The sequence below is a fragment of the Oryctolagus cuniculus genome, chromosome X (genome assembly GCF_964237555.1).
Source record: "Oryctolagus cuniculus chromosome X, mOryCun1.1, whole genome shotgun sequence".
Classification (NCBI taxonomy): domain Eukaryota; kingdom Metazoa; phylum Chordata; class Mammalia; order Lagomorpha; family Leporidae; genus Oryctolagus; species Oryctolagus cuniculus.
The window spans coordinates 37329163-37471394 of record NC_091453.1 but is presented as its reverse complement, the minus strand read 5'-3'; the positions used below and the strand labels follow the sequence as shown (position 1 = coordinate 37471394).

Here is a 142232-nt window from a genome sequence, read left to right as displayed (position 1 = left end):
ACGAAGTCTCAGGACTGACCAAAGACAAATGCACTGCACCTTCTTGAATGGAAATTCGGAGCTGAATTTTCAACAGCCTCAGCTTATCTGGATACGACAGCTCTGTAGACCAACACTTGTGAATGATGTATGTCATTGCATCCGACAGGACTTTGGCAGACAAGTAGGTGTCAAAAAATAGGAGTGATCACTTTTTAATGGGAGCCAGTGGGAAATGTGATTGGAAAGACTGCAATCAGATTTTCAGAAGGACTGACTCTTGTGACCTTGGCAAGCTTGTAAGCAGGGGAGGAATGACTGCATCCCAAAGAATTTCCCGGATTGTTCCTTCAACCTGGTCTGAGGAAGGAGCAGGAAGCCCTTGGCCCAGCAGCTCTTGGGTTAAAATCCTTGTCTGCCTCTGAGTTATTTGTAACCCGTTGCCATGGCAACAAGTTTGGCAAGCGAGCCAGTGCTGCAAGCTCCTGACAGTGGGGAGGGGAGGGCAGTGGGAGAAGACGGGAGATCTGGAAGGGGGTTCGTCTGTGACCAGCGCCTCACTTCCCTGATTTGCCTGAAGCTTTCAGCTGGAGATGAGGGTGAGCATCCTCGGGGGAGAATCATTGGACGTTGGAGACTCTCCTCCCCAGTCTCCTGATATCTCGGATGGAAAAACAGGCCGAGAGAGGTCCAGCCGCTGGCTCAAGGCCACACAGCAAGTCAGGGACAGCGACAGGACTACCCAAAGGCCTCGGGGGCATAGAAATGAGGCACAACAAGGTGGAGGGGGCTTGGGCAGCATTTCAGCCGCCTCCCCACCAACACATGCACACCTTTCTGTTGTTCAGAGGGGACGGCTGGGCCCAGAGTGGTTTAGAACTGACTCAGTGTCACCCAGCAATTCCAGTGCGGACTCGCCATCAGAACCCCTCAGCCTCAGGCCTCGCATGTCTGGGCACTTCCCGGGGAAGTTGCAATGTGGGATTCCCAGTCCAGACTTGCCCCTCAGGGAAGGGTTGATGTGACTGCCTTGGCCTTTGGCTCCTCGGGCCTGTTCCCCTCCCCCACAGTGCGCCATCCCCACGCACCTGCGCACGCCTGGGTGTCCTCCTGCCTGTGGCAATACTGTTGCACCCATGGGAGCCCAGTCCCACCCCACCCTGCCGCACACCTTCCCGGCCACCTCACCCACAGGGCTAGCCACTTCCCACACAGTCTCTTACGTAACTGATCCTCACCATTACCACTCTGTCTCCCAGTTTGGCAGGTGGAAACCGCGAGGACCAGCGAAAGAGTGAATGACCCAAAGTCCCACCGCGCGTGCTGGCCTGAACCCCTTCTCCTCCGGAAAGGGGTTCTGCCCTTTCTACCCCACACTGAGTTCTCAGCCCTCGGCACCCCACCAGCACTTCTCTTTGTCTTAATCACCCCCTTCAGCTTGTGCAAGGCACCTCCTCTGTCTTCTCTGGCGTCTGTGCAGCCTAAACTCCTCCTTCGCCTCATAGCCAATCCTCGCCAGGTGCACTTGAGTCTCTCCTGTCTCTCAAGGCTCCCTTCTTTCCTCAGTCTCTGCCACTGGCCTCAATATGCCCCATGTGAATGACCCCCAAATCCACTCCCTGGCTTCCAGGCTGTCCATTGTCAGCCCAATATCCCGCACACAGCTGTGTGAGGGCACTGCCACAAAAGCACCGCATCTTGGCCTTCTATGACACCCCATGCCCCGCTGGAAGTAAAGTTCTAGTCCTAATTCAGGAGTTAAGCTGACCCACAGTTCTTGCTCCTGCCGAATCTCTCAAGCCTCCTCTCTTGCCGTTCTTGGCCTCACACCCTGTACTCTGACCACTGAGCTAACAACAAGTGCTTCCTAGGATGTATCAAGTTTTTTCTTTTTTTAAATTTTTTTATTCGAGAGGTAGAGTCATAGACAGAGACAGAGAGAGAGGTCTTCCATCTGTTGGCTCACTCCCCAGATGCTGCAATAGCTGGAGCTTGGCTGAGCCAAAGCCAGGAGCCAGGAGCTTGGGCCCCTGAACCCATGTGGAAGACCTGGAGGAAGCTCCTGGCTCTTGGCTTCAGGCTGGCCTAGTCCTGGCCATTACAGCAATTTGGGGAGTGAACCAGCAGACAGAAAAACCCCCACTCTCTCTAACACTGACTTTTTTTTTTAGATTTATTTATTTATTTGAAAGTCAGAGTTACACAGAGAGAAGGAGAGGCAGAGAGAGAGAGAGAGAGAGAGAGAGAGAGAGGTCTTCCATCCGTTGGTTCACAACCCAGATGGCCGCAACGATCAGAGCTGAGCCGATCTGAAGCCAGGAGCCATGAGCAGCTTCTGGGTCTGCCACGCAGGTGCAGGGGCCCAAAGACATGGGCCATCTTCTGCTTTCCCAGGAGCTGGGTTGGAAGTGGAGCAGCCGGGACTCAAACCAGCATCCTTATGCAATGCCAGCACTGCAGGAGGCGGCTTTACCTCCTATGCCACAGCACCAGCCCCACTGACTTTCAAATAAATCTTTTTTTAAAATGGCGTAGTACACATCTTCCCATAGACTTTATTAAATCATCTGTAGATGACTTACAATACCTACCACAATGGAAATGCTATGTAAATAGTTGCTATAGTATATTACTTAGGGAATAATGACGAGAAAGAAAAACTGTATATGTTCAGCATAGAATCAAGTTTTTTGAATATTTTTAATCCACAGTTGGTTGAATCTACTGATGCAGAAACTGTGGCTATGAGGGCCAACTGTATTTACAGATTCTAGAGATGTGTGTGTGTGTGTGTGCGTGTGTGTGTTTATAGCTACAATTTTTGTTCTTATTTTTGTTTTTGTTTCAAGAGGCAGAGAGACAAAGAGTGCTCCCATCTGCCGGCTCAGTCCCCATATGCCAACAATGACCCTGGGCCAAGCCAACTGGGGACAACAACCAGGAGCTCAATCCAGGTCTCCCACATGTGTGGTCAGAACCCAATGACGGGCCATCCCTGCTGCCTCCTAGGGTCTGTACTGGCAGGAAGGTGGAGTGAGAAATCCAACCCAGGTATTCCAGTGCTCAAACTCGATTTTTATTTCTTAAAAAAGCTTTCGTGAGGTTTAATTCACATATCATACAATTCACCCATTTAGAACACAGGAATCAATTGGCTTGTAGTGTAGCTGTAGACTTGTGCAATCATTACCAGAATTTTAGGCTGCTATCATTACTCCAAAAAGAAACCCTCTACCCTTTAGCCATCAGCTCCACTGCCCCAGTCCCCACCCCCCTCCCTAGGCAACCACTGATCTACTTTCTGTCTCTATAGCTTTGTCTATTTTTAACATTTTATGTATGATGGGGCCTTATGTGACTGACACCTTCTCTTTAGCATAATGGTTTTTTAAAAAGATTTATTTATTTATTTGACAGTCAGAGTTACATAGAGAAGGAGAGAGGGAGAAAGAGAGAGAGAGACAGAGACAGAGAGAGAGAGCTCTTCCATCCACTGGTTCACTCCCCAATTAGCCACAACAACTGGAGCTGTGCTGATCCAAAATCAGGAGCCAGGAGTTTCTTCTGGGTCTCCCACGCAGGCGCAGGGGCCCAAGGACTTGGGCCATCTTCCACTGCTTTGCCAGGCCATAGTAGAGAGCTGGATCAGAAATGGAGCAGCCAGGACTCGAACTGGCGCCCATATGGGATGCCGGCACTGCAGGCAGAGGCTTTATCCGCTTCACCATAGCACCGGCCCCAGCATAATGTTTTCAACGTCATCACTGTACTTCATTCTTTTTCTTTTTCTTTTTTTTTAATTTATCATTCAAGCTATTTTTAAAGATTTATTTATTTTATTTGAAAGTCAGAGTTACACAGAGATAGAAGGAGAGGCAGAGAGAGAGAGAGAAAGAGAGGTCTTCTATCCACTGGGGTTCTCTCCCCAATTGGCTGCAATGGCCGCAGCTGTGCTGATCCAAAGCTAGGAGCCAGGAGCTTCTTCAGGGTCTCCCACGCGGGTGCAGGGATCGAGGACTTTAGCCATCTTCCACTGCTTTCCCACACACATCAGCAGGGAGCAGGATCGGGAAGTGTAGCAGCCAGGACTCAAACCAGTGTCCATATGAGTGGCCAGCACCAGAGAGCGGTTTAACCCACTACGCCACAATGGTAGCCCCTGTACTTTATTCTTTAAAAAAAAATACACATAGACTATTTTTTGAGCAATTTTAGATCCACACAAAAATTGGACAGAATGCCCTGACGGGTCCCACATTCTCCCTCACCCAACCCCAGTTTTCCTAATTCTTAGCATTTTACATCAGTATGGCACATTCATTATAATTGATTAGCCAATACTGATACATTATTATTAACTAAAACTCGTAGTTTGTAATAGAGTTCACTCTTGGTGGTGCATAGTCTATGTCTTTGGACAAATGCATAATGACTGCTATCCACCATTACAGTATCATACAGAGCAGTCCCAATGCCCTGAGACTCCTCTACAATCCATCTACTCACCCTTTTCTCCCTCACCCAATCCCCCCTTTTTACCCATAGTATCATCTTTTCCCAGAATGTCATCTATTTGGGATCATGCAGTAAGTAACCTTTTCAGATTGATTTTCTTTACTTGGTGATAGGCATTTTAGCTTTTCCCATGACTTTTCATGACTTGATAGCCCATTGTTAATGACTGAATAATATTCCATTGTATGGATGTACCACAGTGTGTTTATTCACTCACCTGTTGAAGGACATCTTGGTTGCTTCCAAGTTAGGGCAGTTATAAAAAATTGCTATAAACATGTGTGTGCCAGTTTTTATGTTATGTAATTTTCCAGCTCATTTCAGTAAATACCAAGAAGCACAACTGTCGGATCAGATGGTAAGAGTACATTTATCTTTGTGAGAAACTGTCCAGTAGTATTGGAAAATAGCTGTTCCATTTTTCACTCCCACACACACAATGATCAAGAATTCTTGTTGCTTCATATCCTCATTTGGTGCCATCAGCGATTTGGATTTTAGCCATTCTTATTTATTTATTTGAAAGTTAGAGTTACACAGAGAGAGGAGAGACAGAGAGAGAGAGGTCTTCCATCTGATGGTTCACTCCCCAGATGGCCACAATGGCCAGAGCTGTGCCGATCTGAAGCCAGGAGCCAGGAGCTTCTTCCCGGTCTCCTACATGGGTGCAGGGGCCCAAGGACCTGGGCCATCTTCTACTGCTTTCCCAGGCCATAGCAGAGAGCTGGATCAGAAGTGGAGCAGCCAGGTTTCGAACCAGCGCCCATATGGGATGCCAGCACTGCAGGCCAGGGCGTTAACCCAGTGCACCACAGGGCCAGCCCCTGGATTTTAGCCATTCTAATGGATATGTGGTGGTATCTTATTGTCTTAATTTGTTAATTCCCTAATGACACATGATACTGAATATCTTTTCACATGTTTGTGTCTTTGTATGTCTTCTTGAATGCAGTGTCTGTTCATATCTTTTGCCCATTTTAAAATTGGATTATCTGTTTTCTTACCATTGAATTTTAAGAGTTCTTTATATCTTTTGGGTACCACTCCTTTATCAGATATTTTCCTCTATTCTGTGCCTTGTCTTTTCACTTTCCTAACAATGTCTTCAGCAGAGAAATTTTTAATTTGAAGAAAACCCAACTTTCAATTTTTTCTTTCATGTGTTATGCATTTGGTATTTATCATATTTGAAAGTTATTACCACTGCCAAGGTCACCTGAATTTTCTCTTATGTTATCTTCTGGGAATTTTATGTTTTTGCATTTTACAGCTAGGCCTATAATCCATTTTCTAAAAAGATTTTAAAATATATTTTGAAAGTCAGAGTTGCAGAGAAAAGAGAGAGAGAAAGAGAGATCTTCCATCTGCTGGTTCACTCCTCAAATGGCTGCAATAGGCAGGGCTGAGCCAGGCAGAATCAAGGAGCCATGAGCTTCATCCGGATCTCCCACATAGGCAGTAGGAGCCCAAACACTTAGGCTATCTTCTGCTGCTTTTCCAAGGCCATAAACAGTAAGCTGGATCAGAAGTGAAATAGCTGGGACTCAAACCGGTGCCACCCATGATCCTTTTTAAGCTGATTTTTGTGAAAGGTATAAGATCTGTGTCTAGATGAATATTTTTGCATGTGAATATGTCCAGCAAATTTGTTGAAAAGACTGTCCTTTCTCCATAAATTGTCTTTGCTCCTTGGTCAAAGATCAGTTGATATATATTTGTGTTTATCTACTTCTGGACTCTGTTCTGTTAACATGATGCATTTGTCTATTCTTTCATCATGCCATTTTATCTTGATTACTGCAGCTTTGTAGTAAGCCTTGAAGTCAGGTCAATCTTGATCCTTCAACTTTGTTTTTTTCCTCTATTGTGTTGGTTATTTTGGGTCCTCTGCCTTTTCAGATAAACTTTAGAATTTAGAATCAGTTTGCTAATATGCAACAAGTTACTTAATGGGATTTTGTTTGGAATCACATTCAATCTAAAGATTAAGTTGGCAATAATTGACATTTTGATAACATTTAGTCTTGCTATCCAGGTATATGTAGTATCTATTACTATTTTCTTTAATTTTTTGCATTTTTATGGTTTTATAGTTTTCCTCATATAGATCTTACACATCTTTTGTTAGATTCATACCCAATTATTTTGTTTTTTTTTTATTTTATTTTATTTTTTTTATTTTTTTATTATTTTTTTTTGACAGGCAGAGTGGACAGTGAGAGAGAGAGAGACAGAGAGAAAGGTCTTCCTTTGCCGTTGGTTCACCCTCCAATGGCCGCCGCGGCCGGCGCGCTGCGGCCGGCGCACCGCGCTGATCCGATGGCAGGAGCCAGGAGCCAGGTGCTTTTCCTGGTCTCCCATGGGGTGCAGGGCCCAAGCACCTGGGCCATCCTCCACTGCACTCCCTGGCCACAGCAGAGAGCTGGCCTGGAAGAGGGGCAACCGGGACAGAATCCGGCGCCCCGACCGGGACTAGAACCCGGTGTGCTGGCGCCGCTAGGCGGAGGATTAGCCTAGTGAGCCGCGGCGCCGGCCCAGATTCATACCCAATTATTTTGTTTTTTGGGTGCTAATATAAGTGACATCGTGTTTTATATTTCAAATTCCAACTATTAATTGTTGGTTTAGAAGAGAGCAACTGGCTTTTGAATATTAACTTTGTATCCTACAACTCTGCCATTACCATTTATTAGTTAGGAGTTCTTTCCTGTTGTTGTTGATTCTTTGGGATTTTCAACATACACAATCATATCATTTGCAACCATCCCACTCCGTATAATTTTTATTTCTTTTTCATGTCTTATTACATTAGCTAGGACTTCCAGAATGATACTGAACAAGAGTGGTGACAGTAGACATTCTTGCCTTGTGCCTTACCTATTTAAATTTTTAATTTTAATTTTTAATTAGTTAACAGTCAGTGTGATTTGTAGATACAATTCTAAGAACATGATGATAATCCTTTCTTCCCCTCCTCCCTCCTCTTGTGCCTGATCTTGGTGAGAGAGCTTCTAGTTTTTTACCAGTAAGTATGGTACTAGCTATGGGCGTTTTGTATATGTTCCTTAGTTGTGTTTTTCACGTTAGAGTTTTATCTTCTAAATTTTTATTTTGACAGTTTCAGACTTACAGAACAGTTCCAAGCATAGTGCAGAGAATTGCTATATACTTTTCATCTAGATTCTTCAAATGTCAACATTTTACTACACTTGTTTATCCTACTCTGTTTCTTCCTCTGACTCATATACATAAAGGGTCTTTAAAAAGTTTATGGAAATATGTATTATGAAAAAACTGGGGTTAAGACGCTGCTTGAGACATCTGCTTCCTGTATCATAGCACCTGATTAAAGTCCTAGTTAATCCATTTCTGATCCAGCTTCCTGCTAATATGTACCCTGGGAGGAAGCAGATGATGGCTCAAGTATTTGGGTCACTGCAACTCATGCGGGAGATACAGATTGAATTCCCAGGTCTCCTGGTTTTCTTCTGGCTGTGGCCTGGCCCATCCCTGGCTGTATGGGCATTTGGGAAGTGAACCAGTAGATGAATCTCTCTCTCTCTCTCTCTCTCTCTCTGTGTGTGTGTGTGTGTCTGTCTGTCTGTCTCTCTTCCTTTCAAATTAAAAATGAAAATAAATAAAGCTTAATTTTTTAAAAAAGAAAATTTTATTTATTGGAAAGGCAGAATTACAGATAGAGAAAGAGAGAGAGAGAGAGAGAGAGAGAGAGAGAGAGAGGTTTTCCATCGCTGGTTCACTCCTCAAATGAGTGGCCGCAATGGTCGGAGTTGGGCTGATCTGAAGCCAGGAGCCAAAAGCGTCCTCCAGTTCTCCTATGCAGGTTCAGGGGCCCAAGGGGCCATCCTCTGCTGCCTTCCCAGGCCATGGCAGAGACCTGGATTGGAAGTGGAGCAGCCAAGACTTGAACTGGTGCCCGTATGGGATGCTGGCACTACAAGCAATGTCTTTACCTGCTATGCCACAACACCAACCCAAATAAAGCTTAAGAAAAAAGGAAAAGCTATGCATGGATTTTAAAAAATGCATTGTACCCAAATAATTTTTTTAATATTTATGTGTTTTTTTAAGATTTATGTGTTTACTTGAGAGGCAGAGTTTACAGAGAGAGAGAAGGAGAGACAGAGGTCTTCTCTCCACTGTTTCACTCCCCAAACAGTGACAGTGGCTGAAGCTGGGTTGACCCAAAGCCAGGATCCAGGAAATTCCTCCAAGTTGCCCACATTGATGCAGGGGCCCAAGCACTTGGGTTATCTTCCACTGCTTTCCCAGGCACATTAGCAGGAAGCTGGATTGGAAATGGAGCAGCTGGGACTTGAACCAGTGTCCATGTGGGATGCTGGTGTCTCAAGCAATGGCTTAACCTGTTGCACCATAGCACCAGCCCCACATGATGTATTTTTATGTCTAAATACTTCAATATGTGTCCTAAATCTAGGAATTATCTTACATAAAAATTAAAAATCAAAAATTAGGAAATTTGGGCCGGCACCATGGCTCACTTGGTTAATCCTCCACCTGTGGTGCCGGCATCCCATTTGGGCGCTGGGTTCTAGTCCCAGTTGCTCCTCTTTCAGTCCAGCTCTCTGCTGTGGCCCGGGAGGGCAGTGGAGGATGGCCCAAGTGCTTTGGTGCCTGCACCTGCATGGGAGACCAGGAGGAAGCACCTGGCTCCTGGCTTCGGATTGAAGCATGACGGCCATGGTGGCCATTTGGGGGGGGGGTGAACCAATGGAAGAAAGATCTTTCTCTCTTGTCTCTCTCTCTCTGTCTAACTCTATCTGTCAAATAAAAAAATTAGGAAATTTACAATGATAGAATGATATCATATACATAATTTAAACACCTCATTCATGGGGCTACTGTCTGCGATGCTGGCATCCCTTATGGGCACCATTTTGAGTCCTGGCTGCTCCACTTCCGATCCAGCTCCCTGCTAATGCGCCTGGGAAAGCAGCAGAAGATGGCTCAATTGCTTGGGCCACTGCACCCATGTAGGAGACCTGGAAGAAGCTCCTGGCTCCTGGCTTCAGCCTGACTGAGCCTTGGACATGACTGTCATTTGGGGAGTGAACCAGCAGATAGAGGATCAATTTCTCCTCTCTCTCTCTCTCTCTCTCTCTCTCTCTCTCCTTACCTCCTTCCCTCCCTCCCTCCTTACCTCTCTCCCTCCCTCCGTCTCCCTCTCTCTCTCTCTCTAACTCTGCCTTTCAAGTGCATCTTTAAAAAATAATTTATTGAAAACTCACCAGTTTCTTCAACAATGTCCTTGATGGTTAAAGAATCCTTCGAATAATGTGCACTGGTTGCTATATCGTTTTAATTTTTTTCAATATATTTAGAGTTCCTCGGTCTGTCTTTTGTGCTTCATGACACTGACAATTTTGGAGAGTGCAGGCTAATTATTTTTAGTCTGTCCCTGAATTTGGGTTTGTCTGATGTTCCCTTGTGATTAGATTCAGGTTTTGCATTGTGGTGAGAACATCATGAAAATGGTGCGGTGTCCTTCTCAGTGCATCATAGCAAGAAGCATTGAATCTATTTGCCCCTTGGGGCCACTGTTGAGCAGTGGGTTAAGCTACTGCCTGTGATGCTGACATTCCATATGAGCGCTGGTTCAAATTCCAGATGTTCTGTTTCCCATTCACCTCCCTGCTGACATGCCTAGGAGGACAATGGAAGATGGCCCATGTGCTTGGGCCTCTGCACCCATGTGGGAGACCCATATGGCTCATGGCTCTTGGCTCTTGGCTTTACCTTGGCCCAGCCCTGGCTCTTATGGCCATCTGGAGAGTGAAGTAGTGGGTGGAAGATTCTCTCTTTCTCTCTCTTTCCCTCGTCCTCTCTCTCTATAATTCTGCCTTTCAAATAAATAAATGCATCTTAAAAAAAAAAGTCTGTTTCATCACAGTGATGCTAACTTCAATCACCTGGTGAAGAGAGTGCCCACCAGGTTCCTCCACTGTAAAGTTAATGAAATTCATAAGCATTTTTGGAAAGATACACTGTACTTATGTAATATACTGTACTTATGTAATATAAATACTGTAATATACATTGTGCTTATGTAATATAATTTTATTCAAATTATGACCCACACATTTTTTACAAAAACATTTATGTATTTAGTTTAAAGGCAAAGTTTTATATATACACACACACACAAATATATATATATATATATATAGAGAGAGAGAGAGAGAGAGAGGAGAGAGAGAGAGCTCTTTCATCTGCTGGCTCACTCCCCAAATGATCAACATCATCAAAGCCAGGAGCCTGGAACTCCATCCGGGTCTCCCACATGGGTGGCAAGGCCTCAGACAGATAGGCAGATACTTGGGCCATCTTTCACTGCTTTCCCAGGCACATTAACAGGGAGCTGGATCAGAAGTGGAGCAGCTGGGACTTCAACCAACGCCCATATGGGATGCCCATGTTACAGGCAGCAACTTTACCAGCTATACCGCAGTATCAGCCCATAACTCACCAGTTTTAGCATTCACTTATTATTCTTTCCTGAAACAATGTTTTTAAGATTTATTTTATTTATTTGTAAAGCTAGAATAATGAGAGAGAGAGAGAGAGAGAGAGAGAGAGAGAGAGAGAGAGAGAAAGGGGGTCTTCCATCTGCTGGTTCACTCCCCAAATGCCTACAACAGCCGGATCTGGACCAAAGATTTATTTATTTATTTGAGAGGCACAGTTACAGACAAAGAGAGGGAGAGACAGAGAGAGAGGTCTTCCATCTACCAGTTCATCCCCAAATGGCCACAATGGTCAGAGTTGGGTGGACCCGAAGCCAGGAGCCTGGAGCTTCTTCCAGGTCTCCCACGTGGGTGCAGGGGCCAAGGGTTTGGGACACCTTCCTCTGCTTTCCCAGGCCATAAGCAGAGAGCTGGATGGGAAGGGGGCAGCCAGGACTCGAACTGGAGCCATTATGGGATGCCAATGCCACAGGTGGAGGCTTAGCCTACTATGCCACAGCGCCAGCCATAATAGTGATTTTTTGGACACGTGTTAGTTGATTTCCCAAAGCAAGAGGGAGCTTTCCTTTCTCCTACATTTATATATTTATATCCTTATGGAGTCATGATTGTGTCATTTATTCAATGCATTATAAAACATTAACACAATTCTGTATTTTGATGTTCAAATGCCTCAAGTCTGACCCATAGTAAGGCTTCCAAGCTGGCTCCTGTGTGCTTTTGGCCTTTATGTCTCCATCTTGCTTTAAGCACTTCTTTGTTTTCTGGTACTGCAAGAGGCTCCAGGCTCATCCTGGACTTTTCTTGCCTCAGATCTGGAACCTGTCCTTTTTTCTAAGGTGCCCTGGTTATTTTTTAGTAGACAATGGCCTTCAGAAACCAGGGTATTACACTAGGGTACTAGGCATTACAGCTAGATTTTAAGAGGTTGCGTGTTTATTTGGAACGAAAAAGCAGAAGCCACACTACTGACAACCAAATACTTCTTTGTTGGAGGTGTTGGGAGATAAGCAATGTCTACCTATAAAAGTTGTTGAGTGTTGGTGTCACTGGTAATCAGTTTGCACCTTGGAATGCGGTACCACAGGTATGTAGGGGCAACAAGGCTGGGCTGCAAAGTTGAAACGGATGATAGCAGCTCATGGCTTCCATTTAGTGAGAATATACCATGTGCCAGACACTGTGCTGTGAGCTCCATAAACATTTTCTCTGATTTCCACAGTGACTCTGGAAGGTGGAGTGAGGTGGGTGGACTCTGCAGTTGTAACTGAGCCAATATAAGAACCCAGACATAGAGGAAGGAAGATGATGGGAGAGGCCCCTGAAGAAGGAAAACAGCCTATTTCTGGGGTTGCAAGAAGGCAGTATGGTGTAAGGGACTAAGAATTTGAAGAGTAAGGCTCCCCTCCCAGCTCTGCCATGTACTGATTGTGAAATCTGGGGTGGTTACATAGCCTCTTTTTTGTTTGTTTTTCTTTCTTTCTTTTTTTTTTTTTTGACAGGTAGGGTTAGACAGTGAGTGAGACAGACAGACAGACAGACAGAAAGGTCTTCCTTTCCGTTGGTTCACCCCACAAATGGCCGCCACAGCCGGTGCACTGCACCGATCCGAAGGCAGGAGCCAGGTGCTTCTCCTGGTCTCCCATGGGGTGCAGGGCCCAAGCACTTGGGCCATCCTCCACTGCACTCCCTGGCCACAGCAGAGAGCTCGCCTGAAAGAGGGGCAACCGGGACAGAATCCGGTGCCCCGACCGGAACTAGAACCCAGGTGCCGGCGCCTCAGGTGGAGGATTAGCCTAGTGAGCCGTGTCGCCAGCCTACATAGCCTCTGTGAACCTTAATTTCATTATCTGTGTTTCAGGGTTGTTAGGAGAATCAAATTAAATAAGACTTCAAGACGCAGATGGAGTTCTGGGCTCCCGGCTTTGGCTTGGGCCAGCCTGGCCATTGAGGCCATCTGGGGAGTGAACCAACAGATGGAAGATCTCTCTCTCTCTCTCTCTCTCTCTGACTCTCCCTTTTGAATAAATAAACACATCTTTTAAAACATGGCTTTGGGGCTGGCTCTGTGGCGCAACGGGTTAAAGCCCTGGCCTGAAGCTCCAGCATCCCATAAGGGCACCGGTTCAAGACATGGCTGCTCCACTTCCAATCCAGCTCTCTGCTATGGCCTGGGAAAGCAGTAGAAGATGGCCCAGGTCCTTGGGCCCCTGCACTCATGTGGAAGACCCAGAAGAAGCTCCTGGCTCCTGGCTTTGGATCGGTGCAGCTCCAGCCATTGCGGCCAACTGGGAAGTGAACCAGCGGATAGACGACCTCTTTCTGTGTCTCTACCTCTCTCTGTAACTCTGTCTTTCAAATAAATAAAAGAAATCTTTCCAAAAAAAAAAAAAAAACATGGCTTCAAAAGACGATTTGTAGGGAGCAGCATTGTGGCTCAGTGGGTTAAGCTATGGCTTGAGACATCCATATCTCACTGGAGTGTTGGTTAGAGTCCCAGTTGCTCCACTTCCAGTCCAGCTTCCTGGGGAATAATATAAATAATTAAAAAATGCATCAGAGAAAGCAGCAGAAGATGGCGCAAGGACTTGGGCACCTGCCACCTATGTGGGAGACCTGAATGCATTTCTTGGCTCCTGGCTTCAGCCTGGCCCAGCCCCAGCTATGTGACAGTAGTGAACCAGCAGATCAAAGATCTCTTTCTCTCTCCATCAGTGTCTCTCTCTCTCTCCCTCTTTCACTCTGCCTTTCAAATAAAATAAATAAATAGTTTTTAAAAAAGCAGATTTGTGAGCCCTAAAGTAGAACACAAATGGTTACTATTTAGCAAGCCTTATGAGCCTGGAGTCTCCTCTTCTACCAGACACAATAATTTTCTTGGAAATCTGAAGGAACTAGGTTACAGGAGCACTCCAAGGATCACGCTCCTTCTTTCTTGTGTGCTAGGGGATTTCTAGGACATTCCTTTGGCAAATATTGAGGCAACCAATTCTACTAAACCTATGATAACTTAGATTTCATGGTAATCTTTCTTGGTAGGTAGCTTCTAGAATGATTCCCAATAATCCTAACTCTTGGAGTTTACATCCTGTGTAATTCCCTCTGCTCAAGTGTAAACTGTTCTAGGGGCAGAGAAAGTGATGAAGGTGATGGGATGTCCCGTGGTGATTAGTCTATGTAAGACTGACATTTCTACCTTGCTGGATGGTGCTACTCCCCGGGTTAGCTTTGCTGAAGCAAGTTGCCGTGCTGAGAGGTCCATGTGGCAAGGAACTTAAGACCCCAGCATACAGAGCCAGAATGAGAGGCCCTCGGTCCAGCAGTCTTTGAGGAACTGGAAACCTTCCAATAACCAGGCCCTCTGCGGAGTGAGTCCTTCCTCTGTCAAGTCTTCAGAGGAGACCCCAGCCCTGGCTGGCTCTTGATTGTTGTTTGAAGTCACTAAAGTTGTGGCCATTTGTTGCTCAGGCACAGATAGCTAATACAGTAACTATATTTTTATAAGCTCCCCAGTCATCTGCTTTCTCATACAACTCTGTATTTTCTCTCCCTTGAACTGAACTTTAACTGTATCACTTCCTCCAAAACCCATGTACTATACCCCCTGAAAACCTTATTCCTTAGTAAGAAGCTCTCCTATGGATTATAAAATATTTGACAAAACAGAGAGATATATACTTTGATCCTGGATGGACAGATTCAATATTTATAAAAATGCAAAAACTCTAAAAATTAATTTATAAATTTAATGCAACTAAATAACTTAAAATATTTTATTTGTTTTGATTTTCTTTGAAGGGAGAGAGAGAGAGAGAGAGAGGGAGTGAGAGAGAGATTTCATCTGCTGATTCACTCACCAAATGCCCACAACAGCTGGAGCTGGGTCAGGCTGAAGCCTCAAGCTGGGCACTCCATCCAGGTCATTCACGTGGGTAGTGGGGATTCAAGTACTTGAGCCATCACCTGCTACCGCCCCAGGTGTGCATTAACAGGAAGCTGGAGCAGAAGCAGATCCAGGGCTTGAACCCAGGTGCTCCGATATAGGATACAGGCATTCCAAGCAGTGCCTTAACTGCTGCACCAAACACCGACTCTGCAAATAATTTTTAATTGGCATCCATTTCTAAATTATATCCCTTTTTCATTCCTAAATTATATCCCTTTAGAAGAATAACCAGGAAATAACCATCCATAAATAACCAGGAAAATTGTGAAAAATAAATAATGAGTACCTACCAGTCTTACCATTATTGAATGACATTGTGAGGCTATAATGAATTAATACACAGTGGTACTAGTTCAAAATTGACAACTAGAATGGTGGAAGACAGAATGCTCAGAAAAATTAATTCCATGGAGAATTCAGTATATTGAAAGATGATATTTTAATTCACTGGTGAAAAGATAAAAGCAATAAAAAGTATTTGGATAATTGACTTGTGATTTGGCAAAAATAAAGCTGGAGGTCTACCTCATCCCTTATACCAAAATAAATTCTGAGTGTATCAAGAATATAAATATTCAAAAACCACCCATAATCTATTATTAATCACCCCAAATGGAAAACCCCAATGTCTATCAGCAGGTGAATGGATAAACAAATTATGGCCCAATCACGCCATGCAAGACAACGCAGCGATAAAAAAGGAACGGAGTTTTGGTACAGACAACAACTAGGAAGAACCTCAAAACCTGAGTGAAAGAAGCCAGAGAGAAAAAAGCACATACTTTATGAGTCCATTTTTTTTTTAAAAAAGATTCATTTATTTATTTGAAAGTCAGAGTTACAGAGAGAGAGAGAGAGAGAGAGAGAGAGGTTTTTCCATCCGATGGTTCACTTCCCAATTGGCTGCAACAGCCAGAACTGTGCTGATCTGAAGACAGGAGCCAGGAGCTTCTTCCAGGTCTCCCATTTGGATGCAGGGGCCCAAGGACTTGGGCCATCTTCTACTGCTTTCCCAGGCCACAGCAGAGAGCTGGATCGGAAATGGAGCAGCCGGGTCTCGAACTGGCGCCCATACGGAATGCTGGCACTGCAGGCCAGGACATTAACCTGCTGCGCCACAGCGCCGGTCCCATGAGTCCATTTTTACAGTGTGCAAGGGCACAGAGAACTCATGCACAGCTGTAGGAGTCAGAAGGTTGGTGTTGAAAGGCCACTAAGATGATGGAGATGTTTTACATCCTGATACAAGTGTGGGTAATACGGGTTCATGCTTCTGTCAAAACTGATTGAACTTTTCACTTAAGGCCTCTGCCTATCATTGTGTGTAAATTATAATTCCATAAAAAGACGAGTGACAATAACACCCAGAGAATATTAGAAGCGAACGTGAATAAGTGTTTTTAAGTCTAGATGGGCAAAGGTCTTTCTCATGTGACACCAAACCCAGAAACTAGGAAGGGAAAGAGATGTTTTCAACTCATTTTATTTTGTTTTCTTGCATTTACTAGGTAATACATTTACATGGTGTGGCAGGCTCAATAACGATAGTCCAAAGATGTGAACATCCTACTCCCCATAACATGTAAATATGTGCCTTCCATGCTATCTGTTCAGCTACTCTACCCAAATCCCTGGGAGACGAATCAACAAGAGACTCCTCTATTGCTTACAGGTCTCAAGGCCAGAAAGTCCGTGGTTAAGGTGCTGGCAGATTCAGTGTTCCTCATAGATGGGCCTTCCTGTTACATCCTCACCTGGCAGAGGGGCAAAGGGGGGGCTAACAAGCTGCCTCAGGTCCTAACTCAATATCATCATTTTGGGGGTTAGATGTCTTTTTTTTCTGTGTTTAAAAAATTTATTTATTGAGGTCGGTGCTGTGGTATAGCAAATAAAGCCGCTGCCTGCAGTGCCGGCATCCTATATGGACACCGGTTCGAGTCCTGGCTGTTCCACTTCTGATCCAGCTCTCTGCTATGGCCTGGGAAAGCAGTAGAAGATGGCCCAGGTCCTTGGGCTCCTGCACCTGTGTGGGAGACCCAGAGGAAACTCCTGGCTCCTGGCTTCCAATCGGCCTATCTTCATCCGTTTCGGCCATCTGGGGAGTGAACCAGCGGATAGCAGACCTCTCTCTCTCTCTCTCTCTCTCTGCCTCTGTCTCTCTGTAACTTTGCCATTCAAATAAATAAATAAATCTTTAAAAATTTATGTATTTATTTTTATTTGATAGGCAAAAAGAGAGAGAGGGGTTCCATTTGTTGTTTTTTTAAAGGTTTATTTTATTTATTTGAAAGGCACAGAGAGAGAGAGAGAGAGAGAGAGAGAGAACAAGTGCTTCCATCCCCTGGGTCACTTCCCCAAATGACCACATGGTCTGGCCTGGGCCAGGCTGAAGTGAGAAACCAGGAATTTCGTCCAGGTATCCCATGTCTTTTTTTTATTTTTATTTTTATTTTTATTTTGACAGGCAGAGTGGAGAGTGAGAGAGAGAGACAGAGAGAAAGGTCTTCCTTTTGCCGTTGGTTCACCCTCCAATGGCCGCCACGGCCGGCGCGCTGCGGCTGGCGCACCGCGCTGATCCGAAGGCAGGAGCCAGGTGCTTCTCCTGGTCTCCCCTGGGGTGCAGGACCCAGGCACTTGGGCCATCCTCCACTGCACTCCCGGGCCATAGCAGAGAGCTGGCCTGGAAGAGGGGCAACCGGGACAGAATCCGTCGCCCCAACCGGGACTAGAACCCGGTGTGCTGGCGCCACAGGCGGAGGATTAGCCTATTGAGCCGTGGCGCCGGCCTCCAGGTATCCCATGTAAGAGGCAGGGGCCCAAGTACATGAACCATCTTCTGCTGTCTTCCCAGGTGTATTAACAGAGATCTGGATCAGAAGTGGAACAGCCAGGAATCAAACCAGCCCTCCAAAATGGGATTCTGGTGTCACAAGGGATGGCTTAAACATTGCACCATCATGCCAGCTGATGTTTCATTGCCCAAATACCCACAACAGCCAGGGTTGGACTAGGTGGAAACCAGGAGCCCAGAACTCAGTCAAAGTCTCCCACATGGGTGGCAGGGGCACAAGTACTGAAGTCATCATCTGCAGCCACTCAGGGTGGGCATTAACAGGAAGCTGTAAATGGCAGTAGAGCTGGGACTTGAACCCAGGGATGCGAGCAATGCAAACGCTGCCTTGACCACTGTGCCAAACACCCACCCAGAGGAACAGGTTTCACACGTGCATGTTGAAGTGACACATACAGACTCAGCACATGGCAGAGGCGAGCAAGTTAAGGACCTTGAGACTGGGGAGATTATCTGGGATTATTTGAGTAAGAGCAATCTAATTATGAGGATCGTTTTAGGTGAAAGAGGGAGGGAAATGAGAGAGCAGGAGATGTGACAACAGATAGAGCAATCAGGGAGAGACAAAAAGAGGGAGAGAGAAATTTGCACATCTGCCGGCTTTGAAGATGGAAGAAAGGGCCGTGAGCCAAGGAATGCAGGCAGCTTCTAGAAGCTGGAAGAAGCCAGGAAATGGATTCTTTCTTGGGGCCTCCAGCAGGAGAGTGGCCTTTGCTTGGGCTTTTAGCCCTAGGAGATGCATTCTAGGCTTCTGATGTCCAGAGCTGTACGCCAATCAATCTGTGTTGCTTTAAGCCACGGAGCTTCTGCTGATGTGTAACAGCAGCAGTACAAAGCTAATACAAGTAGTTCAAAACTCAAAGCAATGGAAAACCTACGCTGAACAGTATCGCTTGCATCCTGTCCCCATTCAGTTGCTCCCCTTTGAGCCCTGCATAGGTAACCAAATTATTTTTGTGTTTTTTTTGTTGTTGTTGTTAAAGATTTATTTATTTGTTTGTTTGAAAGGCAGAATTGCAGAGAGGCAGAGACAGAGAGAGGGGTCTTCCATTCTCTGGTTGACTCCCCAGATGGCCACACAGCTGGAGTTGAGCTTCTTTCGGGTCTCCCACATGGCTGCAGGGGCATGAGGACTTGGGCCATCTTCTGCTTTCCCAGGCCATAGCAGAGAGCTGGACCAGAAGTGGAGCAGCCAGGAGTTGAACTGGCACACAATATGGGATGCTGGTGCTGCAAGTGGCAGCTTTACCCTCTATGCCACAGGGCCGGCCCCACCAAATTGTTTTTAATTTCATGTTCATTTATGCAGTGTTCGTGCAAATGTGAATATTAATGCCTAGTGTCTCCTTTTTTACACAAAGGTAACATACAAGGGGGCTTCAAAAAGTCCATGGAAAAGTAAAATTAAAACACAATACAGAGCTGGCACTATGGCCTAGTGGGTAAATTCTCCGCCTGCAATGCCAGCATCCCATATGGGTACTGATTCGAGTCCTGGCTGCTCCACTTCCTATCCATTTCCCTGCTAATGGGCTTGAGAGAGCAGTGGAAGATGGCCCAAGTGCTTGGGCCCCTGCACCTACTTGGGAGACCCTGAAGAAACTCCTGGCTCCTGGCTTCAGTCTGACCCAGCCCTGGCCATTGCAGCCATTTGGGGAGTGAACCAGCGGATGGAAGATCTCTCTCTCTCTCTCTCTCTCTCTGTAACTTTGCCTTTCAAATAAATAAATAAAGATCTTTATAAAGAAAATAAAATTTACATATTGAAAACTTAATTCACATTTTCATGAGCTTTATTTCTCTTAAAATATTTATATATTTATTTATTTGATAGGCAGAGAACGAGGGAGAGACAGAAAGAGAAAGATCTCCCATCCACTGGTTCACTCTCCAGAAGGCCATAACAGCCAGACCTTGGGTCAGGCTGAAGCCAGGAGCCTGCAACTCCATCCAAGTCTCCCACATGGGTGACAAGAACCCAAACACTGTGTGCGTGTGTGTGTGTGTGTGTATGTATGTATCTCCCCCCTCTGTAACTCTGCCTTTCAAACCAAATTTTAAAGAATTTGTGTGTAAGCTACAATTAAAATGATAAGCTGATTGTTCATTAAACTGTTTATTTATTTTCATTTTATTTGAAAGAGAGAGAGAGATCTTCCATCCACTGGTTCACTCCCTAAATGCCCTCAACAGCCAGTCCAAGGCCAGGCCAAAGCCAGGAGCCAGGAGCCAAGAACTCCATCCAGGTCTCCCACATGGGTGGCAGGGGACCAGGTATTTGAGCTATCATCTGCTACCGCCCAGGGTGCACAGTAGCAGGAAGCTGGACTGAAACGAAAGGAGCCAGGACTCATGGCAGGCACTCGGAAATGGGAGACAGGCCTCCCAAGGGTGACTTCACTTCTGTGCCAAACGCTGACCCCTGGTTGTCCGTTGATAGAAAATTGCTCAAGGGGCTGGTGCCATGGCGCAATAGGTTAATCCTCTGCCTGCGTCGCCGGCAAACCATATGGGCGTCAGTTCAGGTCCCAGCTGCTCCTCTTCTAATCCAGCTCTCTGCTGTGGCTTGGGAAAGCAGTAGAAGATGGCCCAAGTCCTTGGGCCCCTGCACCCATGTGGGACTGGAGGAAGCTCCTGGCTCCTGGCTTCGGATCAGCTCAGTTCTGGCCATTGCAGCCATCTGGAGAGTGAACCAACAGAAGGAAGACCTCTCTCTCTGTCTCTCCCTCTCATTGTCTGTAACTCTACCTCTCAAATAAATAAATAAAATCTTTAAGAAAAAAAAAAAGAAAATTGCTCAAGCAAATTACATTGCATTCATGAAATGATGTGAAATAGGAAGATACTTCAAGAAGTTTATAGAAAAATGGAATTAAAAGATAAGTTTAGGCCGGCGCCGCGGCTCACTAGGCTAATCCTCCGCCTTGCAGTGCCGGCACACTGGGTTCTAGTCCCAGTTGGGGCGCCGGATTCTGTCCCGGTTGCCCCTCTTCCAGACCAGCTCTCTGCTGTGGCCAGGGAGTGCAGTGGAGGATGGCCCAAGTGCTTGGGCCCTGCACCCCATGGGAGACCAGGATAAGTACCTGGCTCCTGCCATCCAATCAGCGCGGTGCGCCGGCCGCGAAGGCCATTGGAGGGTGAACCAATGGCAAAAGGAAGACCTTTCTCTCTCTCTCTCTCTCTCTCTCTCACTGTCCACTCTGCCTATCCAAAAAAAAAGATAAGTTTAAGGGCCAGCGCTATAGCTTAGCAGGTAAAGCTGCCACCTGCAATGCCAGAGATTGGCCCCTGCTACTCACATGGGAGATGTGAAGCTGGATGAAGCTCCTGGCTCCTGGTTTCGGTCTGGCCCAGCCCCGGCCATTGTGTCCACCTGGAGAGGCCTTTGCAGCCATGTGGGGAGTGAACCACCATATGGAAGACCTCTCTCTCTCTATCTCTTCTTTTCTCCCTGTAACTCTAACTTTCAAATAAGTAAATTTTAAATCTTTTTAAAAATTTTATAAAAAATCTATTTATTTGAAAGTCAGAGTTACAAAGAGAGAGGAGAGGCAGAGAGAGAGAGAGAGAGAGAGAGAGGTCTTCCATCCAATGGCTCACTCCCCAGATGGCTGCCGCAGCCGGAGCTGTGCCAATCCGAAGCCAGGAGCCAGGAGCCAGGAGCTTCTTCTGGGTATCCCACACAGGTGTAGGGGCCCAAGGACTTAGGCCACCTTCCACTGCTAGAGGGCTGGACAGGAAGTGGAGCAGCCAGGTCTCGAACCGGCACCCATATAGGATGCCGGCGCTTCAGGCCAGGGTGTTAACCCACTGTGTTACAGCACCGGACCCTTAAAAATCTTTTAAAAATGTATACTAAAAAGATAAGTTTATTTGGGGACCAAAAAAAATAAAATCCATGCATAGTTTTTTTTAAATTTTTTATTTATTTGAGAGGCAGAGTTACAGACAGAGATGGAGAGAAAGAGACAGAGAGAGAGGTCTTCACTCCGCAGATGGCCACAACAGCCGGAGCTGGGCCAATCCAAAGCCAGGATTCAGGAGCTTCTTCTGGGTCTTCCACATGGGTGCAGGGGCCCAACGGCTTGGGCCTTCTTCTACTGTTTTCCAAGGCCATAGCAGAGAGCCGGATTGTGAGAAGAGCAGCCAGGATATGAACCGGCACCCATATGGGATGCCGGCACCACAGCTGGAGGGAGACCTAACTTACTAAGCCACAGTGTCTGCTCCTTCCATGGTTTTTCATATTACACATTTTCATGAACCTTTTGAAGACCACACATATGCATGGATTTCAAACTTTTTTGTAGAAAAATAAATTTACCCTTCAATTCTGTTTTCAAGAACTTTTTGAAGTACCTCCATATTAAGGGAGGAAGACACTTGTAAAACAGCATGTACAGCAGAAGCCCACTTTTTTCATAAAACTATTACTATTAGCATAGAGAAATATAAAAATAACTATATATATATAGATATAGTAAGTTACCTTGAGGGTGTGGAATTATGAAACACTTTCCATTTTCTACATTAAATGTTTATGAAATGTTCCAATTTTTAACATATATGTATCACTTTTATTATCTGAAAAATTTAAGATATGTTACAAAATATTCTAATTCACATATCCCTTACTAGTCACTGGTTTTTTTTTTTAAGTTTTATTTTATTTATTTGAAAGAGTAACAGAGAGAGGGAGAGACAGAGAGAGAGATCTCCCTTCTGCCGGTTCGAGTCCTGGCTGCTTCATTTCCAATCCAGCTCCATACTAATGTGCCTGGGAAAGTAGCAGAGAATGTCCCAAGTGTTGGGCCCCTGCACGCACGTGGGAGAACTGGAAGAAATTCCTGGCTTCTGGATACTGGCTTTGGCCTGTCCCAGACCTGGCCGTTGTGACCATTCAGGGAGTGAATTAGTGGATGGAGGATTCTGTCTCTACTCCTCTCTCTGCAACTCCGTTTTTCAAATAAATAAATATTTTTTCTTAAGATTTATTTATTTATTTGAAAGGGAGAGTTATAGAGATGCAGAGGCAGAGGCAGAGAGAGAGAGAGAGAGAAGTCTTCATCCACTAGTTCACTCCCAAGATGGCTGCAATGGCTGGAGCTGAGCTGATCCGAAGCCAGGAGCATGGAGCTTCTTGCGGGTCCCCCACGTGGGTGCAGGAGTCCAAGTACTTGAACCATCTTCTGCTACTTTCCCAGGCGCATTAACAGGGAGCTGGATTGGAAGTGGAGCAGCTGGGACTCGAACCAGCACGCATATGGGATGCTGGAACTGCAGATGGCAGCTTTACCCACTATGCCACAGCACCACCGGCCCCCCAAAAAATAAATCTAAAAAAAAAAAAAGATGAAAGAGGGGGAGGGGAAGGGGAGGAGGAAGAAGAGGAGGTGGAGGAGGAGAAGGAGGGGCCAGTGCTGCGGCGCAGCAGGTTAAAGCACCAATCTACAGTGCCGCCATCCCATATGGGCACCGGTTCAGGGAAAGTAGTTGAAGATGGTCCAAGTCGTTGGGCCTCTGCACTGGCGTGGGAGATCCAGAGGAAGCTCCTGGCTCCTGGCTTTGGATCGGTGCAGCTCCAGCCATTGCAGCCATCTCGGAATGAACCAGCGGATGGAAGATCTTTCTCTCTCTCTGCCTCTGCATCTCTGTAACTCTGCCTTTCAAATTAATAAATAAATCTTAAAGAAGGAGAAGGAAAAGGAGAAGAGGAACTGGTGCTCAGTCCTCCCACGCTCTCTCCCTCTGTTTTGGCAGCCACAGGACCTCAGGTGCCAGATGTGACAGCCAGAAGATGGTGGAACCTTCCATCAGCCTGGAGGCTTGAGCTACCAGTTGGCAGGGAGCTGTCCTGAAAAATCGCTAGACCTGCAGTAGATTTGTGCATATGCGAGAAATAAACTTGCATGTGTCAAGTCATTGAGAATTCTTCATCTTGTAGCATGTACCGGCCTATCCTGACTAATAGAAAAAGATGCGGGGTGGCCGGTGCCGCGGCTCACTAGGCTAATCCTCCGCCTGCGGCGCCGGCACACCGGGTTCTAGTCCCTGTCGGGGTGCCAGATTCTGTCCCGGTTGCCCCTCTTCCAGGCCAGCTCTCTGCTATGGCCCGGGAGTGCAGTGGAGGATGGCCCAAGTGCTTGGGCCCTGCACCCCATGGGAGACCAGGAGAAGCACCTGGCTCCTGCCATCAGATCAGCGCGGTGCGCCGGCCGCAGCGCGCCAGCCGCGGCGGCCATTGGAGGGTGAACCAATGGCAAAGGAAGACCTTTCTCTCTGTCTCTCTCTCTCACTGTCCACTCTGCCTGTAAAAAAAAGAAAGAAAGAAAGAAAGAAAGAAAGAAAGAAAGAAAGAAAGAAAGAAAGAAAGAAAGAAAGAAAGAAAGAAAGAAAAAGAAAAAGATGTGGGGTCATTCATGAGACCCCTGAGAGACCTGAAGAACCAGGTGGGGTCAGGAACCGAGGGAGCATTACAGGACACAGCTACGGGTTTACTGCAGAAGTGCTCTGATGGGATGGTGCTGTCAACTGAAAACTTGAACTACACACGGGATTCTGCTGTCCCTTGATGCTCTAATTGTCACATTCTTGACTCTACAGTAGCTGCTTTGAAAAGTCCCTAAATGACCCTGCACACTTTTGTCTCACTCCCTCAGCATTCAAAGTTCCAGGCAAAATCTTGTGGTCAGCCACGCAGAGACCACATGGCCATGCTCGAGCTAACAGGTGATGGGGAGAACACAGGTGAGGCCCCTCCTTGGTTCTGGTAATGTGTGGAGGTGCCTGCCTCTCCAGTGACTTGAGATGCCTCCTAAGTAGGAAGTGAGTTTGAATTCTGAGCACCAGAAAATGCCAGTGTTGGGCGGAGGCTGGCATTGTGGCACAGCAGTTTAAGCTGTTTGCCTGTGACTCTGGCATCCCATATGGGCACTGGTTCAAGTCCTGGTTGCTCCATTCCCAATCCAGCTCTCTGCTATGGTCTGGGAAAGCAGCAGAAGATGGTCCAAGTTCTTGGGTCCATGAACCCATGTTGGAGACCTGGAAGAAGCTCCTGGCTCCTGGCTTTGGATCGGCTCAGCTCCAGCCATTGTGGTCATTTGGGGAGTGAACCAGTGGATGGAAGACACCTCTCTCTCTCTCTCTCTCTCTCTCTCTCTCTGCCTCTGCCTCTCTGTAACTCTGCCTTTCAAATAAAATAAATAAATCTTAAAAAAAAATACATGGGGGCTGCTGCTGTGGTATAGTGGGCTAAGCCTCCACCTGTGGTGCCAGCATCCCATATGGGTGCTGGTTTGAGTCTCAGTTGCTCCTCTTCCTATCATGCTCCCTGCTGATGGCCTGAGAAAGCAGCAGAAGATGGCCAAGTGATTGGGCCCATGCACTCACCTGGGAGATCTGGAAGAGCTCCTGGCTTTGGGTTGGCACAGCTCCATCCATTGTGGCCATTTGGGGAGTGAACCAGTAGATGGAAAATCTCTCTCTCTCTCTCTCTCTCTCTCTCTCTCTCTCCTTCCCTCCCTCCCTCCATTCCTCTCTCTCTCTCTCTCTCTCTCTGTAACGCTACCTCTCAAATAAATAAATCTAAAAATATTAAAAACAGCATGCTACTGCATAAGGAAAGACCCATAGATCATTGGAATGGAACTGAAAGTCCAGATTTCTTTTCTTTTTTAAATGTGTACTTATTTATTTGAGAGGCAGAGCTACAGATAGGAAGAGGGAGAGACAGAAAGAGAGGTCTTCCATCCACCAGCTCACTCCCTAAATGGCTACAATGGACAGGGATGGGCCAGGCAGAAACCAGGAACCAGGAGCTTCTTCCAGGTCTTCTACATGGGCAGGGGCCCAAGCACATGGGCCATTTTCTGCTGCTTTCCCAGGCACATAAACAGGGAGATGGATTGGAAGTGGAGTAGCTGGGACATGAACTGACACCCATATGAAATGCCGACACTGCAGGTAGAGACTTAACATACTATGCCACTGCAAGGGAGAAAGTCAAGCCAAAACCATAAGGAGATGCCACTTCATACTCACTAGGTTTTACTTATTTATTAGAGAGAGAGAGAGAGAGAGAGAGAGAAATAACAAGTGTTGAAAAGAATGTGGAGAGGGGCTGGTGCTGTGGCACAGTAAGTTAAAGCCCCAGCCTGCAGTGCCAGCATCCCATATGGGCGCCGGTTCTAGTCCCGGCTATTCCTCTTCCTATCCAGCTCTCTGCTGTGGCCTGGGAAAGCAGTGGAAGATGGCTCAATTGCTTGGGCCACTGCACCCACGTGGGAGACCTGGAAGAAGCTCCTAGCTCCTGGCTTCGAATCAGCTTATCTCTGGCCATTGCGATCATTTGGGGAGTGAACCAGCAGAATGGAAGACCTCTCTCTGTCTCTCTGGCTCTACCTCTCTCTGCATCTCTGTCTTTCAAATAAATAAAATAATTCTTTAAAAAAAGAATGTGTAGAAATTGAAAGATTTGTGAAGTCAAATTGGAAGATTAGTGAAGTCACTGGGTTAAGTAGTTTGGCATTTTCTCAAAAAGGGTAAACAGAGAGGCCGACACTATGGCATAGTGGGTAAAGCCATCATCTGCAGTGCCGGCATCCCATATGGGTGCCGGTTAGAGTCCCGGCTGCTCCACTTCCAATCCAGCTCTCTGCTGTGGCCTGGGAAAGCAGTAGAAGATGGCTCAAATCCTTGGGCCCCTGCACCCGCATGGGAGACTCAGAAGAAGCTTCTGGCTCCTGACTTCGGATGGGCCCTGTTCTGGCCATTGCAGCCATTTAGAGAGTGAACCAGCAGATGGAAGACCTCTCTTTCTGTCTCTCTGCCTCTGCCTTTCTGTAACTCTGCCTTTCAAATAAATAAATAAATAAAGCTTTTTAAAGAAGGGTAAACAGAATTACAATATAGACAGGCATTCAAAACAAATGCAGGTACACAACTATTTATAGCAGCACTATTTACAATTACCAAAAGCTTGAAACAGCTGGGCATTTGGCACAGACACCACTTGGGATGCCACATCTCATAACAGGGTGCCTGGGTTCAAGTTCCAGCTCCAGTTCTGATTCCAGGTTTCTGCTAAAGTTTACTCTGGGAAGGATAGCACAAGTTTTTGGGTCCCTGCTACACACGTGGGAGACCCAGATTGGATTCTGGGTTCCTAGCTTCAGACTGGCCCAGCCTTGGCTGCTGCAGGCAATTGTTAAGTGAACCAGTGGATGGAAGACCTCTTGGCATCTGATTCTCATTCTCTCTCTCTCTCTCTCTCTCTCTCTCTCCCTCCCCCCTTTCAAATAAATAAAAGTGAATACATTTAAACCAACTTTAAATAGTGTATGCAACTCAAATGTCCAACAATTGGTGAATGGATAAACAAAATGGAATCTAATCATACTTTCTAGGGAAAAAAATAGCAATGGAGTGCTAACATGTGCTGCAGATATAGATGAACCTCAAAGATATCTTGCCCAGTGAAAGAAGCCAGACACCCCAAAAACATGCATTATAATTCCATTCATGAGAATTTCCTGTAAGCCACAAATGTATAGAGACAGAAAGTAGATTAGTGGTTGCCAAGGGCTGAGAGTGGGGATAGGCAGGGACCGCTAATGGACAAGAGGGATCTTTTTGTGGAGATGGAAATGTTCTAAAGCCAAGCGTGGTGATGACTGTACAAGTCTGTAGTTCAATCATTGAACTGTACCTGGCAATGGGTGAATCTCATGCAATGTAATTGCATTGCAGTAGCGTGTTTTAATACAAAAGCATCGCCCCAGCACCTTGCTACTCTCTAGCTTCTGCCCTGGTTCTCCCCTCCCTGTCCTGGGAAAACAGCTGGAGAACGTGGCCTGCACTCCCAGCCACACTTCCTCACCTCTCAGTCACTTTCTCATCTGCTCCCCCGTCACCTCTCACCCCCTTGCGTTTTGCCTTCCATTCCCTCCTTCCTAACCGAGTGTCATTTGCCATCCACCCCACTACTCAGCGAACACTGCTCTTTGCAAGACTACCAGCAACCTTGTTGCTAAATGGGGAGGATGGTTTTCAGGCCCTGCTTCGTGTGAGGTTTGGCACTGCTGAGCACTCCCTTCATCTGGAACACGATTGGTCCTTGGTTTCTGTGACCCCACCCTCTCCCGGGGTTACTCCGCACTCCTTGGCCACCACTCGTCAGCCTTCTTGTGGGCCTCTCTTCCTCTGCCCTTTCCTGACATGCGGGTGTTCAATACGGCTATGTCTAAGCCTTTTTCTCCTTCTGGTGGAAATAAACAAAGATCAACCGAATAAGGAAAGCACAGGCTATATGTTCAGAGCTTGCTATGGCAGAGACTCAAAGGCAGGCAGGGGAGGGCAAAGCTTTGTAGTAGAGAAGAGGAAGGCTTTGGGTGTGCCTCGGTTGGAGGCCGTCGGCCTGGGAAATTGCAGGCAGCTAACTAGGTAGGAGAAGGCGCCCTGTGTCATTGGTTAAGAGTGCATATTTGTCTTTCTCTTGGTTGGGCCTAGGTGGGGACAAACACTAGGGAAGCTGTCAGTTGTTCATCAAGTCCTGGCCATCTGGGGCTGATTGTTACTGAAGTTATTATTTAGCTTCCTGGATTGTCACTAGAGGTAGCAATCTGCAACTCTGACTTATCACAGGCTGGCTTCCCTGGCTGTTTATTGGAGTGGAGGGGTGAGTTTCCTGGGCCAGTTGCTGCAGGTTGTTGGTCAGACTTCTATTTTTATATATGGTCTGGCCATTGTCCACTTTTATATTCAGTGTCTCATTCTGTACATCTTGGTGTGTGATCTCACCCATCTCTGTGGCTTTAATAACCAACTACATGCTGTTGGCTCCCAGCACTACAGCTCCAGCCTACATTTCTTTCCTGAACTCCAGATCCGTATGTCCAACTGCCTCCTGGGTATCTCCCCTTGGAAGGTCCAAAATGGAATTCAGTACTCCCCACCCCCCAAAAAAAAAGTCTGTTCCTCTTTGGGTGTTCTCTGTCTGTATAAATGGTTCCATCATCCACCCAGCCACCTCAGTCATAAACCCATGCTTCTTCTTTGACTCTCTCTGCTAACCACCCCCATACAGTCCATTCACTAATCATGTTGATTTCTTGTTTCCTAATCTGTAATTCAGAGAGTCTATGTGGGGTGCATGGACCCTGGAAGGGTCCTGTAGGCAGGATTTGTCTAATTATGTGTATGAGCATTTGTCCAGGGAGGGTGTGCAGGCCATAGCTTCCACTGCAGTATCTCCGGCCCATGGCTCCACAAAGAGGTAAGAGCCATTTCTCTAAATCTACCCATTTCTCTTCAAGCCACCTCCCACTCTGGCCAGATGTAGTCACTACAGTCTCTGGTCTCCTCAGCAGCACATCAGGAGGGTATCTTGCTGTGGCCATGGGCTGGGCTGGCAGTGCTGGGTGCACTCTGCCCAGGGGCCTCCCGTGTGCCATGGCCTGCTCTCCCAGCCCCCTCACGCCAGCAGATCACTTATTCCCTGCCCTTTTGCTCTCCTCCCCTCTTCTCTTTCATCTTCTCCTGTTCTCCTTCCGCTCCCCAGCTTCTGGCTCATGCTTCACTAGCACACTAATTACAGGGTAATCGGATCTTTGACACACAGAGCTTGAAGCCTCTTAAAACCAAGACTAGAGTCAGCATTCAGCCTGCTCACTGGTTTTTACTTGCAGAGTTCCCAACACCTCCACCACAGCAGAAGGGGGTGGGGCTGCCCTTGGAGGTGTGGGGTCAGTGAGTGGGGAAACTCGGCCCCAGCAAGAGCTGTAGCGGGTTAGGAGAGATACGTGGTGCAGGCCAAAGAATCCTGGACCTTAAAATCTCTGACTGAACCTGAATGTTTGGAAGAAATTTTAAGCTCTCTAACCTAGTCTTCCTCCCATATCTTATTGATGGTCTGGACTCCCTTCTTTTCTTCCTCCTGTATTCCATCAACAGGTTTGTTGGCTTTACTACAAAATATATCCCACTTTGTTTTATTGGTCCATGTACACATACTTTCTTTAACACCACCCTTCTTGTGTAATGTGGCCTCATATTGCTGTAGCCATCTTGAAATTGGGTAGTCTGAAGCCTCCAACTTTTTCTTCTTAAGTTTTTGTTTTGGTCTTTTGCTTTTGCATATAATGTTGAGAATCATTTTTAAAAAGATTTATTTATTTATTTGAAAGGCAAAGCTACAGAGAGGCAGAGGCAGAGAGAGAGAGAGAGGTCTTCTATCTTCTAGTTCACTCCCCAGATGGCCACAACAGGCAAGGCTACGCCGATCCGAAGCCAGGAGCCAGGAGCCAGGAGCTTTCTCCGGGCCTCCCACATGGGTGCAGGGGCCCAGGGACTTGTGCCATCCTCCACTGCTTTCCCAGGCCATAGCAGAGAGCTGGATTGGAAGTGGAGCAGCCAGGAATCTAACAGGTACCCACATGCAATGCCTATATTGAAGGTGGCGGCTTTACCCACTATGCCACAGTGCTGACCCCAAGAATCATTTTGCTTTCATGTCTACAATACAGCTTGCTGAGATTTTGGTGGAAATTTTATTGAATCTGTACATTAAGTTGGGAAGAACTGACATGAAGTGAGTCTTCTCATCTATTAACATGGGATAGCTGTCTGTTTCTTTAGATCTTCTTTGATTTCTTTCTTCAGTGTTTTGTAGTCTTCCAGATTCAAATCCTTAACATATTTTTATTATATTTAAACTTTTTTTTTGACAGGCAGAGTGGACAGTGAGAGAGAGAGACAGAGAGAAAGGTCTTCCTTTGCCATTGGTTCACCTTCCAATGGCTGCCGTGGCTGGCGCGCTGCGGCCGGCGCACCACACTGATCCGAAGGCAGGAGCCAGGTGCTTCTCCTGGTCTCCCATGGGGTGCAGGGCCCAAGCACTTGGGTCATCCTCCACTGCACTCCCAGGCCACAGCAGAGAGCTGTTCTGGAAGAGGGGCAAGCGGGACAGAATCCGGCGCCCCGACCAGGACTAGAACCTGGTGTGCCGGCGCCTCAAGGCGGAGGATTAGCCAAGTGAGCCACGGCGCCAGCCTATATTTAAACTTAAGTATTCCATTGTTTTGTTGTTACAGAAAATAGTATTGCTTTCTTTTTTTAAGATTTATTTTATTTTATTTGAAAGGCAGAGTTACAGGCAGGCAGAGGCAAAGAGAGAGAGAGAGAGAGGTCTTCCATCCTCTGGTTCACTCCCCAAATGGCTGCAACGGCTGGAGCTGCACCCTTCCAAAGCCAAGAGCTTCTGCTGGGTCTCCCACATGGGTGCAGGGGCCACTTCAGAGAGCTGGATTGAAAGTGGAGCAGCTGGGACTCGAACCAGAGCCCATATGGGATGCCGGCATTGCAGGCAGTGGCTTTACCAGCTACGCCACAGTGCCAGCCCCATATTGCTTGCTTTCTTTCTTTCTTTCTTTCTTTCTTTCTTTCTTTTGACAGGCAGAGTGGATAGTGAGAGAGAGAGAGACAGAGAGAAAGGTCTTCCTTTGCCATTGGTTCACCCTCCAATGGCCGCTGCGGCCGCCACACCGCGCTGATCCGAAGCCAGGAGCCAGGTGCTTCTCCTGGTCTCCCATGGGGTGCAGGGCCCAAGTACTTGGGCCATCCTCCACTGCACTTCCTGGCCATAGCAGAGAGCTGGCCTGGAAGAGGGGCAACCGGGACAGAATCCGGTGCCCCGACCAGGACTAGAACCCGGTGTGCCGGCAACGCAGGCGGAGGATTAGCCTAGTGAGCAGCGGCGCCAGCCCCCATATTGCTTTCTTAAAACTTTGAATTCTGATTGTTCATTGCTACTATATAAGAGCGAAATTGATTTTGTTTATTAAATTTGTATACTGTGACCTTGCTATACTCTTTTATGAGTGTCAGGATTATTTTTTAAAAATTTTTTTTGGGGAGAGGGGATTCAGACTGCCTGGGTTTTTTTCCAACCCTACAAATAATACTATTTGTATATAATTATTTAATACATTGTATTTTATTTGGATGTCATTTGAAATATTTTGAAGTTTCGTTTGAGGCTTCTTCACCAACCCATGTTCTTCAAAAATGTGTTCATTTCAAAATATTTGGGGATTTCCTAGAAACTTTTCTCTCACTGATTTATAGTTTAATTCCACTGTGGTCTGTGAATATAGTTTGTCTGATTTCTATTCTTTTTTTTTTTAATTATTTTGACAGAGTTAGACAGTGAGAGAGAGAGAGAGACAGAGAGAAAGGTCTTCCTTCCGTTGGTTCACCCCCCAAATGGCTGCTACAGCCGGAGCTATGCCGATCTGAAGCCAGGAGCCAGATGCTTCCTCCTGGTCTCCCGTGTGGGTGCAGGGGCCTAAGAACTTGGGCCATCCTCCACTGCCCTCTTGGACCACAGCAGAGAGCTGGACTGGAAGAGGAGCAACTGGGACTAGAACCGCCCATATGGGATGCTGGCACCACAGGCGGAGGATTAACCAAATGAGCCACGGCGCCGGCCCCTGATTTCTATTCTTTCCAATTCATTAACATGTGTCTCATGACTGAGAACAGTCTATCTTGGTAAGTGTTCTATGAAAGCTTCAGGAGAATGTGTATTCTACTCTTGGATGAAGTCTTTTATGAATGTCAGTTAGTTGATTGACAGTGCTATTCAGGTAAAAATACATTCCAAATCTGTCCATTTGCCTTTCTCCATCCACTAGCCTTGCCTAAGCTATCATAGTCTAGCCTGGACTGCCTGATTGGTCTTTTTTTTTAAGATTTATTTATTTATTTGAAAGTCAGAGTTACAGAGGGAAGGAGAGGGAGAGAGAGAGAGAGAGAGAGAGAGAGAGAGAGAGAGAGAAAGGGCTTCCATTCACTGGTTCACTCCCCAGTTGACCGCAATGGCCAGAGCTGTGCTGATTCAAAGTCAGGAGTCAGGAGCTTCCTCTGAGTCTCCCACGTGGGTGCAGGGGCCCAAGGACTTGGGCCATCTTCTACTGCTTTCCCAGGCCATAGTAGAGAGCTGGGTCAGAAGTGGAGCAGCTGGGTCTTGAACCGGTGCCCATATGGGATGCCGGCACTGCAGGCGGTGACTTTATCACTACGCCATCGCACTGGCCCCCTGATTGGTCTTTTAAGTAGCCTCCGAGCTGGCCTCTGGTTCCAGTTTTGCCCCCACCATAATCCATTCTTCAAACATCAGAATGATCATCTATCACATCATTTCACTCCCAGCTTAAAATCCTCCGATGGGTCGTCACTGTATCTAGAATCAAATCCGAGGGCGTCCATGGCTGACATGGCCCCAGATGGTCTTGCTCTAGAATTTCCAACCTGCTTCATCTCTTTCTAGTCTTCCCTCCTGCCCCCTCTGATAGGATTTCTTTCTGATGTCCCTGAGTACACCAAGTTCATTCCTGCCCTAGGGCGTTTGCTTGAACACTTCCGGTGACTGGCAGTTGACTGCTTTGGTCCACAAGGTGGCCAATACCTCTTTGGAGAGTTTTGAATATTAAAAATCTCCCTTTACCCTTGAGCTAAATGCTGCATTCTTGACCACATAAACAAATTACAAGGGCGGGGGGAGTACGATCATTCGAAGAGATACTAAAAAAGTATTGGATAGAGCCGGCGCCGTGGCTCAATAGGCTAATCCTCCACCTTGCGGCGCCGGCACACCGGGTTCTAGTCCCGGTTGGGGCACCGGATTCTGTCCCGGTTGCCCCTCTTCCAGGCCAGCTCTCTGCTATGGCCAGGGAGTGCAGTGGAGGATGGCCCAGGTGCTTGGGCCCTGCACCCCATGGGAGACCAGGAAAAGCACCTGGCTCCTGGCTCCTGCCAGGATCAGCGCGGTGCGCCGGCTGCAGCGGCGGCCATTGGAGGGTGAACCAGCGGCAAAGGAAGACCTTTCTCTCTCTGTCTCTCTCTCTCACTGTCCACACTCTGCCTGTCAAAAAAAAAAAAAAAAAAAAAAAAAAAAAAAAAAAAGTATTGGATAAATTTAACTCCTGTTCATGACCAAAAAATCATATATTTCTTAACATACTAAGAATAAGAGAAGACTTCCTTAACCAGATAAAGAGTATCCTCCCAAATCCTACAGCAAACCCCATGTACAATGGTCACACACTGCAACCTTTTCCTTTAAGATGAGAAACAAGACAAAGCTGCCCATTACACTCCTTTTGTTCAGCATTCAAGTGAAGTTGCTGCACAGTAAGACAAGGACACGAAATAACAAGGATTTTGGAAGAAAAAAACTGAACTGTCATTTATATCTCCTTTCTTGTAACTTTCACTCCCTGGTCCTCCTTCTGTTTCCTGGAGGCCCACGAACAAAGCTGTCTCCTCCTCTGCACATTGGCTCTAGGTCTGCTCCTTTCCCTGGGCCTTAGTCCGCTCTACTGTGAAACAAGTACTCCAGAGAGCGCCCTATGGTGCTAGCCTGCCAAGCTGCTGGGAGACCACATCCTCTTTCCTGCAGGCTAAACGTCTCCATTCCCTGAACAGCTCTGGTGAACTCCAGAGCTGTCCTTTCCCAGCAATATACTCCATTTTTTAAAAAATGGGGCCCATGGGGCCAGTGCTGTGGCATAGCAGGTAAAGCTGCTGCCTGCAGTGCCAGCATCCCATATGGGTGCCAGTTCGAGTCCTAGCTGCTCCACTTCTGATCCCGCTCCCTGCTAGTGCTCCTGGGAAAGCAGTAGAAGATGGCCCAAGTGCTTAGGCCCCTGCCCCAATGTGGGAGATTCAGAAGAAGGCCCTGGCTTCAGATTGGCCCAGCCTGGGGGAGTGAACCAGCAGATGGAAGATCTCTCTCTCTCTCTCTCTTTCTCTCTCTCTCTCTCTTCTCCCTGAATCTCTGTAACTGTCTTTCAAATAAGTAAATTAATCTTTTTTTTTTAATGGTACCCAGCAGCTAGGCAGAAGATGAGGCCAGGAGAGGGTGCAAAAAGATGGCAATACAGGAGAAACTCTGAAAACAGAACTTGGAATCAGTAGAGGGAGGCAGCCAAGGAAAGAGCTGGGGCAGGGAGGAGAGGAGACAAGAAGCAGGAGACAGCGGCAGAGGCAGAAGCGGTCTGGCAGCGATTTGCTCCTGGGTGGTGCCCATCTCCTATGATGGCAGGAGGGTCCTCTGCATGGCTCAGGGGATAGCGATGGGTCTGGAGGAAGCACTTGGTGCCGACTTTCCTGCCCCGGATGCCAGGACCCTGCCTTCGGTAGCTGGGCTGGGAGTGGTGAACAAGAGCCAGCTCAGGATGGGAAGGGGAGCGAAACAGAGCTGGGTCCCTGTCCAGGAGGCAGAAGCAGCCGCCACAGTGGGAGGGAGCAGCAAGCCAACAGCTGAGTGAGACAAGGCCTGGGTTATTTTTTTTCCAGTTTGTTGGCATGTGGGTGGATTTTTCTCCTTTTTTTTCTTCTCTCCTGCTCTCTGCCGTTTCCACAGAGATGTGGGAGTTTGCAAATTTGTCTCAGTGGAGGGGAGAGGCAAGAGCTGATTTTGGGGGGGGGGTCCTCGACAGGGACCAGGGGAGCAGAGAAGGCCACTGCAATTTTGGCAGCAAGGACACCAGGACCCATCTCCTGCCGCTCTCCCTGGGGCGAGGCAGGTGCTCCCTCTCGCTCCTTTCCCCTTGCGGCCGCAGGGGTGCCTTCTCACCTCTCTTGGCTTGCAAATCCATCCCACCTGGCAACTGCGGAAGCCTCCCTCTGCTTTTCTGCAGTGCCAGATGCCCTTTAGGCGGGGCCCTGTGTGACCTCCGGGCACCCCCGCAGCTCTCCCAGCAAAGCCGCTGTCCTTCCCCACCCAGGGTGAGGAGCATAGAGATAGGAGACAGGAGAGAGTCCCTTTTTCCTAGCTACGCATCATCGCATCAGAAGGCTCTAAAACTTGTACCTGTAGTGCATACTAGGTGCCAAATAAGTGTCTCAGCCTTGGGGGTGGGGTGGGGTGGAATGGGCTTTTTCTGGAATGATGGACAGATGGGGCGTCTAGAGGAGACTTTTTGTAGGATGTCTGGACCCAGACACACTGACACGGTAGCCCAGGGTATGTTGGGCAAGGGCAAGGCGTGCCGAGCTGCAGGTCTGGATGCCTGGGTGCCAACCCTGGTTCGGCCATTCCTCTGCCAGGCGCTGCCCAACAAGGAAGGGCCTTCCCTTCTTGTGGCCTTTGTTTCCTCATCTGGAAAATGACCCGGATTTCTAAAGCTCTGCAGAGCTTTCACTCTAAAGATCTCTGCAGACTGAATCCCGATTCCTGGTGTTGGGGACTATGAGCCATGTAATGAGATTCTGGGAAAGCAGAGTCCATGGAACACCACCGAGAGAGTAGGATGATCAAGTTGTCCCAGTTTTCCTGGGACTCAACATTTTCTTTCTTTTTTTTTAATTTTATCAAATTCTTTTTAATTTCATGGACAATATGATACATATTGTATAGAAGCACACGATAGTTTTGCGGTAGGGACTCAACATTTTCCTGGGGTGTGGGACTTTCAGTGCTAAGACAATCCTGGGTCAACCAGAACAGTTGGTCACCCTAGCAAGGAAAGCATGCACCAATTATGATCATCATCATTGGCATCATTATCATTAGCACCACTAGAGGGCAACACTCTCTTATGCCTAGCAGTAGGTCTTACCCCACCCAAAGGTGCAGAACAGCCCCCTCATTCCAAGAGGGCTTTGTCCTGGAGAGGAGAACAATCCTGAAGAACAGAGAGATCCGACAATCCCGACTCTTGGCAGCTTCTGCTCTGCCGCCCACCCCACCCCCACCCCCGCCCCGGAAGCTGATTGCCCATTGTGCCCACAGCCCAGCTAGCACTCAGGTGCCCAGTGTATCCCACTGTGGTAGAACTGCCTGCTTCTCAGGGGGCTGGTGAAAAGAGAGACGCTGATGAGTCGCTTTGGTTCGTCTGAACACAACGGGCACTTTGACAAGGCTGCACTGCTGGCCCCCTTGCTGTGGTTGTCTGGCAGGGCATGCATACCACAAGGCCAGCCAAGGCAAGCTTCCATTGACACGGGAGCTGGCGCCCTCTTCCCAGAACTGATTTCCGTATTACCTCATCCCCCCATCACATCAAATTGTCTTTATAATTTCTCTATCTATATAGCTTGTTACGCTGTTGATTCAGGCATTCAACAAACATGGGCTGCTTATTGCTGGCTTACCGTGTACCAGGCTTTTTGCCAGACTCGTGGCGTACTCACGGTGAAGAGCAAAACAGTATCTGCCCTGGTAGAGCTCACAGTTGAAGGAGAGAGGCAGACAAAGAACTGCACTAATCAATACGTAATTACAAACTTGCGAAGCCCAAGGAATGGGAAAGGCTTACTGTGAGCTTGGAGCAGAGGGAGCCGCCTCGTCTGCCAGGGTGAGAAGGTGCCGCTGATGCACTGACATTTGAACCAGGAGCTGAGGGCTAAATAGGCAGTGGGTAGGCAAAGGCGGCAGCAGAAAGAGCTTTCCATGCCAAGAGAACAGCAGGTGGGCGAGAGGGGACACGCCGCGCGCGCGCGCGCGCACACACGCACGCTTGCTTCTTGAGGGCACAGCCTGTCTCTTGTGCAGCTCTTGCTATAGCCCCAGGTCTGTGACACAAAGATGCCAATAAATGATTGTGGCATTGAATGGAATGGATTTTTGTCATGGAAAGCGTCATAGACTGGATGTCAAAAGGCTCTTTCCAGCTCTTCCGGGCAATTCAATTCTATTCATTTTCCGGACTGCTCACTGTGCGCCCACCATGTGCAAAGCCTGGGGCCAAGCCCCATTGTCTGTGCCCTAAAGCAGCCAAGTGTTTCAGGGAAGTAGCTGACAGGTACACAAGTCCCTTCCTATCGCTGAGCCTCCCTCTTGCTCGCTCGCTCTCTCTCCCTCTCTCAGGTTATAAAATGAGGGGTTTGGATGACGTGAGCTCAGAGGTCCCTTGGAGCTCCAGCAGTCTTGACCTGAACTTCCTTGAATAACAGCCAAGTGGCTAGGCAGCAGGGAGCCACAGAATGGATTTTTCAATTTCTCCTGCGCTGTAGGAGTCACGTGGAAGAAGACTGGGGGAAATGACAGCTTGGGTTCTGTTTATGGACCAATGTTGCTTTTACGAGTGTCTCAGGAGCACTCAGCGCTCTCTGCTTCTGGCTGGGATGCTGTAGCGTGCGATGAGCCTTTGTTGTTTTCTTGCCTGTCCCCCTTCCCACCTTCCCCTTCCTCTCTAGTCTTCTTTTTCTACACCTAGGACTGTGCCGCAATGGTAGAAGGAGGGGGTTGCTGGAAAAGGCTTCTAAAATCATCTCCTGCAACCCCCTCCTTCTACCATTGCGGTTCCCTACGCAACAGACCCTAGGAGCGAAGCTGCCCAGCCACTGGGACTATTTGAAGACTTCAGGGATGGTGAATTCGCCATCTTCCCTAAGCTCTGCCTGGAAGAGGTTACTTCTCTCTGAGATCAGTCTTCCTGTAATTTTCACCCATTGCTTCTGGCTGCGCCCTTTGGAGCTCAGCAGAATAATTCCACTACATCGCCCTCCTGACAGTCTCCTGGATATCTGAAGACAGTAATCATGTGCTCACAAGCCAGCTCTCCTCTAGGCCAAATATCATCTGTTCCTTCCAATGTTCTGCATTGTTTCAAATCCCCTTAGCATCTGTAAATATAGTTTAGTTTATGTAAGATTTATGTCCCGCCTATCTTAAAGAGGGTATTAGGCGACTCATCAGTTCCTGCCATGAAAGAAAGACAATTAGGGATAAAAATGTGGAAGAAAACAGAGCAGAGACCATGTACAGGAAGCACGAATAGATGTTGCCAGGTACCTAAAATGAACTGGATTATAATTGGACTCTGAATTTGGCTCCAAGTTTTATGGCAGCTAGGACAAAATTGGAAACACATCGGGTTATGTGGTTTTCTGTTCTGACAGGATCAAGCTTACGAATCATCTTCAGAGAGGAAATTTTTCCTCAAACGAAATTCCAGACCAGGATTCTCAGGATTGCTCTGGGTGCAGCTGTTCACGACTGACAGGTACTTGGGTTACAGCTTGCCCCGTTCCCCGCTAGGGAAAAGGGGGTCAGAAGGATAATTAATTAATCAGCCAAATGCAGTTTCAGTTTTAAGCACAGTTATCTTCTTAGGGATCCCCAAGAGAAGACAGTCTTCCTTTTCCCTTTCTGTTTTCTTCCACGGGGCACTTGGAAAAGTTCCCAAAACACTGTCATCCAAAGACACCACGCATAACCTTTTTCAAGGTCCCCTTGGATGTTTCTCCCAGATGGTCTCTTCTCCTACCTTCCTGCCCTCTACATTCGGTGATCATTAAGACTCTCTGGATGGGGCCGGCGCTTTGGCTCAGGGGTTTAAAACCCCAGTCTGCAGTGCTGGTATCCCCTATGGGCGCCAGTTCGAGTCCTGGCTGCCCAACTTCTGATCCTGCTCTCTGCTAGTGTGCCTGGAAGGGCAGTGGAGGATGGTCCAAGTGCTTGGGCCCCTGCACCCACATGAGAGACCCAGAGGAAGCTCTTGGCTCCTGGCTGCTGGCTTCAGCCTGGCTCAGTCTTGGCTGTTGCAGCCATTTGGAGAGTGAACCAGTGGATGGAAGATCTTTCTATCTCTGTCTCTCCTTCTCTCTATCTGTAACTGTGCCTTTCAAATAAATAAATAAATCTTAAAAAAAAAAAGACTCTCTGGAGTACCAGACCATAGGACAGAGTTCAAGACAAGACTTCAAGCCGGTGGTCACTGACCACAACAGTGAGTGTCAAATCATTTCTCTCTAGTCCTTGGTACCCTCGTCTGGAAAATGAATTCAACTCAAAGTCCCCTTCAGCCCTGATATTGATGAACTGTAAACTCTTTGAGGGAAAGAGCAATGATTTTTTTTTTTACAGGCAGAGTGGACAGTGAGAGAGAGACAGAGAGAAAGGTCTTCCTTTGCCGTTGGTTCACCCTCCAATGGTCGCCGCGGCTGGCACGCTGCGACCTGCGCACCGCGCTGATCCGAAGCCAGGAGCCAGGTGCTTCTCCTGGTCTCCCATGGGGTGCAGGGCCTAAGCACTTGGGCCATCCTCCACTGCACTCCCAGGCCATAGCAGAGAGCTGGCCTGGAAGAGGGGCAACCGGGACAGAATCCGGTGCCCCGACCAGGACTAGAACCCGGTGTGCCGGCGCCGCTAGGTGGAGGATTAGCCTATTGAGCAGTGGCACCAGCTAGAGCAATGATTTTTGAAAGTGCTGACTTTCTCATCTTGCACATGGCAGCTAGTACATATGGAGTTTGCTCGTAAATGGAACCATGAGGATCCAGTAGGAAAATCCAATGTGAACAGATGCCACCTCTGCATCAGAGGAAAATGCTCCATGGCACTCAGCATCAAGACGAGTTCTTGTTGACTGGAGACTGGCAGCGGTGAGACATGCTTTGCAGAGCCCCCTCTTCCTCTAGCTCCATATCCCCTGGCAAAGCCAGCTCCAAGGGGAAGAGGAGTTGGAGCAATCACACCAGAGACGGAGGCTTCTGGGATCCAACTCTGGGAGGCAGCAGGCAGGAATGTGGTGCCGTAAGTTAGGCCGCCACTTGGGATACCTACATCCCACAATGGAGTGCTAGCTCCAGTCCTGGCTATGCCACTTCTGATCCAGCTTCCTGCTAACGCACTTTAGAGACAGCAGATGATGACCTGAGTGCTTGGGTCTCCTACATGGGAGACTTGGATGGAGTTCCAGGCTCCTAGCTTCAGCCTGGCCCAGCCCCAGCTGCTGCGAGCGTCTGGGGAGTGACCCAGCTGATGTGAAGATCTATCTCTGTATCAGTCTTTCAAGTAAATAAACAAACCTTAAACAACAGCAAACCAATACTGAACTCACCTTTGTAATGTGGACTACGCAGTGCATACAGCAACTACCCAGGTCCCTCCCCTCCTGTTACTCCTGTACTCAAAAACCTCCCATGATTTTTCATTGCCTATAAGAGAAGGTCCAGATTGTTCAGTTTGGCAATGAAGCCTTCTCCAAGCTGAATCAAGCTATTTTTTCCCATCTTCTTTTCCTTACAACACACACACACACACACACACACACACACGGGCTCATCGCTCATGCTCTCTTCAGCTCAATCCATGTATGTTTCCCTAAACACACAGCGTTTTCTAGACTCTTCCTTTCCAGCCATGGCACACGGTCTCCTTTAGCAGGTCTTGCTCAGCTCTAGCCCTCCCGCCTGCTGAGAGCTTCCCTTCAGCTCAAACACCTTCACATCCATGGATACCTCCCAACACCCTGCCCTGTGCCTGCACGATCGCACTTCGCACATTCTTGTGCTTGTGAAGCCTGTTTATGACTTGTGGTTGGGGCTCTCTGACCAGACTGGGTGCTGTTTGTGGGCCAAGCTGTGTCTGATTCGCCAGGGCTCTGCAGCAGCCTTTGCTGCCTTGCCTTTCTGCAGAGACCCTAGTACCATCTATGCCAGTGTCCTGGGGCTGCTGTAACAGGTGCGGTGGGGGTGGGGTGGCAACCAACAAGGGAAGTTGACTCTCTAATGGAAACTGATTCTCTCATGGGCCTCTAGTGGTCCCAAATCAACACAAGTGTCCATGGGGCCAGGCTTCCTCTGAAGGCTCCCAGAAAGAATTTTACCTTGCTTCCTCCAGCTTCTGGTGCTGCTGTAGTGATCCTGGGTGTTCCTTGGCTCGTAGGTGCCCCATTCTGCTCTCTGCCCAGTCTTTACATGGTGCTCTCCTAATGCACATGTTTCTGTCCCTGTTTTCCCTCTTTTTAATGTTTATTTGATTTTCATGTACTTGAGAGGCATAGAGATGCAAAAGGGAGAGGCAATAGAGATATGAGAGAGAGAGAGAGAGAGAGAGAGGTATTTCATCTTTTCATCTGCTGCTGCACTCCCCAAATGCCCACAACAACCAGGGCTGGTCCAGGATGAAACCAGGAGCCAGGAACTCCATCCTGGTCTCCAGCATTGGTACTTGGGCTAGCATCTGCTGTTTCCCAGGTGCATTAGCAGAGAGCTGGATTGGAAGCAGAGGAGCTGGGACTTGGGACCTGTGCTCTGATGTGAGATGCAGACATCACAAATGGCAGCTTAACCCACTCAAGTTTTCCCTCTTTTCAAAATATTTTTATTTATTTATCTGAAAGGCAGCAAGACAAAGAGAGCTCCCATCTTCTGGATCACTCCCTAAATGCCCACAATGACTGGGGCTTGGCCATGCTGAAGCAGGGAGCTGGAAATTCAATGCAGGTCTCCCATGTAGGTGGCAGGAACCCAAGAATTTGAGCTACAGTGCACATTAGCAGAAACTTGGAGTTGAGAATGGAGCAAGGACTTGAATCCAGGCACTCTTATATGGAATTCAGGCTTTTTGTTTTTCGGGGAAGAGTTAGACAGTGAGAGAGAGAGAGAGACAGAGAGAAAGGTCTTCCTTCCGTTGGTTCACTCCCCAAATGGCTACGGCCAGCACTGCGCCAGGAGCCAGGTGCTTCTCCTGGTATCCCATGCGGGTGCAAGGCCCAAGCACTTGGGCCATCCTCCACTGCACTCCCAGGCCACAGCAGAGAGCTGGACTGAAAGAGGAGCAACCGGAACAAAATCTGGCGCCTCGACCGGGACTAGAACCCGGTGTGCTGGCGCTGCAGGCGGAGGATTAGCCTAGTGAGCCATGGTGCTGGCTGGAATTCAGGTATCTTAACCACTAAGCCAAATGGCTGCCCCCAGCTTTCACTCTTACCGGAACACCAGTCCCAATTAGGAGTCACACTCCTCTAGTATGAAAACATCTTAACTTGATTACATCTGCAAAGACCCTCATTTCCAAATAAGGTCATACTCACCATTCCTGGGTAGACATGGGTTTTTGGGGAATGCTATTCCACCCAGTACACCATCCAATATGCTCTACAAATTCTATTTGTTCCTCATCTCTCTCCCCCACTAGAATGTCAGCCCTACGAGGGCACAGATTGTTGTCTGGTTTGTTCATTGCTATATCTTCAGTGTCTAAAGAAGTGTTCAATACATAGCAGCCACTCACTAAATATTTTGTGGGATTGGCGTTGTGACACAGTGGGTTAAGCCACTCATTGCGATACCCAAATCCCATACCAGAGTGCCAGTTGCAGTCTCTGATGCTCTGCTTCCAATCCAGCTCCCTGCAGAGATGTTGCAGCCATTTGGGGAAGTGAATCAGCACATGGTAGATTTCTCTCTCTCTCTCTCTCTCTCTCTCTCTCTCTATCTCTATCTCCCCCCTCCAAGTAAATACATGTATCTTTAAAAAAAAACACACAGATAAATATTTTGTGAATGAATCATACCCATCTGCTCCCAACTAAGGAGGAAATTGGAAAGATAGAAGCAGGGATAAGGATGGGAATGCAGATAAAAGGGCTCTCCCCGTGAAAAATGTGCATTGTGAAAACACTATGCATGAATTTCACATTTTTTGAACCAAAATAATCTTTTAATTTCACTTTTCCACGAACTTTTGACATATCCTCGTATTGCCTAGAACATAAATAAGTGATGACTGGATGGATACAAATATCTGATGGGTGTATTACCTTAACATTTGGGAACACCAATTTTACACAAAGTACTGAAGGAAGACACAAAGAAGTGAAAAGGAAACAGCTGTATATCCTATGTCTCCACATGACCGCGGACAAGTCCCCCAATCTTTCTGTTTCACTTTTCCCACCAGGAAAATGGAGGCGATAACAGTACATACTTCATAGTATTGTCATGAGGCTTGAGTTCATAGACTTAAAAAAAAAGCACACCCAAGAGCTAGAAGCTATTGTTTTTGCAGCCGGTATAGGTTAGCTCTGACCAAGGTATCTATTTTAAACAGCTTTATTGAGATATAATTCACATGGCACAAAATTCACTATAGTAAATGATAGAACTCAGTGGTTCTTACCATAATATAACTTAAGAAAAGTTTCATCTCCCTCCCCAAAATCCCAGACCCTTAGCAGTCACTCCCCCTTGCTCACACCATACCCCAGCTCCCTGCCCGCCACCCTGCTGGCAACCACTGTTAACAATTTCTCTCTCTATGGATTCACCTGGTATGGAATTTCAGAGAAATCATGCGGGTATATGGGCTTTTGTGACTGACTTCCCTCGTTAGCATCACATTTTTCACAGTTTCTCCAGCAAATTGTTTGTTAGCAATTCGTGGCTGAATAATACTCCATCATGTGGCTATACCACATTTATCCATTCATAAGTGGATGAACACTTGGGTACTTTTTTTCACATTCTGAAGAACTGCCAAACTGTTTTCCAAAGTGACTTCACTATTTCACAGTGACCAAGGGTTCCCATTTCTCTACATGCTTGCTAAACCCTTCGATTTTAGCTATCATAGTGGACAAGAAATGGTATCGCATTGTGTGTGCATGTGTCTTTAAGAAATCGCTACTTTCCATCAACCTCATTTTCATTTTCTGTTTAAGATCCAGTGGGTGAGCAGCTTAGGACCATTCAGTGGTTGTTCCTGCCTAGCCAGTGGCCTGAGCATTGGGAACTGCAGCCCAGTCTTCAGTGATGGGCTGAGTGCTCCAGACATGAGTAGAAAACTACGGATAGACAGAGCGTGCACCTGTGTGCCTTCGGGTGAATCTGCCACCTGGGCTTAAATAGCAGGAATCTCAGGAGCTGGAGCAGTTCATCAACCTTGAAGCTCCTTCTTGGCTACAGCCTTTTCAGCATGAGCCCGCTCTTCCTTTTCAGTCTCTGCAGAATTTCTGCCCAAGTAGAAATCCAGCATGACCTCCCATGGGGGTGTTCTCGGGAGATGGTGCCACGTGTGTGCAGAACTTCCTGGGCCAGCATCTACCACGTCAGATCCACTGAGTGAATTACCTTGTTGCACAGGATGGCAATGCCCAAGTAGCACAGAAGAGAATCTGTGTTGCGTAGAGCAATGGATCAGTAGTTACCAGCAGATATGGCTTCTTTTAAAAAAATATTTGAAGAACAGAGCTAAGGGGAGGCGGGGAGAGATGTTCTATATCGTTGGTTCACTCCACAGATGGCCGCAACAGCCAAAGCTAAGAGCCTGAAATTCCATCCGGTTCCCCCACATGAGTGGCAGGCGCCCACATACTCAGGTCACCTTCTGCTGCCTTTCTCAGGCACATCAGCAGGGAGCTGCAGGGGAAACAGAGCAGCGGGAATGGAACCAACCCCCTGTATATGAGATGCCGGCATCCCAAGGCAGGTCCCTAGATACATCTTCTGAAAGGCTGCCTGAATTGCGTTAGGGAAGGTTCTAGGAGTGAAGCACTCAGTCTTAAGAGTGGCCCCAGCAGAAGGGGCAGACTTCAGCCTCACCCACTGGCCAGTATTTCTGAGGGACATCATCCTGACATTAGCCAGGCAACAGTGGCAGAAGCACTTTGGGTTTCTGATGGAGATGTCACCAGTTCTTTTACAAAGGTGCATGTTTCACTTGGAAGTCAGGGGTCCCGCCATGTAAGTGGGTTCCTGCTGCAAGGCATTTAAAGACCTCCTCTGTTTGTAGAACCGCAAGGGCTCCAGACATTGTGAAAGTTTCCCATAAGTTACCACGGGAACCTAGGACAATGCCTGATGGCTAGCAGAGAAAGCTCATGGTGGTTTTGATTTGCCTTTCTCTGGCAGTTATAATGACATTGAGCATCTTTTGCATTTATTGGCCATTTGTATATCTTCACTGGAGAAAGATCTCCTCGAATCTTTTGGCTGTTTTTGAAAAGTGGGTTATCTTTTTGTTGTTGAGCTGCAAGAGCTCATTATATATTCTAGATGCAAGTCCCTTATTGGATATTCGGTCTACAAATATCTTCTCCCATTCTGTGAGTTGTGTTTTCTGTTCAAGGTGTTTTGCATGCTTTTTTTTTTTTTTTTATAAGACCACCGCTATGACGAAGGTGCTACTGCTAGGGAAATGGATGTTCAGACAGAAGATGGAATTTAAATCCAATTTTCTCTGACTCTAAAGCTCGTGCTTTTTCCTCAGCCCAACTCATTCGTGATGATAAATTAAGACATGTTTCTGGTTTACAGAGCTCAATCTGGAAGAGGACATAAAGCAAGACCACAAATGAGTGTGCTGTGAAGCCTAGTTCAACTTCTCTGCAAATGCCACAAGAGAGGGGCACAGGAAGTGCAGTGGGCAATCCCAAAGTGGGGAGGGTGGAGGAGGGAGAGGGAGAGAGACAGAGACAGAGAGGGCACGTCTGGTTGGGAAACTCAGGGTCGGCTTCAGTGAGATGGCATTTAAGTGAAATCTCAACGGATGGTTGCAATTTCATTGGATGGAGATGATGGAATGAATGGGGAGACCATTTCCGAAGAACAGGAAATGAGGGTGGAAAGAATGTAGCTCAGATCTGAGATAGCTGTGATGGGGAGTTCTGGGGTTTGTTGGAATGAGCAATCATGAGACCAGGGATTCTGGGTTTCACTGGGGTAGTGGATTTGGGCACTTGGCGGGGGGCAGTCTGCCTGTGATATTGTATATGTGTATGTGTATGTGTGCGGGGGGAGTTCTGGGGGAGGGTTGTCTGAGGGGGAAGTTGTAGACTGGTTGGGCTGGAGAGACATGGGGCTGGCTGGGATGCAGGGTTGGAGGATGGTGATCCAGGAACTGGCTGGGATGGGAGACTCAGAGGCTGCCTCCTGATGGGGGCTGCAGGGAGATCACCTAGGCTGGGAGCTCCAGGCGTTGGCTGGGACTGGGAATATGAGACAGGCTGGGATTAGCAGCCCCAGTGGATTGGATCCATGGGTTGTCTGGACCTGGGCACGACCTGGGATGAGGGTTCCTGGGATGGCTTGGACAAGGATAGTGGGCCTGGAATGTGGCAACGGGCTGGGATAGAGGGGCTTCCTTAGGCGTCCTTTGATGAGGACCCTGGATGGGTGGAATGGGGAGCTCTCCCACAGGCTGCGATGGGGCTGGCCTCTGACGGTCGCCGGGACCTCGGGGCGGATCCAGCTGCCAGTGCCGGTGGCGGCCGCAGGTGGGACGCGCGGGGGCGGTCCAGGAGAGCTGGGTGGGGGCAGGGGCGGGGGGCGGGCCGGCGGCCGGGGCGGTCCCGCGCGGCCGCGCTGCGCAGTGACTCCGCAGCGGGCGGAGCGCCGTGGGCCGCGTCCTCCGGAGCCGTGGCGGTGGCGGTGGCGGCGGCGGCGGCGGCGGCAGCGGCAGCCTCAGCTCCTGCTCCCCGTGCCGCCGGCCCCAGCGCTGTCTCCCGGGCCCCCCCGGGCCCCCGGGCCCTCGAGCCCGGTGCGCGCCCTTGCGTCCCGCCGGCCCCCTCCCCCGGCTGGGCCCGGGGGAGGGTGGCGCCGTGAGCGAGCGGGGACCGGGCTCTCCTGCCCCTTCCCCTGCCCCTGGGCCGCCAGGATGGAGGCGGGGTCGGGGCCCCCGGGCGGCCCGGGATCTGAGAGCCCCAACCGGGCGGTGGAGTACCTGCTGGAGCTGAACAACATCATCGAGAGCCAGCAGCAGCTGCTGGAGACCCAGCGGCGGCGCATCGAAGAGCTGGAGGGCCAGCTGGACCAGCTCACCCAGGAGAACCGCGACCTGCGGGAGGAGAGCCAGCTGCACCGCGGGGAGCTGCACCGGGACCCCCACGGCGCGCGGGATAGCCCGGGCCGCGAGAGCCAGTACCAGAATCTGCGTGAGACCCAGTTTCACCACCGCGAGCTGCGGGAGAGCCAGTTCCATCAGGCGGCCCGGGACGTGGGCTACCCGAACCGGGACGGCGCCTACCAGAACCGGGAGGCTGTGTATCGGGACAAGGAGAGGGACGCCTCCTACCCGCTCCAGGACACTACCGGCTACACAGCCCGCGAGCGCGACGTGGCCCAGTGCCACCTGCACCACGAGAACCCAGCCCTGGGTCGCGAGCGTGGCGGGCGGGAGGCTGGGCCAGCGCACCCGGGCCGCGAGAAGGAAGCCGGCTACTCGGCGGCGGTGGGCGTGGGGCAGCGGCCGCCGCGGGAGCGGGGCCAGCTGAGCCGTGGCGCATCCAGGAGCTCCAGCCCCGGCGCCGGCGGAGGCCACAGCACCAGTACCAGCACCAGCCCGGCTACAACCCTCCAGAGAAAGTAAGGAATGCGTGTTTGTGCCCCGCGCCTCTTCCCCTCTAGATCCCTCTCCAACTTGTCCGGCTGCTAAAGTAAGAAGCCTGGGCCTGATTCCATGTCCGCCTCTCCTGTCCGGACCTGCCAGGGGGAGAAGCGAGGTCCCCTTCGGCCAGCCGGCACCCCTTCCCTTCCCCAGCCACTGAACACTGAGCTGGCTGGATGATGAGTGCCGGTGCCTCTCTCCCAGTTCCAAGGCCACTAAGGGACTAGAGCCATCATCACCCCCACCCCCAACACACACACACACACACACACACACACACACATCTTCAGCCGGAGCTGTATCCTCGCTGGAAGATAGGTTCTCATCTATTTATTTGTTTGTTTTGGATGTACTGGTAGGGATTTTTTTCGTTTGGGGGTGGGGGGACATGGTGTCAACTCAGAGCCCCAAGGGAGAGAGAGAGAGAGAAAGCCCCCCCTCCTTTTTCTGCCTGATCTTATCTCCTCTGGTGGCCAAAGCTCCATCCTTTCCCAGAGAGGCAGGTGAGGACCAGAATGGCTGCTGGAGGCTGAGGCATCCCTCTGAGAGGAAACTGCAGCACACCCTGGCCAGGGGGGAGCAAAGATGGGGGAGCAAAGATGGAGGCCAGGCCTTTGGCTAGTTCCTCAAAGTCCACCCCCTCTCCACCCTTCAGGAAAAAAACAACACCCATTTAAAGAGCCCTACGAGGAAGGGAGGTCTCAGGTCGCCTCTCTGTTGGATCACTTCCAATTCCCGCGCTGTGTGTCCGTCTATTTGGGACAACTTGGCCATGTCTCCTGGGTTGGTGGGACAGGAGCTGGGTCCCCTTTTCCCACGTAGATACCCTTGGGAGCTGCTTGGACTGAATGGCTCAGAAGGAGAGAGTGCACGGTGTGCAGGCGTACAGGGCTGCCTTGAAGGCTTCCTAACTGCTCTTCTGGTGAATCGGAAAGAACGCTAGACCAGGAGTTAGGAGGCCTGGGTTCCCTTTTCAGCTCTGCTGCAGATCGGCTTGGTGACCTTGACTGAGTCCCTTCCTCTCTCAGGCCATCAATTTCCCCCGAATTTTTTTTTTTTAAGGTAAGGACTGCTTCGGATGCTGCCTAAGGGCCCTCCCTGCCAGCTTCCATTCGATGGCTTTGTCACTAACCTAGCCACACTCCAGAGCAAATCCCAAGTCCTCCAGTGAGCGGGCAGGCTTTCCCTCCTGTCACTGCTCAGCTGGTCCTACCATGTGCCACAACCAGTGGAGTGTCTCTTGGCGGCTGGGCTGGGGGTGGGGAAGCCTTCTGCCTCAGGAAATCTGCTGGGAGACAGCTCTCCGCAACTCCCCCGTGGTGAGGCAGCAGGCTGGGGTGCTGGGTTGAGATGGCTGGGCCCCAGGAGCGCCAGCTGTGGCTCCAGGGCTCGCCTGGGCTCCACTGCAGTGTCCCCCAGCTGAGTCGTGTTGGGGACTGCCCCAGGGTAGTCCGGAGCGCGCTGCAGTGGGCTGGGGCCAGGGGGCTGGATGTGGTCCTGTGGTCCTGGAGCCTGGAGCCTGGAGCCTGGCTGTAGAAAGCTTCCCTAGAGGGATCAGGCCCGTGTCGGAGGGAGCAGCCTCCTTGTGTGTGGCACCAGGGAGCACAGCCCGGACCAGTGGGGAGATTTGAGAGAAATAAGGAAGAACTTTCCCACTTGGCCGTCTGGTGATGCAGTGGCCTGCCTGAAGGGAGGGGGCCCAACGGGGGTGGGTGGGGGAGGCTGGGAGAGCTGTAGAAACACAGTTCTCGAATCAGGTAGAAAGTGCACTGAAAGGGCCTGGGCTTCCCCAACTCCACAATCCCAGTGCCATCAGGTTCTCGGCCCTGCAGACAAGGCTCTGAGTCTCCAGGCCATTTCCTCTGGAGCTGTATGCCTCTGCCATCCGTGCAACTCGCTTCCCGGTCTTTCCTTCTGTTTGTGCCCCCTTCAACTTGCTTGTCGGATTTCCTGGCTTCACGTTGCCTACTGGATTCATCGAGAGGTTTAGCTAGCATGTAAGGTTTCTCTCCTAACCACACAACAGCTATTTGCACATCCATGATGATGCCATTTGGCTCCTCCCAACAAGCCCTGTGCAATGAGCATTAGTAAGTCCATTTCAGAGATGGGGAAAACTGAGGCTCCAAGAGTAAGGGACCTTGCTCAAGGTTACACTACTAGTTGCTAATGGAGCTGGAACTAGGACCCCAGTCTGTCTTTCTCCAAGGCCTGTTAGATTGTCACTAGAGAGAGTACTCCAACCCACAGGAATCTCTTGGCTTCAGGCCCCAGGCAGGTACTGAACTGGAAGAGGCCAGGAGAGCCTTAGATATCAAGAGGGTTTGAACAGGAGATGAATCTGAGATGGGGGTGGGAGTGGAAGGGGGAAAGGGCGGGGAGGGGGCAGAAGGCTGTGTCTCCCTCCTTTCCATCTCCCTCTCTGCCAGGCGTCAGGAGGGTCTGTGGGTGCAGTAGCCATTGCTGCCCCCGCTGCCGCTGCCAGCGACTCCCCTGCGAAGCCTGTTCTGGGTTTGTAAGGAGTGGGTGAGAAGACTGCCGCTGGAAGCGCGGGCAGGCGGGGTGGGAGTTTCAGCAGCAGAGGCTGCAGCATTGGGGGAGGACAGGCAGAGCCAGCAGCCAGCACAGGCTGGGCGCTCCTGGTCCCCAGGCTCCCTCTGGTGGACGAAGTGCACAGGGTAGGCCTTGGCCAGCGAGCTGCAGCTGGTTGGTGGTGGTGGTGGTAGTGGGGGCGGCCCGGGTCTGCCTAGGGACTTTATTTAGTCCTCTCAAGGATGCCGTGTGTCTGTCAGCACAGTCGACGGGGAAGAAATTGAGGGCAATGAGCAGTGAAGCCCACCGGAGACCATGCAGTTAATAAGACAGACTCCCGATCCTGTGAACTTTCCCTCCCCTGCATCGGATTCCGGCTGCCATGCTGTCCCCAGGCGTACCAACCACCCACGACTCCCACATCCTCCCCCCACTGGCCCTTTTGGACGGGTTGCAGGGAGCTGGGATCCCTTTGGCTGGGCGTGGCCTGTCTAGTGCAGCACCGAGTGAGCGAGATGGGTTCTCCTCGCTCCAAGGGGGTCTGGCTTGTATGTTTTGTAGTATTTGCGGGTCCTGACTGCTGCTCTGGTGTTCCTACAAGGAATCGTCGCCCTGCCCCCTCCTCCTGGGCCCCGCTCTTGCTGTGGATCTGGGCCTGGCTCCCTTGCGGTGCTGACACCCGGAATGATTTATAGGCGTGCTAGGGGCTACTGCTGAGTTGCTCCATGCTGAAGAGAGCTGCAGTTCCCACGCTGCTTGCCTGGGCCCAGCTCCAGCTCTGCTGCAGGCGGCAGTGCTGGGCTGAAGCTGGGAGGGCCGGAACTCTGCATCCACTGCTCCCACTCTCCCCACCCCGCAGCCTGGCTCATATTTGGGGACAGCACCTGTCCTCACTGTGGCATGGCGTGGCGTGGCATGGCGTGGCGTGGCATGTGGGCCGAGGTGCTCAGGAGCACCCTGGAGATGTCTGGCTCCTTTTGGCTCTTGGGTCCTGTTCCCCGGGGGAGGAGAGGTGGGGGTCTCTCCTTCTCCCTGAGGAAGGAAAGCCATGTCTCCCCCCGACACACACACACACACACACAGTGTTGTAAGCATTATCTTCGTGTGGCAGGAAATAATGACTTTGAGTTGAATGACAATTTGGGGGATCTTGCTTCTCTGTCTCAAGCCGGGGCAAGAATGGGGTTGTTGTCACACACAAACATTCCGTGGCCGTGGCCATGGCCGTGGCCGTGGCTGTGCACTGTGCCACCCAGCAGGAGGGACCAGCAGGCTGAGCAAACACCATGCTCGCAAGCTCAGCGGGGCCATAGGGAGCGCTCGGGGCCACAAGAGGAGCAAGAGTGGTAAGGGCTGAAGCTCCTCTGAAGTGGCCACGCCACTGCTTGCTAACCTGGGCTGGGTGTGTGTGTGTGGGGGGGTGCTTCAGATGAGAGTGGGTGGTCCTCTGGTGTCCAGTGGAGGGGGAGTGCAAAAAATGCCAGACCCAAGGCTGGCCACTTGCACCTGTTCCTCCTCTGCTCCATCCCTGCTTCCATGGCCTCAGAGTTTATTGGGAGTCTTCCATGGGTTAACTGTGTTTTTTTTTTTCTTACTGCACTTACAGTGTGCCAAGCACTGTTTGTTCTGAGCACTTTCCACAAATGCGTCCCTTCAGTCTGCATTCGAATCCTTTCACATAGATGTTGTGGTTGATCCCATTTTACCGATGAGGACACTGAGGCCCAGAAGTGTGAAGGAACCAGAAGGAGCTTGGGTGGACAGACTCCAGGGCCTGCAGCACTCTTGCCCACCACCATGCAGTACAGCTTCTTGTCCCCTGTGCACAGCCCCAGCGACATGAGTGTTCTTATGACCCTCATTTGTCACATGAGGAAACTAGGATCAGAGAGGTGTAGTGATCTACCCAAGGGTACACAGCAGAATGAGGCCAAAACTGGCTGCCTCCCAGGCCCATGGCCAACTCCTGCCTCCCACCGGTGGGCTGTAAGGTCCTTGAAGCCACTCTAGGTGTGGCTGTGGCTCCCCGCCCCCAGAGTTCCCAGGACGGCTGCCCCAGGCAGGCTCCCTGTCCCTGCCCCTTTTGTATCTTTGAGGTTCGTTACATCTCGTGTCCCCGCTACCAGACTGAACCTCTGAAGGTACTCAGATTCATTTAGATTTATTATTTGCAAAGCAGAATGACAGCGAGAGAGAGAGAGAGAAAGAGAGAGAGAGAGAGAGAGAGAGAGAGAAACAGAGGTTGCAACAGCCAAGACTAGGCCAGGCTAAAGCCAGGACCCCAGAACTCCATCTGGGTCTCCCACATGGGTGGTAGGGGCCCAAGCACTTGGTCCATCTTCCCCTGCTTTCCTAAGCACATTAGCAGGAAACCCGATTGGAAGCTGAGCAGCTGGGACTCGAACCAGCACTCTGCTAGGGGCTGCAACTCCAGCTCCCAGGTATGCAGATTGAACTGACATATATTAAGTTGTCAGGCTCTAGGCTAGCTCCCAGGGGCAAGTGTGCTAGGGCAGTAAGCTTGGAAAAACACAGAATGGTCCAAAGTAGCTGCTTAGTCAATGGCAAGTAGACAAATGTGAGTCTGGTTAAATCCTGGCGAACTAACAGCCAGAGACGATTTTGCCCCATTCTCAGACTGGTGTAGAGAGAGAGATGACAACTTTGAAATTCCCCTGGATTCATAGTCTGGCAGAGGAGCAGAGCCGGATGTGACTTCGGAGCCATTTGGACCAACGTGCTCCTTGCTGTCCCTCCCTACCGTGCCGTGGCCACGTCACGCTGTGGTCTTGACCTTCCATGCAAAGTCCTGTGTTCCAAAAGCAGCAGAGAGGCCGGCCCAGGGCGCCGGGTGCTCAGTGGGAAGCCGCGTACTGCTCCATCAATTCCTTTCTGCATTCAAACCCTGGGCCAGGCACGGTGTCTCGGGCTTGGAAGAAGACTGGGCTCTCTCTGACTCACTCCCTGCTGTATTCCGTGGCAGAATAATCAACAGTGGTCACGGGGAAGAATGAGGAATCAATGACTTACTTCCTCTTTTTTTGGAGGGGGAGCTTGTTTAGGGCAAGATGATTGGCTGGTTGCTCCGACTTCCTCATAGCATTTGAGCTGTGCAAGCACCCTTGCAGAAAGCACTTACAATCCACCAGGAAGCCCAGGACTTCAGGAAGCTCCAGACTTCAAAAAGTTCCTGGAGCAGCCCGGAGTTAGAAGATAGGTTTATTTTTGATGCAACACGCTTTTGAAATCTGGGTGTAATTTTTTTGTCCTAATATGCCTTTTTCCCATGAGCATTTGGGAGACTCTCTCGTAGCTGAAGCTTTTGGAGGTGGTGGGGGGTGCTCAGCGTTCAGCGGAAGTGTGGCTGGCACCCTGCAAGGAGGGCTTCGTGACTTTTTTTAGGCAAGTGACTTCACCTTCAGAAGCACGGGTTTTTAAGTAGTAAATGGGGTTAAAACAGTATTTTCAGATATGAAAGGTTCATGTCCACCCCACCTCCCCCCAAAAAATTATTCGAAACTTTCCTAGCTGCCCAGGATGAAGCTATCCGGGTGGAAAGCCCATGGGCAGGCCTGGAAAATAATAGGTGGGACTGCACTGCCCCCTAGAGGCTGAGCATAGCAAACAAAACAGCACAGCCAAGACCCTAGTAGCCCATTCTCAAGACCAGAGCTCCTGGGCTGGTCAAGATGATTTCTCCACGTTTTCCACGGAAGTTCCTCACGACTATCGGCTGCTAGCCACTCTTTCACTTCCACCAGCTGCCTTTCTTAGGAGCTGTGTGCCTTTGTTAAGTTGCGCACTTTGTGTTGGAATGGACACGTAGTAACTGTGCTAACCCTAGCTGGGTGATGTTTGCACCTTTGCAGAGGGGGTAATGTGATTGTACCTCCAGGACCTGTGATTTCCTTCTGGATTCCAGAATAAGGTATACTGTGCTCACCTGAATAAAACCGATATTCCCTTCTATATAACTACTTTATTTTAAAGACTTACTTGAAAGGCAGAGAGAGAGAGAGAAGAGAGAGAGAGAGGTCTTCCATTCATCCGCTGGATCACTCCCCAAATAGCCCACAGAAGCAGGACTGGGTCAGGTCACCAGGAGCCAGGAACTCCATCCGTGTCTCCCATGCAGGTGCAGGGCCCCAAGCACTCAGGCCATCCTCCACTGCTTTCCCGGGTTCATTAGCAGTGAGCTGGATGGGAAGTGGAGCAGCCAGGACTTGAAGTGGTGCCCATGTGCTATGCTGGTATCACAGGCAGTAGATTAACCCACTGTACCACAATGCCGGCCTCCTTTATAACCACTTTAGAATTATTGTCGTGATTCCTGTAATAAAGACTGGCCAATTTTGTCCTTACCCCCAAATTTCCTTAAAAAAAAAAAAAAAGCACTGGGAGACATGTCATACCAGTGTGCATCTGATATGCTGGCCAAGTCGTCAACAACCCATCTCATTGTGATTGTTATGGCATTCAATAAGATGACAGAGATGGAGCTCTTGGCACAAAGGATTATTACGAATAATTTGGTGAAGCTCTGTGCTGTGGGAAGGCAGCAGAGAGAGGCCATGTGGAATTCACCACATTTCTGAGATGGACATGAGTCTGGCAGATACTGCGTGCCTATGTGAACCGCGTCTTGTGCCATCCCAGGCAGAGAGGTCTGTATAACTGGTCTTGTACATATTCTGGCTTCAGGGTGCTCATGGTTGAGGGGAGAGGATGGCCATGGACGCAGATGATTGCAGTGTGATGCCCAGTGTGCCCTGCCTGAAGGCAGCACAGGGGGATTGCCAAAAGGAGAGACATCTACCCAGTCAGGGAAAGCTTCCTGGAGGAGGTGATACCTGAGCCGAGCCTTTGAGGATGAGTAGGAGTTAGCTAAGTGAAGAAAGACGGCATATGGGTTGGTGGGCATTGCGCCCACTCCCTGATACATGTCGGCGCTCAATAAACAGTTATTTTTCTTTTCCTTCGTAAAATCTCCCATGCACAATGACTCGAAGAAGTGTCAGGCAAAGCTTGGCTTTCCCTGAACACTGCTGTGCTTCCTCCTTCCGCACACAAGACTGTCAGAGCGTTTGTGTCTCCCTTTTGGCACCAGCCACCGGTTAATTTGAAGCACTGCACTGGCATGTTTGCTGATCTCTTTTTCTGAGGTCCTATTTGCCAGTTCAGTTTCTCTGCTGTCCTTCCCTGTGTTCCTGGAGTAAGCAACGTCAAATCCTTTTGTGACTCAGGCAGGTAAAAATAACTAATGGGTGTAAATACTTGAATGAATGGAAGACTGGAGAGGTTGGATTAGTGAGGGGCGGGGGGTGGGGTTTGAAGAGGACCAGAGACTGGTGCAGCCTGGGGCAGCTGGAAGGTGTCCGCCTGGATGGCTGTGGGGAGCCCCGGCTTAGTTGCAAGGGGGTCAGCTCTTCACCTGTCTGTCTTACTCCCACCCTGTAAAGAAGAAGACCTCACGTCATCTGCAGTCACCACCTGTCCATATTGTATGGGGGACCCCGGTACACAGAATGAGAAGGGCCTTGTTTTAGAAATTCCATTATTTCTTCATTTGTCAACTTCTAAAACATCTCTTGACTTCTTTGTATGACAAATGGAAATTTAGCTTATTTACCATACCTGACTCTTGACTCTCGACTCTCTCTCCTACGAAATTTTGATGGTTATATTACTATTTGGGTTCCTCTATCAGTTACCTTTGTATCGTTATTAAAATACTGCTTTAAGTTGTGATTTCTCATTCCATCGATTTCCCACTGTACCTCTTGACCACTTTGTAAAAATGATTTATTTATCTGAAAGGCAGAGTGACAGAGTAGAAGGAGAGGGAGAGGAGGAGAGGCAGAGAGAGGGAGAATGAGAGAGAGAGAGAGAGAGAGAGAGAGAGAGAGAGAGAGAGAGAGCGCTCTTCCATCCGCTGGTTCACTCCCCCAAATGGCTGCAACAGCCAGGGCTGGGCCAGGCAGAAGCCAGGAGCCTGGAATTCCATCTGGGTCAGGAATTCCATCCAGGAGCTCAAACTGGCACTCCGATATGGGATGCTGGTTTCACAAGCTGCGGTTTAACCCAGTGCACCATGACACTGACCCCCTGTGTTGGCCACTTTCTGAGATACTTATGCATGCCCCATCCTTCCATCCATCTTTCTTCCTGACTTTTCCACCTCCTAGTCTCCGCACTCTGAACTTCTACATCCAGCCAGCTTGACTACATTTGCATTCTGTTGTGTAAAAATAGTCAAGTCCAGGGCCGGCGCTGTGGCGTAGCAGGTAAAGCTGCCGCCTGCAGTGCCGGCATACCATATGGGCACTGGTTCAAGTCCCAGCTGCTCCACTTCTGATCCAGCTCTCTTCCATGGCCTGGGAAAGCATTAGAGGATGGCCCCAAGTCCTTGGGCCCCTGCACCCGTGTGGGAGACTCGGAGGAAGCTCCTGGCTCCTGGCTTTGGACTGGCGCAGCTCCAGCCATTGCAGCCAATTGGGGAGTGAACCAGTGGGTGGAAGACCTCTCTCTCTCTCTCTCTCTCTTTCTCTCTCTCTCTCTGCTTCTCCTTCTCTTTCTGTGTAATTCTGACTTTCAAGTAAATAAAATAAATCTTTAAGTAATAAAATAGGTCCAGTGGTTTATCTAGAGAGATTGATTATATTTGATTAGATTCTAAAAGTTGACCACTAATATGCCGTGTTTATAATTATGACTAGGTCGCTATTATGTATTGCAGGGCCAAATAGCCTAACAATTAACACTGTTGCAACCTCTGAACTCCTGGGAGAATGTTCCCAGCCTCAAGATCAAGTAAATTTTCCTTTTGAAGCCCTACTAATTGCTCAAAATCATACCACCTCTTACTTGGCTTCATATTTGGATCCAGACTTTCTTTCTGCCTTTATTTATCTGTTTTTTAAAAAGATGTTATTTATTTATTTATTTATTGGAGAGGCAGAGTTACAGACAGAGAGAGAGGCAGAGAGAGAAGGGGGGGGGGGTCTTCCATCCACTGGTTCACTCCCCAGTGGCCACAACAGCCAGAGCTGGGCCAATCCGAAGTCAGGAGCCAGGAGCATCTTCCGGGTCTCCCATGTGGGTGCAGGGGCCCAAGGACTTGGGCCATCTTCTACTGCTTCCCCAGGCCATAGCAGAGAGCTGGATTGGAAGTGGAGCAGCAAGGACTCGAACCGGCACCCATTTGGGATGCCAACACTGGAGGCAGACGCTTAGCCTACTATGCCACAGCGCCAACCCCTATCTATCTGTTTTGTCGATAACTTTCTTACTATTATGTGGAGTTCTTTGAAACCATAGGATAATCATAGCACATCTTCCAGGGATATAGAAGAGGTTTTTTTAAAAAAACAAAACAAAACAAATTTCACAATGAAATATAATATGCATACAGAAAAGAGCTGGCATTACAAATACTATGACCATCTCACATATGACATGGTTGATGTTTTTTAAATCAAACACCTATGTAGGCAGCACCCAGATCTCTTTCTCATTCGCCCTGCCTGGTAGTCAGGGAGCCCTCTCAACTTGAAGTGATGGCATCTCTTCTGAGGTTTTCTTTGATAATGACCTCCCCTTGGTTGGCTCTGTCTTCTGCTTCTGGAATGTCTGTTAGTTGCATGGTGAACTTCCTCAGTGGGGACTGCTTAGCTTTTCTCTCCTGTTTTCTCTTTTATGGTCTAGCAGTGAATGAATGGAGAACCTGACTGACATGTCTGTCCACTTGCCAGATTGGGAGCTGCTTGTTATGATGGGTGCCCCCCAAATGCCATAATGGGTGGGCCATTGCTAGGTGCCCCAAATTCACTCCAGATCATTTAATTCCTTTAACAAGGAGGCCTCTGATATATCTCCTAGGGGTGAGTGCCAGGTAGCCTGTGTCCTGCTGCCTGGATTGGGGAGGAAGGGAAGGGGGGATTGTTTTAAAAAGATTCATTCACTCACGCATTCATTTGTTCATTTATTTGACAGGCAGAGTTATGGAGAGACACAGAGACAGATCTTCCATCTGCTGGTTCACTCCCCAAATGGCTGCAATGGCCGGGACTAAGCCAGGCAGAAGCCAGGAGCCAGGAGCCTCTTCTAGGTTTCCCATGTAGGTGCAGGGGCCCAAGGACTTGGGACATCTTCCACTGCCTTCCCAGGTGCATTAGCAGGAAGCTGCATTGGAAGTGGAGCAACTGGGACTCTCAACTGGTGCCCCTATGGGCTGCCAGTGTCACAGGCAGCAGTTTAACCTGCTGCGCCACGATGCTGGCCCTGGAAGGGGGAGTTTATCCACTTCTACCTTCAGTCTGTTTCCCTGTGCTCAGTTCCCTGATGACTCCTACCCTGCCTTCTACCTGCCATCACCAAGGCTGGCATTTCTCTGGGCCTTCCCTGAGCAGCCTGGCTCCCTGCTCAGCTGCAGCCCTTGTGTGCTGTCCCTGGCTCTCCCTCAGCCATGAGCACTCTGTTGTTTGTCATTTGCTTTCAGAAGTTTGTTGAAATCGCTCGCCCACTGATCTCAGCCCCTCCCTTCTTCCCTGTTAACAGTCCACAACCATATTCAGTTTCCTCGTTTTCATTTGACTGGGTGGTCCTGGGAGAGAAGAGAAGAGATAAACCTTGATGCTCTTGAAGTACAAACTAAGGCCCACGCTACTTTTCCAAATGGTCATTTTTGCCTTCTCAACCCATATTGAAACTGGAAACTATTGGTAGCTGCCCCCTGCCGCCAGATCACTGAGTCAGGATGATCTCAGCTTGTGTTCCCTGTGGCCCCAGTCCCTGTCATGAGCATTGTTTTAGCAGCCTCTGCAGCGCCCCTATCCTCAACCTCTGTCACCTAGGCCGTTGGAGTCCAGGGAGCCCTGCACTGAGGAACCTGCTAGCTGGGCTATGCCCCCAGGCCTGCCTCTGCCTCCCTCTTGCACTTCTGGGCATGCCACTCCACCTCTCTCGAGTCACCTCTCTGTGTCACAAGAGGTTCTTGATGTACTGTGAGCTGCGCTTTGCCCGGATTGGCTGCAGGCTTGGAGAGCAGCCCAGTGTCTTTGCTCAGGCGGTGGGAGCAGGTGGGCCAGAGATGGGCCCAAGCTCACAGGAGGGGGGCTTGGAGGCTGAGCCGAGGCTTCTGCAACAGCAGGCTGCTCTAGCTGCTCCCCCTCCGCCCACTCTTTCCCATCATGGCTGAGCCTCCATCCCTCTGCCTCCAGCAGAGGGAGGAAAGGAAGGAGGGCTGGAGAGCCAGTTCCATTTTCCTTTGCGCGTGCTTGCGCTCTCTCTCTCTCTCTCTCGCTCGCTCTCTCTCTCATCGATGAGCTGATCAGTCTGCAGTCCTTGTGCCTACCCTCACCTCCCACTCTCCTCGCTCTCCCTTTCCCTCCTTGAATCATTGTCTCTGCTATGAGCACCCCCGGAGGGTTCATGGCATGGTGGTGGTGGTGGTGGTGGGGGTCTTGCACTGCATCGTGTGGCAGGGAGACAGGAGACAGGTGAGAGTGAGAGAGCGAGGCCACGTCCCCAAGCTGGTTTAGGAAATGAAGTGCGGCTTAGCTCTGGTGTGACAGAAGGAAGCAGCAGCTGGAGCAGTTGAACGCGTTGGTTTTGGAGTCAGAGAAATGCAGATTTGAAAGTCAGCTGCACTACTTATTAGCTATGTGACTCTGGGTCTGCCACATTGCACCTCTGAGCCTCCTCTCTCTTCAATAAGAATAGGAACTACCTTGCACAGCTGTTAGGAAGATAACACAAGTCCTGCACCATTGTAGGTGCATAGTCACCTTATGATTATTTGGAGTATTATAAGGACCAAATAAAGGCTGCTTGTTATATTTATTATGAGTTTAAATATATTTATATATACTATTTATTTCTGATGAAAAGGAATGTGATGTGACAGAAGGCTTTTTTTGTTTTTTAAGGAGGTAGCATAGGACTCCTTGGATTAAACCCATTTCGGGCTCCTCAGCAATGACAGGATGAAGTTCACGTTCTGTTGCCTGGTGTTCAAGGCTCTTTTGGTTGTAGTCTCTGTATTTATTTCCTCTCTTCAAAATATAAATAGGAAATGACACTTGCTTCTTTATTTCTTGCCAAAGCCATTTTACAATGGGACAGAAAAATGTTGCATTGGAAGTAGGCGACAGTCTTTGTCATCGTCATCGTCTTTATCATTCCAGAATGTGTTCACTGAGCAGTGGTAAACAAGGAGTAGAGGAAGAATAACCAACAACAAAAAAGAGAGGCAGCAACTGAAACCGCCGTGGCCTTCATTTTGTTGTTGGATGTTCTTTGGGTCCGTTGCTCAAAGTGGTTCCAGTATCCAACCAGCTTTCTGATATTGTTGGTCCCTTTTAAGAATCTTGGTAAGATCTTCCTTGCGTGTTATTATGACCTCATCCACTTATCTCCTGTGCCTGCCTCTTTTGTCCTTTCTAGATCTTCTTCTTGGCTCAGATGGGCCCGTTGGAAAGGATGTTCTCTCTCCACTTGAAACAATGTTTAAAAGCTTTTTGCTTTCACTTTTCACTTGGTTGCAATTTCGGTGGCACTTGCACTTGGACGACATCTTTACCTCCCCCTTGTGCTTTCCCACTTCCTGCCTGGCACAAATGGGTTTTCATGACATTTGTGATCTAAGGGTGCATGTTCCTTTGGGTAAAGTCACAGCCTCTCTCATCCCTGTGTAGCCATTGTTCCCTTTGAACCAAGCCCTCAAGCTCAACTGAACTGTCTAGACTTCCGTAAGCGTATTGGGCCTCTTTATTTTCCATGCTTTTTATTCTGGCTTTTTACCATGGCCAGTACCATTTTTGCTTGTCGACATGGCACATAGATAGCTCCTTGACTTTTTTTTTAGATTTATTTTATTTATTTGAAAGACAGAGTTACAGGCCGGCCCCACGGCTCAATAAGCTAATCCTTCACCTGAGGCACCAGCACACCGGGTTCTAGTCCCGGTCAGGGCGCCAGATTCTGTCCCGGTTGCTCCTCTTCCTGTCTAGCTCTCTGCTGTGGCCCAGGAGTGCAGTGGAGGATGGCCCAAGTCCTTGGGCCCTGTACCCCATGGGAGACCAGGAGAAGCACCTGGCTCCTGGCTTCGGATCAGCGCAGTGCGCCGGCCACAGCGCGCCAGCTGCAGCTGCCATTAGGGGGTGAACCAACGGAAAAAGGAAGACCTTTCTCTTTGTCTCTCTCTCTCACTGTCCATTCTGCCTGTCAAAAATAAAAAAATGTATATAGAGTTACAGATAGAGGTAGAGCCAGAGAGAGAGAGAGAGAGAGAGAGAGAGAGGTCTTCCACCCGCTGGTTCACTCCCCAAAAGATCGCAACAGCCAGAGCTGAGCTGATCTGAAGCCAGGAGCTAGGAGTGTCTTCTGGGTCTTCCATGTGGGCACAGGGGCCCAAGGACTTGAGCCATCTTCCACTGCTTTCCCAGGCCATAGCAGAGAGCTGGATCGGAAGTGGAGCAGCCGGGACTCTAACCAGCACCCATATGGGATGCTGGCACTGCAGGCGGTGGCTTTATCCACTACACCACAGCGCCAGCCCCTAGCTCCTTGACTTTTAAAGAACATCTGTGTTCCTTTCATTGTTCCAGGCACTTGGAAACAGTGAACAAAATAGACAAAACGTGTACTTTGTGGAACTGATATCCTTGTGTGTGTGTGTTGGGGATGGGGACAGAAAAGAAAGAAGCAAAGATGAATATATGTAATATGTCATATGGTGGGGAGTGCAATAGAGGAAGATAAAGCTGGACAGGGAGGTGGGGAGTGCAGACTGCCCAATCAGCTCAACCCTAGCCAAGGCAACCCTTTCCCATGAAGCATTTTCCAGGGTTATTACATCTTCTTTGTAACCATAATCCTTCCAACAATCTTACCGGGCAAGTGTCATTATTATCTCCATTATATTGACGAAGAAATGGAAATTTGGAGCTGTCATTCACATAGTTAGGAGGGGCCCAGCTAGGGCTGAAACCTGGGTGTCTTTGGCTCAAAGCCTATGCTCATGATCACTGCCATTCTATAAGCCTCGCCACAACCCTCTGAAGTCAGAACTATGACACCAGTTTCATAGGTGGGGAAACTGAGTTCAGAGAAAGGAATGGACTGAGCCATGCTTGCTCAGCCAGTGCATGGAGTTGAACCCAAGTCTATGGAATAGTCAAAGCTAGATCTCTCTACAAACCCTAAGGCCTAGGACTCATTGGACTTCCCCGCCTGTACATTTGCAGGGCCCAGGCAAGGCACCAGCCCTCGACCCTTCCCCTTCTCTTCCCATCTGTGGTCCATATGGACACTTTTTAAAAAAGATTTATTTATTTATTTGAAAGTCAGAGTTGCACGGAGAGAGAAGGAGAGGCAGAGAGAGAGAGAGAGAGAGAGAGAGGTCTTCCATCTGCTGGTTCACTCCCCAATTGGCTGTAATGGCTGGAGCTGCACCGATCCAAAGCAAGGATTCAGGAGCTAGGAGCCAGGAGCCAGCAGCTTCTTCTGTGTCTCCCACATGGGTGCATGGGCCCAAGGACTTGGGCCATCTTCTACTGCTTTCCCAGGCCATAGCAGAGAGCTGGATTGGAAGTCAAGCAGCCAGGTCTCAAACCAGCACCCATATGGGATGCCGCCCTGCAGGCAGTGGCTTTACCTGCTATGCCACAACGCCGGCCCCATATGGACCCTTGAGATACATACAGACACCCCAGCCCATACCCAAGCCCTGTCTCTCTCCCCTCTTCTCCTTTGGCCATCCCTTGGGCCTAGCAAGTAGGCCTGCATAATAAGACCCCATGTAGGTGGCATTTCTGGAGTTCTGGGCCTCACAAATCTCTTTGCCTCATGGTGGGGGAGGGGAGGAGCAGTGTCCAAAAGCATGGGGCCTGGTACAGAGACCTCAGTTTTGCCAGTACAACCTGTGATACTGTGATTTGCAATAGCCTGGCTCCAAGGTTCTCCTCCTTCAGCTTCCTAAGCTAGGGCCTGCTTCTCAGTGAAGGCAGTAGACAGTGTTCCATGGGCCTGGGCCCTCAGGGTCTCTGGCTACTGACAAATGGTGCTTTCCCAGTAAGCTCTTCTGAACCTGCCCACAGATTCTTAGGGCCCCCTTCACAGTATTTTGTTCATAGAACTCCCAGGACACATATCTTCATTTCTTGGTAACTCAAAAAACATTATACATGGAATAAATCCTGCCAGTAGGAAGAGTCAAGCAACTTGGAATAGTAGAGGAGAAAAACATTATGTGTAATGACCACCTGCAGAGGAGACTGAACATTTGCTCTATTTTCCTCATTCTTTGCATTTCTCATGCAGTTGAAATGCTTTGACTCGTGCAGTTTCTCCTTTTTTTTTTTTTTAGTTTGAGCATTTCCTTTTATAATTGCATATTCTTCCTACCCATCCCTTTTAATGGCGACTGATGTGCCATGATGTACTTAATCATCCCCTATACGTAGGGCATGGAAGCTGGGTTCATTGCTTCACTGACTTAAATCATACTGCCTTGGGCATTACTGCATGCACAGCTCTAAGGGAACTTACTTTATATAGGCTTGTAGGGAACCAACTTTATATAGGAGCAATTGTATTCAGCTTATTCCCCTGTCTAGGTGGTCCCTCCGGCTGGGGTCTGTTTCTCTGTCATTCATTTATTCATTCGTTCCATCACCACATACGATTCTACCTTTGGGAGCCAGACTCTAAGAGCTGAGGGTATAGGCAGGAGGGAGACACAGCCCCAGGCTTCCGGGAGTCTTCTGGCCAAGTCATGCATGGAAATGGAAAATCTCAGGACAGTTTGATCAAGGCTGCAATGAAGACAAGAAAAGGATACTGTAGGAGAACAGAGGAAGGGCTTCTAACCCGCCTTAGGGCCATGAAGATAAGCTTCCTGGAGGAGGTGATGCCTAAATGAGTCATGATAGATGGTGAGGAGTTCACCAGAATAAGAAAGGAAGCTTCCAAAACACAATGAGTTGAATAAACTTGGGAGGGTACTTCAAAAATTTCATAGAAAATGGAATTAAAAGGTAAGTTTATTTTGGTGCAGTTTTCTTTAAAGATTTATTTATTTGAAAGGCAGAGTTACATGGAGAAGGGGAGGAGAGAGGAAGGGAGGGAGGGAGGGATTGAGACAGAGAGATCCTCCATCTACTGGTTTACTCCCCAAATGGCCATAATGATCAGGGCTGGACCAGGCTGAAGCCAGGAGCCAGGAGTGTCTTCCAGATGTCCCACATGAGTGCAGGGGCCTAAGGACTTGGGCCATCTTCTGCTGCCTTTTTGGGCATATTACCAGGGAGGTGGATCAGAAGTAGAGAAGCTGGGACCTGAACTGGTATTCTGATATGGTTTCCAGCATTGGAGGCATTGGCTTAACCCACTGTGCCACATCACCAGCCCAGGGCATTTTTTAAAAATTGATACTTAATTTTTCTATGAATTTTCCATGAACTTTTGGACAATCCTTATGTACATGATTTTCAAAAATTTGCATTAAAATAAACTTATCTGTTAATTCTGCCTTTTTGATGAATTTTTAATTTATTTTTAGATGTTCATTTATTTATTTTCATCTATTTGAAATGCAGAGTGACAGATTGAGAGAGAGGGAGAGGTAGCTTCCATCCACTGGTTCACTCCCCAAATGCTCCCAGCAGCTGGGGCTGGGCCAGGCCAAAGCCAGGAACCAGAACTCCATCCGGGTCTCTCACATGGGTGGTGGGGGCCTACACACTTGCACCATCATCTGCTGCCTTACAGGATGCTTTAGCAGGGGGCTGGATTTAAGTAGCCAGGACTCAAACTGGCAATTTCAGCAGGTGTCCTAAGAGGCAGCTTACGTGGCGCAACACCTGCCCCCCATGAACTTATTAAAAAGTCCCCTGATGTTTATCTCTATTGATTTGCCAAATCTCACTAAAATGGAGTAAAGGAATAAGAGTGATAAGAAGCATGTAAGGTCTGAGGTGCTGATTAGCAGTGAACCGTTTCACTTAGAGAAACAGAGTAATCCTCAGGATTCGGAGGTACAATGTATCTCAAAAGGCAGCAGGAAGGATTGGACCTGCAAACAGCAGAATGTTGCAAGCTTGCTCCTCTTGCCCAACCCATTCCAGTCAGGGAATCTCCACCTCCTCCAGCCCCATCCCTGCAAATGGGAGTTGATTCTTTGAAGAAATTGAAGCTGAGGGGCTTCAGACCCAAGGATACCAGATGCAGTAGAGCATGGGGTGAAATAGGACTGCAAGCAAAGGGAGCTGCAACATAAACTGATGGGAGCCCAGCCTCCTCTCACTCCCGCATTTCCGGGATACCTAAATCTGGTATACACAGGAGCTGGAAGGACTCTCCTCTGGGGAAACTGAAAGGCCCCAGAAAAGAGGCATCTAAAAGATGACGTTTGGGTATCTTCCAAAGAACAGGTTCTCAATAAGGAAGTGCACCACCTGGCCAATTCTAACTGCACACAGAGCTTCTGAACAGCTTTGTAGTGTTGTGGCAACTGATCACCAGCCAAGGACCCTTTATTTTATGTAAAGTAAACCTCAACACAATTGATGTTTTTCTTTTAAAAAAAAAATCCCAGGTTCTAGGTAGCCAGAGATTATCAGGTAGTCCAAGGCTGTTTGAGGCAGACCATCAATCTGGGAGACAGATGGGAAAAGTCAACAAATAAATATAGACAAGGAACTCGGAAGAAACAGAGGTGATGAAGGCATGAGAAGAATTCTGGGAACTGAAAGATAGCACCGAAAGAAAACTTTTCAGCAGAAAGATTATTAAAAAAAAAAAAGGGAAAAGGGGGAGGAGATATCGCAGGAAGCAGAATAACAAGACTAAGAGAGGGACAACAGCAAAGATGAAAAAGTTGCAGGATCAATTGAGGAACTCCAACATCCAACAATAGGAGTTCCAGAAATAGAAAATGGAGGAAACAGCAGGAAGTAAATTCTCAAAGACATAATACAAGAATGTGTCTTGGCGCCATAGGAATGAAGATTCCTGCTGAGTACCCAGCAAGATAAATGATACAAACACCCCTGCCAAGATATGCCACCATGACATTTCAGAATACCAGAACTTACAGAGAAGATTCTAAAAGCTTCCGGGGAGGGGGGAGTGGAACCATATATACAAAATATCTAGCAAAAGAATAGCATTGAACTCCTCAAAAACAATATTGGAAGCTAGAAGATGGTGGATCAGTGTTCTCAATATTCTGGCAAAAAGGGGTTTCCAGTTATCATTCAAGAGACAGGTAAGGTTTCAAGGTTTTCTGTCCTGTGCCTCCTATTTCAGGAAGCCCTGGGGAATGTGCTTCAGTAAAATGCAGTCATAAACTCATGGGAAAAAAAACACAACACAGAGTCTAGGAAACAAGAAATCCAGCAAAACAGAGGTGAAAGGAATCCTGAGATGATGGAGGAGAGGAAAGGTCTTAGGGCCTAGAGGGCAGCCAGTCTAGACTGCAGCATGAGGACAGATGTGTCTAAGGGGGAAAAAGTAATTCGATGTATTATATGGTGAGAACTAAGCAAACAAGAAATAATAGATAGTAATCAGTACCAGGGAAAATAAAAAGCTTCACAGGAAAGAAAATGTAATCATAGTACATGAAATGATTTATCCACTAATAGTTCCCATGCAGCCACAGTCATGTGAACCACCCGGATTGTCTTAATGCCTGCTGGGTGATGTCACTGACAGTGGAGCGAGAAGGGGGCCTGTGTGTCCCCGCATGACAGCTGGAGTGCCCGCAAGTGCTAACCGCACAGTAAGGCACATAGGATGTGTGACTGTGCTAGTGTGTGTAGGAGAGTGAGAGCCTCTTACTGCATGCATAGTAGGACCTCAGGGTAGAATATATAGAACTCAGACAATACATCCGGCCAAAGAAGGGTGTCTGTGTTCTTCAGAAATGAGGAGGTAAATACCGAGAAAGCAATTCAAGGAGTTCAAAGGGGTTGTCTGTAGCATGGGACCTGGGGACAAGGAGGAATTTGTTATAATCCCTGTAGCACCATGTGACTTGAAAACCTCTGGGCATATATGACTTTGTTAAAAATTGACACGGAGGAGGGGGGCCGGCACTGTGGCATAGTGGGTAAAAGCTGCCACTTGCAACACTGGGATCCCATATAGGGGCTGGTTCATGTCCCAGTTGCTCCACTTCTCATTCAGATCCCTGCTAATATGCTTGGGAAAAGCAGAGGAGGATGGCCCAAGTGCTTGGGTCTCTGCCACACCCATGGGAGACCTGGATGGAATTCCAGGCTTCCTGGCTTCAGCCTGGCCCAGCCCCAGGCTTTGCAGCCATTTGGGGAGTGAACCAATGGATGGAAGAGCTTTCTCCTGTCTCTTTCTCTCTCGCGCGCGCGCTCTGTCATTGTGCCTTTCAAATAAATAAAACCATCATAAAATATAAAATTAAAAAAGGACCCTCAAGATGATGTCAGAAATGGATGAGAGATATGAACGTATACTTTAGAAATGTGAAAGTCGGCCGGCACCGCGGCTCACTAGGCTAATCCTCCGCCTTGTGGCGCTGGCACACCGGGTTCTAGTCCCAGTTGGGGCACCGGATTCTGTCCTGGTTGCCCCTCTTCCAGGCCAGCTCTCTGCTGTGGCCAGGGAGTGCAGTGGAGGATGGCCCAAGTGCTTGGGCCCCGCACCCCATGGGAGACCAGGAGAAACACCTGGCTCCTACCTTTGGATCAACGCGGTGCGCCGGCCGCGGCGGCCATTGGAGGGTGAACCAAAGGCAAAAGGAAGACCTTTTTCTCTGTCTCTCTCTCTCTCACTGTCCACTCTGCCTGTCAAAAAAAAAAAATGTGAAAGTCAACTCAGGAAACAACTAAAAGCGTTGAAAAGGAGACTATTGTTTTTGTTAAGATCTGTTTACAGCTTAACTTTTTAGAGCACGTTCATGTATTACTTTAATAAAATTAGAAGACAAGTAGCAGACATGCTGAAAAGGCAGATGGGAGAGAGGAGTGAGATGTAGAGCTTCAGAGAGGCCTGGTCGGTGGCTGGGGAAATTACTGAATGTTTGAAGCAGGAGACCCCCACTGACTGATTTGTGCTTGAGAATGTTCCTTGAGCAGTCAGCGTGAGAAAGGAATTGTCCAATTATGACACCTGGGCTTAGAGAAGGTGCTGCTTGGGGAGAGAGGTGCCTGGCTGTCTCAGAGCTGGTTCGGAGCCTTCAAAGACACCTGCATGAATGAACTCTGGGCTGGGGCACCTGCCTGGTTTTCCCAAGGACACTCCTGGGAAGAACCCTGTTCGCAGTGGCCTTCAAATCTCATTTTAAAAAATAATTTTTTTCCCACTGGTGTTCAACCCATTTCCATTGGCCACACAATCATTTAAAACATGTTACTAAAATCCTGGCTGGAGGACCAGTCGCCTCCCTTGGTGACTCAGCATATCTTGTTTCTGATGCATGTTGTGTTCACTTGATTAGTTTAACTTTGAGAGGACAACCTTGTTTATCGAATTCCAGGGTCTTGTGGAGAGGCACCATATTGTTCTCCAAGTTACTGCTTGGAGATGGCTTGGAGGATCAAAAGCAGAGGCCAGGACTCCAGGCCAGAGGCAGGGGCAGAAACTCCGATGTAGCAACTTGCATGCCTCCATTCCTTGCTGTCATTCTGCTCTGTTGCTTGTATAAATCCCCCAAAGGTTCGGGAACTTTTTGACAGTCTGCCATTTCTTTCTCCTGCCTCCAGATTGCCTCTGGTATCTGAAAGTGGCAACATCAGTATCCTTGGACACATTACATGTCCAAGTTTTTGGTTTGGAAAATATGGTCCCTCTACTCATGGGCTTTGATAAGTCACTGTTTCTTGAGTGTCATTACTGAGCATGGGAATTGGCACACCCTAGGGTCTTAGTAGTCTTTTCATTAAGAGAGGTCTGTGGGGCTGGTGCTGTGGTGTAGCAGGTGAAGCCGCCGCCTGCAGTGCCAGCATCCCATATGGGCACCAGTTCGAGTCCCAGCTGCTCCACTTCTGATCCAGCTCTCTGCTATGGCCTGGGAAAGCAGTAGAAGATGGTCCAAGTGCTTGGGCCTCTGCACTCACATGGGAGACCCGGAGGAAGCTCCTGGCTCCTGGCTTCAAATTGTTGCTGCTCCAGCTATTGCACCAATTGGGGAGAGAACCAGCAGATAGAAGACCTCTCGGGGGCTGGCACCATGGCGCACATTAGTTAATCCTCCACCTGCATTGCCGGCATCCCATGTGGGTGCAGGTTCTAATCCCAGCTGCTCCTCTTCCAGTCCAGCTCTCTGATGTGGCCTGGGATAGCAGTAGAAGTTGGCTAAAGTGCTTGGGCCCCTGCATCCGCATTGGAGACTGGGAAGAAACACCTGGCTCCTGGCTTCGGATCAGCGCAGCTCGGCCATTGCGGCCATTGGAGAGTGAACCAATGGAAGGAAGACCTCTCTCTCTCTCTCTCTCTCTCTCTCTCTCTAACTCTACCTGTAAAGTAAATAAAATCTTTTTTTAAATGTTTAAAAAAAGAAGACCTCTCTCTCTCTCTCTCTCTCTCTCTCTCTCTCTCTCTCTCTGCCTCTGCCTCTCTGTAACTCTACTTTTCAAATAAATAAATAAATCTTTTAAAAAACAGAGAGAGAGAAGTCTGTGAGGCTCCAGGCATTTGTCCCCATGGTTAAGATGCCTCTTGGGAAGCCCATATCCCATATTGGAGTGCCAGGTTTGATTCCTGCCTCCACTTCCAATTCCAGCTTCCTGCTAATATACACCCTGGTAGGCAGCAGGTGGTGGATCAAGTACTCGGATGTCTGCCACCATGTGGGAGACCCAGATTGAGTGCCTGGCTCCTGGCTTTGGCCTGGCCCCAGCCTCAGCTATTGTGGTCATTTGTAGAGCAACTCTCTTTGACTCTCTCTCTCCCTCTATTTCTATGTCTGTCAAATTAATAAATATTTTTTTAAAAAAGTGGAATCTGAGAGGAGAGAAACCGGTCTCTTCTGATGTGGATCACTACAGATCTCTGAGTCTTTGCTTCTGCACATAGACAGCTGAATCTGTTGCTAAAAGAGATCAACTTCAGGCTTCTGAAGAACTGAAATATTTTAATCCCTGAAGCTTGCTTGGAAGTCAACTAACACAGCCCTGCCATTTTACAGATGAGGAAGCAAGGGCCAGAGGGAAGGGACTTGTCCAAGTTCACACCACCAGTTAGGGAATGGGGCATAACAGAACCCAGCATTCTTTCTGCCAAAAGAATGGTGGCGCAGCTTCCTGAAGGAGGAGGTGCACTGACCATTGGGCAGGGCGTCGGCCCCCGGCGAGGTGCAGGAGAGCACAGCATTGGGCATGATTGCTGTGTCTCCACAGTAAATGCATGAAGGGTGCTAGACCCCTGAGGCGAGCTGCAGCCGCACAATGAGGGCTCTATGGTGCTATGTACCCTTCAACTAGTGAGAAGCGGCCCACGGTGAGAATTAGCTAATTCCCTCTACACTGGGACCTGGAGCTCTTTTGCTCTACTTCACTGCCGTCTTGAGGCCTGCAACCGCATCTGCTAGAAATAATTTTTGGAGCAGAGGAGCGAGTGCGGTTATTTCTCAGAACGAAGAACCCTGGAGTGGAAGGATCTGTTTTAGACTTGTCTGGCATGATACTGGAGCCTGAAGCTGAGGCCTGGGATTGACTCCAAGTTCCACTCCTCTCTTGTGTGACTTTGGGCAAGTCATTCAACCTCTCTGAGTGTCAGTTTCATCATCTTAAAATTGGAGTAGTAGGGCCAGCACTGTGGCGTAGAGGGTACAGCCACTGCCTGCAGTGCCGGCATCCCAATGGGCACTGGTTCGAGTCCCTGCTGCTGCACTTCTGATCCAGCTCTCTGCTATGGCCTGGGGAAGCAGCAGAAGATGATCCAAGTCCTTGGGCCCCTGCACCCACGTGGGAGACGTGGAAGACGCTTCTGGCTCCTGGCTTCGGATCAGCTCAGCTCTGTCTGTTGCGATCATTTGGGGAGTGAACCAGCGGATGGAAGACCTCTCTCTTTTTCTCTCTCTCGCTGTAACTCTGCCTTTGAAATAAACTAATTAATTTTTAAAAATTGGATGAGTAAGCTCCACTTTGCAGGAGATACTGGATGAAAAGAGCCTAACACAAGCCTGGTATGTAGTGAGTGCTCAATGACCGATCATGTTGATGGTGGAGGTGGTTATATACATTGCTTGAATTCTACAGCTGATTGGGGCAGGCGGCCAGTCTGTGGACTCCCTGGAGGGGTTGTACTCCCAAGTCAGGGCCTGGTATACATACAGTAAATGAAATAGATGACTGCTGGCCGGTGCCACGGCTCACTAGGCTAATCCTCCACCTAGCGGCGCCGGCACACCGGGTTCTAGTCCTGGTCCGGGCGCCAGATTCTGTCCCAGTTGCCCCTCTTCCAGGCCAGCTCTCTGCTGTGACCTGGGAGTGCAGTGGAGGATGGCCCAAGTGCTTGGGCCCTGCACCCCATGGGAGACCAGGAGAAGCACCTGGCTCCTGCCTTCAGATCAGCGCAGTGCACCAGCCGCAGCGCGCCGGCCGTGGCGGCCATTGGAGGGTGAACCAACGGCAAGGGAAGACTTTTCTCTCTGTCTCTCTCTCACTGTCCACTCTGCCTGTCAAAAAAAGAGAGAGAGAGAGAGAGAGAGAGAGAGAGAGAGAGAGAGAGAGAGAAAGAAAGAAAGAAAGAAAGAAATGACTGCTGGCTTTGGGAGGGGGTCTGTGCAGTGGGGAGGAGACCAGTGTGCCTAGAGCAGAGGGCTAATGGTAGGGGGAGAGGCTTAGGGGCCTGGCCTCCATTCTCTAGGCAGGTAGGGAATCATTGAAGTTGGGCCCCTCTGATCTGGTAGCTGAGAATAATTGGGCCAGGTCTCAGAAGCAATCTTGCTGCTGCAGAGTGAGATGGAGAAGTTTAATTAATCTGATGAGGTGCTCTGTGGCCCTGGGTGTCTGTTCCTTTAGGAGGCTGAGAATGGGAGAGATTGACACCACTGTCATCTGCTGAACAGGGACTCTGTGCCGGGTACTGTGCTGGACTGAGCCTCCCGGGCACCTCAGGAAGGGAGAGCCACTCACCTCCATGTCCCCTGCACCATCCATGTTACCATTGAAAAACACTGAGGCTCGGCTTGGTGAAGTGCCTTCCCTAGTGCTGTCTGGCGCAGGGAATAGAACTGAGTGTGCTGCACCCACCCACTGGCAGAGCACCTGCACCCGTGCTTTGCCTGCCCCACCTTGCTGCTGGGGCCTCCATTCAGTCTTGCAGCAAATGCTCCCTTTCCAGCCCCATCTCCACCCCCTTGCGTGCCCTCTGTCATTTTGGCACTTGGCACACATGGGCCCTGTCCTCTAAGGTCACGTCTTGGCTCTCTTGGTGGAGGGCAGAGGCTGTGGTATACTCATCTTGGTCTCCTTTGCAGCCCTGCCTGGGAGTGGGTGGAGGGTCTGGGTTGAAGAGGGAGGAAGATGAAGACAAGGGGGAGGAGGAAGGCCACCGCCCACACTCTCTACTTCCGAGTCCCTAGTCTTCCTTCACCTTCCCTGCCCCAGCACATTAGTGTGTTCTCTCTCTCTCTCTCACACACACGCACACGCACACGCACATGCACACACTCTTCTGGGGAAGGGGAGACGGGGGAGGGCTTAGCCTTGCTCGCATGGTTCCCTGGGTGCTAGTCCCCACCGCATGCTCTGCTCTTCCTTCCTCTGCCTCAGTGGGAGCCCTCGTGGTGCAGAAGAAGGTCAACCCTTGTGGTAGAAAGGGAGCCCAGCGGCTGACTCATTTACCCTCTCAGCCTTATTCTCTTCATCTGGAAAATAAGCAGGTTGGACCAAGCAATTGGCAAAGCCTCTTGTGTGTTGTTAATAATACCTGGCATTTGTCTGCTGGGTTCCTGAGAGCTTAATCATCCCAACAGCCCTGGGAGTGTCGGCTTCAGCGTTACAAATGGGGAGACTGAGGCTCACGCTCCAAGAGGTGAAGGGCTGGCAGGTGGCAGAGCTGGTAACCGAGCCTAGGTCTCTGTGTATTTAAAGCTGGGGCTCTGCACCTGCCCGTGGCTGTAAGGACCACTGCTGGGGGGAGGGGGCACCCAGAGGAAAGCCACATTCCTGGCTGTGACGCATGAGGGCCCCCCCCATGGTTGGTTCCTGGTACTTCTTTGGCCTCACTTGTGAGCATCCTTGCCCCGGCCCACTCCATTTCCATCACACTGCCTTCCTCCTTGTTTCCCCAACTGCCTGGGCACCTTGCAACCCCACTGCCTTCATACTTGCCATTCTCCTGACCTGAGATACCCTTCCCCTCATTCTCCTGACGCGCATTTGGCCCCAGGGCCACTACAGAGGGCGGAGGGAGAGGAGTGGACGCATACGCTGACTGTGTGTGTGTTTTTTTTTCCTCCCCTCTGTTTCCTTTTCAGATCTGATGGTGAGAATTCCAGAACAGTCAGGTCAGTACCTCCTTTCTTTACCAGCAGTTGGGGGATGGAGCAGGGCTGGGGGCGGGGGCCTCTGGTTTGTTACTTCCGGGATCCATGGGCAGGGATGGGGCAACGCAAGAGTTTTCCCCCTGTTGGAATCAGAGGTGGGTGTGGAGTGCAGTGGGAGGGTGGCGGGTTGGAGATTGTTCTTCATTCTGTCTGACCCTACCTGACTTGAGGGTTTAGCTGAACCCCGAAAGTGCTCACAGGAGCTGCCCAGATGTGAAAGCAGAGAGGTCGGCTCTGCACGTGGGACCTTTTCCACCTGGTGCTGCCAGGAGAAAAGGGTTATGATGGGTGCTGGGTCTCTCCTAATCTAGTGTTCACGTTCACCATGAACCGTGCCTGCCCTGAGCTATGGGATTTGGAGGGACTTTTGCACATGACACGTTCAAGATGTTAGAAATCCACAGGACGGTGACAAGCAAAAAACGGTGTGTGCACTTGGTGAACAAGTTTACAAGCTGCAGTAAGTTTTCAAAGCGTGATCAGTCTGCCGCTTGAGGAGACAGGTCTAAAACCGGGGTAGAGACAAGGGCTCTGGGTGACTTTCTGGAGGTTAGCATCAGGAGCTTCAGGAGGGCGGAAGAACCACGCCTGGGGCTATATAGGAATGAAGAGAGGTTCAGGGTGGGGCCCATCTTGGCATCTAGGCGGGGGGGGGGGGGGGTTAGGGAATGGGCCGCTGAAATGATCACAGACCAGGCAGTGGAGGCACAAGGTGTGTCCCAGCCAGGGCTGCTACTCGTATGGCACATAGGATACCTTTGCGAAGAACGGAACAAGGTGTCCCTTTCAAGGGCAGCCGTGTTGAGTGGATCTGTTGGAATATGCTCCATTTCCTTGGGGGCCACCCTCACCAAAGTTCCCAGCTTGGTGAGCATAGCATGGGTTGGGGATTAGTTCCAGTTCTTGCTCTCCTTGTCTGTGACCCATTGTGCAGGGCGTACCTTGCCTGAACATAGACAGCAGCCCAGATACTGTCATCCAGATAGTGGGTATGAGCTGGTGGCCAGCACACAGAGGTGGATGAGCCATGCTCTGTCCTAGCATCCCAGGCAGGGGATTTGGAGTGAATGTACTGATTGGATGCCCAGGGCCAGCATCGGGGCTTTTGGGATGGATGCACACCGAAGCCAGCATTAAAACAAGGGGACTGTAATGAACACAGTCAGGCCCAGTGTCCAAGCAAGGGGTCTGTGATGCGGCATAATTAATCCCAGCATGCAGCCAAGGTGCATGGCCCAGGCACAGCTTGTCCTAGCACTTACGAAGGCACTTGTCTAGCAAAGGACATGGATCTCACTGTCTCACTGTGGGTTTGGGGCAGGGCAGCCTGGCCTGACCTTGAGCACAGGGCTCCCGCAGGCCTCCCCTGTGATGTGCCTGCTACTTGTTGAGGAAGCAGATGTCTCGAGGTCTCAGCTCTGCCCAGCAGGGAAGTTGCTGGGACCTACAGCTCTGAGAATATGAGCCTAAGTCATATGATGACATGTTGGGCCTTTACAATGCCCAGAGATTGTCAGGGACTTTCTTTCATTTGATCCTTCCAGTAACACTGTAGGTGGCACCTGGGCTAGCTTTATCATCATTGTTTCGCAGCTGAGGAAACAGGCTTGTGCTGGTTATAGGTTTTGCCTATAGCCACCAGGATTCAAACCCAGGTCTGCTTAGCACCAAGCCCAGAGCTATTCCTATACTGTGACCTCAGGAGCCCCTGAGAACCTTGTGTTTAATAACTCTTATCCTCATCCTCATCCTAATGTTAGTAATTGGAACAGTCATCCCTGGCTTCTCACGGACTAAGAACTCCAAATATGATCTCATTTAATGCTCACAACAGCCCTACTAGGCACAGATTGGGATCCCCAATTTATAGATGGGAAAAAGGAGGTTCCGAGAGGGTTGGTGCTCTGCCCCAGGGGAAGAGAGCATCTGTCTGACTCACACCTTGGGTTGTCTGGATCCAAAGCCAGCACTGGTTTTACCCAGACATACTTCCTGGTATCCATTCTGGATGCAAGGTAGAGGGACCTTGAGGACTCAGTAGTGGGAGAAGCAAGGATGAAAGGCAGGCTTTGGGAAGGACCTAAAGCAGAGCGTGTTTGGGGACAAGCCCTTGCAAGCATGCTGGGAAGACTTTGGACTTGGAGCCAGGGCTGGATAGGGCCCTCTGGAGCAGGTGGTGTCTGACAGGGCTAGAGGGGGCTGACTTTGTGTGAGGAGAGAACCCTGGAGGTGGAAATCAGCGTGCATAAGAAGGCAAGGGGCAGGTTTAGAGACAGCGAGTGATCAGCTGGGCTAAACCACAAGATCTGGGCAGGGAAAGAGCCCCTATTGAGAATGTTGCTTGAGACTGGTTGCTGATTCCCTTGTGTCATCAGTAGAGGGCCGGGGGATACTGCAGGAGAGGGGCTGGGCTCTGTAGCATAGGACGCAGGGACACTTTGGATACAGGCACAGGGCTCCATTTGTGGCTAGGTTGCTTTCTAGTTAGGTGACTGGGCAAATCAGTTCAGTCCTTGGAACCTCGGTTTTCCTCTAGTGAATGCTGTGTGTGTGTGTGTGTGTGTGTGTTGGAGGAAGGCCTAGGAGGATAGAAGAAATGCCAAGGAGAGGGGCTAAGCTGGACTGAAGAGTGATGAGTGAGCAGGGTAGGAGGATTGCATAGCACGCCATGGCAGGGCCCAAGCCTGAAGGCTTCATGGTGTGGCATACCACAGGAAGTACAACGGAGTCTATTTTGAGCCATGCGGCTAGGGGTGGGGACGGCTGCAGGCATAGGAAGCTGCCTGGACTTCCTGAAGATCCATGAGAAGTCGTCCAAACTAAGACAGCTTCAGCCAAGGTCCAGAGAGGCCGTGGTTCAAGGTCCCAAAGTTAGCTCTCCATGGAGCCAATTTCATATTTGTGCTCTTTGCCATGTCCCTGAACTTGTCTGGTCCTGAGTTTCTTCTTGGGAGAGTGCACATGCGAATTCTGACTTCTTCCCTGGGGGTGGGCAGAGAACTTGTACTAAAGCAATGCTGAGCATCAAAGAGTGGCTCCACAACTTGTAGTCCCCCTTTGCCTACCCCTAATCCAATCCACTGTCATGTATACTGCCCAGTCAAGGCAGAAAACTGTGCACAAGGGCAGAACTTGAAAACACAGAGGGGCAAGAGGTGCTTGGGCCAGCACGCCCCACCCCTACCCGCTGCTGCCACCATTACCCCAGAAGATGAGGAAGCCCCGGCTGCCTGGTGCCACCGAAGTGACGGTAGAGCCGGCAGTCGGGGATCCTGGGGACCAGGCTGGGTTTGCTGGGCACGCAAGGATGAGAGCCGGAGGAGGTGGCCTGTTGCTAGGGAAAGAGGGAGGGGGTGGGGGAGCGGCTGACACCCGCGGAGCCAGGGACGTCCCCATGGCAACGGGAGCCGCTGCAGTCAGGAGGAGAAGTGGGAGGAGGAGCCACTGCTGGCTCCCTTCCCAGAGGAGGCCTCCCACTCCGGGCCTCAGTGCCCCCATCTGTCCGAGGGAAGTTTAGATTAGATAATCTGTAAAGATTCTTCCTTGTTTTGACCTCCTGGAGATCTGACATGGCTGGGACCTCACGACCCTTTTCCAGGGCTCTGCCACACTGCCCACCCCCAGATCCAGCCCAACTGTGTCTAACTCTTCTGTCCCATGCTGCCTCCTGTTCAGCTGAGCCCAGGTGCCCACCCTGCCCAGCTCTCTCTCTCTTCCTACCGCTTCCTTGGCCTGGAACTGCATCTCCCTGGCTCTGGGGCATGGAGAGCCCTACTCTAGTCCCTGCCTGCCCTGGGAAGCCTCCCCTGGTCCACCCTGACTGAGACATCGCTGCTAGGCTTCTCTGGCCCCACCAGTCTGAGTTCTTCCTGCTACCCTTAGTGATGGCTGCTGTCATTGATGGAGCCACTTCTAACAGCTTTGCAGGCAGTCCTACCGTGCCCTAGTGTGAATCCCTATTTTATTTATGTATTTGTTCTACACAAAATTTTTAGGTATTTGAATTTCTAGGCAATTTTTAAAGACTTTATTTGAATGGCAGAGTTACAGAGAGAGAGAGAGAGAATTTTCCATCTGCTGGTTCACTCCCCAAATGGCCATAACGGCCAGGGCTGGGCCAGGCCAAAGCCAGGAGGCAGGAGCTTCTACGTCTCCCATGTGGGTTCAGGGACCACAAGCACTTGGGTCATCCTTTGCTGCTTTCCCAAGCACTTTAGCAGGGAATTGGATCAGAAATGAAGCAGTGGGGGGACTCGAACCAGCACCCATATTGCATGCCGGCACTGCAGGTGGCAGCTTTACCCACTACCTTACAACACTGGCTCCAGTGAATCCCTATTTTATATAGGTCCCTTGAGTGCAAGTTTGGAATGTGCCTCTCTTTCATTGCTGCTACTCCCAGCCCGAGGTGGGGGTGTGTGGAGGGTGAATGAGATTTATGGTCACGGTCATCATCATGATCAGCAGCAGCACTTACAGAATGATGGCAAAGCTATTGTGTGCCAGGCACCATCCTGGGCCCTTTACCTCTCTGTGTTCATTTCATCCTCAGAGTACCCTGTAGGGCTTAGACAAGTATGCTCGCTGTTTTCTAGACAAGGAAATGGAGGTTTAGAGAGCTAAAATCTCCCACAGTTGACTTCAGATAGAAATCCAGACCCTGAGATGCGTGATCCCCATGCTAACCCAGTGTTAACCAGATTCTACATCAGAAAGCACACATGACCCACATGTTCCTCATAAAGCAGGCCCATGTTGAGTGATTGCCAAGGGGTGGGAGCAGGCAACAGGGGTCCCTGCTCTTGGGGTTGGTGTAGACTCAGATGAGCCAGCTCTGACTCAGATGGGCGTGTGATGGCGAGAGGGACAGCCAGGGGATAAGGACAGAGTCTAGAGGGTTAGAGCTGGATTCTGACAGCAGGACGGAGGAGGCAGGAGCTGGTTGGGGTGTGGGGGGGATCTAGGGTATTTTTCCCAAAGGAGATCCCTTGCCAGGAAGCTCCAGAGGAGTGAGAAGGGGTAAGAGATTCCTTTTCTCTCCCCTTCCTCTTTGTTTTTTCCTGCCCCCGCCTGGCCCAGCCCCAGGAAGTGGGTGACCCCTAAGCTGGCTGAGTGCCTGGTTGGCACCAAAATAAACTTGCCTTCTCTCCCTTTCCCTCCCCTTGCCTCTGTCCCCTCTGTCCTGGCTTTAATTAGCAGCCCTGGGGATGAGTCACTTGGCAGCTGGGAAGGGAGGCTGTGCAGAGCCTAGCGGAGCTCCGGCTCCTGCCCTGAGCCTTACGGGCAGTGCCACTGTGTTCATGTGTGTGCGTGTGCATTGCTGCGTGTCGGGGAGGCTCGATGTCAGTGCAGCCGCGTGGAGGGCAGGGACAACATGGCACACTGGAGCCGGACTGTGGATGTTAGAGTATCTGTACAATGGCAGATCTGGTGGCTGCTGCATGTGTGTGTGTGTGTGTGTGTGTGTGTGTGTGTGACTGTGGCAGCAAGTGTCAGGAAGCGAGGGAGCTGTGGGGTGAGCAAACACAAACGCTGCGTAATTGCATTCATCCCCTCCCTACATAAGTGTTCCTTATGCGTTTTATGCTTATGCAAGCCGTGCACTTATAGTCCGTTTTTACTTGTCTTAGTCTGGGTACATTTTGTTGCAGGGAACAGAAGCCCACTCAAACTAGCGCAAGAATAAAGGGGTGGAGGGGGGGAGACTATTGTGAGGCTACATTGCACAGAATCCAAGAGCGGTAAGTGAAGCCCAGCCAGGCCTCACGCCAACTGCAAGTGGGACCCGGAAGTCAAGGACCCAGATTGTTCTCTTGCTCAGAATTTCCTGGGCCCACGGCTCCTGTCTCTCTACCTCTCACAGCTGTCATCTCTTTGGCACTGCCTCCTCTCTCTACTGCCTTCCTCTGCTTCCACGAGGCCTGATGTGGCTGCCAACATGGCTTACTGTGTGACCATGTAGCCTGAGGGCCCGCCTCTGGGTCTGACCGCACTGATTGTGTCCAGCCCTTGCTAACACAAGACAGTGACTAGGTGGGAGCCGAGGCTCTTCGAAGTGGGTGAGGGTACAGAAGTGAAATACTTGGCACTTGGCATTTCTTTGCCCCCAGGACCAGTTTTAAGGGCATACACACCCAAATGAGGTCAGAGATGGGAGCAAGGGGTTGGGGGCCGTCCCCTTGGAGACCTGCAGTGGTAAGATTGCCAGTCATCAAGTTTTGGGTTCCTTGGTTATTGCCAGCTGCCCTTTGCCTACTGTACTTTCAAGTGCCATGCTCATGCTGTTGTATCTAAATGGTCCCCTTATTTTATGCAAATACGGCCTTTGAATGCAAGGCCAACATTACCTTTGCTACTACTTCGGGCTGCTTTTTGTAGCCTCAGAACAACTGGCACAGTGCTATGAATGGGACAGCTGCATCCAACTTCCTGGTTGCTCCAGGAATTTTTGTATGTTATTAGTGCAGGGACTGGATTTATAGTTATTTGTAGTGTATAATTACAGACACACATTATCAATATTATCAGCTTGATGCTTGAGCCTACTTTTCCATTAATACAAACCCTGCAGTTTTTACATTAATTACTGAGGGAATTAATGACCCCTTAGACCGGTTTTCACCTATGAGTAAAGAGTTTGGAACCAGCTGTGCCACTAATGACTATTCCCCAGACACAGTGGCCATGCCCACAGCTTTGGCCTTGGCCCATAGCTCTGGCCTTGGCTCTGGCCTCGTATCTTATGGCAGACACGAGAGGCTCTCTACCACCTTCTCAGAGCCTCTTTTCTCTGGTGCAACACATAGTAGGTGCCATTGTTATGTTTCCATAAAAATGCCAGTTTTATTACTGATAAAAACCACCTCCCGTATATAACTGGTAAACATAAGCGGAAGAGATTATTCCAGGCTCAGGGTGAGCCTCCTTCAATTCCTCTGCCCCCTATACTTTTTATTGTCTCAAATATTGATAACTACAGAATACTAATCAATATGAATAACATCAGAAAAGGTCTATGTTGTAACACTATGGAGCACACAACACACACTATCTGCACCCAGGTCTTCCACATGGGTGCAGAGGCCCAAGCACTTGGACCATCTTCTGCTGCTTTTGCAGGTACATTAGCAGGGAGCTGCATGGGAAGTGAGGCAGCTGGGACTCAAACCGGTGACCCTGTGGGATGCCAGTGTCACAGGTGACAGTTTAACCCGCTACACCATAATGCTGGCCACAACCCATGCTATCTCTAATTCTTGTGGCCACCTTGCCAAGTGTGTGTGATTCTCAGGTGGGGAAACTGGAACCTCGGGAGGTAAAGTGACTTGCCCAAAGTCATCCAGCTGTCCATTCATTCATTTATTCTCTCATTCAAGGATAATTTACTGAGGGTCTACAAACCGCAGAATGAGGAATAATGGAGCAATGGCCCTGCGCTGCGGAAGCCCACTGTTTGGTTGGGAAACAAGGAAACAGACAAGTACAGACAATTAAAACGGAAGGCTTCTCCAAGGATGGGTAGAAGTTAGCCAGAGGAGGTTGGGGTGGGGCAGGGTCAAGTGGAGAGTGTCACAGGCCAGAGCTGAGGGAGGAGTGCTTGGTACCTGCATTTGTGAAGAACTAAAGCTGTATCTGCAGTGAGACCAGGCTGTGGAGAGAAAGTTTGCAAAGTAAGCAGAAGGTCCATCTGGAGGCTGGCACTAGGTCCCTGGCCAGTTGGGCCCATAGCTGAGGAGCTGCAGGACGGCAGCCACAGTGTCCACTTCCTGGGCTTCCGGAAAGAGTGGCATGCCTGGCCCCAGGGCACCTGCTTGGGCAGCCTAGTAAGCATCAGGCGCAGGATTCCCATGGCTGCAGTGCCCTCTAGTGTCCATCAGCCCATCTTGCAGCCTCCACCTCTGGGTGCAGTGTCTCCAACCAACATGCATGACCAGGTGCCCTGTGCTGGGTGCTAGGGACACTGGGAGGAGCAGGACACCATCCGTGACCCAGTCAAAGAAGGGATACCAAGCATATGAACAGAGGATGGTGAGAGAAGCTGGCTGAGAGAAAAGCAGGGTGGAAGGACACAAGGGAAGGTATCCAACTTGCCTGGGTGGGTCAGGGTGGGTCCCCCGAGGATACAACATCTACCCAACTTCTGAAGAATAAGGAGGAGCCATGCAGGCTAGGGAAGTGGCAGCGGGAGCACAGAGGGACACCACAGGTGAAGAGGAGGGCACAGAGTGGCAGAATGTGGCCAAGAATCGCAAGTACTGCTGTCTGAGACTCGCTGGATGTCAAGGGTAAGGGAGTAGCTCACAGAAGGTTCTAGAATGCCTGCCTCTAACTCATTCACTAGGGACTTAGGGAACGGGATCATGTAAGAAGCTTCGCTACCCTTTGGGGATTACAAGCCCATCTCAGGACCTGATGGAAGCTAAAGATGCTCTTTCTAGAAGTTTGTATTTTTTATCCAACTTCAGGGGCTTCAGAAACAATCCCCATGCTACCCGTGCCTTCCACCAACCCCAGGCTTCCAAACTGCTCTTAGTGTAATCACGGAAACCCTGATGGTGGCGTCCAAGGCCCTGCAGGATCAGGCCCCGCCTAAGTCTCCAGTCTCACCTCTTTGCCCTCTGCCTTTCCCGCTCAGCCACGCTGACCTCTTTTTGCAGTTCCTGGAAATACCTGCCGCAGGTCCTTTGCTCAGGTCGCTTCCTCTGTCTGGAACATGCTGGCCTGCTCTTGCCACTTCTTGCTCAGTCTCATTCTGTTACATGGTGAGTGTCTGTCTCCTCACACTTGGCTTTAAACTTCACAAGAGCAGGACATTGTCTCCCCTTAGTTGCTGCTATATCCAGCACCGGGCACAGCGCCAGGTCCACAGTGTCTGTTTGAAGAAGAGAATGAGGACTTGCTAGTGCCGGGTGGCTGGGTCAGGCTCCTCATCTGTACTTCCCACTTCCCTTCAGCACCTGCAGGGTCAGCACGTGAATCCACCCAACATGCTTGTGTGTGTCGGCATTTCAAAAGTGGCACCACTTTGAGATCTTTTCCTAGAAGTCTTTGCCCCATCCCTGAAACCACCGGGCTTCCCACAGGTCTCCCTTGCCTCTCTCAAGCTGAAGCTAAGACTCTTTATCATGTGTGCATTTTAAAGCCATTGTTTTAATTCATTTCTTTTATTTGAGAGGAAGATAGAAAGAAGGAGAGATGGAGACAGACGGAAAGAGATAGACAAAGGCCTCCCATCCACTGGTTCACTCCCAAATGCCTGGAGCCAGGCACTCCATCCAGGCCCCCCACGTGGGTAGCAGGGAGTCAAGTACTTGAGCCACTGCCTCCTAGGGTGTGCATTAGCAGGAAGCTGGAGCAGAAATGGGGCTGGGAAACTGGTGCCGTGGCATAGCGGGTAAAGCTGCTGCCTGCAGTGCTGGCATCCCATATGGGCACCAGTTCTAGTCCCAGCTGCTCTACTTCTGGTCCAGCTCTCTGCTATGGCCTGGGAAAGCATTAGAAGATGGCCCAAGTCCTTGAGCCCCTGCACCTGCGTGGGAGACCCGGAGGAAGCTCCTGGCTCCTGGCTTCGGATCGGTGCAGCTCCAGCCATTTCGGCCATCTGGGGAGTGAACCAGCAGATGGAAGACTGCACTCTCTCTCTGCCTCTGCCTGTCTGTAACTCTGCCTTTCAAATAAATAAATAAATCTTAAAAAAAAAAAAAGTGGAGCTGGAACTCAAACCCAGGTCCTCTAGTATGGGATGTGGATATCCCAAGAAGCATCTTCAGCACCGTGCCAGCTGCTTGTCCTGGTCACGTGCACTTTGTCTTACCAAATCCCTACAAGAACCTATGAGGTGGGGATCGCTCCTCCTCATCCGTAGATGAACACATTGAGCCTCAGAAGGGCTGCCCAGGCACCAAAGCGCAGGCTGTTTACCTCACCAGAGACAAGAAGGGGCTTCCCTGAGGCTGCCCAGCATCCATTTTCAACTGAGGACTAGAACTTCTGTCTCAACCCCAGCTGGGCCAAGAGGAAGGGCTGGATCAGAGGGGTAGCTCTCAGGGCAGCAACTACCCAGGTATAGCTGCTGCAGCACCTAGGGAAGTTGCTGAGCAGAGACAAAGCCCAGAGCGCCGAGGGCCGAGGCTTTAGGGGGCGAAGAGAGGGAGAGGAGGCCACTAGGGGCCCCCAGGTGCCAACCTCGAGGCAGCTCCGGCTTTCTTGAGAGGAGCCAACTGCCCCTGCAGGGAGGCAGGAAGGCTGGCCTGTTGCCTGTCAGTTTCTATTCCTTCTAGCTCACTGGCCCCCTGGCGCCTCCCAGGGCCACCTTCTGCTCAAAACAGCCAGGGGCCTGGGCCGTGGGGCCTGGTGACAGGACAGGAGGCCCTGCATACTTCACACCCTCTGCATGGCTCTCATTTCTCCAGTGCCTCCCAACTGTGCAGAAAGATTCCGAGGGGGGATGGGTGGGGAGCCAGGGCACCTGGATCCTAGGCTGACTTTGCCAAATAAAATGTGTTGGGACTCTTCTGTCTCCAGACTTCACTGTGCCCCGGCATGAAATCAGGCCGGGCAGTTTCCTCGCAAGAATGGCCTCTAGCTTGTGAACGGCTTTTCCTCCAATTGTTGCTTTTCTCTTTGGGGGGCGCGCTTGTCTTAGACACTGTAGAAAAACAACACAGAAAAGAGGAACAGCTTAGTGCCATGGCCAGGGCTGCCTCTCGCTATGCCCAAACGGGCAGTTTGACTATTCCTGGATTGTGGAAGGTCCCAGAACAACTCCTAAGCCTGGCCTCCTTAACTGTGCTGCAAACGAGGATGTGTGTGGAAAGCTGTGGTTGGTGGAGGGGACAGATTCCAGCTTTGAGAATGGCCAGTGACTGAACCCCTTCCCCATCTCCGTTTTGTCTTTGGGAGACTAGGGCTAAGTGATACAGATTTGCCAGGGTGCTTGGGGCGATCGCAGCAGCAGCGGTGCCCAGCGCGAGTGCAGCCCGGGGTTTGGCCCAGGAGTGCCTGTGAGCTGGGCAAGCTGCTTCCTCTTAGGAGGAGTACCCAGCCCTCCTGGGGAGCAGGGAAGGAGCAGTTTCCAGTTGCAGTCTGGCCTGCAGCCCAGCCCGCCTGGCCCCGCCTCCTTGGTTCTTCCTTCTAGGGAAGGGCTTGGGAGGAGGGGGTGGTGACTCGATGGAGGCACCAGCCGGTGGGCTGGGCCAGGGGACCTACCCTTGGGACAGGTCTAGACCCGTGGAGCCCCCCGGGAGGAGCAGCAGGTAGGAACCTGGGCCCCCCCCACCTCCCTCCCAGTCTGACCCCCGTGCCTTTATGCTCAGGCCTGGACCTAGTCCCTGGGCCGCCGATTCAGCAGCCTCCCGGCTTCCTGGTTCCTGGCTCCCCTCTTGGACTCCTGGAGGCCTTTGGCTTGGGGGAGGGAGCTGGCTCGAGGGGGGGGCAAGGCCGTGGGCAGCTGCATGAGGACCCCGGAGCCGCCAAGCAGCACAGTGTGTGTGGCCTGTGACAAGGGAGCTGGGAGCTGCCCGGGTGTGCCAGCCTGGCCTGGCACCGCACGGCTCCAGCCGCTGAGAACCTGAGCTCCACGCTCCAGCAGCCTCGGGGTCTTCCATGCAGTGAGCTAACCATTAAGGACTTGAGCTGGTGACTGGCACGGACATGGTGGCACTTGAGGCACGGTTACCCTGATGGCCACGAGCATTCCAGAGGCTCTGCGGAGAAGAGGCTCAGATTTCAGAGATTCCCTCCAGGGTTCTCAGATTTGTGCATCCTCAAATTTGCAGCAAGGGAGAGACAGCGGGCCCCTGGCCCAGCCTGCAGCCTCATGTTCGGGCTTTTGAACGGGCAGGCCCAGAGTGCAACCTGCCTTGGGGGGTTGGGGGGGCTGTGCGGGACCTTGGGCTGGCTGACCTGGAGGGGCTGGCTCCTCTCCGAGCTTGTCCTCACTGCTGTGCCTGGGAGGGCAGGGAGCCGGCCCTGTGCCTCACTACTCCTCCCCCTTACCATTCTCTGGACTTTACTCACAGGGAAGTCTTTGGACCCTGCAGGAGAGGGTGGGGGCGCAGCGCTGGGGGTGGAGGTTGGGGGCCCTGCCTTGGGGTGGGGGGCGAAGCACTGGCTTTGAAGCGAAAGACTCCTGCTCAGAAGCAGCCTGTCCTCTGGCTCACCAGCCCCACCCACCCACTCAGCCCGGAGTCCTATCCTGTCACCAAGACCACTGAGACCTTGTCAGCCTCTCCCCCCCTCACCCCTCCCCTCGCTCTGGCACTCTCTACATCTCCCTGTCCTCTCTCTGTGTCTTTTGTCTCGCCCCTTTGCTGTCTTCCCGTTTCTCTGTTTCTCCTCGCCTTTTCCTGTCTCTTTCGCTTTCTCTCTGTCCCTCTCTCCCTCCTCCCTCAGTGTTTCCTCACCGCCCCCCCCCCCCGGCCTGGGTCTTCCCCCCTCGGTGGGCCCAGAGCCCTTCCTACCCCTTCCTTCCTGGCCTCCCTTCCTGTGAGGGGGTCTTCTCCCAGAGGAGCCCCCACACATCTTGTCCCCTTCTCTCCCCCCCTTCCCATGTGGCGTCTGGTGTGAGGAGGGCTCCCTTCCCCCTTCCCTGCTGTGGTGTCCCAGCGTCTCCGTGGCCTGGCCCAGGTCCCCATGGAGTCATCTGGAACACAGGAGGCCCAGCCCGGCTCTTTCGTCTCTACTGCCCCCTGTTGTCGTTGTGTTCTGTTTGTGGTTCGAGTGCCGTCCTCTCTTTCTTGACTTTGTGGTTTTTTCTTTTTTTCTTCCTTCCTTCCTTCCTTCCTTCCTTCCTTCCTTCCTCCCTCCCTCCCTCCCTCCCTCCCTTCCTCCCTTCCTCCCTTCCTCCCTTCCTCCCTTCCTCCCTCCTCCCTCCCTCCCCCTTTCCTTGCTCCTTTTCCCGTCACCCTCCATCCCTCCTCTCTGATCCTCCTACCTTCCCTCCCTCCCTGCTCTCCACCCCTCCCCTTCCATCCCCAATCCTCCGTTCCTCCCAGTCTTCCCTCTTCTCCTCTCCCACTCACTCTCACCTCCTTGCCCACCCCCCACCCCGTTGCCCACCCTGCCTCTCCCCTCCGCCGCCCCCACCCCCGTCTCTCTCTGTTTCTCTCTCTCTCTGTCTCTCGCTGTCTCTCAGGTCCACAGCGTCTCACACTCTACACCAGTATTGCTGTCCTACTCAGGTCCTTGACTCCATGAAGCTTACCCCCTCAGGCAGGCTGGCAGAGAGCAGGTAAGAGCTAGACCCATCCCTCCGCCCCTCCCCCCCTCCAGACAAACATGCAAGATCATTGCCAGACCCCTCCCCCCATCTCCCTTAGCCCTTGGTGTGACTGCGGAGTGGCTGTCTGAGTGCTTGACAAGAGTGCCTGCAAGGTCAGGTCAGGAGACCAAAGAGGACGCTTGGAATCTCTTTGGCGTTTGTCCTTCCTTTAAAAAAAAAAAATGCCTCCTAGAATCTGTGACATCTGAGCTGTGCGGAATGATGAATAGGAGATTGCCAGTTGGACTGGCTGGGGAAGGATGTTTAGGCACAAGGAACAATCTGCCCACACCTTGGGAGAACAACATTATTACCAAGCCAATTAGAAGATGTGTTTCGTGTTTTCCAATTAGAAGTCAACAAAAGGAAATATTAACATCAATGGCAAAAAAAAAGGCCAGGCTCTCCACCCCATTTGAAAGTTTAGAAATACTTGTGTTAAAGAGGAACTACGAATGGGATCTATAGGCTCTTTGGAATAAATGTCTGTGAGAAGACTACATTATTAAAACCTATGGAATATCACCATTGGGGTTCTAGAGGAAGTTATAGTCTTAAATGCTTTTATTAGAGAATAAGACAGTTTAAATTAAGTGAACTAATTATTCCCCTCAAGAAGCTAGAAAAAGAACAACCAAAAAAAAAAAAACCCACAGAATAAAGCCATAGACAAAGCTTGAAATTAATGAAATAAAAAACAAAAGATAAAATAAGAAGTGACTTAACTTTTTTTCCCATTTTATTTGAAAGGCAGAGACAGACAGACAGATGGAGAGAGATCTTCCATCCACTAGTTCAACCCCTAAATGCCTGCAACCCCGGGGACTGGTCCAGGCCAAAGCCAGGAGTTCAGAATTGCATGCTCTTTTCCTATGTGGATGGCAGGAACCCAAGTACTTGCGCCATCACTTGCTGCCTACAAGGGTGCACATTAGCAGGAAGCTGGATCAGAAGCAGAGGAGCTGGGACTTGAACCAGGCACTTTGATATGGGAGGCAGGTGTCCCAAATAACGGCTTAACTGCTCTGCCTCATGACCACCTCAAAAGATAGCTTTTAAAAAAGACTAGCAAATTAGGTAGAACGTCCTCTCTCTGACAGATACGACTGAGAAAAACATAAGAAAACAGAAAGAAAATAAGGTCTGAAGTAGGAGATTTAAACATAGATTCTGAGATGAAGAAAAAGTTACATCAAAATGCCTTGTATGCTTTCAGACCACTAAATGGGAAAGCCTCAATGACATGAGTAGTTTTCCAAGGAGATGCAGATTATCCAAAATGACTTGAGGACAGGCAGGAAATCTGAAGAGAAGAAAAAAGTATAGAAGAAACCAAAAAGATGGTCCAAGTTTTCTGCTCAGAAATGGTACCAGACCCACTTGGTATTCTGGAAGTTCTAGCAAATCGTGAAAGATCAGATGATAGGAAGAGACAAAAAGATTCCCAGGTTACTGTATAAAGATAGTATAACTAGACATACTTATTTTAAAAAAAGATTTATTTTATTTATTTGAAAGACAGAGTTACAGAGAGAGGTAGAGATAGAGAGAGAGAGATCTTCCATCTGTTGGTTCACTCCCTAGATGGCCACAATGGCCGGAGCTGTGCCCATCCCAAGCCAGGAGCCAGGAGCTTCTTCCAGGTCTCCCACTGGGTGCAGGGGCCCAAGGACTTGGATCATCTTCCACTGCCTTCCCAGGCCATAGCAGAGAGCTGGATCGGAAGTGGAGCAGCCAGGTCTCAAACTGGTGCCCATATGGGATGCTGGCGCTTCATGCCAGGGCTTTAACCTGCTGTGCCACAGCGCTGGCCCTGACAGACTTTTTTTTTTTAATTTTTGTTTGAGAGGCAGAGAGAGAGAGAGAGAGAGAGAGAGAGAGAATGAATCAGTCTTCCATTTCTTTCTGGTTCACTCCCCAAATGTCTACAACAGCCAATGCTGTGCCAGACTGAAGAAGCCAGGAACCCAGAACTCCATCCAGATCTCCCACGTGAGTGGCAGGGACCCAACTACTTGAGTCTTCTACTGCCTTCCAGGGTGTGCAATAGCAGGAAGCTTGTTTGGAAACAGACCAGACTCTATCCCAGGCATCCCCACATGGATTGCAGGTATCCCAAGTGGAGACTTAGCCCACTGTGCCATAATGCCTGCTCCCGGACGGATTTAGACACATACACACACAAACTCCACTGTAGCCTAATCTCACATATTAGTAGAAAAGCGTTTTGTTTTTGTAAATTATTTATTTATTTGAGAGCAAGAGAGAGGACAGATAGAAAGAAAGCTTTCACTCTGCAAATGCCGGCAATGGCCCCAGGCTAGGCTGGGCCAAAGCCAAGAGTTAGGAACTCAATCATGTGGTTGACAGGAGTCCAATACCTTCAGCCATCATGACTGCCCCCCCAGGGTCTGCATTAGTAGGAAGCTGGAGTCAGGAGCTGGAGCGAGGTTTGGAAGCCAGGCACTCCAATATGGGACATGACCTCTTAACCACTAAGCCAGATGTCTGCCCCAACAAATATTTAAACAAAAGATTGTTAATCAGAATCCAGCAGTGTATTAAAAGAAGAATATAGGGGCTGGTGTTGTGGTACAGTGAGTTATGCCACATTTGGGATGCCTTCAGCCTGTACTGGAATGCTGATTGATTCAAGTCCCAGGTGCATTAGCAGGATGTGGGAGACCCTGATGGAGTTCCAGGCTCCTGACTTTGGCCTAGCCCTAGCCATTGCCACCATTTGAGGAGTGAATCAACAGATGCAAGATACCTCTCTCTCTTTCTTGCTCTGCCCTTCATGTAAATAAATAAATCTTTAAAATAAATAAATCTTTAAAAAAAAAGCTATGTTATAACATGGGAACGTTTCCCAGGAGTGGGGATTGTTCAGCATTTTAGGAAGTCTGTTATTGTCATTGATCCTGCTAATAGACTTTATTTTTTTTTTTTTTTTTTTTTTTTTTTATTTTTGATAGGCAGAGTGGACAGTGAGAGAGAGAGACAGAGAGAGAAAGGTCTTCCTTTGCCGTTGGTTCACCCTCCAATGGCCGCCGCTGCAGCCGGCGCACCGCACTGATCCGATGGCAGGAGCCAGGATCCAGGTGCTTTTTCCTGGTCTCCCATGGGGTGCTGGGCCCAAGCACCTGGGCCATCCTCCACTGCACTCCCTGGCCATAGCAGAGAGCTGGCCTGGAAGAGGGGCAACCGGGACAGAATCCGGCGCCCCGACCGGGACTAGAACCCGGTGTGCCGGCGCCGCAAGGTGGAGGATTAGCCTATTGAGCCACGGCGCCGGCTTGATCCTGCTAATAGACTTTATCAATGGTTAATAAAGAGAAAAGTTTATACTGTCATCTCCATAAATGATGCTAAATGATTTGATAAAATTACACACCCATTTTTTTTCTCTCAGCATTGACTTAGCTTGCTACCCAGCAATAAATAACTGATAGAGTAAGCTAAGAATCAATGAAAACTTCCTTAATGTGGTAAAGAACTTTTCTCAGAAACCAAAGGCAGTCATCAAATGCAGCAGTGAAGAACTAGATACATTTATATTAAATTCAGGAACAAAATAAGAATGACTGCTATCACTAGTACTAGCCAATGTTTTCCTGGTGGTTTTAGCCACTGGGATTAAGAAAGAAAGAAGATGTACAAATATTAGGTTTAGCGTTAATTGAACAGGGTATGATTTTCTACTTGGATAATTAAAGAGAATAAAATTAAAAACTATTATAACTAATAAGAAAGTTCAGTTAATGAGTAGATATAAATATACACCTAAACCCTTAGCTTCTCTGAATATGAGCTATAACTAATTAGAAGACATAATTGAGGGACAGGCGTTGTGGTGCAGTGGGTTAAGCCACTGCATGGAATGCCCTCATGCCATATCAGAGTGCCTGGGGTTGAGCCGTGCTTCTGCTTCTGATCCAGCTTCTTGCTAATGCACCTTGGAGGTAGCAAATGATGGCTCAAGTATTTGGCCGCCTCCCTCCCACATGGGAGACCCTGATGGAATTCCTGGCTCTTGGCTTTGAACTAGCCCAGTCCCAGTTGTCACAAGCATTTGGGAACTGAAACAGCTAATGGAAAATGCCTCTCTCTCTCTCTCTCTCTGAATCTCTCTCTGCCTTTCAAGCAAATTTTTAAAATAAATTTTAAAAATAAACATTAAAGAAGAGGTAGACATAACGGAAGAAGATCCCATTCACAGGGCCAGTGCCGTGGCTCACTTGGTTAATCCTCTGCCTGCAGCGCTGGCATCCCATATGGGCGCCGGGTTCTAGTCCCGGTTGCTCCTCTTCAAGTCCAGTTCTCTGCTGTGGCCCGGGAGAGCAGTAGAGGATGGCCCAGGTGCTTGGGCCCTGCACCTGCATGGGAGACCAGGAGGAAGCACCTGGCTCCTGGCTTCGGATTGGTGTAGCTCCGGCCGTAGCAGCCATTTGGAGGGTGAACCAAGGGAAGGAAGACCTTTCTTTCTGTTTCTCTCTCTCACTGTCTAACTCTGCCTGTCAAATAAAAATAAATAAATAAATATCCTATTCACAGCAGCAGCAAAAAAAAGTATGAAATCTCTAGGAATTTATAAGAAATATAAAATACTTCTGTGTAGAAAGCTATAAAATTCCATTGAAGGTTATAAGAAGACTTGAGTAAATCAAGAGCCATATCCTATTCCTGGATGAGAAGACTCAGTATGATAAAAATGACATTTTTCCCCAATTTGGTCAAAAGATTTGATGCGTTTCTCATTAAAGTTCCAATAGTATTTTCTTTGGAACGTGGGCAACTGGATTCTAAAGTTTATTTGGAATAATGAATGCCCACGAGTTAACAAGAAAATTTTGAATAACAAGAATAATGGAGAATACTCGCCTTGTTATATACAAAAACTTTTACCATAAAGCTGCCAGAATCACAAATGTTATATCATCACAGCAACAGAGGAATACACAAGTGGAACAAACTGGAGTTCAGAAACAAACTCATGTATTCATATGAGAATCTGATTTGTTGTAAAGATAATTTGATAAGCTAAAGATAATTTGATTTATGATAAAGAAGACATTTCAAATTAATGGGGACTCAGTGGCTGGCATGAGACTATTTGCTACCCATTTAAGAAAGAGAAAATAAATCCCTAGTTCACACACAAACAAAAACACCAAACAACAACAGCTGTAAAAGTACTAGAAGAAAATCTGGAATATTTTTATAATGTAGTATTAGTATGAAACATATCTTCTTAGGACTTAATACCTCAGAAGGCATAAAATAAATAGTATTAATTTTTGCTTTATTAAAATGAAATACTTCTGTGTGTGTGGAGAAAGATGCTATATACAAAGTTAACACATAAACAACAGACTGGGAGAGAAAGTATTTGCAACACAGATATCCAACAAAAGGTTTCCATCTCTGTCTATATCTATATCATCTGTGGAAATCAATAAGAAAAAGATACACACCCCATTTAAAATGGAGAAGTGACAGGATAGGACAATTCGGGGGGAAGTAGACAATCAGCTAATAAACGAGAAAGGATGCTCAAGCTTACTAGTCATTAAACGAATATAACTACCCACAACATGGTACCATTTTTAGGCACTGAAATTAAAAAAGATTGGAAGGGTTATGGGGAAACAGACCCTCTCAGATGCCTGAATTGGAGTGTAAATTAGCCCAATTTTTTATGAGGCCCATGTTACCACCAGAATGTTAAAGGTACATTTTCTTCCAAGCTGAGAACCATATACTGGAGCTAGATTTCTCTATGGCTTATTACTTGGTCATCCAGGGGCCTTTCTAAGACACTCCAATCCAAACTGCTAACATAAGCCTCACTGTGCAACTGTTTATCACACTTGCAACCAACTCTTAATTAAAAAGTTGCATGATATATGCTTCTCGACAGGATTATATGGGTAGGAATAATCTTTATTTTTAGCCAGTCTATAAAAATGTTATAGCAGTGGAAAGAATTGTATCTGCACTTTAAACAAAATGTGCATTCCTTTGGCCCAGGAGTGCAACTTTTAGGAATCCGTCCTTCAACAGTGCTTGCAGACATTTGCAGAGATGTTCAGTGCAGCATTGGTTGTGACCGTAAAACATGAAAACAACTTCAATGTCCACCAATAGGGAACAGCTTACACTTGTACTATGGATTAATCTGAAGCTGATTTTTTTAAAGGCATATCTCTATATACTGGCATAGCAAGAACTCCAAGTCCTATTGTTACATGAAAAAGGAAGTTGCAGAACAGGGCTTTCAGTATGATTCCATTTTTGTAAGGAAAAGGAAACCTCCATAACAACAATGAAAACATGTTATATACACACACACACCCTCTGTCATAATTTCAGAATCACTGGCCTTTTTCCTTGGTCCTATTTCCTTGTTTCTACTAACTCATTTGCCTCCTGCTCTGTACCTGTTCCCTATAGCCACTTGTTTATAGTTTGCCTTTTCTTTTAAGAACCAGCTCAAATCTCATCTCATGGGTTCAGCAAGTATGTTATCTTGCCTGCTTTAGGTTAGGCCATGTGCTGAACTTCCACAGGATATTGAAATGAATTCTGTCTGGTCCTATCATCAGGGAGCACAAGTCTAGACAGAAGAGAGACACATAGACAGGGATAGGGCAGCGTGGTTTGGGATGGGGCAGAAGTAGGTGCAGAAGGCTGCCAGTGAATGGGCACTGAACTGCATCCAGGAGCCAGGGAAGGCTTCCTACAGAAGAGGACATTTGTACTGAGTCTTGAAAGAGTGATAGCTTTCCTTCGTCCCTCTCCCCCACTAAAAATGGTCTTGCCTACTGTTCGGCTCATTCAAGTTGGATGACCTCACTGGGGGAAAATAGTTGAATCAGTGCCTTTATTCAAGTTCAGTTCTGCCATGTGCCAGCTCTGTGATTTTGGGCAAGTCATTTAGCCTCCGAATGTCTGTTTCCTCTTCTGTGTAATGAGGTTAATGCCTACTTTACCTCTCTGGGATGTTTTCAGATATAATGCACATAAAACTCCTGGATGATTATCTATACTAACCAAGTGTGTAACACTGGATTGGATTGGATTGGATTGGATCCAAAAGCTGTATGTGTCTGGGGATGGTTTTGGAGCAAAGGGTGGGCCTGAGATGGGGCATATGAGAGTAGTATATGGGATAGACAGGGTTGCATCCTAAGAAAAAAGTTCCAGGTGCCTGGTCTTGCCTTGAATGATACAGGAGGTGGTCCTGGGAAATGGAGCCTAAGTGGGAAGTTTTGGCCCTGGTTCTTGGTCCTCTTCTCCTGCTGTGCCATTTCACAGTCCAGGCAGTGAAGCATGGTGGACCACAGCATGGCCCATTGCATGGCATTCATGTCAACTTCATTCCCAACCCTGTCACTTGCTAGCTGGGTGACCTTGAACAACTCACTTCACACATTTCTGAGCCTAGTTCCTTGCCTGCTAAACAGGACACAATGCCACCAGCATCCTGGGGTTTACTTTGCTGAGGAGTAGGTAAGGTCATTCAGATGAGTCCATTCATTCAGAATTCACCTTGCTGTGTGCCTGGCACATAATGCATTCTCAATGAAAAAAAAATAGCTGTAGCTAGTATCCATTTCAGTAAAAACTTCTGGGGTACCAGTATGACCAGGGCCTGTGCTGGCTAATGACTCTTGTCCTCCAAGAAATTCCAGTCAGTTGAGGAGACTGAGGAAGGCTATGACAGAGGAGAACATGGGGTGGGGGGATGCTGTGGAAGCCTAGAGGAAGGGTTCTCGCCCTGTCTTGGACTGATGCAGGTCAACTCAGCCTCTAAGAGCTAGCTCTTAAGGGATAAGTAAGATTTAACCAAAGGGTAGAAGGATGAAGTGTGGAAGGGGCATTGCAGGCAGAAGAAATAGCATAAGCAGAAGAATCTGGATGTTCTTGGGTAGGGCATGGGATCCCGATGGGCTTCAGGAGACCCATTAACCTCCTGAACTTGAATGCAGAATGTTACATGTGTGTATCTATGTGCATTTTTTCAGAAGGGGGGATGGCCCATGATTTTCATTCAGCACATAAAGGGGTTAGTGTCCCCCTCAAGGAGGTTGAGAATCAGTGTTGGTGGCAGTGTCATGTGAATGGATTCTAAAGAGGAGAGTAATTTGGTAAATGTTGTGCTTTAGGAACGTCACCTTAGCAGTCAGTATGTGTGGATTGTATGCATGGAGACCAGCTGGAAAGCCTAAACTGGAGTTTTGGCATAGAAGAGGTGGATTTCAGCAAGGCCGCTGTGTTAAATGACTCCAGTGGGCACCATTTGTGTGGAAGCATTTGAATTTCAAGTTAGGGAATCCAGATCGTCTGGGAGGCCATCAGTGAGATAGACTCCATAGAAGTATCAGGGGATATAAACCGTCATACAGTTAGAAGGTGGAGAGAAGGGAGAGGGCAAGGTTGAGCTGATGTTGGCAGAAGCCAGAGGAACATGAGTCCAGGGTAACAGTGCCAGAGGAAAGGGGAGCCTCTATTCATGCTCATACCCAGCATCCCAAATCCTTGGTCTCAGGCATAATCAACCCCTCTCACCCTACTTCTGCTTCTTGGAGACTCATAGCGACGCAGTGGACTTCCACTGCCCTGTGGAGTTTGAAGAGGCGTCACTTTCGGTTTGTGAGTCAGGAAAGTTTCTTAAAGGAATTATCAGTTGAGCTAGTCACTCAAGGTCCATAGAGATATCGAGAGGTAGGGGTGGGAGAGGATTCTCTGAGAGTGTATGCAGGTCCTGGAGGTGAGAGCAGGTGAAATGAGACATCGGAGGGAGGGTGCGGAGGCTAGCCATGCCTCCAGCAGCTGTCTAGGGAGTTTGGGTTCTCATGCATGTTATTTTTTTTTCTTTTGGTAGACAGCTGGGGAGCCATGAGACGTTCATGAGTAGGAAAAGTGACATGATCAAATTAGCATTCGAGAAGGAAGGGGAGATGAGGGAGGAGGCTATGGCAGGGGTGCAAGCCAGAGAGAAGCTGAGGTTCTAGCAGCAGGGATGGAGCAAAGGAAGGAGTTGAGAGCGATTGCAAGGGAGGGAGGATAGGGTCAGAGGTTGAAGAGACAGTGGGGGAGAGAGAAGGAGGTGGAGATGACCGAGGGCAGAGTTGGCAGCAAATTGGAGTGTGCAGGGCTGGCCATGGCACTAAACAAAATGGAGGCTTGCCCTGAGGGATCTGACTGTGGACATGACCTAATAAACACACAACTAAGTGTACAGAATGGGTCTTATGTTGATGAGTGCTATGAAGAAAAAAAAAAGCTGAGTTGAGAAGGTAGAGAATGTTGGGATGCCTTTTGCAAGGGAGGGCCTTTCTGATGAGGTAGCATTTGGTCAGAGACTTGAAGGATGTAAGGGAGTAAGCCATGTACCTGTTTGGCTGCTGACCTTCTAGAAAGAAAGAACATGAAGTACCAAGGCCCTGAGGCCAGAGTGTACTTGGTATGCTAGAGGCACATTGAGAAGACCAGTGTTGATTGGAGAAAGGGTGGACAAAGGGCTAGAGAAGAAGATGACATGGCAAGGGCCAGATCACACACAACCTTGTAGAGCTATTTAGGAGATTGAATTTGAAGGATTCTGTCCTGCTAAGATGACTGACTTGCTAATGGAACAGCAAGAATCTCGGGTGACTCCCGGGTTGCATGTGTATATCCATGTGCATCTTTTTGGAGGAAAGTAATTTGGTAAATGTTGTGTTTGGGGCTCAGGTGGCTGGGTGTGTGATGACGTCTTTCACTAAGGCAGGCAATGCCGAGGCCAGGCTTGCAGTGGTGAGATGCCAGTGAGAGACCCAAAGGCGCACGGGGCCGTTGTGGTGGAGCTGTCCAGCAGGCATTGAAGACCCCTGCTAGAGACAGCCACACCTTGAATGAGATGGGCCGTGGAATGAGATGGGCAAAACAGAGTGTGGAAGGGAACAGAAGAGGATTAGAGCAGAACTGCAGGAGAGGAACCAACATATAAGGAATGGCCAGGGGAAGCAATGGGGGGGGGCGGTTCAGAGAAGTAGGAGGGAAAGCAGCAGGGAGTGGGCTCACGGAAGCAGAGGAAGGAAGGGGCCGTGCAGAGGAGGGCCCTCTTAAGAGTGTCAAATGTTGCGAGGGGGAGGAAGCTGAGGGCGGAAGCAAGTCTATTGGCTTTAACCACCAGGAGGGCCTGGGCGACCTTCCTGAGAACAGCTTCCGTGGAGTGGTGGGCACACGAGGCAGATTGCAGTGGGCTGAAGAGCTCGTGGGAGGTACCGAAGCAGAGATGGACAGTGTAGACGAATTTCTCAAGAAGCTTAGCTGTGAAGAGGAGAGAGGGACAGAGGGGGATGTGGGGGCAGAGAGAAGGTTTTTATTCCCAGATGGGAGAGACTTGAGCTTCTATAAATGTTGATAGGAAGGAGGCAACAGAGGGGGAGAGGTTGAAAATATGGGAGGGAGAGGGGATGATTGTTGTGGAGGTAGCAGGGATGGGCTCCAGAGCCCAGGTGGAGAGACTGGCCTTAAATAGTATAGCCAGAGAAGGAAGCAGTGGTGATGAGGTTTTTACAAGAGTGGTGAGGAGATTAGTGAAAGCAACAACAACCGGGGAGCCCTGACCAAGGTCGTGGATGCTGGAGGCAGGAGGAAGCAAGGGATGCTTCTGCCTGGGAGTCAGGGAGGACTTCCTGCAGGAAACAGCCTTGAGCTGGGTTATGAAATTCAGACAGGATTTCAGTAGGCAAAAGATCTGTGCAAAAAAAAAAAAAAGGAGAATATTTGAAGTGGAAGAAACAGACTCAACAAAGACAGAGAGGCATGAAAAGGCTGGGCATGCTGATGGAATAAACAAGCTGGTTTGATGATGGCTTGGCATGAGTGAGTGAGTAGGATACTATTGATGCCACTGATAGTGATGGTCATAGTCATAGTTACCTCCCGTTAAGCGTCACACCTACCCTGTGGCAGGCACTTTGCATTCTTGAACTCATTTAATCGCACCACACCCTGCAAGGTAGGTATTTCCTCATTTTGCATATAAGGAAAATGAGTCCCCCAAGCAGTGAAGAGATGGACTCAGGTCACTGAGTTAGTAGGGGTGGGGCTTCCAACTTGAAAAGTCTCAACTTTATTCAAGAGGCAATGGTCTGCCAAGACGTCCGGGCAGAAGAGATTGATGCTCAGAGGTGGGCTTTAGGAAGGTTAATGTAGTTCAAGAGTGAAGGGAGAAGAAACAGGAGGTGACTGCAGTGTCCGGGGCCAAGGTGGCAACCGCTTGGCCCAGGGAAGAGGGGAGTAACTAGTGCAACTGCAATAGTGTTTGTTCTTCGTGACAGCCTCAAGAGCTGCAGGTTTTTCTTGTTTGCTTGATGAGGAATGGGAGTCTCAGAAAGGAAAGGGTACTTTTGCTCAGGACATGAGCCCTGGTTCATGTGATCCTGTTGACTCACTGAGTCTGGAACAACGTGTCGGAGGAAGCTCTGAGTCTGAGACGAGTGTGGTATGTGTGTGCGCGCATGTGTGCGTGTATGTGCTTGGCTGGCTGTCGGGTGGACAGCAGTGCCTTCCCTTGCCTGTCTGCTTTCCTTCCCATCTCTTCCCAAGTCTCCACTTTTCCTAGCTCCCATACTTCTGCATCTCTGGAGCCGAGGGATCTGGGAGTGGGGTGATGCTGTTTCCTTGGCTGTCCCCAGAAGATCAACCTTTTCACCTCCAAGGCACCGGGTCCCCTCCCAGTCCTCCTCTCTGGCCATCCCCCTCATGAAACTGTAGCCCAGCTCCAGTGACTGCCACACATGCCGTCTGGACCCTGGTGCTGCTCAGCGGAAGCCTGGGGACAGGCACTTGCTCCTGAAGTGACACCTCTTCCCTGCTGTGGCTGGTTCTGTGTGGGCAGACGGTCACCTTGGGGATTCGATTGGATTCATGAGCAGTTAACAATAGTCACCAGCATGTTCCCGTTGCTATTGTTTGCCAGGCACTTGATCTATGTTCTAGTCCTTGCAACAGTTCTGGAGGGGTTGGCATTGTAAGCCCCGTTTTCACAGATGAGGGAAGTGAGGCTCCATGAGGAGCTGTAATACGTTCCTGGGGACACCTAGCCTGGAAGCACTTGGAGAGCTGGAATTGGAACCCAGGTCTCTTTGTTCCCCAACAGTGGGCTTTCCATACTCCCTTCCTAAGTGTCTCCTGTTTGCCTGAGCCAGAGTCTGCAGATCATACAAATCTTTGTCCCTCCAGGGCAGGGTGGATTTCTAGAGAGAGTGCCAAGTTCACCCAAAGGACCTGGTGGGATTGAGTCTGAGACTTGGTGCTCTGAAAACTCTGGGTTCAAATCCAGACTCTACCACTGGCCCAGCCATGTGACCTTGGGCAGGTTGGCTAGCCTTTCTGCACTTCAATCCCCTCATCTCTAAAAATGCTGCCTTACAGAGTTGTTGCAGGAATTAAATGAGCTGGTGTATATGCACAGTGCCAGCATGCATAGAGCAGGCTGCTATTCTTTCTATTAAAATGGAGGCTGGGCACCTGTCAGGGTCAGCTCCCGGGATTTCTGTACTCTGGAGGTGAGCCCAGGCTGGGTGTGGGGGAGGGCTGTCCCAGGAGGGGACAGTGGCCCTGGACAGTCCGCCACACTGGCCTCCTCACTTGCACCCTGCCCCCATCCTAGCCCCACCTCCCAGTTCTGGCCCTTCATGTATCTCCCCTGCTCTGCAAACTAATGCCTCTGCCTCTCTCTGTCACCCGCCGCCTGTGGCCTCTACCCTGCCCTTCCTGGCCCCAGGGAAGAGGAGGAGGAGGAGGAGACTGAGGAAGAGGAAGAGGAAGACGCTCACCAGTTCTGCTGTCCGGCCTCCGAGTGCAGTAGTCCCTCCTCTCGGTAACTGAGAGGACAAGGGCCATTTTCTATGCAGAAGCAAAAGCCTTAACCAGCCCCCGCTCCCACCCCCACCCCTGCGGATCCCCCATGGGACCCTATCCCCTGCTTCAGGAACCAGATGGGCCAGCATAGTGCCCCTTTTCCTGCCCCTTCCTTCTTGGAATCCCCACCCCCACTGCTCTCTCCCCTGGACTCCAGCCCCTGAATAACAAAAGAGCTGGAGCCCCAGGTCTCACTAAAATGTGGGAGAAGCAGAGCTTGGAGCTTGGAGCTTGAAGCTTGGAGCTTGGAACCCGGAATCTCCCGCACCTGCACTCCCACTTCCCAGGCACCCTGGAGCCTGCCACTCCTGGAGAGGTCTCCAAATGACATCCCAAGGACCTACCTCTGTCCTCTGTGAGCACAAACAGAGATGCAGGGTGCCTAAGGCTCAGAGGACCAGACGGGGTTGGGGGCAGGACTCAGCCTGCCTAGTTCCCGTCGTTTGTTCCCTTGCTGTGGCCACTGCGGCCATTTCCTCCACTGCTTGAAGGCCTCACCCCCTCCCCCTGCCATGCCCATCATGCTCTGTAAATATGATCAGGAGGAAAAGGCCTTTCAGAGTATGTGTTGCTGTGTACAAAGGAATTTCCATCAATAAAAGCTGATCTCTTCTCTCTGTCTGATGTATGTTCCACTCCACCCCACCACCCTCTCCCCGTCTCCACCAGGCTTCTTGCCTTCTGTCTTTTCCAGGGCTGGGAACAGGGGCTGAGAGAGAGAGGAGAGAGTAGGGTTTGATAGATGGTATTGTCAACACCCAAGAGGCACTCAATACGTGTGTGAATGGCTTCCTACGTGGTTGGCCTATTGCCTTCTTCAGCCTGTTAACCTGAGGCAAGCAAGCTGGTTAACCTTGGACATGTCACTGAACTTCTCTTAATAAATAGTTTCCCAATCTGCAAAGTGAGGAGGGAGGTTGGACAAGAGGATCTCCGAGGGTTCTTCCAACTGTGACATTTTGTGAACCTGAGATGCTACCATTTTAAGAAACAGTTATGTGAATTCAAGATGCTAGGATTCAGTGACACACCCCAGACAATTCGGATTTCTATTTCTACTCTGCAGTGATTTTTGGATTCTCCAGTCCTGTTGCTTTTTTTTTTTTAAATTTACTTATTTATTTGAAATGCAGAGTTACATAGAGGCAAAGACAGAGAGAGAGAGAGAGAGAGAGAGAGAGAGAGAGAGAGACAGAGAGAGAGAGAGACAGAGAGAAGTCTTCCATCTGCTGGTTCACTCACCAGATGGCCGCAATGGCTGGAGTTGCACCGTTCCGAAGCCAGAAGTCAGAAGCCAGGAGCCTCCTCCAGGTTTCCTACGTGGGTGCAGGGGCCCAAAGGACTTGGGCCATCTTCTACTGACTTCCCACGCCATAGCAGAGAGCTGAATTGGAAATGGAGCAGCCGGGACTCGAACCGGCGTCCATATGGGATGCCGGCACTGTCGGTGGCAGCTTTACCCACTACGCCACAGCGCTGGCCCCCAGTTGGTTTTATTTCATGAATACCATTTAAAAAAAAATTCTGACAATGTGATTCTAATATTCTCTGATATTAAGATGTGTCTGTGTTAAGAGCACAGACAGGAGACCCCAAAGTGGGCTCACACTCTGACTTACCCTCTCAGAATCTTTAAAACGTTAGACAAATCCAAGTTTGCCTTCTGGTTCTGCCACTCACTCTCCTGTAACCTGGGGCAAATCTTTGCTTCTCCTTGGGCTTTATCTTCCTCCTGAGCATGCTGAGAATAGATCTACCTGTCTGCGTCACGAAGATTAGCAAGACTGCCAGGAGCCCAGCACAGGGGCTGGCGCACAGTTGGGCAAGTGTGCTGTGATTCGTGGCTCTTGTTTTGATTAAAGCTCAGGTGAGAGTTCCTTCTGTCCTTTCTTTCCTCCCTCCCTTCTGCATCCCCATCTCATTGAACCTGTGCTTTCCCCACAACCTCACCTTCACCTTCCCGCCTCACTCACAGTTTCAGTCATTCAACTCATCTGCTCATTCATCCATTCAAAAATCTCATTCATTTCTTCCCCCCCCTTCCTTTCTGCCTTATTTACTCTTGCAGCAAGAAATGTGTGAGCACCTGCTGGGTGCAAGACCTCAAGCTAAATACTGTGAAGGGATCAAAAGTAAGACAGTGGCCTTGTTCTCCATCTCCCTGGGGAGATGATTCTTTGGGAAGAAGGCAGGGTGTGAGGGGCCAAAATAATTGAGCCAAAATGGTTTCAGGTAATGAGCAAGACATGTCTCTGGCCCAAAGAAGAGGGAGCTGCCCAGGTGCGTGGGGATGGGGGCGGGGGGGGGGGGGAGGTGTCCAGGTGGGCTTGCCAGAGGAAGAGGGAGTGAGAATTGGGCCTGGAAAGCTGGGAAGATTTTTGAATGGGAGGCAGGGGGTGGGGGAGACAGGGCCTGTCAGGACACGGAGCTAATGGAGGGCTCCAGGTCACGTTGGGGAATGGTAGGTAGGTTACCCTGTGGCTGAGGTGGACATCATTCTGCCCTTCACTTCTGCAGACAGAAGTGTTGGCGTGGGAGAGGACAAGTTCAGGTCAGGCGGCTGTCCTGGGAGCCATGAGCTGTAGTAGATTCCTGGGTGTGTAACAGAGTCAGCTGAGCAGGTGGACGGTCTGTGAGGGGTGGGAGGGGGCAATTTTGTAGCAGTTGTGTGCATGTCTGTGCGTGAAGCCTGTGTGCATTGTTGTGCATCTGAGGGAACATGAGTGTGTGACACCTGCTGTGAGGAGTTCTGTGTGTGTGTGAGGGTGATTGTGTGAGCTGGTGAGCTTTTTGATTGGTAGGCTCTATGAGTGTGTCTGGTGGATGTAATCATAAGACCGGGTGTGGGTGGCTTTGAAGCATGTGAGGCTGTGGCTTTTAGGGGGCCAGGTAAGTGTCAGGCAGGATGGTCCCACACTTGGACACACATGACTTGTCTCTGTGGTCTTAGGAGGCCGAGGTGGCTGCTGAGCACCCTGTGTGGTCCTTGGCATGCATATGGCAAGATACGCAGAAGTGAATCAAAGCAGTCCACTGCCCTTGGGCAACAGGAGCAGGCAGTGGCCATGAAGACAGATGCTCTAAGAATCCCAGTTTAGCTGGTGATAAGAACTGGCAGGACAGAGGTGTGAACCAAAACTTTGAGGAAGCAGTAGTGGCCAACCGCACCAGGTTCTGTGGAGGGCAGAAGGGAGTCGGAACGTACAGATGCCACAATTGGAAAATGAGTCCATCCAGACTGGTCAGGTGCAGGGATGAAGAGCAGAGAGGGCGTATGCTGGGCAGAAGAAATGAAGAAAGAACATAAGCACTGGCTTGGAGCTGTGGACAGGCTTGCCGTGGTATCGGAGCCATACGTGGCCTGCTGCTGCCCATGTTCGGCAGCTTGCTGGGCAAGTGGGAGGCAGAGGACTGGGCAGATTCACAGGTGCTTCTTTTGAAAAAGAGTTATTCATTTATTTATTTCTTTGTTTGTTTGTTGAAAGACCAAGTGATGGAGAGAGGGAGAGATCTTTACTCCCCAAAATGGCTTCAACAGCCAAGACTGGGCCAAGCCAAAGCCAAGAGCCAGGAATTCCATCCACGTCTCCCTCCCAGGGGCCCAAGCACTTGGGCCATCTTCCGCTGCCTTTCAAGGTGCATTTAGCAGGGAGCTGGATCAGAAGTGGAGCAGCAGGGACTCAAATCATCTCTGTAATATGGAATGTGGGTGTCCCAAGTGGCAGCTTAACCCTCTGCACCACAACACCTGTCCTCACAGGAGCTTCTGAAGCTCCAAGTGGCCCACTGTTCTAAAATGAGAAGGGTGGTGGTGGAATTCTTGTCCTGTGCAACACTGAGAAAGTCACTTTGACCATCTGGGCCTCAGTGTGGATCTATGGGGTTGGACGGCTCCACCCCAGCCCCTTGGCTCTTCTACCCTTGGCCACATCCACATCCTCGCTCTTGACCTTGGGAGCTTCTTCCATCCAATCTTGATCTTTCTAGCTGCCTCCCATGTTGCTTCCTCATTTACCCAGTCCACACATATTTTCCCGGCATCTGGCCTCCTACATGCCACTGTGGGGACGTGCAGGGCGATAGAGAATGAAAGGACTCTGCACAGTGCCCAAGGTAGTCATGGCATGAGGTTTTTGTTCAGCTACACTTTGATTTGAATCCTGGCTCCACCACTTCTGAGCTGCAAAGCTGTGGGCAAGTTCCTTCTCTCTGTACCTCAGTTTCATCACCTGGGTTCTTTCCTTCAGGGAGAATAATCTGGAACTTGCAGAATTGCTAGGCTTAGCAAGAAGCAGGTATGCAACCAATGACAACTGTGATTTTTAGGGTTGCGAAGAAGCAGAGCTGGGATTCCAAGTCAGGTCTGTGCTCTTGGGAAGTCTGCATTTGCCCACTCTCTACCCAGCCCCTTGAGTGGCTTCCTTCTCCCCTGCCAGCCCCTGTGCTGAGCCAAGCTGAGCTCACGGCTGTAATCCCTGTGGCACTGGGCTCAGGCAGTGGAAACAGCTCGCAGGAGAACTGTTAGAGGAGAGAGAAGCAACTGCTGCCCAGCCGCCCCCCACTGCCACCGGCAGCCGGCTCTAGTCTCCTTGAGCAGTCCTCTCCTTCCAGAGTCCAAAGCCCTTGGCCCCATCTAGGTGTACTGATGTCCCTGTCTTGTGTCCTTGTCTCTCACTTGCACCCCTCCCTTCCAGCCTAAGTTGTCATGGGGATAGTCCTCGGCATCCCTAGCTTCCTCTTGCCCTCATCTTATGGTATCTATGGCAACAGCCCCCATTCATTTCCATGGCAACTGCATCCCGATCCCATCCCCTGCTGGCTGCATGGCTCCGGGCAGTGCCAAGACAGGGAAGGAGGGAGAGAAGACCTCCCACTTGGAGCAGGAACTGGGGAGGGTCGGTACCTCTGCCATGGGCAAGCCCCAAATCCCTAGGGAATGTCTCCCCATCTTAGCGAGGTTCTGGTACTCCTCCAGTAATACCAGCTTCTCCTAGGCAAGGCCCAGTCCCCAAGCTTCCTCCCCCAGGAAGCCTTCAAGACAGCAGGGAAACCAGCACAAGCTTTGCCCTTTGCATCCTCGTTCTGCCACTTGCTAGCTTGGAGACCTCTGGCAGTCACTTCCTGTCTCAGAGCCTTTTTCTTTAGCTGTAAAGTAGGAACCCTAATTCTCCGCTCACGTTTGCCATGCAGATGAAATAATGCGTGGAAAATGCCTGACATAGGGAAGGTGCGCAGCAAGTGCAAGTTTATTTTTATTCCACTCAGCCACCCCCAAGCAGAAGGGATCGCTCTGCTGCGCTCCCCCAGCACTTCCTCTGTGCTCCAGCCCTGATAACTTTCTGCTTTGTACTGTGGTTATTTGTGTAACACGGCTAATCCCCCACCCCGCAGAGGATGCTCCCCAGTCTCCTGCACTGCATAACCAGGCACACAGGGCATGGGGGCACGGGTCTGCCATGGGCTGGAGGGTCATGTCTGTCTGCATAGATGCCTGTCTGTTTTCATATATTTGTGGATGTGTGCTTTTTTCCTAGGTTTTTTTTTTCAGCCTTTGTGTTTGTGTGTGTGTGTGTGTGTGTGTGTGTGAGAGAGAGAGAGAGAGAGAGAGAGAGAGAGAGAGAGAGAGAGAGAAATTCCCATGGGATGAGTGATTTGGGGGTCTTCGATTTGGGGTGTTCTACATGCCCAGGTTCATTTCTTCAGCAGTAAGTATGCTGTCAGAAGCAGTATCCTCAAGCCCCTCAAACACTCTTTTTTTTTAAGAATTATTTTATTTATTTGAAAGAGTTACACAGAGAGAGGTAGAGCCAGACAGAGAGGTCTTTCATCTGTTGGGTCACTCCCCAGATGGCTGCAATGGCCAGAGCTGAGCTGATCCGAAGCCAGCAGCCACGAGCTTCTTCCAGGTCTCTCATGTGGGTGCAGGGGCCCAAGGATTTGGGCCATCTTCTACTGCTTTCCCAGGCCATAGCAGAGAGCTGGACTGGAAGTTGAACAGCCAGGACTTGAACCGACACCCATATGGGATGCTGGCGCTGTCTGTAAGTCAGCCCATGAGTAGAAGGGCATATCTAAGCTACATGTTGAAGGGGAAGCAAGAGGTAGCTATGTTGGGGTAATAGGGTAGAGGGTATTTGAAACAGGACTAAGGTCAGGTCTCATCCATGGCCAGGGTGAGGCAGCTGGAGATGATCCTGAGGAGGGTGATTTCTAGAAAACCTAAGTTTCATCATGTCCCTCTTCTGCTTACCTCAGTCCGAGCAAAAGCTTAAAGGTTTAATCCTGGGCTCAGTGCGCTTCATGATTTGGCCCCTATGATCTCTCTGCTCATATCTCCTTGTCACTCCCCTCTCCCTCATTCACTCTGCTCTGGCTACACTGGCCTCTTCACTCTTCCTCAGACATGCCAGGCAAAGTTCTTCCTCACGGCCTTTGCACTGGCTGTACTGTCTATTTGGACTGCTCTTGGTTTAGCTATTCCCCATCTCTATCAGTTTCATCAGGGCTCAGCTTATAGGCCATTTCTCCAAAAAGGGCTTTTCTGGCCAACACATGGAAAACAGCACTTTGGGGGCAAAGGTTTAGCACAGTGATTAGGACGTTGCTTGAGATGTCCACATCTCATATCAGAGTGGCTAGCATGAGTCTTGGCTCATCCACTTGCAATCCAGCTCCCTGCTCATGTGCACCCTGGGAAGCAGCAGGTGATGGCTCAAGTACTTGGTCCTGCCATTTATGTGGGAGACCCAGATGGGATTCCTGGCTCCTGGCTTCAGCCTGGCTCAGCTCTGGCTGTTGCAGCCATTTGGAGAGTGAACCAGCAGATGGAAGACTCTCTCTCTCTCTCTCTCTCTCTCTCTCTCTCTGGCTATCTCTGTGTCTCTACACTTTTCAAATAAAAATGAAATTAAATACAAATTTTTTAAAAAATAGCGTCTTTTAGCACTCTGCTTTATTTTCCTTCCCAGCACTGTCCCTATCTAAAATGATAGTATTTATTTATTCGGACATTTCTTTATAATCTTCTCTGGAACATCACTCCTCTGAGGAACCCTTCTTGTTCATCTTGTTCGTTGTTGTATTTCGAACATCTAACACTGTGCCTAGTCCATAGCAGGTACAGAGTTGTTCTTTGTTCAGTGAGTTACAGAGATCTGGGGAAAGGTTTATATATATATATATATATATATATATATATATATATACACACACACACACACATACATACATACACTATATGAGAAGCAGAAAGATTGAGAGAGAGAGAGAGAGAGAGAGAGAGAAAGAGAGAGAGCTCCCATCTCTGGATGACTTCCTAAATGCCCACAATGCTGGGGCTTGACCAGGCCCAAGCCAGGAGCCAGGAACTCAATTCAGGTCTCCCAGGAGGATGGCAGGGATCCAGCTACTTGAGACGTTGCTGCTGCCTCCCAGCAAGCGCATCAGCAGGAAGCTAGAATCAGGAACGGGAGGCACGTGTTAAACTCAGGCACTCTGATATGGGATGCTGGCATTTTAACCACTGGAGCAAACAAATGCCCACACCAAGGGAGAAGAGTTTTAATAAAAGAATGAAATGGTCACATGTGTACTTTTTATAAAAAAGATTTATTTGAAAGGTCAAGTTACAGATAAGCAGACACACACACACACACACACACACACACACAAGTCTTCCATCCACTGGTTCACTCCCCAGTTGGCTGCAGTGGCTAGAGCTGCGCTAATCAGAAGCCAGGAACCAGGAGCTTCCTCCAGGTCTCCCACGTGGGTGCAGGGGCCCAAGGACTTGGGCCATCTTCTACTGCTTTCCCAGGCCGTAGGAGGGAGCTGGATCCAGCAGCAGCCCAGACTCGAACCAGCACCCATATAGGATGCCAGCACTGCAGGTGGCGGCTTCACCCACTACACCACAGCACTGGCCCCCAAATGTGTATTTTTTATAGATTTATTTATAAGTCAGAGTTACAGAGAGGCAGAAAGAAAGAGAGAGAAAGAGAGAGGTCTTCCATCTGCTGGTTCACTCCCCAAATGGCCGCGACGGCTGGAACTGCACTGATCTGAAGCCAGGAGCCAGGAGCTGTTTCCAGGTCTTCCATGCGGATGCAAGGGACCAAGGACTTGGGCCATCTTCCACTGGTTTCCCAGGCCATAGCAGAGACCTGGACCGGAAGTGGAGCAGCCAGGACTCTAACCAGCACCCATATGGGATGCTGGCACTGCAGGCGGTGGCTTTACCTGCTAATGCCACAGCACTGGCCCTGAGATGTGTACTTTTGAAAGTTCCGTCCAGCCATAAGATGGAGAATGGAGTGGAAGCGGAGCTGGGTAGGAAGCTGAGGTAAAAGTTTAGGTGAGAATCATATTTATTAGAGAAGCTCTGTTCCAGGCCCTGTGTTTTGGGTTCACTAGGAGATGACCAAATTCCCTTCCTGTGCTAGGATTCTGGGAGCCATGAACACCAATAAGTGTCAGGCTTTACCAAAGCTAACCTGTGCCATAAGGACAGACACGGGCTGTCGGGGGGGAACCCTGGCCAGGATGAGCAATCCTTTTGGACTGGAGGCATGTGATCTGAATCTCAACGGAACTAGGCGTTGGGGGGCATCTTTCAGATTGCACATGGCAGCGATGATGGGGATAGCGTATCAGGTGGAATGTAGCACCTGTGCAGTTTGGGAGGTGGAACACAGAGGAGCATTTGAGAGAGGATCTGGGCCAGGCTGGAGGGTGGCTAGAGAAGGGGCTGGCAGCCAGCCCTGCAGTATGACTTAATGTTTAGGAGTGTGAGCTCTGGAGCCAGACTTCCTGGATTTGAATCCTGATGCTGTCCTTAGTCGCTGTGTGACTGTGGATATTGCACTTGACCTCTCTGGGCCTCAGCTTCTTGATGTGTAAAATGAAGATAAAAGTAACAATTCCTATCTCACAAAGGCTGCTTGTAAGAGCAAATAAGTGATTAGCTGTCCCTCCAATGACAGAAGGAGGAATTTGGGCTCTTTTAAGCGCAACGGGAGCTATGAATGGTTCATGAACACAGGTGACAGTTGATGGAAAGCGGGCTTGAGCTGTGTGCTGGGAGGGGAGTGGGGGCAGGACCCTACAGACCAGAGGGAGAGGAGAGGAGCATCTCAGTTGGCTGGGCTGGGCTGGGCTGCATCTGGTCCCTGGGAGCTGCCATCAAGTGCCCCCAAGGCCCAGGAAGAGGGAGACTTTGGGGTGGAGGGCAGGCTCCCAGCCAGTTTCTGCTTTGCTCCTGGCTGTGAGGCAGGCTAACACCACAGAGGGTGTAGGCCAAGCAGTGGGTGGGGGTTCCCAGTAGGGCGGAGTCCAGCTCTAGCTCAGCAGCCTGGGGTCCCAGCCTCCAGGCTGCAACCTCCCCCCCTCCTCCCCGGCACACCCAGCCCCCAGTGCAAAGTGCTCAGCTGCAAGGTTGGCAGACTTCTTGCAGCTCGAGCTCCCGCGCTGCTAGGGACCGACCGCCCCCCACAACACACACACCCACCCCAGCTCACCTTTGTCCTGTGCCCTGGTCACTGCCAATTTGGGACTGGGGAGGAGTCTTTGAACCCTTTGAGCAGCCAAGAGCCCCCCAACCTTGCACGCCCCCAGCCAGACCGCTCTCTGGGCCCCAGCCACACCCATTCTCCCCCACAGCCTCCTCCGTGCCTGCCGCACGTTCCTCCCCTCCTGCACCCTCCCAGTTCTCCCCGCCTCTGTGGCTCCTCACCAGGCCCCGGCTCGGCTCAGGGCGCCTGGGCTGTCGCCACCTGGGTTCCCAGGCAGCCTGGTTGCCATGGCACCATGGGAGCAGGTCTGCTGGAACAACAGCTCTGGATAACCAGGGCAAGCAAGACCCGGGGCCCAGCGCCTGCCACTCTGCAGCCTGCAGCCCCTCGCCCCCTCTCCCAGGCGAGCGGAGGAGGAGGCCATGAGGAGGAAAAGGAAGCTGCCCCGCAGGGCGGCTCTGTACCTGTGAGGATGCTGCACTGGCCAGGGAGGCTGCGGGCAGGGGCGGGGCCGCAGGGGCAGGAGGCCGGGCTGGGGATGGCGGGCTGGGGATGGCCTGGGGATGGCGCTTGTCTGGGTGATACTGGGGATGGGACTGGGAGGGAAAGCACAGCACTGCTGTGTGGGGGATGAGGCTGTGAGGGGCAGAGGGGCGGGGAGGGGTGGGGCTGTGAGGGCACGGGACTGTTAGAAGGAGGCCCCTGAGGGGACAGGGCTGAGCAGGACTGGGACAAAGCCTGGGGTGATAGAGCCTTGAGAGCAAGGAGTGTAAGAGGCTGGATCGAGGAGGGGCCAGGCTGAAGGGGCACCTGAGGATGCAGCGGTCAAGGCCATGGGCCTGAAGGCCAGGGACTGTGGGCACCGTGAAGAGACAGCTCTGGCCTGTAAGTGGTGGGGTCCCTGTCTCTGCGGGAAAACAGGGGCGGATGGGCTTGAGGGGGGGGCGGTGGGCAGGGATCTGCTCCACCCACTTTCAATCTGGCCCAGCACACCCCTCTCCGGATCCCACATCCTGCCTCATCTTATCTCATACCCACAGTGTGGAGGGTGATGCCCCAGGCAGTGACCTGAGCACAGCGGTTGATAGTCCTGGGAGCCAGCCCCCCTACCGGCTGAGCCAGCTGCCTCCCACCAGCAGCCACATGGGGGGCCCCCCTGCTGGGGTGGGCCTTCCCTGGGCTCAGCGGGCTCGCCTCCAGCCGGCCAGTGTCGCCCTGAGGAAGCAGGAGGAGGAGGAGATAAAGCGCTCCAAGGCCTTATCGGACAGCTATGAACTCTCCACGGACCTGCAGGATAAGAAGGTGCAGAATGGGACTGGGAAGGCGTGCTGCCCACAGCCAAGGGAGGAGTCGGCTGTGGCACTCGAGGGGTATCCGGGGTGGAGGGAGGGGTAGGGAGACCTGAATCGGAGATGTAAAGATACATGAGACCTGACTTGATCCCTAAAAACTTGGTCTAGTGGGGCAAGCACACAAATGAGTTGATAGAATATTTTGTGTAGCGAGAGAGAGAGAGAGAGAGAGAGAGAGAAAGAGAGAAAGAAAACAAAATACTCTTTAAGAAAACACCTGGAAGAATATATACCAAAATGTTAACTGTGTTTATATATAGGGCTTTGGACACTATGTGAACTCACTTTCCTGCCTCTTTCCTCTCTGCCTCCCTCTCTTCCTTCTTTCTCTCTTTCCCTCACTCTCTGTCCTCCTCTGTCATCCTCTCTCCTTCGTTTTCTCCTTCCTGTTTATTTCTTCCTTTCTTTCATTTTTTTTATTTCTATGCTACTTTCTCTGTTTTTGAGTCATCAATATGTACTTCCTATACATTAAACCAAACACAGTCCAAATCCCACGTGACCAGTGCTATCTGGGCTTCCAAGGGAGGAGACAGCACCCCAGCACAGCCTGGCACCTTGGGGCGGCTCCAGGCGTTAGCTGGGACTCGGGTGGGGTGGAGCTGTGGTTGACGGCCTAGAGGCTGTTGGGAATTTCTGACCTTGTTGCCTTCCACCCTGCCTGCCAGGTGGAAATGCTGGAGAGGAAGTATGGGGGCTCCTTCCTGAGCCGCAGGGCTGCCAGGACCATCCAGACAGCCTTCCGCCAGTACCGCATGAACAAGAACTTTGAGCGGCTCCGCAGCTCAGCTTCGGAAAGTCGCATGTCCCGCCGTATCATCCTTTCCAACATGCGGATGCAGTTCTCCTTCGAGGAGTACGAGAAGGCACAGAACCCCGCGTACTTCGAGGGCAAGCCTGCCTCGCTGGACGAGGGTGCCATGGCTGGTGCCCGGAGTCATCGGCTTGATCGGGGGCTCCCGTATGGAGGCTCCTGTGGTGGGGGCATTGATGGCGGTGGAAGCTCTGTCACCACGTCTGGAGAGTTCTCCAATGACATCACAGAGCTTGAAGACTCCTTCTCGAAACAGGTCAGGATCCCTGAAAAGTGCCTTTCTTCCCCATTCCCCACACTCTGGCTCCTCCTACTCCTTTCTAACTATATAATCCGAGCTGAATGACATGGCCTGACCAGCATTTAATGACAAGAGAGAGCTACAATCTGAGTTGGCACTGGGAGAATGAGGAAGAATTGACAAGACAAAAACAAAAATGACATTGTTAAACGAGGTAAACTGCAGGTGTATAGAACGGATAAGAAAATGAAAGTTCTCAGCATTTGGAGTTTGATCTGCTGTCAAATAAAGCTTTAATTAACAGGTCATGAGCTCCTACCATGTGCCCGGTGCTGTGTCTGCCCCATAATAGACTCACGGGTCAGAGATGATTATTCCCATTTTACAAATGTGGAGACTGAGGCTAAGGAGCTGACCCTGGTCCTTATTCTCAAAGATCTCCTAGTCCGGTAGGAAATGACCGGCATATGTGTACATCACAATCTTTCTCAGCTAGAGTGTGCTCACAGCCATGAGAAAGGGATCTCTTAGAGTAGTACCACAGGGACTCAGGACGGGGAGGAGGTTTTCTTTGAGGGGAACAGAGACTGCTTCTCTGAGAACACAGCAGTGGACCTGGGCCTTGGCAGACAGAGAAGGTTTAGCAGGTTAGAGAGTTGGAAGGGTGTTGCCCGCATAGACACTGCTTCCGCAAAAACAGAAGGGTGGGCATGTCACTGGCATCGCAGGAAGTGGGAGATCACCATAGCCTTCAGTGCATCAGGTGCCTGCGCAGGTGCGAATCCCAGCTCCGCCATTTCCCAGCGGTGGGACCTTGGGCAAACTGTTTAAGCTCGCTGAAACATGACCAATAAAATGGAGAGGTCTTTTTTAGAGTTGTTGTGAAGATTACATTCAGCTAGGTAATACACACGTGAAAGCACCTGGTAGCTGCTAAGTATGTAGTAGCTTTCTTCCTAAAGCCAGGGAGGGACTTGGTAGAAACTGCTGAATGAATGAAGCTTTATAAGACAAGAAACCACACTCTGTTCTAAACTCTGGGACCTGCCCTGGCTGTCAGCCTGGGCATGCTTCCGTGGAGCGAGTGATGAGGTGGAGGAAAGGAAAGAGATATCGAAGGGGCGTTCTGTATCATTCATGCATCCATTCATACAGCAAAGGCATAGATGACATCTCCTTTGCGTCTAGCAGTGTGCTGACCTTGAACTAGAAACAGGGACTCCAAGCCCATCCCCCAGCCAGGGGGGAATGAGGAATAGGAGATCACTGGTAGCAGAGGTGGAGCAACTAGGCCTGGTCCCAGCTCTTAGTGCTATTCAAGTCTGATGGGGAAGTGGATTAGTTATGTATCGCTGGGTAACAAATTATCCCCAAAATGTAGTAGCTTAACAGCTGACCTTAGAGGCTGAGCTGAAACTGGTATTATCTCATTGTTGACTAGCTCATCCAGTTTCTGAGGGCTAGGAAGCTGAGAGCGGCTTAGCTGAGTGGTTTGGACTCAAGGTCTCTCAGGAGGCTGCAGTCTGATAGTAGGGTGGGATCTCAACCTCTGAAGACTCAGTTGGGCCTGACAGTTCTGCCTGCAAGTGTATGCACTTGGCTGTTGACAGGAGGAGTCAGCTGCTTCCCTTGTGAACCTCTCTCTAGGACTGCTTAGGACCTGGCTTCCCCTAGGCAAGGAGTCTGAGACACACAGAGTCATTTACCAGCTAATCTCAGAAGTAGCATGCCTGCCCTTCTGCCATGGGCTGCTACAATGTGGAGCCTGGGGGTCTGACTACCAGGAGTTGGGGGATCATATAGACTGCAGGTAGAGGCTGCATACCACGGGGAGGTGGAGTGTGGTCCAGATTCTAACAGGCAAATATGATGGATTTCCTAAGACTGCATCACTCAGATGGCTCTGGCAGCCCAAAGGAAGCTGGAGTTTTGGTTTGCCCTGGCCAGGACGGGGTGGGGAGATGGCTGGTGAGGGTGGGGGTTGCAAAATGACAGCAGAGGCAAAGGAATGTGACTCGAAACAGACAGAAGGTAGAGTTTGGCTTAGGTCTATAGGGACATAAAGGACAGGTTGAGTGTTTGGCAAGGGAACTCGTGGGCACTGTGAGTCCCAGGTGCTGTGAGCTCACCGTGACTTGCCGGAAGTTAGTACATAGACCCCTCGGGAAGAGGCAGGGGAACTCACCTTGGCTGACCCACCAGGAACACTCCCTCCTCTTCCTTCCTTCCCTCCCCCACTCCCACCCCTCCATCATTCTTCCCTTCTTCTCTCCTCTCTTTCTTTCCTTTTCCCTCTTCTCCTTCCCCGCCCCCAACCCCACCTTGTGCAGGTCAAGTCTCTGGCTGAATCCATCGACGAGGCCCTAAACTGCCACCCTTCAGGGCCCATGTCTGAGGAGCCGGGGTCAGCCCAGCTGGAGAAGCGGGAGTCAAAAGAACAGCAGGAGGACAGCTCAGCCACATCCTTCAGTGACCTTCCCCTCTACCTGGATGACCCAGTGCCCCCACAGTCCCCTGAACGACTGCCCAGTGCAGAGCCCCCACCCCAGGGCCGACCCGAGTTCTGGGCACCAGCTCCTCTCCCACCAGTTCCACCACCAGTGCCACCAGGGACCCGGGAAGATGGGAGCCGTGAGGAAGGCACTCGCAGGGGTCCCGGGTGCCTGGAATGCCGGGATTTCCGGCTGCGGGCTGCCCACCTTCCCCTGCTCACCATTGAGCCTCCTAGTGACAGCTCCGTGGACCTGAGTGACCGCTCGGATCGCGGCTCTGTCCACCGCCAGCTGGTGTACGAGGCTGATGGCTGCAGCCCCCATGGGACCCTCAAGCACAAGGGGCCACCAGGCAGGGCCCCCATCCCACACCGCCACTACCCAGCCCCTGAGGGCCCAGCTCCAGCCCCACCAGGTCCCCTGCCCCCAGCCCCCAACAGTGGCACCGGGCCCAGTGGTGTGGCTGGGGGTCGGAGGCTGGGGAAATGCGAGGCAGCAGGCGAGAACTCTGATGGAGGAGACAATGAGAGCCTGGAGAGCTCCAGCAATTCCAATGAGACCATCAACTGCAGCTCCGGCTCCTCTTCTCGGGACAGCCTGAGGGAGCCCCCAGCCACTGGCCTGTGCAAGCAGACATACCAGCGGGAGACCAGGCACAGCTGGGACTCCCCAGCCTTCAACAACGACGTGGTGCAAAGGCGACACTACAGAATCGGCCTCAACCTCTTCAATAAGTACGTGCTCCCTGTCTTGGCCTCCTCAGCCCTGGGCACTTTGTTCTCTGTAGCAGCTCTCCCAGCAGCGATCCTGGGCTTTGTAGGCTGCGGTTTCTCTCTAGCGCACCTGACTAGCGGTGTGACCTTGGGCAAGATGCTCTGAGCCTCGACTGCCCCCAACTGCCACTTATTAGAGGGGAGACCATATGGTGTGTAAAGAACCTTAGTCTGGCAGGTGGGAGACCTTGCCCCCTGGTCCGTCTTTGGCCACTTACCGCGTGGCCTGGGGCAACGTGTGTTCCTTCCTTGGACTTAAGGTTTTCCATCTCTGTGCTCGAAGGGTGTGTATGTTTGCAATGTGGGGAGGCGGGGTGGTTGCCAGACTACTCAGTGACTGCCACCGAGCTCTTTCCGGGTGCCTGGTATTGTGCCAGGTGCTTAGGAGTAGGGTGGGAGGGTGACATTTGATTAGAAAATAATTAGAAAACATTAAATGTAATTAGAAAACATTAGCTGTAGTGCAAGGCATTAGATGTAATTCCTTAATGCCTTACATCGTTATAGCTTATTAAACACTGCCACCTATATTTAATTCTCACAATAACTCAGCAAGGTAGGTAATGTGGCCCGATTTCATAGATAAGGCACTGAGGCTTGGAGAAGTAAATTGTCTAAAATCCCACAGCTGGGAAGTGATGGATCGGGGCTGCCTCAAGCGCCAGATTTGCTTTCAAATTTTAGCCTCATGTGGCCCTAAGGTCCTGACGTTCTGAGTAAGTGCAGAACAACTCCCACCCAGATTATGGCCTTGCTCTCTGAAAATCTAAGGAGCAGCTTGTCTGCAAAAACATTCACAGGCGAGGGCGAGCATTTGCCCTAGTGCCCAACATACAAGACGCCTGCCTTCCATATTGGAGCACCTGGGTTCAAGTCCTGCCTCTGGCCCCTGACTCCAGCTTCCTGCTAATGCACACCTGGAAGGCAGCAGGCGATGACCCGAGTAATTGTGCTCCTGCCGCCCACATGGGAAGCCTGGATTGAGTTCCTGGCTTTCAGCTTCATCCTTGGCCCAGCCTTGGCTGTTGAGGGCATTTGGGGAGTGAACCAGCAGATGGGAACTTTTTGTCTTTCTCTGTCTCTCAAATCAATTTTTTAAAGATTTATTTATTTATTTGAAAGTCAGAATTACAGGGAGAGGGGAAGAGGGAGAGGGAGAGGGAGAGAGAGAGAGAGAGAGAGAGAGAGATCTTCCATCTGCTAGTTCATTCCCCAAATGGCCACAACAGCCAGGCCTGAGCCAGGCTGAAGCCAAGAACTAAGAGCTTCTTCCGGGTCTCCCACGTGGGTGCAGGGACCCAAGGACTTGGGCCATCTGCCACTGCTTTCCCAGATGCATTTGCAGGCAACTGGATTGGAAGTGGAACAGCCGGGACTCGAACCAGCACCCATATGGGATGCTGGCACTCTAGGCAGTGGCTTTACCCCCCCTTTACCACAGCACCACCACCCCCCAATAATAAAAAAAAAGAAGAAGAAGAAGAGGAGGAGGAGGAGGAGAAAAGGAACACTCAAAGAGGCTGAGTGATACCTGCCTAGGTGGGATGTGGGACATGCAACAGGCACCTGTTCACTTCATCTCTGCTCTGGGGGTCTGTGAGTTGAAGAGTAGGCCTGAGCCTGGGGCTCCCACCTTCTCTTGGGACTGCTTGGTGTCTGCTGGGAACATCAAAGCTCCTGGCACAGAACAGGCTGTCGTTGATACCAATTGTCTCCCAACTAGTATGGCTGCAGTGAAGGAAGAAGCTGGGTTGAGGATGCCTTGGAATTTTGAAGCTCTGTGAAATGAGCAAGTGGATTCCTCTCCCTGGGCCTCCATTCTCTCATCTGTACCGTGAAAAGATTGGACCCGATCATAGATTCAACTTCCCTTGGTTCTTTGAGGCCCTGGGTTTGTTGACTGTAAGAAATGGGACAGAGGGCACACAGTTCCAGTAGGGCTGTCTTGTCATCTCCCTCCCCTCTTTCTGCAGGAAGCCAGAGAAGGGTATCCAGTATCTCATCGAGCGGGGCTTCCTGTCAGATACACCGGTTGGAGTGGCCCATTTCATCCTGGAGCGGAAAGGCCTGAGCCGGCAGATGATAGGGGAATTCCTAGGGAACCGGCAGAAGCAGTTCAACAGAGATGTGTTGGAGTGAGGACCCCCAGGGCTGGGCAGACGGGCCAGGGGTTCCTGGAAAAGGAGAGGGAGAGCGGGAGGGAGGATGGGGGCAGCCTGTCCCTTTTGCCCAGATAAACTTCTCAAAATAGGATGAATAGGCCATCCTGCTCCCATACCCTTGGTCTGATCTATGGCCTGCTGGGGAGGGCGGGAGGGCTCCATTTTTCCCTCTCTGAAATGACTGGACTGATGGAAGAGACCCTGTGTGTCTTGCTGCAATTTCCTGGTTGGGGGGAGGGAGGTGGATTCCATTGCAGACATTCTGTCATCCCACACGCTTGCCCAGGGCCATAGATGACAGCATGGGCAGGCTCTCGGCAGGGGGTGCCGGTCCCTCTCTGAGCAAATGTGGGTGGGTCGGAGGTTTTCTGCAGAGGAATTGAAAGTGCCCCACCCCTCTCTGCTCTTCAGCTGTGTGGTAGATGAGATGGACTTCTCCTCCATGGATCTGGATGATGCACTCCGCAAGTTCCAATCCCATATCCGGGTTCAGGGCGAAGCCCAGAAAGTGGAGCGCCTCATCGAAGCCTTCAGGTGTGCCTGCTTCCTACTCCTGAGGCTGCTCCCCCCCCCTTTGCTGTGGGGGGACTGGCGGAGCATGTGCTGACGAGTCACTACTCTGAGCATCATACTTGCCTCTCCAAAAAAGAGAAATGTCATGTGCTATCTCGCAAGGCAGTTGTGAGGGTCAGAGGTAGTTCATAGCAGGTGCCCCACACAGCACCACTGTGAGGTAGGCGCTTCCAGGATTATTCCTATTCTGCAAATGAGAACTCTGAAGTTCAGAGAGGTTAAGTGCCTTTCCCAGGATCATAGGGTGAGTAAGCGGTGGAACCAGATTGGACCTTGTGTGTGTCTGACTCCATGATCCGTCCCTGCCCTTAACCGTTACATCTGCTATAAATACTTTGGGCAATCACATAGAACTGGGTCCGAACCCTGGCCCTCCACCCCTCTGGGGTCTTTGGAGGAGAAAAAGAGGAGCTGCTGAGAACGTACTTCCCGTGATGGGAGAAGGATTTGCTTTGCCATCAGAAAGATCTTGGTTTTCATGCTGGCTTCACCATCTCCCACATCTACCAGCTCTGGCACCTTGGGCAAGTTACCTCACCACTTTGAGCCCCAGTCATTTCATCTGTAAAATGGGACTGTGAATAGCTATCTTGCCAGAATTGTGATAGAATGACGTTAGACAATGCATAGAAATCCCCCGGCAAAGCTCCATAAAAGTTAGAAGTTGTGTTTTTTTGTGTTTTTTTTTTTTTTTTTTTTTTTTTGGTTTTTGGTTTTGCTTTTTAACCTGCTAGTCTTAGGGAATCTGAAAAGGACAGACCTATAGTGACTAGGGAAGAGTTCTTGGAGGAGAGTGGTGGGGCTTGGTGTCAAACTGGCAGGGTGGTGGGTGGGTCGAGTTTAGTGCCTGAATCCGGCTTTAACTCTTTTTGCCCTGCAGCCAGCGGTACTGTGTCTGTAACCCAGCCCTCGTCCGCCAGTTCCGGAACCCAGACACCATCTTCATCCTTGCTTTTGCCATCATCCTTCTCAATACTGACATGTACAGTCCCAGTGTCAAGGCTGAACGCAAGATGAAATTAGATGACTTCATCAAGAACCTAAGAGGTAACCAGAATTCCTGTCAGTTTTTCCTGCCCTCCCCCGGGAAGTGGAAATGCTCAGGGTTGGGGATGAGACTGGGAAGGATGAGGAAGATCCCACCTGTCCCTTGGAAATGAACCTGTGATGCTGTCACGTTCTGCCAAGGTGGGATATTCCCTGTGCATGTCCTTATTAATTCACTCAAACAGGCATTTGCCCATTCACACGCAGTATTTACTGAGATCTACTGTGTATCAGGCTTCTAGGTCCTGGGGTCATGGCAGTGAACATGATAGCTACAAGTGCTGGTTCTGGGACCTGTGTTGTTGTGCAATGGATTAAACCACTGGTTGCACTGCCAGCATCCTATGTTACAGTGCTGGCTAGAGTCCCAGCTGCTCTGCTTCTGATCCAGCTCTCTGTTAATGTGCCTCAGAAACCAATGGAAGATGGCCCAATGCTTGGGTCCCTGCCACTCACATGGGAAAACCCGGATGGAGTTCTAGGCTCTTAGCTTTGGCCTGGCCCAGCCCCCTGGTGTTATGGGCTTTTGAGGAATGAACCAGCAATGGAAAATCTCTCTCTCTCTCTCTCTCTCTCTCTCTCTCTCTCTCTCTCTCTCTCCTGTCTTTCCCTCTGTCACTTTGCTTTTCAAATAAAATATAGGTACATCTTTAAAAATAAAAAGCCCAGGCTCTGACAAAGCTTATACTATTTCATTCAGTCATCCACTCATCCATTTCTCATGCTCTCCTCTCTGGTTTTTTTTTTTTTTTTTTTTTTTTTTTTTTTTTTTTTGACAGGCAGAGTGGACAGTGAGAGAGAGAGAGACAGAGAGAAAGGTCTTCCTTTGCCGTTGGTTCACCCTCCAATGGCCGCTGCGGCCGGTGCGCTGCGGCCGGCGCACCGCGCTGATCCGATGGCAGGAGCCAGGAGCCAGGTGCTTTTCCTGGTCTCCCATGGGGTGCGGGGCCCAAGCACCTGGGCCATCCTCCACTGCACTCCCTGGCCACAGCAGAGAGCTGGCCTGGAAGAGGGGCAACCGGGACAGAATCCGGCGCCCCAACCGGGACTAGAACCCAGTGTGCCGGCGCCGCTAGGCAGAGAATTAGCCTAGTGAGCCGTGGCGCCGGCCCTCTCCTCTCTGTTCTATTGATGCCCATAAAGACTCATTATTTCTTTTACGTGCCCTTTCCTTAATTCATGTATTCATTTATTCACTTGAGCAACCAACCAGTCAGTGAACACTTACTGAGTGTGCCATGTCCTATGATGAGTGCCAAGGACAACGGAGGCGAGTCTGCCACAGTCCCTGCTCTGAGAGTCCTCTGCTCCCCCTGTGTGGGGGAGACTGACTTGTAGTGCCTAGCTCACTAACACAAGACATAAGTGAACGGTGATGTCAGAGAGGCTCATAAAGTGCAATCAGAGCTCAAAGGGGCAGGGCACAGGTGTTTAGCCTGGCAGTGACGATGCCAGCCAAGACACCCAGGTCCTACATCAGAGAACCTGGATTCAACATGGCTCCAGCTTCTGATTCCAGCTTCCAACTAGTGGAGACCCTGGGAGGCAGCAGTGATGGCTCAAGTAATTGGATTCTTGCTACCCATCTAGGAGACTTGAATAGAGTTCCAAGTGGGCTGTTGAGGAAGTGTAGCAGTAGATAGGTGATCTCTCTCAGTAGATAGGAGTCTCTCTCCCTCTCTCCCTCCCGTCCTCTCTCTCTCTCTCACTCTCAAATAAATAAATCAGTTAATTAAAAGAAAGAGCTCAGGATCAATGTTGTGGCACAGTAAGTTAAGATGCTGTCTGAAATGCCAGAATTCCATATGAGGGCCAGTTTAAGTCCTGGCTGTTCCACTTCCAATCCAGCTCCCTGCTAATACACCTGGGAAGGCAGGGGAAGATGGCCCAGGTCCCTGGGCCCCTTCACCCACGTAGGATACCCAACAGAAACGCCTGGTTCCTGGCTTCGGCCTGACACAACCCTGGCTGTTGTGAACATTTGGGGAGTAAACCACTGGGTGGAAGATTCTTTCTCTCTGTGTTTCCCCCTCTGTCTCTGTAACTCTGCCTTTCAAAGCAATAAATACATCTTAGAAAGAGCTCAAAGGAAAGAGAGCCCACTTTCAGCTAGCTTCCTGGAGGAACCAGGCTTTTAATTTTTTTAAATTTGTTTATTTGAGAGGGAGAGAAAGTGTGGGAGAGATAGACAGTGTGCTCTCCTGTCAACTGGTTCACTCTCCAAATGCTTGCGATGGACAGGCTGAAGCAGGAAGCCAGGAACTCAAGCCAGGTGTGCCACATGGGTGACAAGAACCCAATCACTTGAGCCATCAGTACTCCGAGGGGCCACATTAGCAGGAAGCTAGAGGGGAGCTAGGCATGGAACCTAGGTCCTCCGATGTGGGAATGGGGCATCTTCAACACTGAGCCAAACACCTGCCCCAGGATTTTTATTTTATTGTAAACCTTGAAGGAATGGAAAAGGTGACAGAGTAGGAACAGAGGAGGGCTTATCTAGCAGTAAGAATAACAAAGACACGGATATAAAAATGCAAGCGTTGTTTAGAGAACAATGGAGATGGGATGGTGAGTAACTGGTCAGGAAGATCAGTTGAAACCAGTAATAAGAGGGCCTTAAATGGCAGGTGAAATGTGTTACTTTGATCTTTTTCTTGGTTCATTTTATTGATGTCAAGCCCTGCCTGTCACCAAAGAGCTGCCCACCAAAAACAGCACGCATATTTAGGTTATCTAAAGAGAAATGAAAGAGGGAAGTAGAGTTGAAAAAGAAAAACCCAAAACAAGACAAATTTGCTAGCAGTTGGGGGTTTGCACAGTTGATAAGCTATAAACTCTCTGGCACTATGATGTAAGCTGTTTCTTTAGCACCTGTCCAGGGAGGAGGTGTGGCATTTCCAATGGAGGAAACCTTTTCCTTGGCAGAAGATTTAGAGAGAAGAGTGAATGGGTTTCACTTAGCAGATAATCAGGAGTACAGGCGGATGGTAGACTCGGGAGGAGGGAGGTAAACAGATCAGAAGCCATCTGGAGCTGTCTCCTAGAATTCTGCTGTTATTCATTCCTTCTGTGTGTGTAAGTGTATACAAGTGCCTCTCTGTGTGTGTGTGTGTGTGTGTGTGTAGATGTATACAGCTGCCCCTCCATATCCATGGGTACTACATCCATAGATCTAACCAACTGTGGATTGAAAAAATTGCACAAAATAAAAAATGCATCTGTACTCCAAATGTACAGATTTTCTCTTGTCATTATTCACTAGACAGTATTACAACAAGTATTACCATAGCATTTGCAATGTATTAGATTTTTTAAGTAATCTTGCAAAAGATTAAAGTATATGAAAGGATCAACATAGGTTCTATGTGAATACTAAGCCATTTTATGTAAGGTTCTTCAGCATCCACGAATTTGGGTATCTATGAGGGAACTGAAGTGAGTTTTTCATGGATAACAAGGACTGTTGTATGAGTGTGTATATGTATGCACACACACACACAGGGTACTTCAAATTATTCACAGAAAAATGGAATTAAAAGATGAACTAATTGTGATGCAAAAAAAAATTGAAGCCCATGTCTAGTTTTTTCATACCATGAATTTTCCTGAACTTTGTGAACACTACTCACATGCATGGAATTTAAAATGTTTTTGCATCAAAATAAACTTTTAATTCCATGAAATACCTAAATGTACACACGCACCCACACACATACACACAGTTGGTATTCAAAAAGTTCGTGGAAATGCATGTTATGAAAAAATTATATCTGGATTTCAATTTGTTGGCCTCAAAATAAACATCTTTTTTTAAAAAAAATCAACACCTTTCAGTTCCATTTCCCATGAACTCTCTATGGTACCCTTGTATGTATGTGTGTATATGCATGGATATCCTTCCCCCTTCAGTTATTAAAGAAATAAGAAAAAAAAAGGAAAATAATGCCATGCTCATTTTAGAAATTTCAGAAAATATAGAGCATTAGCAAATTTCTTGGGGGGGGGGTATGGGAGAAAGAACCACTGTATTCCTAAAGTTGTATCTATGAAAGGGCCGGCGCCGCGGCTCACTAGGCTAATCCTCTGCCTGTGGTGCCGGCACACAGGGTTCTAGTCCATGTCAGGGTGCCGGATTCTGTCCCGGTTGCCCCTCTTCCAGGCCAGCTCTCTGCTGTGGCCTGGGAGTGCAGTGGAGGATAGCCCAGGTCCTTGGGTCCTGCACCCCATGGGAGACCAGGAAAAAAAAAAAAAAGCACCTGGCTCCTGGCTTCGGATCAGCGTGATGTGCCAGCCGCAGCGCACCAGCTGTGGCGGCCATTGGAGGGTGAACCAACGGTAATGGAAGACCTTTCTCTCTCTCTCTCTCTCTCTCTCTCTCTCACTGTCCACTCTGCCTGTCAAAAAAAAATAATAAAATAAAAATAAAAAACATAGGTTGTTTCAAAGTTTTCCCCACAGTGAACAGCCTCGTGCATACTCCTGTATCTCATACATGTTTCTGAGTCATTTCTTTTGTTTTTTAAAGATATATTTTATTTATTTTGAAAGACAGAGTTACAAAGAGGTAGAGCCAGAGAGAGAGAGGTCTTCCATCTGCTGGTTCACTCCCCAAATGACTGAAACAGCCAGAGTTGAGCTGATCCAAAGCCAGGAGTCAGGAATTTCTTCCTGGTCTCCCACGTGGGCACAGGGGCCCAAGGGCTTGGGCCATCTTCTGCTGCTTTCCCAGGCCATAGCAGAAAGCTGGATCGGGAGTGGAGCATCCAGGACTAGAACCAGCACCCATATGGGATGCCGGTGCTGCAGGCTGGGGCTTTAACCTGCTGGGGCTTTAACCTGCTATGCCATAGCGCCGCCACACACACGCACACACACACACACACACCCCTTAGGGCAGATTCCTAGAAGTGGAATCACAGGATGCAAACACTTAAGCTCTTGCCAAATTACTTTCCAAACTAGTTAGGGTACTAGGCATGCCTGCTTCCCTGCACTCTCACTAGCCCTAGATATAATTTAAAATTATTTGTGCTAATTAGGAAAGGTTAAAAAATAGTATCTCTTTGTTTCAGTGTGTTCTGAATGGTTTGGACAAAATCCCCACTCTAGGGAAGAACACAACTGGCTATTTTGTTGAAAGGCAATTTCCCTGCCCTGATCCTGGTGAGGGACCATGAGTACCCTCTGACCCTCAGTCTCCATGGCCCATGCCTGAGTGTGGGGTGTTATGGAGAACCCGTATCACCTACTCCCCATATGAGGGCACTTCAGAAAGCTAGTGGAAAAATGCAATCCAAAGAGAAGTTTATTTTGGCCCATTTTTTTTTTTTGAAATCCATGCATGGTTGTTTCTGCTGCACATTTTTATCAACTTTGTATTGTGCATAGATGTCAAACTTTTTGTTTTTGCACCAATATCAATTTATCTTTTTTAAAAGATATTTTATTTATTTGTTTGAGAAGTAGAGTTACAGACAGAGAGAAGGAGAGACAGAGAGAAAATTCCTCCATCTGCTGGTTCACTCCCCAGATGACTGCAACGGCCAGAGCTGCGCCGATCCAAAGCCAGGAGCCAGGAGCTTCCTCCGGGTCTCCTATGTGGGTGCAGGGGCCCAAGAACCTGGGCCATCTTCCACTGCTTTCCCAGGGCGTAGCAGAGAGCTGGATCGGAAGTGGAGCAGTCAGGACTAGAACCGGCATCCATATGGGATGCCGACACTGCAGGTGGAGGATTAACCTACTTCGCCACAGCACCAGCCCCATCAATTTATCTTTGACCTCAATTTCCCATGAACATTTTTTTTTTAATTTTTTTTTTGACAGGCAGAGTGGACAGTGAGAGAGAGAGACAGAAAGAAAGGTCTTCCTTTGCCGTTGGTTCACCCTCCAATGGCCGCCGCGGCCGGCACGCTGCGGCCGGCACACCACGCTGATCCGATGGCAGGAGCCAGGAGCCAGGTGCTTTTCCTGGTCTCCCATGAGGATGCAGGGCCCAAGGACTTGGGCCATCCTCCACTGTACTCCCTGGCCACAGCAGAGAGCTGGGCTGGAAGAGGGGCAACCGGGACAGAATCCGGCGCCCCGACCGGGACTAGAACCCGGTGTGCCGGCGCCGCTAGGCGGAGGATTAGCCTAGTGAGCCGCGGCGCCGGCCTAATGAACATTTTGAAGTACCCTCGTATTTATGTGACCTATCCCTGTGTTCCTCCCCTTACCCAGGGGTTGACAATGGTGAAGACATCCCACGAGACCTCCTGGTGGGCATTTATCAGCGCATCCAGGGCCGTGAACTTCGGACCAATGATGACCATGTGTCCCAGGTGCAGGCTGTGGAGCGCATGATTGTTGGCAAGAAACCGGTAAGTGCCTTGGGAAGCTGCAGAGGGGCCAGGGTTCTGGTCTGCCTCCGCCACTGAGTGGTAAGTCAGTCCCTTTGTGAGCTCCAGGGCTCCCTTACCCGCAGAATGGAGTAGGTGATAATGGTACAGATGAAGTGAGATGCTCCATGGGAGTGCATCCAGCACACAGCAAGGCCCATAGTGGCTGCTGTAGAAAGATGAGCAACCTCCTCACCTCCAGTGTTGCCTGTCCCTCCCATGTGAGAAGCCAGTAGTTAGCTGAGAACCAACACAGGAATGTGTCCAGGTCTTCATCAACAAACATTTATGGCTGCCTTTCCACCAAGCCCGGCATTTCACTAGGCACTTTTTTACATAGATATGAATCCGACGTGGCTTCTGATTGTGGGTGTGCTAATATACCACTGAGGGTACCGGACAAAGACACAGATAATACTTCTACCTGATGGTCTAGGGTAGGAGAGGCCATTTTCAGCCTGGAGAAATCAGGGAAGGCTTCTCATAAGAGACAGCTTCAATATTCGAATTTGAAGGAGGAGTGGAGTGTGGCCATGTAGAGTTGGGCCAAAAAGGCTTTCCAGACAGAGGGTGCTGTGGGGAGAAAGGCAAGGCAGCAGAAAAGCCTGGGCCTCACTTGGTTATGCTGCTTGGGTCAGAATCAGCTTCTGAGCTAAATATCCTCTCTGTGGTTGACTGTTAAGGCGTGGGAGGCCCGAAGCTCCTGGGCTGGCCTGGCTGACAGCTGTTTTTCACACCTCTGTAGGTCCTGTCTCTTCCTCACCGTCGCCTGGTTTGCTGCTGCCAGCTCTACGAGGTGCCAGATCCTAACCGCCCCCAGAGGCTAGGGTTGCATCAGCGGGAGGTCTTCCTCTTCAATGATCTCCTCGTGGTAGGGACACTGCCGGGGAGGAGATGGGAGGGAGATGGTGGGAAGCCCGTTGACATGGCTGTGTGGGCCGTGGCAGGTGACAATGTGGGGCCGAGCCATCTCCCTCATCTCTGGCAAGGCTCAGATAGGCCTTCTCTATTTCCCTTGTGGATCCATTTGCGGGCGGTGACAGCCACACACACGGGAGCAGAAAATGTGAGGACCAGGGGAGATGACAAGCTTACCATCTGGGGAGTAGTAGCCAGTATCCCTGTACCCTTCAGTAGCCTGGAGGGTTGCGTGGAAAGATGTGAACCTCTGACCCTGGGGTCAGTGTGAGACCTTTGAGAGGTTGAGAGGGATTTTTTTTAGATTTGTTTATTTGAAAGTTAGGGTTACAAAGAGAGAGAGAGGGAGAGACAGAAGACAGAGACAGAAAGATCTTTCATCTGCTTGTTCCTCCCCTCCACACACACACACACACACACACACACACGGCTGCAAGAGCCAGGGCTGGGCCAGGCTGAAGCCAGGAGCCAGGAGTTTCTTCTGGGTCTCCCACGCAGGTGCAGGGGCCCAAGGACTTGGGCCGTCTTCTACTGCTTTCCCAGGCCATAGGAGAGAGCTGGATCAGAAGTGGAGCAGCCGGGATTTGAACCAGCGACCATATAGGATGCCGGCACTGAAGGCGGCAGCTTCACCTGCTGCACCACAGTGTTGGCAACGAGAGAGATAAAACCAAGTTTGTCACTAGGGCAGTTGTTCATCTTTTAAGGACGAGTCTCTTAATGATTCTGCAAGGAAAAAAGGCCTTTAGGTTCTTCAGGGCGAGAATCAACTTCTTCCTGGATGAACCCCCTGCTTGTATGACGACAGAGACGGACACAGTTCTGACGGCTCGAATCTGTCTCCCTAAGGGTTTCTTCCAACACTCTTCACTCGACCCTTCACAAAACAGAACTGTCCTCCCTCTGCTGTGAGACAGCTCTTCAAGGAGTTGCCAACAGCAGTCCTGCCCTCCGCTGGACTTCTGTCTTTTAGAACAGAGTTTTTCAATCTCAGCCCTGTTGACATTTGCTGCCAGATAATGCCTTGTTAGAGGGGACTGTCCTGTGCATTATAGGATTTTAGCTGCACTCTAGTCTCTGCCCACCAGATGCCAGTAGCAACCCTTCAACCGAAACTGTCTCCAGACATTGCTCAATAATCCTCTAGGGTGGGGTGTGGTGCAAAATGACCCCCCAGGTGAGAATCGCTTTTAGATGAAGCACACCTCCAATGCCCTCTTGGACCTTTATTTTCCTGCTCTGTGAAATGGCATTCCAGATGAAATAAGAGATCACCTGTGCGCTAGCCTTCCCCTGAGAGTTGCCTGACCTACTCAGGTGCTGAGTCCGGAGTTTAGAGCTCCGTCATGTGTGTGTCTGGCTCTGTGCTAGGCGCTGGGTACACCGCGATGAATCAGACCATGCCTCACAGTCTAAGGGACCTCAATTAAGTGCTTTGGGTCATATCCTGAAAGAAACACATCTGCCTTTTTAAATAAAGATTTTATCTATTTGAAAGCCAGAGTTACACAGAGAGAGGAGAGAGGAAGAGGGAGAGGGAGAGAGGAAGGGAGGGAGAGAGAGAGGTCTTTCATCCACTAGTTCACTCCCCAATTGGCCGCAATAGCTGGAGCTGAGCCTATCTGAAGTCAGAAGCCAGGAGTCTCCTCTGGGTCTCCCACGTGGGTGCAGGGGCCCAAGGACTTGAGCCATCCTCTACTGCTTTCCCAGGCCACAGCAGAGAGCTGGATAGAAAGTGGAACAGCTGGAACTCGAACCGATGCCCATATGGGATGCCGGCACTGCAGGTGGCACCTTTACCCGCTATGCCACAGCACCAGCCCCGACACATCTGCCTTTAAGAGCTAATTGCAGCTGGCGCCACGGCTCACTAGGCTAATCCTCCGCCTTGCGGCGCCGGCACACCGGGTTCTAGTCCCGGTCGGGGCGCCGGATTCTGTCCCGGTTGCCCCTCTTCCAGGCCAGCTCTCTGCTGTGGCCAGAGAGTACAGTGGAGGATGGCCCAAGTCCTTGGGCCCTGTACCCCATGGGAGACCAGGATAAGTACCTGGCTCCTGCCATCGGATCAGCGCGGTGCGCTGGCCGCGGCAGCCATTGGAGGGTGAACCAGTGGCAAAAGGAAGACCTTCCTCTCTGTCTCTCTCTCTCTCACTGTCCACTCTGCCTGTCAAAAAAAAAAAAAAAAAAAAAGCTAATTGCGGACTACCTGAGCTATGTTAGTTGGGGCCAGAGTATCCCAGTACTTGATAAAGATCTTGGGTTGTCGAGATGAAAACTAGTTAACTGGATGCAGAGGTTGGTAGAGACTGCCATTAGCTAGCTCTGGGCAGGGAGGCAGGCCCGATGCAGGAAGAGTTCCTGAAAAGCAGAGTGTGCCCTCCAGTCCATCAGGGGGCGATCACGTGCTTGGAGGCTTACCATAGAGCCTGACAAGGGAATGGTGCTGAACCTGCCCTCTGGAAGCTCAGAAATGGGAAAAGGAAATCTGTGTGGGATGTTAGGACAGGCTTCCCGGAGGGAGCAGCGTTCAGTTTCCTATAAAAATCGCAAGTGCTTGTTGTGCATCTGTCATTACATCAGGAGCTGGCATTTTCTCCCATTTCTCCCGTTCTGTACCTCCAGCTTCAGTTTTCCCCATCTTGTGGGTATGCGTGTTTGTGTGTATACGTCTGTTAGTGGGGGAGGAGGGGAGGGTGGTTACTAGAAATAGGTGCCACATGGTAATTCCCCACCCCAAACCCCGCCTCTTGTCTTTTTCCCACCCTTGCCAAAGGTCACCAAAATTTTCCAGAAGAAGAAGATCTTGGTGACGTACAGCTTCCGTCAGTCCTTTCCCCTGGTGGAAATGCACATGCAGCTCTTTCAGAATTCATGTGAGTCCCTTCTTGGATCCCAGCATCCTCGGAGTCAGTACCATGGCCCCCTGTTCATTCTTCATCCGTACCAGCCAGCAGTTTTTGGGCTAAGCACCTACTAGGTCCCGAGATGAAGGGCAGCCTGCGTGGAGCTGGACTCGGGGCTAGCCCCTGAGGTGCTCACAGTCCTGCAGAAAACCTCAGTGTGTGTACATTCTTTGGTGGGGTGAAGAGGTAGCAATCTCTCTGTGCTCCAAGGGGTTGAACCCGGGGCAGGGCGGAGGCGATTGATTGGGGCAGCAGAAGCAATGTGAATACCGGCAGAGGTGTGAAGGAAAGGTTTTCTAGAGGATGGTGCAGTTGTTTGCCTTTGTGTTTCGGAGCACAGAGAGGACCAGGGCCATGGCTGCCAGGAGTTTGGGGGCAGGGAAGGGCTTTGGATGCAGAGGGGAGCCACTGAAGATGCACAGAGGAGAGGCATGCTCAGTGTTGGATGTTAGAAACATTATTTCCCATTGGAGCCACTTTGCTTCCACCCCAACAGAGGTGCCCAACCTGCCCTCCCCTCCGTTTGCCCACAGATTACCAGTTTGGGATCAAGTTGCTGTCTGCAGTGCCAGGTGGTGAGCGCAAAGTCCTCATCATCTTCAATGCCCCCAGCCTCCAGGACCGGCTGCGCTTCACATCGGACCTGCGCGAGTCCATCGCGGAGGTGCAAGAGATGGAGAAATACCGCGTGGAGTGTGAGTAGGCCAGCCACGTCTCCCTCCTCTCCCCTGACACGGTGCCCTGCACAAACCAAAAATCCACGCCTCTGCAAACCTCAGAGTGAGCTGAGGGGCAGTCTGTCCAAGCTTCCCACCTGCAGCCCAGGCACCCCTTGGCCTCTGCTTGTGCACCCGCAGTGACAGGGGGCTCATCCCTCCCAGCCTCAGACTAATGTTCCAAGTCCTAAGACTCAGTGCCATGGCCTCATGCTCCTTACTCAATTATGAGCCAGCACTTCCTTCTGTTGAAAGGCAGCAGGGAGAAGAATCGGGGTCCTAGAGACAGAACTCTTAATTTCAGACCCCAGGTGTGCTACTTAATAGCTGGGTAGACCAGGGGAAGTCGCCCACTCTTCTGAGTCCCAGGTTCTTCCTACACGAAATTGGGATAAGGAAATCTCCTTCATGAAGGTGTGGCGATGAAATGAAACCAGGTAGCCAAAGTGGCCCTAATCCATCCCAGGTGTTCCACAAATATTATTTCCCACCCACTCCCCACCCTTGCCTCTCCCCTCCCTCCATATTGGTTGCTGAGCTGAGTCCCCCCCCCCCCGACCTACCTCTCAGTCCCCAAGGGTGACACCAAGTCATTTTGACCATGTATGATGGAAAATTGTGATGACATCTCACTAGTCCCTCCAAGTTTTCTCTTTTAGAGAAAACTAGGCTAAGCAGTCGCCATCAAGTAACATGGTGTTAAAGAGAAGGAGGGAGGGAGGGAGGGAGAGAACAGCTCCTTGGTGAGACTTTCAGAGGCCAGGGTCTGCTCTGCTCCTCAGCCCGGCTGGGTTAGAGTTGCAGTTCAGCTGGTCCCTTAAGACCCTGGAGACATGCAGAGTGGGATCCATCCGTATACAAGATGGCAGGGGGCGGGGGGTGGCAGCAGGGAACAGACAAGGGCTTCCTTGGGTTCCATGGCGACGCAGGGATGTAAGGAGTCAGGCACACCTGCTTCCAGAACATCAGCACCACTGGTGCCAGCTGTATGACCCCTCCACCCCCACCCCTACCCTGGGCAAGCTCTATGATGTCACAGATTTTCGCTTTCTTCCTCTGTACACCGTGGCTGCTGATGCTGGCCGCAGAGCTGTTGTGAGCATGGAGAGTGATCAAGTGTGGGTAGCATCCGGCATAGAGGGCTCCACTCCGGCCCTTTCTGGAGGCCCTGTGCTCTGGGGCAAGGTGGCTGGGAACTGAGTAAACGCTGGGAAGACTGCTCGGGGCCGGCCATGGTGGCTCCCAGAGCCTTCCTGTCTTTCACTGTGCACCCTCTGCCCTGAAGCTCCTTTTTGAAGGGCAGGGGTGGTTTGGGGGACCTGACTGCAAGAGACCAAGGGAGGGGGAAAAGTAAGAAGGGAGAAAGGGAGGGGGAAAGGAGCAGGGAGAACAGGCCCTGAGAGAAAGGAGGAGGAGACTGAGCAGGAAGTGGGGCAAGACAGGTGCCAGGCACCTAGGGAGCTTTGTAGATGAAGCTGCGCTTTGGGGTGAGGGGACAAGTGCTGTGCCTCCCCAGGGGGCTACAGAGGAGGCCTGGGGGCCAGAGGGAGGGAGCAAGAAGGAGGAAGGCCCTTGGAGGGCTGGGGTCGGTCATGTGGGCTCTCACCCCTCTTCCTGACCTTTGCTCCTTTTCCCCTCACTGCCCTGCAGCCGAGCTGGAGAAACAGAAAGGTATGATGCGGCCTAACGCCTCACAGCCTGGAGGGGCCAAGGACTCAGTGAATGGGACGCTGGCCCGCAGTAGCCTGGAGGACACTTATGGGGCAGGCGATGGGCTCAAACGGGGCGCACTCAGCAGTTCCCTGCGAGACCTCTCTGATGCAGGTGAGTCTCCTGGGTCCCCCCCGCCCTGGCTGGGGAGACGTGGGACCCGGTGTCCTCTTTGCCTCCTGTCACTGGCCGCCAGCCTTCCCTCCACCTGCCGCGCACGCACGCACGCACGCACGCTCCCTGCCCTCACCCGGAGTCCCGGGCCCTGGCACCCCAAGGGGGCCTGGTAGCCAGGTCAGAACAGGTGGAGCCCAGGGTTTGGGCCAGGCAGCGTGAAGTGGGGCCATGGTCTTTGCCCCTCTCTCTCGCCGCTCCACCTTCTTCCTCCTCTTTACCCTCTTCTGTCGCTCCTGTACCACCTTCTCCTTCTCTATCTTTTCCTCCTCTCTCTCCTCCTTCTCCACCTCTCCTCCTCCCAGCCTCCCCCTCTTCAATGGGGGAAAAGGGATATGGGGTGTCTGTCCCCGGGAGGGGCCCAGGCCTGGCGCCCAGCTCTGGAGCCCAGCAGGGTGGGGAGGGGGGGTTGCTGCTCTGACGCTGGGCTCCTTGCTTGTGGGTGCAGGGAAGCGGGGGCGGCGTAACAGCGTGGGATCGCTGGACAGCACCATCGAAGTAAGTGCCAGCTCCTGCCCCCACTCATCCTCTGCATGAACCCTGCCCCGGCCACGGAGCCCCAGAGGAGGAGGGGACCGGCTGCGTCCCCCTCTTCCCTTCTGGGAACCGTGCGGCTGCCTCTCCCAGCCAACCACTCTGTCCATCTGTCCTCAGCTCTGTCTGTCCTCACTCTGCCTGTCTCTCGGTCTGTCTTCCACTCTCCCATGCCCCCTCTCAACCCCAGGGCCGACTCCAAGTAGGGATGCCCTTGGAGTTGGGCCACAAGAAGCTCTGGCCTCCAAGTCCTGCTCCTTGACCCTGAGCAAGTCCCTCTGCCTTGCCTGGGCCTAACATTTTCCTGGCCTGCAAAACCCCGGGCACGAGGAGGAGGTACTGCCAAGTCCTCTTCTGGCCACGGAGGCTCAGCTTGAGGTAGTGGATGTCACAGCGGAGCTTTGCAAGTGGGGGGAGCTCCGTCTACCAGTCCAGGACTGTGCTTTTCGGGGTGTTTTTTTGTTGTTGTTGTTCTTGTTCCAACCTGGGGCTCCCTGTCTCCCCAGCTTCAGCCCTCAGGGACAGGGGTGGAGTTTAGGGTTGGGGGTTTAGGGCGGCTAGACTGGCCTGACTCCGCCCCCCTTCCCCCTTCCAGGGGTCTGTTATTAGCAGTCCACGCCCTCACCAGAGGATGCCACCTCCGCCCCCACCCCCGCCGCCAGAGGAGTACAAGAGCCAGAGGCCCGTCTCCAACTCCTCATCCTTCCTGGGCTCCCTATTTGGAAGCAAGCGGGGCAAGGGGCCTTTCCAGATGCCACCACCACCGCCAACAGGCCAGGCCTCTGCCTCCTCTTCATCTGCTTCTTCCACTCACCACCACCACCACCATCACCACCATGGTCACAGCCACGGTGGCCTGGGGGGGCTGCCTGACGGGCAGTCCAAGCTCCAGGCCCTGCATGCCCAGTATTGCCAAGGACCAGGCCCTGCCCCACCGCCCTACCTCCCACCGCAGCAACCCCCTCTACCCCCACCTCCTCAGCAGCCCCCACCCCTGCCCCAGCTGAGTTCCATTCCGCCACCTCCCGCCTCAGCCCCACCCGTGGGGCCGCATCGCCACTTCCATGCCCACGGCCCAGTCCCAGGGCCTCAGCACTATACCTTGGGCCGGCCAGGCAGGGCTCCCAGACGGGGGGCTGGAGGACACCCTCAGTTTGCTCCACATGGCCGCCACCCCCTGCACCAGCCCACGTCCCCTCTGCCCTTGTACAGTCCTGCCCCCCAGCACCCTCCTGCCCACAAACAGGGCCCCAAGCACTTCATCTTCAGTCACCACCCACAGATGATGCCAGCAGCAGGAGCAGCTGGGGGCCCTGGATCCCGGCCGCCAGGGGGCTCCTACTCACACCCCCACCACCCCCAGTCGCCTTTGTCACCGCACTCACCCATCCCACCCCACCCCTCCTACCCACCCCTGCCCCCGCCCTCACCCCACACCCCGCACTCACCCCTGCCACCCACCTCTCCCCACGGCCCGCTGCACGCCTCTGGGCCCCCTGGCACTGCCAACCCACCCAGTGCAAACCCCAAGGCCAAGCCAAGCCGGATCAGCACCGTGGTCTGATGAATGGAGAGAGTGAGCTGGGCAACCAGAGATCTGGGGGATCCACAGGCGAGGGACCTTGGGCCCTCTCTGCTTCCTCAGTGTTTTCCGAATATATATACCCATAGCAGTGTCCTCCTACCCACTTCCTCCCTGCCTCGGGACCCCTTCTCCAAGCCCCAGCAGTTGCCATGGGCTTCCCTTCCAGGGTCGAGGACCCTTACCACTTACAGCCTGGACTCAGGGCACCCCAGCGCTGGGGAGTGGTGAGGGCCTTGCAGAGATCCTCACCGTCTTTTTTTCCTGTCTTCCTCTCCTAAATCCCTTTTCCCTGAAGGTCTGGCTCGGTGGCCTCAGACCTCAGACCTCCAGGCCAGTGTGAGCTCGCTCTCAGCTCTGGCCCGGTGAGGGGGAGGGTTGGGGAACAAGGGCAGGCGTCCCAAGCTATAGGGGGCGAAGGCTCCTCCAAGGCTCCTCTGGCCATCGGAGGGGTAGTGAGGAGAGAACACTATAGAGAGAGAGTCCTGGCCAAAACTCAGCTGGCCCGGCCCATCTCTCTGACTTCAGGGCCTGGCCACACACCTCCATGTGTCTTTCTGCCTGCTGGAGGACACAGACTGTCAATGCACTGGGTGGGTGGGACCCCGCTTATGCTGGCCCCCATCTGGGGCAGTGCTTCCTCTCTCTCGAGCCAATCTATGCCCTCTCTCCAGTAGGCCCCAGCCCAGACCTCTTCAGCTTCAGGAACTTGCCTTGCCCTGCAAACCTTCTTATCCTGATCACAGTTCAGACAGGTCTTTGTTGGGGGGTGGGAGGGGGGGGCTCAGGTCTGGGATGAGAAGGGCCCTGCCCTCCCTCACCCATATTGCATGCCCCTCCCCCCTTCCCTGACACCTCCTCCCTCCCCCCCCCCCACAACTGAAGACAATGCACTTTACAGATATCGCCCACACACACCTCGCTGGGGCAGGGCACCCAGCATCAGCCCTGGGGAGAGAGGCTCCCAGAGGGCCACCATGAGCCCAAGATGTCCTTCCTGAGGCTGAGATTGAAGCCATCAGAGCCGGGGCTGGGAGCCAGGATGCCTGAGTCCTTCTGTCCGTCAGAATCTCCGCTGCCTCTCCAGCCCTTTTGCAGCCCTGTTTATTTATTATAAATATATTTTTTACAAGCCCCAGCTCCTCTTCTTGCCCCCACATAGCCAGCTCCTTTCTTGGTTCCTGCCTCTCTCCCCCCTCTCCACCATGGGCTGCAGTACAGACAGACAGACGGACCCTGGCTGGATGAAGGGCCAGGGACCCTGCGGGCTTTGGGGAGGGGGGGGGTGGCAGTGGGAGGGGCTGTATGGAGAGGAGCTGGGGTTCAGGCATTGTCTTTTTTCCTCTGTGTATATAAGAATGTATATTTGATGCCTCATAAAAGACCTTGTGCTCACCTCCCGCCTCTGCCTCCTCCTTATGCCCCCTTCCCCACTGTGAAGCCCATGGAGAGAGAGGCCTCAGCCCAGGGAGGTGCTAATGGGGTAGAAGTTGGGGCAACTGGGTGGTGGAGGAGGGGGCGGGGGGATGCTTCAGCTGGGTAGGAGGTGGGGATGAGGGAGTTTGCCCACCTCATCGCATAGGCAGGCTTTGTGACAGGGTTTTTGCTACTGAGGCATGAGACCTTAGGAGGCTCGCCCTCTCTGAGTTTCCTCACTTTGAAACTCGGGGTGATCAGCCGCTGCCACGTGGAGGTGTGATATCACAGGAGGTCACGAATGCCAAGCAGCCAAGTTAGTCCCCCTTGTCTTCCTTTCACGGGTTGGCCACTTCTTTCCTTCCATTCCTGGGGCATCTATTCTCACCCTTCCTGTGGCTGGTCTGGCTTTGCCTTGGAGCCCCTCTCCATCACTCCCATGCAATGGCTGGCGGCAGGGCTGGCAGGTGATTTGGGCCAGGAAGGCATGAGACTGGAGAGGTCACAAGAGCTCTGTGTATGGACTTAGGATGTTAGATAACAGCTTAGACGCCCTTCAGGCTGGGCAAAGGGAAGGGGCTTTCCCAAGGCCACACAGCAAGTCAGGATGGCGTGTCCTGACTTCTGCCCAGGCCACTTTCCAGTCCTTGAGGCTGCTTCCCTATGAAAGAAACCTGTTTTGAGGACTGCTGATGATATCCTGGCTTTCTGCCTAGCACAGAAGAGATGAGGCCGAGCAGTGGCTCTTGGTTAAGATCAGCAAGGTTCTTAGAAAGCAGCTTCCATCAATAGTTTTGCTGCTTTCCTAGAATGTGGAAGGGCCCCTAAGAAGGCATGGTTTGGATGGCCCCACTCCTGAGCGGCTTGGACCAATGTCTTTCTTTTCTTCTTCATCTGCACGTTTAAAGGCAACCCAGGGGGATGCAACCAGCAAAAGCAGCAGCTGGGGCCTCTCTGCAACTGACGTGGCCTCATGGACCAGACCTTAGACTAAGAGGGCCATGAGTCAAGTCCATTGAGCATATTTTGACCCCCCACCCCCACCCCGTGGATCAAGCTGTGCTACTTTTTGGTGGCTCCCCTTTCTCCCACCTTCAGCTTGAGGGTGGTTGCATCTTCCCACAGCTCAGATCCTGGCTCAGTGACTTGACTGTGCTGACTTTGGCAAGCACCTGGCTATTCAGAGTCTGCACTTTCACCTGTAAAATCGGGATAGCAGTCTTTGCAGGACAGCTGTTACCAGGTGCATATGAAGTATCTACCTTCAGCCAGTAAGCTGCTTGACCATCTACAGAAACAAGTGCAAACTCCTTGACATTGGAGGTCCTCCACAGAGCAACCCAACCTATCTCTTTAGTCCTAACTCTCATTCCCCATCCATACTTTGGCAATCCATTCCCTGTTGCCTGCAAATGCCTGTGTCTACTTTCCAAGCTCAGCACCTCACCTGTACCTTTCTCTCTGTTAGAAGTGCTCCTCCAAACAGCCCTGATGAAGGTTTCCCCACTATTACAAGATGGGTTCAGAGGACCCATCCTTTCCAAATGTGCCCTTTCTCACATTCTCTGAGATTCTCTCACATCATTATCTGTCTTTCCCACCACAGGCCATAAGTGGCTTGAGAGTGACATGATCTCTGTCCAGAGCATTGCCCAGTACAGAGGCTGGCATAGCACAGATGTCACTAAAATTTTGTTGATCAAATGAACGAGTGAATGAATTTTTTTTTCCCTAAGCTAAGTCTTAGAGTACATCGGTTGATTTATTGGTTGCAACTTGTGTACCAAGTTATTGGGCCCCTCTGAGGCTTCTTCACGTTTCCTTGAGCTCTTTCCTAAATTCTCCTGTCCTCACTGCAATCCCTAGACTGGGCTACCTCCACCCCACCCTCTCTTGGGAGCTCACTGTCTAGACTGTGGAGGGGGAGAACATTGCCTCATCTACCCTGTTTTTTGAGGACCTGAAGACAAGAAGCCTCTTTTTTTTAAGATTTATTTATTTATTTGAAAGAGTTACACATAGAAAGAAGGAGAGGGAGAGGGAGAGGTAGAGGGAGAGAGAGAGAGAGGTCTTCCATCTGCTGATTCACTTCCCAATTGGCTGCAACAGCCAGAGCTGTGCTGATCCAAAGCCAGGAGCCGGGAGCTTCTTCTGGGTCTCCCACATGGGTGCAGGGGCCCAAGGACTTGGGCCATCTTCTACTGCTTTCCCAGGCCATAGCAGAGAGCTGGATCGGAAGTGGAACAGCTGGGACTCGAACCAGTGCCCATATGGGATGCCAGCACTGCTGCCTTACCCGCTACACAGGCCCCAAGGAGCCCATTTCAAAAAGGTTTTTTATATAAAAGGTGCTACTGCTAATCGCTTTGGGGATGTGGATGGGGAGGGATAACACCGAGCAAAGGATAAAGGTCTCAGAATCTCACAGGGTTCATACCTATGTTCCCAGATCAATGCTGTCTTGTAGCTCTTTCCGTCATGATGGGAACGTTCTACAACCGTGGTAGCCACCAGCCCCATGTGGCTGTTGAGCATTTGAAATGTGGCCAGTGGAGCTGAGGATTTCATTAAATTTCAAGAGCCACAGGAGTACCACACTGGACAGTGCAGGAGAAGACTCTCAGGAGTGCACAGCCTGGTGGGGATAACATCAAGACACAATATTAAGTACAGGAAGCCCTGGGTGTGTGGGAGCACAAAGAAACAAGGGAAGCCCGACTCGGCAGTGAGATGGAGCCAGGAAAGTTTTTTCTGCAATGGCTCCCTTAGTTGAATCTTGAAGGGCAAGAAAGAATCAGCCAGGTAACGAAGGCATTTGTTAAAGGGAACAGCACAATGTAAAAGGCCTGGAGGTGTGAGACAATGCAATGTGCCAGTAGCACAGTGAGAAAAGAATGGGAGAGGGCAGCTCCAGTGCTGGACACAGCAAATACTGAAGACTGGAGATAGGCGGGCCACCCCTGGCTTAGCAGCAGCTGTTGTGACATGAACTGATACATTGTGCTATGTGACGTCTCCACTGTAAAGTTAGGGAGCGATGCATTGAAATTATGTAAATATCCTGCTACTCTTCAAACGTTCACCCACCAGCATTTCATCACCAGCATTTCACTGATGATCCTTGAGAGAAACAATTATTATGCCCAAGATTGCCAAATGATGATTTTTCACAAATGTCATCATTCTTTCCACATATACAAGAATACTTCAAAAAATTCCTGAAAAATGGCATTACAAGATAGGCTTATTTCATTGCAAAACATTTTGGAAATCCATGCATACTTATTTCGTAACACACATTTCCAGGCATTTATGTGTGAATTTAAAGGCTTCTGTGCCAAAATAAGGTTATCTTTTAATTCCATGTTCCATGAACTTTTTTTTTCCATGAACTTTTTGAAGTACCCTTATATTTGCTGTCTTTCCACTATATCGGAGAACTTTCCTTTCTCCTACATTTATTTATATCTGTATGGATTCACAGTTGTCTGTTTTTACTCAATGGGTTATTTATAACCCATTAACATCATTCTTTATTTTGATGCTCAAAATGCCCCAGACTTGGCCAGCAGGAAACCCTCCAAGCTGGCTCCTGTGTCCTTTGGCGTGTTTCCATCTTTCTTTGAGCACTTTTCTGGCACAAGCTGCTCTGGGCCTATCTAATACTTTCTCTGTCCCAGATCTGAAATTAGTCATTCTCTTCCAAGGAGCCCTGACTCTTTGTAGTAGAGAATGGCATTTAGAAGTCAAGATGTGGGCATTAGGTATTATGACTATATTATTTTCTTTTTTTAATTTTATTTATTTTTTATTTATTTTTATTTTTTTGACAGGCAGAGTGGACAGTGAGAGAAGAGACAGAGAGAAAGGTCTTCCTTTTTTGCCGTTGGTTCACCCTCCAATGGCCGCTGCGGCCGGCGCGCTGCGGCCGGTGCACCGCGCTGATCCGATGGCAGGAGCCAGGTACTTATCCTGGTCTCCCATGGGGTGCAGGGCCCAAGGACTTGGGCCATCCTCCACTGCACTCCCTGGCCACAGCAGAGAGCTGGCCTGGAAGAGGGGCAACCGGGACAGAATCCGGCGCCCCGACCGGGACTAGAACCCCGTGTGCCAGCGCCGCAAGGCGGAGGATTAGCCTAGTGAGCCGCGGCGCTGGCTATTATTACTATATTATAAGAGCTTGGAAAATGCTTGGGAACCCACTGATGGTTTTCTAACTCCATCCTATGTTTACTATATACTCCAAAGAGGAGCTTTCTCTTTTCCTTCATTTCTCTGACAATGTAGAGTCATGGATTTTTATTTTGCTCAATGAGTTACAATGCATGATCATCAAAATTCATCTTGAATTATCATTTTGACTATATTATTTTATCTTTATATATATATATATATGTGTGTTGTGTGTGTTTGCATTTCCATTAGCTTCAGTCTCCTTACCTATAAGATGAGGATAACAATAACAATACCTGTTTCAGAGCACCTGGCCTTTGACGAATAGCAGTCATCATTATCTCTACTCCTCCTAACAGCACTATGAGGAAGGGGTTAGTCTTCATTTTGCAAATAAGAAAACCAAGGTTCAGGGAAGTGAAGTTCTTGGCAACTGTCAGCTGCAGAAAAGCAGAGACCATGTCTGTCTTGGTTACCATTATATTTCATTGCTCAGAGAAGTGTCTGGTAGATAGTAGGGCTTTAATAACTGTTTGTAAATAAATGAATTTGGTCTCACTGACTTCAAAGACTATGCACTTTCCATTTGCTCTTCCAGGATGGGAGTGTGGGCTGAGGCTCTGAGAGAAGGCTGTATGGAAGCGTGGGCAGAGCTGAGAGGCAAAAGTTGGTTTCCTGTCTCCTGATTTCATGCTCCTTGCCCTTCACTGAGCTGCTTCCAGATGGAAAGGCCAAACGTACTTCAGCTTAGGATTTGGCATATTCTCCTACCTTCTTCTCTTTCCTCACCCTTCTGCCCAGTTGTGTTCCTATTGAGGGCCAACAGTAGGCAGAGGATTCAACTTGGAGTTAGCAATCTCCCGTTTAACATCAGGAAAGTTGTTTAATCTTTCTGTAACTTGGTTCTCATCTACAGAATGGGTAAATTGACCTCCATCTTTCCCAAGACTGTTGCAAAGATTAAGGGAGATAATTGGCATGAAAAAGCCATGTGGGCTATTATACGCTTATCCATGTGAGAGGCTAGTGACATTACTGTAATTAACATCACCTTGCCTAGCCTTCTGTGTCTTGTTCAAACAGTTGTTCAATTGGGTCATTTACCTGGGTTTCTGGTAGGGGAGAAGCTGAGGCTTCCTCTGATATCTAGGAAGTTTTGAAAGGACATGTCACTATCTGTGTTACTTGGGATGGATTTTCTCACAAGCTAAATGGGGATAAAGATCCAGAACATTTGAGGTAATATAAGGATTTTGGTGATAAAATAAAATCTGACAGCACTAGCACAATGCTTAGCACAGAAGAGTTTTTTTTTAAATATTGAAGCAAAATTTAATGAAGAGAAGTACACCTAATAGACCAGGCAGGCATCTCAGGAAAGACCTGAGAGCCCAGTCTGCATTCAGACTGGCATTTTTTAAAAGATTTAGTTTTATTTACTTGAGAGGCAGTGTTAGAGAATGAGAATGAGAGAAAGAGAGATCCTCCATCTCCTGTTTCACTCCCCAAATGGCCACAATGGCCAGGACTAGGCCAGGCTGAAGCAAGGAACCAGGAGCTTCATCTGCTCTCTACCTGTGTGACAGGGGTCCAAGGACTTGGGCCATCCTCCACTGCTTTCCCAGGCACATTAGCCGGGAGCTGGATTGGAAGTAGAGCAGCCAGGACTCGAACCACTCACTGCCCATATGGGATGCTGGCATAGCAGGCGGTGGCTTAACCTTCAATGCCACTGTGCCAACCCCAAGACTGGTATTTTTAATGGATTTGGAGATGGGCCCTCCGTTTCTCCTCCCTTCTCCCTGTCTGGGATGGCTCACTGGTTGGAGGGCTTCCTGGACAAAGCAGATTCTTAAGGAGTTTGAATACACTGGGTGTTGACTCTTCAGCAGTAAAGTTAACAGAAACCAGATACTGAGGGTCTGGATATGCCAGGCACTACATAAAAATCCTGCTAGGTATGTGTTGTTAATTCCACTTCAGTTTCTGGAGGTGGGACTTGCCCAAAAGTCACATAACTAGAATATGGCACAGCTGGTGGGACCGAGTCCAGGGTACGAGTGCCTACCTGTACAGTCTGCTCTCTCGGTTTAGGATGTCCTTAGCTCACTCCTGAAGTAGGCAGAATGCACTTAATTGGCAGTCATGGGAAAAACACACTGGATAGAAGAATGAGGAATGGCACTCCCCTGAAATGCATTCAGGCTTACAGTAGGTGCTTAATATACTCAAGAAATGTTTTCAAGGAGTATACATTATTTTCAGTCAATATATTCTAAGGCTGCTCATTCATTTTTGTTTTGTTGACTTAACATTTCCTGCTTACCATGCCAGGTGCTAAGGATATATAAGCCCACATGGTCCCTGCTCCTAAGAATTCATAGTCAGACGGGAGAACACAAAATAAGTACTCAATTAGCGTGTACACAACTACTCAAACAGGTACACAGTTGGTGTTCAAACTGTCTGCAGTAGGTCCACAGCTGATGAGTAATATAGATGATCTGCCAGTGTAGTAGATGCCTGAGAGATGTGGATAAACTATTGGTTTGACACTCATTCAAAGTTGTTGCATTATACCTATTCAGAAATTGCTGAAGGATCATACAAACGGTA

At 50.2% G+C, this 142232-nt stretch overlaps 1 protein-coding gene across 9 annotated transcripts; it reads left to right on the top strand.

Moving 5' to 3' along the window:
- The first annotated feature begins 46923 nt into the window (after positions 1-46923).
- IQSEC2 (IQ motif and Sec7 domain ArfGEF 2) lies at positions 46924-134159 on the top strand. 9 transcript variants are annotated; one of them, XM_070067292.1, is made up of 16 exons: positions 46924-47887; positions 73903-73932; positions 87107-87202; positions 110700-110961; positions 111680-112081; positions 114397-115292; positions 117305-117466; positions 117905-118027; positions 118947-119113; positions 125333-125472; positions 126236-126361; positions 129182-129281; positions 129845-130006; positions 131678-131851; positions 132360-132409; positions 133041-134159. In XM_070067292.1, the coding sequence occupies exons 1-16, from the start codon at positions 47181-47183 to the stop codon at positions 134007-134009; spliced, it is 4566 nt and encodes a 1521-aa protein (XP_069923393.1). In that variant the 5' UTR covers positions 46924-47180; the 3' UTR covers positions 134010-134159. The 9 variants fall into 9 exon arrangements, with proteins under 9 accessions (XP_069923393.1, XP_069923391.1, XP_051683075.1 ...); XM_070067290.1 differs by lacking the exon at positions 87107-87202 and having other exon boundaries at positions 47033-47887; XM_051827115.2 differs by lacking the exon at positions 132360-132409 and having other exon boundaries at positions 47033-47887; positions 133041-133186.
- The last annotated feature ends 8073 nt before the right edge of the window (positions 134160-142232 follow it).

Coding starts and splice junctions, on each gene's coding strand:
- IQSEC2 (XM_070067292.1), top strand. CDS start 47,181: ATGGAGGCGGGGTCGGGGCCCCCGGGCGGCCCGGGATCTGAGAGCCCC. Junction 87,203..110,699: donor GGCAGGCTGGCAGAGAGCAG/GTAAGAGCTAGA, acceptor TCATACCCACAG/TGTGGAGGGTGATGCCCCAG. Junction 132,410..133,040: donor CGCTGGACAGCACCATCGAA/GTAAGTGCCAGC, acceptor TCCCCCTTCCAG/GGGTCTGTTATTAGCAGTCC.